Below are 127,051 nucleotides of genomic sequence, written 5' to 3'. Positions count from 1 at the left end.
TCATATTCTTTCTATTTTTTAATAATGTATTTAATGGTGCTCCGGGGGATGTTCAAAGTTTGGGATATTTTTTTATAACCCAACCCTGATTGGTGCTTCTCCAGAACTTTATCCCGGACTTGTTTTGATAGCTCCTTGGTCTTCATGATGCTGTTTGTTTAGATATGCTCTCTAACAAATTCTGGGGCCTTCCAGAAACAGGTGGAAGAGATCATGTGACACTTTAATTGCACACAGGTGGACTCCATTCAACTAATTATGTGACTTCTGAAGGCAATTGGTTGCACCAGAGCTTATTTAGGGGTGTCACAGCAAAGGGGGTGAATACTTAAGCAATCGAGAATTTCAGTTTTTTATTTGTAAATAATTTTGAAAAATATGTAGATTTTTTTCCCCACTTCAACTTTATGGACTATTTTGTGTAGATCAGTGACAAAAAATCTTAATTAAATCCATTTTAATTCCAGCTTGTAACACTACAAAATGTGGAAAAGTCCAAGGGTGAATACTTATGCAAGGCACTGTATATCTATCATTGATTCGTTCTGAATACATTAAACCCACCCCAACTACATTCCTACCTGTCTATTGCTACATTTCTATTGCGAGGCTTGCTCATGGGATTTAAAGCTTTATTACAGTTAAGATACAGAGGATTTAAAACAGAATTGCAAATTGTGGTAAAATAAAAAAAAAAATGCCTACACACAAAAATCCCAGAAGAATGTGCCTGTGACAATAAGGATTTCATTGTGGAAGACAGCAAAGGAAAGAAGGTACAACTTAAGTGTGCAAGTACTGTCGAGTTACTACTATACATATTTTGACAGAAAAACGACCAAGCATTTTGGAAAGTAACCGAAAACAATGAATTCATCCAGTATATAAAAAGGGAAAACCCAGAGAAGAAAAACTCGAAAATAGCTATAAATAAGCACCGAAAAAAAAGAATAAAAACAAAAAACAGAAGCCCTAATTATAATGTTGCACAACTATATGTATGTATGTATATATGTATATATATATATATATATATATATATATATATTTTTTTTTTTTCACTTTGAAATTTTGCGGAGACACTGTCTCCTTACATCCTCCACTGATATATATATATATATATATATATATATATATATTTGGTAACAACCCTGGGTCTGCTGTAACAATGTTCAGGAAGGTTCTGTGATCCAGGGTCAAAGGTTCAATGGCAGCAGGTGTTCAGGGACGTCAGAGACTGGAGAATCGCCACCAATCAGAGGCTTGGCTTGCTGCACGAGCTGGACCTGGTTACTGCATTGTTGTCACAAATCAGGGGATAAGATGTTGCAACAATCAATGGATTGAGAGCGGGAAAACGTGCATGCTTGCGATTGGTGGCTGGTGCTGTGGGGGACATGGCCTGGACGCAGGGATAAGTAGCGGGCTGCTAAGACGAACAGGGGGTTACTGGAGTAAGAAGAACAGAGAGAAAGATTGGAGCCAGAGAGAAGTGGCATTGAAAAACAACCAAGGAAAACCAGAGACTGCATTTAGTTGGCTGTAGCACAAAGCCAAAACAGAGTGCTTTGGACTTTATTTTATTTTATTATTTTGTCACAATCTGGAGTAGCACTATAGCTGCTCAGCTGTGGTTGTAAGACTGGCTGGTAAAGTGCAGAGCCCTGGCTTAAAAAAAAACTGCTGCATTCTAGAACCTGCAAAACCTGTGTGAGCATACTTCATTTCCAAACAACGCTACATTGGTGTACAGAAATGGGATTATGGATACTGCGGGAAATGTCGTATGCAGACAGGCTAAACAAATTGAATCTATTCAGTCGAACAAAGAAGACTACGCGTTGATCTGATTCAAGCATTCAAAATCCTAAAAGGTATAGACAATGTCGACCCAGGGGACTTCTTTTACCTGAAAAAAGAAACAAGAGCCAGGGGTCACAAATGGAGATTAGATAAAGGGGCATTCAGAACAGAAAATAGGAGGCGCTTTTTTACACAGAGAATTGTGAGGGTATGGAACCAACTCCCCAGTAATGTTGTTGAAGCTGACACCCTGGGGTCCTTCAAAAAGCTGCTTGATGAGATTCTGGGATCAATAAGCTACTAACAACCAAACGAACAACATGGGCCGAATGGCCTCCTCTCGTTTGTAAACCTCCTTATGTTCTTATGTTCTTATTCCCCAAACACTCTTTCCTGTGTGCTTAAACCTTCAAGCACCTGTTTTCAGCCATGAAATGGGAAAGTGAAACATTGCTTTTTTTATTTATTTTTTACATATCAGTCGTAGAAGACACGATTGTGGGGCTCAATTTGCTGTGGCAAAATATTTCATTGTGTATAAAAAAAAAACATTGTTTTTGACTTGCATGTTAGAATACTGATAAAAAAAAGAAGGTGGGGTGAAAATATCCCTATGGGGTTCAATTTTAAAGTGAAAAAAACTCCATAGTAACACAAATATTATTATATAGATATACCACAGCCCCTTTGTATAAATAAAACCCCTAGTACACTTTCTTTAGTATGTTAAAGCTAGATTACCTGTTCTTTTTAATCGCAGTTGATATTTTTAGCCCTTTATATCATAATCTATTTAGTCACTCATATTAATTGCATTTGTATGAAACATTTTCAGAACAATACATTAAGAAAGGTTTTGTAGTCATGCTATCTTGGAAGCATTAAAGAGTTCTTCAGTTTCATACACTGCATCAGTCATACAAAGCAGACCCCAAATAAATTCATCATTGAGAACAAGGTTGCTGTTTGTTACTCAGTTGTTTTTAGTGTTGTCATTGTATGTAATGTTTCTAGTTTAAAGAATAGACATGCATGCTGTAAAGTAGAATAACAACTTAAATTGTAACGTCCTAATAGGGCATGGTAAACAACAATCCTTATTCACACCACATGGTGGCGCTCTAATCTTAATTGGTTAAATCACAATTTAAATGCAGGTTGGTGCTGGGAACTAAAATGTACGATGCCTCCACATTAATGCATTCCAAGAGCTAGTGACAACATTGTATACTTCATAATAAACATCAACAATGTTTTTGACTGTTTAAAAAAAAAAAAAGAAAAAGAATCAGTGTGAAGTGATGAAGACACAATTCTGGCTGTTGTTTTATTGGATTTATATATCTTAAAAGCCATACCGTAGATAGACTCTAAGCTAGTTATTAACAACAGAGTATATATATATGTATATATAATCATTTATTTTTTTGTACTCAAGTTGAAATGTCGCCTCACCACTGCAATCCATTAGCACTAAAGAATCCCCAATGGCATCTTCATACACAAAGAGAATTCTAAAGGTTGGACTACAAATATGAATACAGTAGTATTACTAAAGATAAGATGTTAGTTTTGGTTAATCTAGATGTACTTCAAAGGGTGTCAGTAGCCCTCAAAAAAAGTGATTGGACTATCCCTCTGTGTGCCTTTTATCTTGCTCCACTCTCACCAAAATCCACTGTTTAGTAACAGTACAAACAGGGCCATATTTAATCACATTTTACACCCAGATACAAAAAAAAAGACCAGACAGTACCGTGTCATATAATGACAATTCAGTTATGGATCATGAGAAATGAAGTATCCCTGATGGCGTATTCACCATAGACCTTTCTGCTTAAAATGCCATCAGTGAGATTTGTGGGGAGAAATATGGAGGGCCATCTTAAAAACAAAACTGGTCTTATTATATGATGTCAGTTGTCAGGATGAACAACATATTAGTGGAAATACAGTGCTGGTCTTGAGAAAAATTGACACATGTACAGTAGTTCACTTTTTTTTACAAATTATAAAACTACAGCACTGACAGTATATTTTTGTTCATTCATTGTATTTTGACTAACAAAACCACTATAAATGGTAGAGGTTGTAGTTTTTTCATAATGTATTTGCTGTAAGGTACAAAGTTACACAAACTTACTAATCTTACTATTTAGAGACTTGTATTCTTGGAGACATCTATGGGAATGCTTAAAGCTGAAGTTGCCATCTTATTTCAGATAAGAAACAGCTGCATCAAACATACACCTAGTATGTTTGATAGTGTACAGCTGTTGATAAATTCAAGAACTAAAGCCCATGAAAAATGAGCCAACTTTCAGACATCTGTTTCTGTCAACTGCTAATGCAACAGTACCCAAGCTAATAAAATCGACAATAACCATTGTAACAATGTTGCTTTAACTCTATAGCGAAGAAATGTCTTCTACAACTCTTTGAGAAAAGCTGCCTTGTGGTTTCATTGACTTTATATATGTTTGATGTTATTTATTATACTATTGTGTAGAACATTGGCATGTGTCACTGGAATACTTCATATTGCAGAGCTATGAAACCTGGTGTCAGAACATTAAGATTCCTGGACTACTGACACTGCTGCCAACATCTGTTATTGTTTAACTGCTTGACATAGCAACTGCAGAATCACATTGCTAATGGCAGTAAACAGAATATTTTATAGGGACACTCAACATCTTGTCACTTGTGTTGTAAGACCACAGCAGAAAACACAGAGTGGACAGGTGACTTTGTAAACCACTTGCTATGTTACGTGTGATCTATGGTGTACGATGTTCCTGTAAATGCTGAATTGTAACCTAAATATTCCTGTTTGGGACCCTAGATCAACAGACGTAGCACAAATAGGAATGGACTGCCGTGCCTCTCACACTTTTCCAGGTCTGTACAAACCCCAGCACACCACATCACAGCTTAGTAATATGTCTGGAATTATATTGTTAGTTGAAATCTACCTTTACCAAGACAAATAATGGGCTACACACCCTGAAAACTGTGGGATGCAATTTTGTTGAAATCTTTATTTGAAAACTCATATTAACATATTTATAATCCTTTATTTTTTCAAATGTTGTACTAAAAATTACAAGAAACAAAAAGGAGGGTGAAAAACCAAGAATGAGAACAACTTAAAAGCAGGAAAAAGTTTCAAACAGAAATCAGGTTTCACAAGCTTTTATATGGAATAACAAAAGAAAACCTATCCAAGACCCCTGTGAAAAGACAATTCATTCTGTCATTGACATTAACCACATTGCTGCATTCCAATTTCTTTGGGACAATATCACTTAGAATACAAATTTGCAACATTCATTAAGGAGGTAATTGGTCATAAGTAAAGCAGAAGTGCATTGTAATGTTATTTTGGTTAACCCTAATAGCATCGATGATTCCCATGGGCAGATTATGAAATCATTTTATAGCTTATTGTGTATGGCATATACCGGGGCTCTGAACCTTAAGTCATCTTGAGGGAGATCAGTTTTTAAATTGAAGTTCATTGGCAAAATATTTAAAAATGACATGGATGCAGGTGAATGATTTCAGTATGATTTACTGTCTTACTGAATGTACAACTTACCACATTCCTAAAACATTTTTCATTTATATTTGTTACAAAAAAAAAAAAAAAAAAATCTCATTAGGTTACTGAGAGAGAATAAACAATATATACATATAAATAGTTCCATTCACCCATTTGTATTTATTTATTTATTTATTTTTTAGTACAGTGTTAATAAACATTTCTCATTCCCTTTTTTCTCGTTAAAACATTTTTAGGCATTACAAATGTACACAGTAATACTGAACAATGGTAAACATGCTTTTGTGCTTCGAAACACAAAAAGTATATCAAGGGTTAATGGTAGTCTGTGCTGAGTGCGTACTCTGCAGGCTATTGTGCAACATAGTCTTATGATTCAAAGAAAGGCAGCCAAAAGTCTAAAAACAGATCTATCAGGCAGCCTCGTATTGCAAATGTCCTTGTTGCAAAGTGGGATGGCTAGCTGTCTTAATATTATGTTTCAACCTTTAAAAAATACAACCACTGATCTTGCCTTAATTAAAAGCTTTTGTGAAGGCTGCGTGTTAAAAGACTGCAATATTGTACTGTTGAAGTGTCATTACTTCCTGCTTAAAAACTTAATTTAGCATACATTTAAAAAAGAAGGTTTTTTTTTACTAAGACATACATTCAGATTTGTAACTTAATCCCTACAGCCACCCAAACAGCACCTACGCTAAAATGTGTTCCTCCTGCATATAAGACTTCCCACAGTCTTCTTCCTGTATGATTTTGCAGACACTTCACAACATTGAAATGATATCATAAAAAAAGCCCCCATGGTAATTGTCCTAAAGGATTCTGGAACAGATTTCAAGTACCAAAAGAAACCTCAGTTTTAGTACATTTTTAGAATACGTCTTAGAGTTTTATGAAACAGATGGTACTGTATGCCATAATAGAAGCTGGAATATGCAAGTTCAAAAATAACATTCTGAGCTTGGGACTTTGTTAATTTTGCAGCTATTGAGCACTGGCATACAAAACGAGAATTCTAAAGATTGAGCTACAAATATGAATACAGTAGTATTACTAAAGATAGGATGTTAGTTCTCTCCATGGTTAATCTAGATGTGCTTCGAAGGGTGTCAGTAGGCCTCAGAAAAAGTGACTGGAATATCCCTCTGTGTGCCTTTTATCTTGCTCCACTCTCACCAAAATCCACTGTTTATTTCAAAAGTAACAGTACGAACAGGGCCATATTTAATCACATTTTACACCCAGATACATAAAGAGACTAGACAGAACCTTGTTCAGTTAACATCATATAAAAGTATATAGTACACAGGTAAATGAACAGCAAAATAGTGAATTTATGGTTTGTCCCCACCCCCCCATTTCAAAACATTATCAGTAAGTGCAGATTGTGTTTCATACATACTGTACATAAGGATGTAGAGACAACTTAACAAACTGCATTAAGGAGCAATTGTGGGTGATGCAACTATTTTGAAATTAAGGTCATATGCTTTTTTGATTCTCAATTCAAATATTCACAGTACTTGAACCTGAAATTGCTTTCTGTTTGTGACTGTGTACTAAGTACAGTACCTTGAAGAAATTTTCATATTACATTTCTGTTTCTCGTGCCTTGCCATGTTTTTGTTAAATTTTGCTTCATTGTTTACAATACAGAATATTGTACTATGGTACGAACAGAACAGCAAGAGTCAGTGTTCTAATAGGAGTAATTCATTCACACCAGAGTAATTGCCCTAGACAAGTTTATTTGATGCAAAGTGTTATAAAATATGGGCCCTTGCTATTTGATAGAAAAATACACTAAGAACTTACACTTAAACAATAAAAACAAAGGGAAAAAAAGATCTGTGAATAGGACTTTAACACAGTAACCACAAATATGAAAAAGATGCACTAATTTGTATTATTTTATTATTATCATCATCAACTGTATTTTTGTTTTAGGCAAAAGGTTAGCACAACCCTGGTGGCTTAAAGAAGCCCATAACTACCAACAGTAATACACACTAGCGATGAACCACAATCCACAACTCCAGCACAACGAATACACCCTCAAGAAAAGTTATCGGCAGATACAGTACAGTGCTCGAAAAACTCAAGCACGACAGGAGAGAGGGAGAGAGAGAGAGAAAGAGAGAGCCAGAGAGAGCCAGAGAGCCAGAGAGAGTAAGAGAGAGCCAGAGAGAGAGAGAGAGAGAGCCAGAGAGAGAAAGAGAGAGAGACTGGGGGGAGGGGAGATTCTGAACATGATCCACTCATTCAGATACCTAGTGCATCTCCGAATTGACTTTATCTTGAAATATATACAGATTGTTTGTCGCTGCGATGGCAATTATGTTCTCTGCCGGGTGCCAGGCTGTATGCAAGATCTTCTTGGTAAAGTCTAAGCTGTCCACGCTAATATCGTCCTTCCTGCGCTTTCCTCCAGTGCAGACGCGCCGGGGCTTCAGCACAGCTCTGGGCTTGCTGCTCTCCCGGGAAGCCTCCAGGGTCACATCTCGCTTCGTGTTGCGGTCAAACATCCTGAAGAAGTTGTTGTAGGCGCCCGTCATAATTACACTGCAGGGAGGGGAATAAAAACAAGTGAACAGGTTTTTTAAAAATGCAGAATGAGTTCAAATCTCCAAAGATTCATTCAGACATAGAGACCAAACATAAGACTGATGGATTTGTACCGGGTGTCCTGGTGGTGTGTGTTGGAACACTGAAGCATAGTTCAAATGAATGTCCTGTCAGGCCAAGGTAATTCCTGTCTCAGAGTGTCATTCCATTCCATTAGGCATAAATAGTTAATTAGCTTTAAGTTACATTTTCATCTAGTGAACCCCTAGGCTGTATTGCCAGCAATGTAAAACAAAACCCGATTCACAGTAGTTCAATAGATGCTGCGAGCACTTGCTCACATAAAAAGACACTTTCATTGATCTAGCACATCTATAACTGAAGAGCGGCTTCTTAACTTCTTAAATTGGGATTGCTACTCGAACAACAGAATCAAAAATATATTTGACAGAATGCTGAGAGAGAGAGAGAGAGAGAGAGAGAGAGAGAGAAAGAGAGGCAGAGGATTTAAAAATACATAAGAACGCTCAGGGAATCTACAGTACAGAGATTACTTACAAATAGCTTCACACAGTATACAGTAGCTAGAAATCACTACTCAATCTTTCAAGGTCTGAATGCATTTGCGTCTAATAATATTCATACAACATTACCAGCTAATAATCTAGAAAACTGAATTCTGACTCTACACAGCCTGCAAATATGATTCAAAAGGTCTTGTTTGCTATTAACTAAAAAAAACACAAAAGAAGAGAAGCTATTTTAAGTTATGGAATTCGTTATCTCAGCCTCCCCTGCCCAACTCCCCCAATGTGCCAGCATCTTTAGCCCAAGCTTTTATTGCCATAGATACTGCATTAATTTCCTCTGTGGAGCACTGCTTTGGGATCTTGCTTGCTTAATCCTGGCAAATATTAATAGATTAAAGAAGTCTAGTGCAGCCCTTTGGGGGACTAATTTAGGCTGATGAGAGTGATCTTAATGATTTATGCTCACTATGAATATTTTGGACGATTGAGAAGTGAATAAAGATTTAAACTAGAGCCTGCTCAGACAGGTTATGAGAAGTAATTATTTTTAATAACACTGTGTCATTTCACATATTCACTATTTATCAATGCATTTGGCTCTAGGGCACAGTATGCAAGCTAATTTATGGTAGTACATTCCAACTAACTGCAGGTCGAACAAAAACACTAATTAGTGGCAGCATTTCTCTTTCACCAGTGGAATGAACTAGGCCTCAGTTATTACAGAAGGCTTGTTTGTGATTTTTAACCATGGCCAGGCTTTACACATTAAGGAAAGAAGACGACTCCAGAAGGTCAGAAAATCCCTTTTTAATCAAACAACTCTACAGTTCATTATTATTCAATAACACAAGCTCCATTCAGATAGCAGGTGATTTTAGAAATTATGAAAAGGAACTGAATCATTTTGATGGCACTATTTTTTTTAGAATTTTTAAAAGGACTAGGGTCTATAAGAGTCCAATATGAACATACTTTATTTTACTGCTGTCCAAACCTATTGTACAGGGCTGGATTGTAGTGGGTTTTTTTCTAGAATTAACTGAAGGGTGTTTTCACTGTTGTCCGCTGGGTTATAAGGGGAGCAATAGTTTTGAAGCGTCCCTCTGTCACAGGCCTACTAATGAATGTGTATTCCAAGGAGTACCTTGCAGCCATGACAACTGTGCTTTGTAATTACTTAAATGCTGCACTGGAGCTAAAGGTTTCATTACCAGGTTCCATACTGTGTCTAGTTCTGATGCACTTGACAAGGCACTGACAAGTCACAGACAAGGGCAGCCAGGCTAATCCTAGGACTTAATGGTATGAGCTATGTGGACAGGCTTAAAGACTTGTATCTCTTCAGCCTAAAGACGAGGAAGAGGGGATTTCATAGAAGTTTGTAAAATCCTAAATGTTATAAACGCATAGAATAGCTTACCAAGTGTAGTACAGTAGTAACATATAAAATGCTAGCATCATTAAAACACAATTCTGCTCTATTGAATGGAAATGCTCAGAAAGCTATTAAATGACTAGGGGCTAAGATACATATATACAACTATACTGCTCTGTGGGGGGCATATGTTAGCAGTAGACTTGAAACAGGATTGGTTACAGGTACAGATACAGATTACCCAGACCTAAATCCCAGCTATGCGATTCAGATGCTCTCAATAACTTGCTTGTCCTTATATTAATATCAATATCTATACATGTACAAGTGTGGTATACACTATATGAGTACATATGGGCCCTCAAGGCAGTGCAGGTTGCATTCAGAATAAAATCTGAATAATGGCATCACAAGTAGTTTAGATGATATTGGTCACACATTAACTTTCTAACTCAATGTTTAATTTCGACTTGGACAAGCGTTGACTGAATCATACCAGTCTAGCTGGTGGTAACCATGACTGAGAAATACAAAGGCACCAACGGTAACCAAAAAGACTCAGTCTATTCCAGTTTACCACCTACGGCACTACCATCTGCTAAAAACACATCCCTATCTGTGTGCAGATTATAAATCTACCCAAAGTACACTGTGACATGAGGTGTTCCTTCTCAGATTGGGTTTATCCTAGCTTGATTAGTGTGTCTTGGCATCAAATCACACTCCAGTCTGAGAGTGCATATACTTATTTAATAAGGAGCCTCTCTTACTGCTGTCTGTACTAAGAGCACAGCAGGGTCATGCTGGAAACTAGTTTCTGCATATCTTTTCCAAAGATAATCTCAGCCCCATGCCTTCCTAGCTTTTTCATTCATTTTAAAATACTTTTTATATATATTAAATTGCTATTCATTTCAAATGCAACCGTGGCTGGGTTATGCTGCATCTTTTACTCTGTAATGCTCAAGTTTACAATAGATACATGTAACAATATTGGATAGGGCAATATGTTCCATGTAATTACGAGTGCGAGAAAAAAAATAATGAAAACTAAGAGTGAATTAAAGAGCAGTGTTTAATACTGTACATTTAGTCATTCTTTACATTTAAACACATGCATATAGTTCACTACAGGACAAATACGTTTTTGTGTCATTATCTAAAAAAGGCATCAATTGTCAACTGATGAGAGCTATCAATTAGGCGTTGCACTTGGGTTTTTTTTGTGTGCATTTGTATAAGGCTATGTTAAAGAAAAAAATGCTTGTGACGGTGTTGTGATTTAACTGTATCCCGTTAAGACTGCCCACACAGCACTTGACAGGCTGCACAAAACATGACAATAACCGGGTTTGTGAGATGATATTGAGAGAGGTAATTTCTCAAAGAACCTATGGTGCAAGATTTTTGAAAAATCGTTATAATAAACAGGATATGATATTAAGCGAGGTGATATAAAACGGGTTCATCTGTATATCACCCTTTAATGTTTTAAAGTTAATAATATATTTAATGCTCTTCTGTTTTTTTAGGTTTTCTAAAAAATAAAAAAATAAATAGTAATGCTTCAATGTATAGTAGCTTATACTTATTTCATTTTCTGTAAGAATTACATTCTATTTATGGTAGGGTGTCTTGCAGATGTAAAATCATTAAATAAGTAATCATTGTTTCTTGTCAAAGCCAACTACTGCTTTGCTTTCGCATGGGTAATAAAATATGAATGCATCTATATCGTAAAAAGATTACAAATTGAAAAAATGTATATCCTCCTGAACGACACACACTACCAGATCTCAATAGCCTTGTCACATACACTGCAACATGGAGATATTTCATGATTCATGATTAGATTTGTTCTCTAGATGGTGACCGAAAACATTGTGCTATTGCAGATCTGTAATAGAAACCCCCCCTGGCCTTCACATCATTCTCAAAGCACACTCCACACATCTGCTGTCCCTTTATGGCAAGAATGACTCTGTGTTACAAAGTGGAATCACAGTAATTGGATACTGGAATCTGTGGGTTTAAAGGGACATTGGGATGTTCATGTTAGGGTAGCAGTGTGGAGTAGTGGTTAGGGCTCTGGACTCTTGACCGGAGGGTTGTGGGTTCAATCCCCAGTGGGGGACACTGCTGTTGTACCCTTGAGCAAGGTACTTTACCTAGATTGCTCCAGTAAAAAATCCAACTGTATAAATGGGTAATTGTATGTAAAAATAATGTGATAACTTGTAACAATTGTAAGTCGCCCTGGATAAGGGCGTCTGCTAAGAAATAAATAATAATAATAATAATAATGTTGTTTAGTATCGTTTATCAGTGAAGCTTGATGAACAATGTTTCCTGCACTCTTCTCATTTAGCCAGGATGTGAAAAGGGCTGCTTCACAGCTGCTAAAATGCTTAAAAAAAAAAAAAAGGGGGTGGTAGTTTATTCATACCATTCTTATATTTACAGTTTGCACAAATTGGCACAGAATTTGGTCCCACTTGAGAGACCATTACGAGACAGAGAAAGAGGGAAATGTTCAGTATAAAAGTAGGGTTCATTCTATTGAGGAAGGGGGTGTATTAATATGCTGTAATCTCAGTATCTTCAAACTCCAGTAAAACTACAGATGTTCAAGATATTGGACTGTACATGAACATTATTTGAAGCTAATTGTACACAAAATGTCCTACTTATATATACAAAATTTGAATTTGTTTGTGTTTTCCCTCCCCAAACAGAAGCAATATTATGAATTTCCCAGTATTACGTTTTTAGAGCTTAATGTATCTTTTCTTGTCGTTACTGCATCTTGTAGCACTTTGTGATGGTGGTCCACTATGTAAGGCGCTATATAAAATAAAGATTGATTGATTGATTGACTATAAGAATCAAAATGTACTATTCTCTGCAGCAGGCATTAACTTGGTCTGTTTAACTTTGTCAGTCACCCAGAAGAAGTTTTTGCTAATGTCACAGTGTTAACTGATGTGTCAATAAGTATACAATGCCATGCAACTGATTTGCTTATCATCAACTACTATTCTTTTTAATGACCATTTTACTTACCTATCTGTACCATTCCAAGCACATTCAAACTTGTCAAAGATGCAGTCATTCTCATACAGGGAACAAAGCTTGCTCCGGAGGTAATCATGAACCTAGAAAAGATTCATGTCTTCATGTTAATATACTTTACAGGTTGTTACACAGTTTTGAGCACTGGAATATAACAAAAACGGACATATCTATCAACGGTTAGACAGTTGTGGTACTGTATATGATTTATCTCTTGGATCTGTCACAATTTAGATTTGTGGGACATGTTTGCAGCCACCTTAGGTCAAGGGTCAAAGTGAAGGGGGTCATTAGATTTGGCCCAAGGTGTTTCCGTAACACAGAAAATACGAAGTTGGCATCTGAAACAGTGGCAAAGACTGATTTCCAAAATCATAACAGTGTTGCTTAATAAAAAAGCTGCACTCCTTTTTATTTAGTATATTTGTCATTGGGACTTCCTTGCAAATAGGATGTATATTGGTATAACACAATTGAAATAAATTAAATTACAAAAGACTATTCTATAGCACCAGTACTAGATTTCTTATTCCATCCATTAGTCCAGCATACTTATTATCTGTTCCGTAATACAGATATCTCAACTTATAGACTGTTTTTATATTGTACATCCATTTTATTACGATGCAAGGAGCATCATATACACTATGTTTTATATTAGTTGAGCACAGCTTTTTCAAGGCTGTTTGCATAATTTCCCTAATGACAGACTGACAGACATACACGTAGTGGTAGGGGAGACCTTTGTATCTCTTTAAAGCATTGAGAACACGATCCAGCCGTGCCCTGTAACCTTCAAGCACCAAGAGCCTTTTTTACTTGTGCAGAACAGAAGGCTGTCACAATCCCCATTGCTGAAAACAGCTGACTTGCAGCTGCCTGTGCACCAACGTGCACTCAGCAATGAAAAAAAATATATATATAAATTTTGATTAATACCGTGTGTATAATGATTATCACAGCATTTTATTAATATTAGCTGTAACACTGGTAAGCTTTTGTTTTAGAAATCTTTATTTGCTCTATTAATGTCCCAATGGTACGGGTAGTACATAAATGTTAAAATATCTGGTATGCCTGGATGGTGTAAAGATGTTTATTTGCAATTGCTGGACAAAAGTCTCATATCAAATCCAGAGCTGCCTTTAGTGCATTTTTTGTTAAGAGTTAGATTAGTATGTATAGCAGGAGCCGTAAATATGTACGGCATTATTTAACAGTGAAAGCCATTGGTAAATTGTAAACTAGCACAGTAGAAATGATGCTAAATCACATCCAAATATAGTATAACTCATAATGACATGGGAAAAATGGCTAAAGCAAAGTGCAGTGTACTGTAAGTGGTATAACTCTCGGATGAATATGCCAAAATCCAGGTGCAGTAAATTATACAACAGCACTGTTCTAGAATGGTGAACGGACTGAGGCTGAAAGCCGATATTTTTGTTTTCTGTTCAATGACCTTCACAATCTTTTTTTGGGTCCATTTTCATTTTCATTGAAAAGAGGAAAGGATTGATGAGTGGATGCCAGTAAGTGCCGATAGTGATGTCCACGTTTAGAACTGATTTTTCAGTTTAATGGAATTCCGAGAGGCACTCAGGTATGTTTTTATAAAGCAAGTAACATGAACCATAACAATATTGAGAATAAAGCTAGGTAAAAACTAAATCTGGTATGGCGGACGTCATGAACTGGGTTTCCCTGTGGTATGTCTTGGAACACAGTATGCAAAACATGTTCTTTGACAGGCTTGGGTCCTCAGCAGTTTACAATGTGTGATAAAGCATGGTAGATTCTACTAGTTTACCATTTGACCACCTCCATTAAAAACTGCAGTGTCCAACATTCATGTTCAATTTGTACCAAAATAATTTAGTGTCCATTTAATCTTTCCGAAACCTTCCAAAACCTGCTGGGCACAATTTTACTCAGGCAAATGGAAACATCTGCCACTACTTCCAGCAGGAGGTGGGTATACGTTATAGCTGCTGTATAACTGAAATTACATATATATCTCCACTACTGGAAATCAGTTTGGATTGCAATGAACTGATTACAGAATGAATATGGAATGTGATTGGATTTACAGTTGCCCATAACGGATAGTTGTATCTACAGGATTAGTGGCTTCTTGTACAGCAGGGCTCTGCTATACTAATTGTATCCATAGCATTCATAAAGTGGTCCACTATGAGGGATTCCCCATGAATGTTTCATTTGCAGGCACGTTTCTAAAGTGCAGAATGTATAATTATGCAAGTACTGTATAGACATGCAGCTTACATGAGCAATATTATATACCCCATAGTCAGTAGACTTCTTTTTTTATTGATCGTACAGAATAGTAATTGGGTTTTAATTAATTGAGAAAGCGTATGCATGTAACAACAAGGAATCGATTTTAAATGTTGTCAGACTCAAGGAGTTCTAAACAGCAACAGCATGCGTCCGCACTTTCAACATGTTCACAAACCTATTAAAAATAGAACAGGTTGCTACAACATTGTTCCACTTGAGTTAACTGTGGAGGTGCTGAAAACACACACAGGAGGCTCGAATCACATAAGCTTTAACTCATGAGTTATTTACGTTTATTTTTTAAAGTCTGTTTTTATTAATAAAGTTTGATGTTTATGAAACTGTTCTATACTGTTGTTGTTGAAACCATCAGTAGCCCAGACTAGTTTCTTCATAAAAAAACAGACTTAAAAAAATCTTTCAAAACTAATGAGTTAAAACCTTTTTTAATAGAAACCAGTAGTACACTGCAAAGCAATGGTTATAATTAAGATTTCTCTATATTAAAAACACATTAACCCTAATGTCTGCATTGATATCCTGCAACTCATTATCCATTACCTAAACAAAATATAATCTCAGTTACTTTGTTATTAATTATTTATTTTTTGGAAAGAAACAATTTAGTAGCTCAGCCAAATCAACTGTGTGTTTCTGATTTTACAGTTTGGTAATAACCATGTTACCATGTGCCCAAAGAAGTCCACAGGAAACCTTGTCAAACCTGGAACTGGCTTTTAGTTCTCAGTTATTACCACCAGAAGCTGTATAACCTCCAGCTTTTACCATCAGGCCTTAATGTGGTTAAAGGCAAAGACATCATAAAACTATCACAATGTAATGTCATTGTCCAAACATGTGGTGTTTCATAAAAGATGAGGAACAATGACATTGGGTAGTGGGCACCACAATCGTGTCCTCCTGTCTACTAGTTTACCTCTCTCAATGTGGTATTTTAATGTGGAGGAATATCCATTGGGGGACTAAGTTGAGACCACCAGTTTAATTTGACCTGTGAACCAAGACAGAATGCAATGGAAAAACTGGACGAAAGGGATTATCGAAGATTGAGAGACAGTAGTAATGACAGAACCCACACTTTTGTCACAATAACTTTTGCAGCCTCAGTCTCAACAGCAAACATCAAGCTGCTGTCTATCTGGCAGCATGCAAGAATATTTTACATCAATACAAAATGAACAGTAGAAAAATCAGTCTATCTTGTGCTCCTCTGCTGCAATGCAGTTCTGCTCAGTCTGCATGCAAAGGTGTTTTTCAACATTGAAACTAAAAATAGCACATAGTGATTAACCACATTCTGGTTGATGCTCACTGTGTTGACTGCAGCAAGTGTGCCCTCAGCATAATGCATTGTATACTGATATACACATACACATAGCAAGTTCAGTTTGTACATTGCGTTCTGTCTTACACAAAAAAAAAACCCCACTAAAAACAGTGAATTAGGACCCTAATACAATTTACTGTACAAATGGCCTAAACTTGAATTCATCAAATTGGTGAATTCTCTATAGTTAAACCCTACTATTTAGTATTATTATTATTACTATTTGTTTATTTAGCAGACGCCTTTATCCAAGGCGACTTACAGAGACTAGGGTGTGTGAACTATGCATCAGCTGCAGAGTCACTTACAACTACGTCTCACCCGAAAGACGGAGCACAAGGAGGTTAAGTGACTTGCTCAGGGTCAACAAGCCCTTTTCTTTAACCACTGGACCACACAGCCTCCTAGTAAATATGTTGGTATCCCTGAATAGAAAATCCTCCCCCTTCCAACATATGGACATGATTTTAGCAAACCGTGAAATGGTAACCTAAAATGTATTGACTCTACATGACAAGTCTACAGGGTGTTTAAATTGCAGGACATAGGAAGCTTAGTGCAATCATTAAGAGACCTTTTCTTAGGAAACACAAGCAATTTGTGGATATGTACGCACCTGCCAATCGACTGCCTACTTTGACACCTACCAAAGACTTATCGGAGATATATATATATTTTTATTTTGCCAGTCTTGCCTTGACTTCCCCTCTCCTCACAAACAGAAAGGTTACCTGATACGTTTCAATGGGCTTGTTCTCCATATTCAGGTCCCAGACGTTGGCTGTGAGGTAATCTCTTGTTAACAGGTAGCGTCCACTGTGGCTAAACTTGACATCGGAGATCGAGGAGATGATTTCAGAGAAGAAGGAGCGATTACTAGGATCTTCAGGCTCTTCAAACACTGCAAAAGAAGGGAAAAAATACATGTACATTATTATTATTAATATTTTAAACATTGGATATTCACTACACAGTTCCCTTTGTTGGACACCTCTGTTTCTGAAAGTATTATGTTTTATGAAAACTGTTCCAAAGAAAGAGACACAAACATTCCCCCTCTTACGGTTACAGCACAAATTCAGCTGGTGTTTGCATCTGGGTGTGATCTCAATACAGATGAACTAATTCATCCAGTATGGTTTGAAAATGCAGGGCTAAATTATCTTCTTGTGTAATATGTATTTACATAACAAGAGCTGCCGAAACTATGATGTGTGTCAACTGGGTATCAAAAAAAGAAAATGCATCAGCACGGACAGCTCCTCACCACAGTAATTATTCCAGCGTGTACCATGGATTTCATTTGATTTGGGAAAATCTTCATACCACAAAACGACAGACAATTATGTTTAATCAAAGCCAAATTAGGGTGCACAAAGCTATTTGCTACTGGCAGTCCCCAGAGCCGTTTCTTTTTGATGACCTGAATGAATGAAAGGCGAGTGACCCATTTGACATGCAGTTTCATCACACAAGCACAATTCCATTTAGCCAACCTTCCATTATTGACCATTTTATTTTTGCTTCCATAAACATTTAGTTTGTATTCTCCTTCCTGTGATGCCTACTTGCTGTTTGTTAAGCCAGATGAATGATTCACAGGGAATTATTCTGTTACCTCTCAGTACACTGTGATGGCTAATTTAACTACTGCAATTTGAGCTTTCCATTCTGCAGGTAGAAAAAAAAACAAGACTCAGATGGAGACATTAGAGACTTGTCATGTCATGAAACATAGTACATACATTTCTCAGTATACTTATCCACTTACTAAGCTACACATACACGCATTATAATAGTGGAGTGTTTCTACAACATGTACTACAAACAAACAAGGGCCCTTTGATACTATAACACCTCTCTTTGGAGATTTACAATCCCTACAGTGATGGCTAAACAAAATCCTCATTGAAAAGTTACATTATAGTAAGCTTAAATAAAAAATGAACTATCTCTGCACTAGGAAGACTGACGTCAAATATTATGCTACAAATGTAAATTTGAAATAACAAGGTACAGTATTTGCCAATACACACCAATATTTACATGTGCCACTTTAAAAGCAGAATACATGAAGACAGATACTGTGCTAGAAAATTATTTCAGTTTCCTTCAAATATTTCATGAGGACTTTGAGAGACCTCCCCGAGCACACCCTTCATCACTGTTTTTCACCCTGCTCCCAGATTAACTGTGCGTCACAACTAATTCCATGGCAAGGCCAGACACTGACATCTGTTACAGCACAAACGCAGATGCTGTTCTGCCCTTTAGGGTTTGACCTGCACTTGACCGAGATTGCTATTAAAAAACAATGTGGATAATTTAAGCCTGAATATGGATGATCTGATAACCTTGTCTTCGTGGCTAATGCCAGCCTTTTGTGCTGTACAAATATGGGTTGAAAGCAATACCAACAGGTCTCGATGTGTTTTAGAAATAGAATGCTTTAACTTTTGTTTTTTTTATTTTATTTAAAGTATATAATACAACATGCTACATAAATGTTTATGGCAGTTTATTAAACAATGCTTAATTACAAAAAATAAATAAATAAATAAAAAACCTAACTGCATGTCAAGCTGATGTTCAATTGTCCTTCACATTTAACTACTCTGGACTTTAAACCAGTTAAAAAACATTGACCATCAAATCAGTCTTTGTGACAAAATAATTGACAGCATATATGAACACAACAGTGTATAATGTATGTGTTACCAGAGTGTGTCAGAATCAGATTTACAATCAAAACACAATGCTTAGACTGGGAAATGTTGGTTATGATTTATTTATTTATTTATTTGTGGACACTCCATTCCAAGTCAATGCTTCAAATTATTTCACTGATTCAAGGGCTTATAGGCGCTTTGGTTCATGGAGTGTCTTCTATGTATTTTCATTACATTTTTCTGAAAAGGGGTTGTCGTCTTAAATCAAACCAGGTAGCCACCGCCAGGTTTGTTAGTTCGCAATTGCAGCTGCACAAGATGTATGAATCTAAACTATCGATTTTAAATTACTTTTGATAAAAAACTTAAATCAGACATGAGTTACTTAATAGTGGAATAAAAGCTGCATGGTACTTCATCAAATAAATGCTGTAACCTCAATATCACTGGGGAAGTCAATCACTATCTACCTGTGTTGTTTCTTTACTCCCCGAGATCTACTGGGTAGAACTATAAGTTTTATTATTATTTTTTTTAACATTGTTGAACAGCCTTGCGCTGAGATGACACGAGTTGTTTATTTCAACAGATTTAACATTGAAAGTGCCCTTGATGAAAATGCTACACTTGCACTCTTTCTACCCAGATGCAGGCTGAAATGCCTTCGCCTTTTTCAGCAATCCTATCCTCGGAAGTCTTTCATTCGAACTCACAGCGGAACTGTGTGGTGTACTGTAACTGTATAGCAGAAACAATGCTAGTCATGAGGGGTCTCATTTTCATTTTAGTCTTCTTTTAATTTCAGGATTGATTTATTTTAATATACAGGAAATCAAAGGTATTTATACAGGTCTTTCAGGATCATGGGTTCCACTTGACATACAGCAGTTGACAAATACATGAGCGTTGGAACCATTTCCGTAATCAATTTGATAAAGAAAATCCAATATGTAAAATCAGACATGTACAGTAATTCATCATTCCCATGTGCAAACAGTGGTATTACAAAGGGACAGATTAAGGTAGGCATGTGATGTGACACTGCAATGCATCCCATGTTTATATAACAGAAAATACTACTAGCAGAAAGCCTTGGAAACAGATAGTGCTCTTTCAAATAACTGCCAGAATGTGCACTTGGGATATGCAAGGATTGATTTACTTCTTAACCGTACTGTCATTTTTTTCAGTTAAGTATCTTTTCTAGGTCATATGGTTAACATTTTTTTTGGATACTACATGTACTCAGAACTAGTCCATATGAGAAAGGGAAGGGAACATCATTCATACTTTGAATGTAACTTTAACATATACAATCAGAAAAAAAATATGTAGGTATTATTATTATTATTATTATTATTATCAATAATGGCGTCAAATATACCCCAGTGTTATTCTTCCAGTACCCAATGTTTACAGCTGGCAATGACATCTCCTGTACAGTCTGCTGCACTCTATAATGCCACTGGCTAACTTATTGTACTCGTCTCCAGCCCGTGTGCAACAAATTAAAAATCAATTTCCTCAGGTTCCGAGACATTTAAAAGGAAGGATTAGGCAGGTCTTGAAAGACAGAATGGATTTTGTCTTAAAGGGCAGTGAATGGTCAAAGCTGACAACGAAACATAAACCTTTCCAATGGAAAGATGACAATACCCCCAACATGAGAAAAAGTCAATTGTAAATTAGCAAGTCCTATAGGGATCTCCTGTCATTGGTTTTTGAAGTGTTTTACGGTTTAGTGGTGGATTATAGAAAAAGGAAATCTACAGAGAATGAAAGGTCAAGGCCCAACCATGCATGTCACCAGAAAAGGACTTCCATTGCTCAGATGTAAAACAGTTTAAATGATAAGGAAAATGGGTTAATTGGGAAAGACTGGATTTCCCTACTGGGACTTGATAAGATCTGGACAAGAATTGATTGGGGGACAAACCTAATTAACCCCAGCATCTTCACAGACTGATCTGCTTTGGAAATGGCTTATCAGTCTAGACCCATGATCAGGCATGACAGACTCTAATTTGCCCTGGTCTAATTGAGTTACAGAGGTCCCAAGGGTGCACACTGAGAAGGCAAACCAGTTGTCCCTCATCTCGTCTTAGAACTAGCCTTATTTCTGGCTCAGGCTGATTTCAGACCCAAGCAAAACTAGACAAGCATCAATCTTACTAAATCAAAGAAAAGTTCACATGTCAATACTAAATAATGAATCCCCTACTCTGCTGCCAATTCTATTTGCAGATTTGGCAGTCAGTTGTAAAACCAAGATATATGGAATGGACTACTATTCACTCATTTTCATAATATGGTCAAAAGATACAATACATGGCAGTAATTTGACAGTAAGCTTTTTGTTTGGTTTGCACATTTGGCAGTTTTTGTTTTGTTTTGTGTTTTACGTTTTCTCTTCTTCCCAATTCAGTTTCACAGCAGAGCCAGCAATCCATGGCCACTTCTAGACATAATTACAGAGTGGGCTGGGCTTCACAGATTGAGCTGCATACAGCCCCTGCACTTTGAAATCTTAAGAAGGGGAAAATATGTGTTAAGCAATAAATACTGTGAAAATATTGGCATTATATTGCAAAATGAAAGGTAAAAAGGGGCTTCAGATAAGCCAAGTTACCCCGTCTCCTGTATGAGTGTACCCAGTCTTACAGCTCGGTGTGTGTAGGACACACAGGGGGTACAGTGACAGAGGTCACGCTGTCTGATGGGACTGAAAACAAGGCTCCCTTGCACTGGGGATTACAGCTGCAATGGCTTAGAATATTATACGAGCTACTGTATATACCCGGGTATCAAGGAATTACCAATAGCAGACCAAATATAGTAAAGACAGGGTCATCCTGGTAGTACTGTACATCAAAACCTAACAAGATATTAATCAAATGAAGATCTTTAACCAGGAGCACAATTACCACTCAACACTCCACACTAATCCATCATCATCCTCTGAAATGTAACCAGAAGGCTAGAGACCCCAGTGTGTAAAGAGCCCCAGATCAAACAGTGAAGCAGAAACCACAGAACAGGTGGATTTAATACAGTGTTCAGTTTAAATTATTCTACTTTCAAAAGGTGGTTCACTACAGGGGAAACACTGTTTTGCTATTTTTCGCAATTGAAACATATAAAATAGCATCAAAGATGTGCCGATTTTCTATAGGTATAAATTACACATGATATAATGCAACTAACAGACACAGCAATTTTGCTGCACTGCTTGAGTTTGCATGTTATCAAGCTTCTTGTAATTCATTGGTTCCCGAAGTCTCAATGGCCAATTGTGAATATACTGGATGCAGTAGCTTGAGAATGGATATTAGAAATGCCAGGCCAGCTAATTGTAGCCTGACTTGGGATTATGAGAAAGACGTGACCAATAAAGTCCAGGTTTTCAATAAAAAAGTAAATATATAAGTACATAAACAGACAGTTGAATCCACTCACTTGCAATGCATGTTTATGACTGTTGAATAAGCGATTGGATTCTTGATCTCTGCACCGTTTTAGCCCCCTCAACCTAACCTACCTATTTACCTATCAGCCAAACTTTATATATATATATATATATATATATATATATATATATATATATATATATATATATATATATATATATATATATAGATATATATGTGAAGACTGTAACAGCCTAGTGCTAGAGGGAGGAGACTCGTGTATGCAGTAGATAACTGCATCGAGAGTAGCAGCTTCCCAGACTATAATATTATTAAAGGCAGGACTAAATGGCTGCAAAAAAGACACTGTTGGATTAGTTTTCAGGTGGAAAATAAGGAAAGGGAAGTTTTTATTGGAAGCCCAAGTATTTGTACAGTAGTTCAAAGTAACATTACAAGACTGTAGTTAATAAGTTAGCATTAAAGTATGTACAGTACTTTAAATTTATGAATGACTCTATGTAGACTCTATGTAGTTACTTACATAGTGTCTAAATTGCAGAGTAAATTACTCAATGACCCAAAATCTTTTCTGTAAAACTTTTACAACTTTTTCATTGGATTTTTTTGTATGTATGAATCTTGGCATTATCCTATAACAATATTTGAAAGCATGGGGACTCCCAGTTATGTATTTATTTTTTTGCTTTTAACACAGAATGCTAATGACAGGACCATGGTGATTGCAAAGCCCAACGTTTAAAAGAATTTGGTTTTGGAGTTAGATCGAAAGTGTGCTATTTACATTGTTTGCTATACAGGTGAGACCATTAGCTATAAAAGTCATCAATGGTAAATGGATAAGAAGGATAATTAATATTTTAAAATTATGTTGCAGATCATTTTGAATTCTCACTTATTCTTTTAATGCATCCCCTTAGAGGCCTTAAATTAATCTAATTGTCAGTGCCTTCTCTTGAGTACATTTGGGTCAGGTATAGTTGATCTCCCATTTCCATCTTTGTGGTCTGCCTTAACTAAGTCGCTATGTCCCTATGCAATCTTCACATAGAAACCCTACAGAAACATATGATTGCCTTAAAATTATATATATATATATATATATATATATATATATATATATATATATATATACACACAGTACTGTGCAAAAGCTTTAGGCAGGTGTGAAAAAAATGCTGTAAAGTAAGAATGCTTTCAAAAAGACATCTTAATAGATTATATTTATCAATTAACTAAATGCAAAGTGAGTGAACACAAGAAAAATCTCAATCAAATCCATATTTGGTGTGACCACCCTTTGCCTTCAAAACAGCATCAATTCTTCTAGGTACACTTGCACAAAGTCAGGGATTTTGTAGGCATATAGTCAGGTGTATGATTAAACAATTATACCAAACAGGTGCTAATGATCATCAATTCAATATGTAGGTTGAAACACAATCATTAACTGAAACAGAAATAGCTGTGTAGGAGGAATAAAACTGGGTGAGGAACAGCCAAACTCAGCTAACAAGGTGAGGTTGCTGAAGACAGTTTACTGTCAAAAGTCATACACCATGGCAAGACTGAGCACAGCAACAAGACACAAGGTAGTTATACTGCATCAGCAAGGTCTCTCTCAGGCAGAAATTTCAAGGCAGACAGGGGTTTCCAGATGTGCTGTCCAAGCTCTTTTGAAGCAGCACAAAGAAACGGGCAACGTTGAGGACCGCAGACGCAGTGGTCGGCCAAGGAAACTTACTGCAGCAGATGAAAGACACATCATGCTTACTTCCCTTCGCAATCGGAAGATGTCCAGCAGTGCCATCAGCTCAGAATTGGCAGAAAACAGTGGGACCCTGGTACACCCATCTACTGTCCGGAGAAGTCTGGTCAGAAGTGGCCTTCATGGAAGACTTGCGGCCAAAAAGCCATACCTCCGACGTGGAAACAAGGCCAAGCGACTCAACTATGCACGAAAACACAGGAACTGGGGTGCAGAAAAATGGCAGCAGGTGCTCTGGACTGATGAGTCAAAATTTGAAATATTTGGCTTTAGCAGAAGGCAGTTTGTTCGCCGAAGGGCTGGAGAGCGGTACACGAATGAGTGTCTGCAGGCAACAGTGAAGCATGGTGGAGGTTCCTTGCAAGTTTGGGGCTGCATTTCTGCAAATGGATTTGGGGATTTGGTCAGAATTAATGGTCTCCTCAATGCTGAGAAGTACAGGCAGATACTTATCCATCATGCAATATCATCAGGGAGGCATCTGATTGGCCCCAAATTTATTCTGCAGCATGACAACGACCCCAAACATACAGCGAAAGTCATTAAGAACTATCTTCAGCGTAAAGAAGAACAAGGAGTCCTGGAAGTGATGGTATGGCCCCCACAGAGCCCTGATCTCAACATCATCGAGTCTGTCTGGGATTACTGAAGAGAGAGAAGCAACTGAGGCTGCCTAAATCCACAGAAGAACTGGGCCATCCTACCTGCCGAGTTCCTTCAAAAACTGTGTGCAAGTGTACCTAGAAGAATTGATGCTGTTTTGGAGGCAAAGGGTGGTCACACCAAATATTGATTTGATGTAGATTTTTCTTCTGTTCACTGACTTTGCATTTTGTTAATTGATAAATATAAACTATTAACATGTCTATTTTTGAAAGCATTCTTACTTTACAGCATTTTTTCACACCTGCCTAAAACTTTTGCACAGTACTGTGTATATATATATATATATATATATATATATATATATATATATATATATATATATATATATATATATAGTTTAGTACAGCAATGAAGTTTAATGTGTTGCCTCAAACACACTCTGGTTGTTGTTAGTGAGACATTCAGTGCTACAATGCACATTTGTCCCTTTACAACACAGAGTCATACTGTGTGTTGAGAGTGTGCATCTTCTTGCAGCAGCTCTGCATGACCTTCTTTATCCAGTGCACTGCAGTAATGCAACATTAAATGGCTATTTTCCAACTCACAGTTCTGAAAAATGGAGTTTAATCAATGACTACAAGGACCTATTACACCTTCAGGCAACACATGTCATTTGCCTATCTGGGGATCTTCCATTTATTGTTGTCTGAAGCGGCCAGTTTATCAGATACACCTTATGGGGTTCCAGCGTGTTGTGCAATTTATTATAATACTGAAAAACGTAATGGTAAATCATTAAAACCAGATATGTTTTCAAACAGCCAGAACCCTGTGCTGTCACTTACGTTTGGAGTGCTGGTCACACAGCGCTGAGGCCCTCATGTCACATAGCCGGAGTGTCCCTTTACTGCTGCTGTAAACAAAGAGGTTACAGTGGTCGGGGTGGAACTCAGCAGCTGTGATCACCTCCGTCAGCTCCTCCATGTTGGCAGGCTTGATGTCCACAATATCTGAAAGAGACGGTTAAGGAAATGCATGGACAAGCATCAGCAGCAGATGCAGCAGCAACGTGATTCTTGTAATACAGCTGTAGAGGGTTTTGTGTAACCTCTCTGAGCTTAGATCATTTTTATAACTTGCTAGGGTAATAAGGAAACCCTATTTTTGCAAGTCAGGTCATTGTAAAAATCATATTGACAAAACAAAAAAGTTGACCTCAAGCAGAAAGCAAACCAGAAAAATGCACCTATGAAAAATACAATAAAAAGCATACCACATTGAAACACCTTTTGCTTAAAAATACATTTTTTGCAGTTCAGTATCTACCCAGTTTAATTCACCGTTCCTGAATTATCAAAAAGAAAATTATACTTAAGATTCTTTAATATTGACTTAATTTACGTTATTACTATTTATTAAATTCACTTGCATAAAATATTGTTTTTATTTATGCGCGTCAATGATATAAGGAACCTTCCTATCAGTATAATGCACAATGCTGTTTACAAGATTAAGTGCTCTTCAGGCAATGACCGCTAACAAAGTTAAGTCCATTACTACAGTGTTCAATTCCAAAAAGTACTGTACTTGTTCAAGGAAACAAATGAGAAGCAAATGGAAATGGAGTGCTTTTGAGACATTTACGGGTTAATATTAGGATTTAACGAAGTGTATTGGTAAATGCAGGTATACCGTTGAAGAATATATTTATTTCTGCTTATAAACTGTCAAATTAACAAAATCATCATTATTTTGTCGAAGAATATACAGCTCTGGAAAAAATTAAGAGACCACTGCAAAATTATCAGTTTCTCTGGTTTTACTATTTATAGGTATGTGTTTGGGTAAAATGAACATTTTTGTTTTATTCTATAAACTACTGACAACATTTCTCCCAAATTCCGAATAAAAATGTTGTCATTTAGAGCATTTATTTGCAGAAAATGACAACTGGTCAAAATAACAAAAAAAGATGCAGTGTTGTCAGACCTTGAATAATGCAAAGAAAATAAGTTCATATTCATTTTTAAACAACACAATACTAATGTTTTAACTTAGGAAGAGTTCAGAAATCAATATCTGGTGGAATAACCCTGATTTTCAAGCACAGCTTTCATGCGTCTTGGCATGCTCTCCACCAGTCTTTCACATTGATGTTGGGTGACTTTATGCCACTCCTGGCGCAAAAATTCAAGCAGCTCGGCTTTGTTTGATGGCTTGTGACCATCCATCTTCCTCTTGATCACATTCCAGAGGTTTTCAGTGGGGTTCAGGTCTGGAGATTGGGCTGGCCATGACAGGGTCTTGATCTGGTGGTCCTCCATCCACACCTTGATTGACCTGGCTGTGTGGCATGGAGCATTGTCCTGCTGGAAAAACCAATCCTCAGAGTTGGGGAACATTGTCAGAGCAGAAGGAAGCAAGTTTTCTTCCAGGACAACCTTGTACTTGGCTTGATTCATGCCAAAGCTGCCCGATTCCAGCCTTGCTGAAGCACCCCCAGATCATCACCGATCCTCCACCACATTTCACAGTGGGTGCGAGACATTGTGGCTTGTAGGCCTCTCCAGGTCTCCGTCTAACCATTAGACGACCAGGTGTTGGGCAAAGCTGAAAATTGGACTCATCTGGGGGTGCTTCAGCAAGGCTGGAATCGGGCAGATTTGTCTTTGTGAAGGACGCATGAATCAAGCCATGTACACGGTTGTCCTGGAAGAAAACCTTCTGCTCTGACAATGTTACCCAACTCTGAGGACTGGTTTTTCCAGCAGGACAATGCTCCATGCCACACAGCCAGGTCAATCAAGGTGTGGATGGAGGACCACCAGATCAAGACCCTGTCATGGCCAGCCCAATCTCCAGACCTGAACCCCACTGAAAACCTCTGGAATGTGATCAAGAGGAAGATGGATGGTCACAAGCCATCAAACAAAGCCGAGCTGCTTGAATTTTTGCGCCAGGAGTGGCATAAAGTCACCCAACATCAATGTGAAAGACTGGTGGAGAGCATGCCAAGACGCATGAAAGCTGTGCTTGAAAATCAGGGTTATTCCACCAAATATTGATTTCTGAACTCTTCCTAAGTTAAAACATTAGTATTGTGTTGTTTAAAAATGAATATGAACTTATTTTCTTTGCATTATTCAAGGTCTGACAACACTGCATCTTTTTTTGTTATTTTGACCAGTTGTCATTTTCTGCAAATAAATGCTCTAAATGACAATATTTTTATTTGGAATTTGGGAGAAATGTTGTCAGTAGTTTATAGAATAAAACAAAAATGTTCATTTTACCCAAACACATACCTATAAATAGTAAAACCAGAGAAACTGATAATTTTGCAGTGGTCTCTTATTTTTTCCAGAGCAGTATGTATTTCTGCATACAAATGTTCCCTTAACAAAAAACATCAACGTCGAAGAATATATTTATTTATGCATACACATTCTCCATTAACAAAATAATCATTAATGAGCTTACAGTAATGCACAATTGACCAATTCAACATGCCACTGAACAATATTGTGATCCACTTATCTAGAACAACCAACATTCTGGTAAATTTGCATATTAAATCATTTAGAACCTTCATTTTTCCAACAGAAAATCACACTTTGATTATGACACAAAATGTGACAAATATAGGCATTAAATAGATATACTTACTTACTGGTATCGGGTCGTGTCGGGTAATTTAAAACCAGATGGGTACCCAGTTTTCGGGTACAAGTGCTGACCTCTATCTAATGTTACAGTCATACAGTCTCACTGCATGACCTACTGGGAAACCCACTGCACGCCACTGATACGCACACACACACACACACACTATATATATATATATATATATATATATATATATATATATATATATATATATATATATATAAAGGTGTTTTTGATACATAATACCATGTATACAATGAAATAATTAGTATTGTTCCTACCTTCTAATAGAATCTGGCAAAAAAATATGTAAAGACAATACAAAAGTCTCTTTTTCAGGTAATAAAAAAAGTGAAACTGAAGGCACAAAACAGTGCTTCTGACATGGCTATTATCTAATCATTTTGTGACAGCTACTAAAACAAACCCCTTGCAATTGTGAGATAAATACTGTATATTTGAAAAAAAAAAATCTCAGGCTTCACTGTGGGGTGCTTAACTACCCTGCTGAGGGCATTACTTGATCATAATTCCTGGTTCTATGGATGCTACTCATATTGAAACAGAGGGGAGTGAGATTGAGGAGACAGCATTTCCTGAAACCACACAATTAATGAATGCAATTAAAAAGATCATGCCGAATTGGTGGAATTACATGAGGCTTGATTTAAGTTATGCAGAGGGAGCTTAATGTACTTGCTGGTCAATAACTTTCTGTTGAGGACATTACGAGTATATAGACTTGCTGTCATAAACCATAAAGTTTTGGCATTGGGATTTGATATGAAAAAGGGGGAACTCCTGAAGCAACAGACATTGATTTCTGCTATATTTGGTAATAATTTATATACAACAAACAATAAGGTTCTTTTTCCACTAACCATGGTCTTAACTCAAACCTACTGTGGTAATATTTCAGATAGTTTTTAAAACTGTGTAGTAAAATGTTGAAAGTGTCATCAAATTTGGGTAGAAAATCTAAATAAAAAGAAAGGTTCAATTTGGTGACCATCAGCAGCCGATACAATGAGGAATATATTCAAATCTTATGTCTTTTACAGATGACTAGACATGCCTTCTTCGAGCACTGCTTTCTACCCATGCACACTGTATTTTCCCCAAAAGGACCACAGCAATGTAGCACTCTGGATCATTTCCTGCAAGGATAAGCTTCCTTGAACGAAAATGCTATTAAATAGGCCCACAGTCCTGACATCCACCACAGTGGATTACAATGTGACCTGATTTCCCACCATGCATGACACAAAGATAGGAAAGGACCTCTCTTTATAACCACGCCTACAAAATACACAATTTCTCTGAGGAATACAAATGACCAAATTAGGTGGAAATCAATTACAAATGATGACAACAACGTTCTCCGCAGTTACTTCCCCAAGTTCTATTGGAGATACCTGGCGATTCCTGTAGATCAGGGGTATGCAATTCCGGTCCAACCTTGCCCTAAATTACTTAATTGGACCAATTATTACCAATTATTGGTCTAATTAAGTAATTTAGAACACAGTTGGAACTAAAGCCAGGAGGGACACCGGCCCTCCAGGACCGGAATTGTGCACCCCTGCTGTAGATCCTTCCTAACAGTGCGATGTTAAACAGGATCAAATATTATAATAAACAAAGAGAGCAGGGAAAAAACTTGACCAATTTTCAAAGGTATAAATCAGCTTTTCTTTTGTATTTCAAATTAATTTAATGTTAATTATACCCTGTAAGGTCATATTTAAGAAATCTTTCCAACACAATTAAAAAATTATATTTTTGCTTTAAAACATGCTTCTTTCAAACTGCACATGTGAGAACAACATAGTTAACAATAATAATACACACCAGGTAAGGTCTCTGTAATGACTGCATTACCATTTTAAACCAGTTGTCCAGGGAATTTCTAGGAAAGGATAATCACCCAGGATTACACACAGTAACCAGTGGCTGAGAAAGGCCTGACCCCATGAAAATACACTGCATCCTAACAGCTCTCATACAAATATACGAAAAAGAGCTGTATTTAGGCTTTTGCCAGTAACATGTGGAGATGGTTCTTCACTGAAAGGAAGCTTCCGCAGCCTGTCTGGAGAAGTGACACCACTGCAATTATCACCCAGGGGCTTGTTCTTCTGTAGTTTGCGTCCCTGATTTCCATTGGGATTTGGGCTGCTTGGTAATAACCCAGGACACTTCCAATCTCTTTATGCTGCATTAAGATATTCAAATGCCCCCAAAACCCCAAATCAGAAGAAAAGACGCACTGCGTTTCATTCTCTATTCATCATTTTGTTCCAATCCCCTCTAACAAGACAGATAATGATTTGGAGATGGTGGTATCTAGGGTGTTATGTTATATGCATATATCATAAGCTGGTGATTTAATTCTAATGAAATCATTGGTATGGGTACAGATGAACATGCAGAACTGGTACTTCTATACCAGAGTCCTTCTATATAATTTATAGCCTTCAGAGATGATTTACCTAAGCAGAGCTACAGTACCAGTACTTGGGACATCACTGTCCTGATGGTTTCAACTGTTAGTAGTAGGACTATAGCTATATCCACAACACTGCATTAAAAATGTATTTGTTTAAAAAAAAAAAAAAAAATCTATAATTATAATAATAATAATAATAATAATAATAATAATAATAATAATAATAAATATATATATACACACACACACACACACACACACACACACAGTATATTAGTTTATATAAGAGTATTAACAGTAACCATTTTTTATTTGATAAAAGCCACAAAGCCTTGTTTTCTACAGCATCATTTCATTAGCAGGACTGTTAATCCTAGTACCCTGGCTACATTTCAATGCTGATCACTATTGTGTCTGAACAACCCCCACCCCACCACCCCCACCACCACACATTTTTTTGTGGTTCATTGAGGAAAGAAAAAAGAAAAAATAGCAACACAATTTGTAATGCTGATATCACAAGATAATTAAAATAACAAAAAGGAGAATCTTAGTCTCGATAGAGGGTTTAAAATGTGACCTTGGTGGCGCCTCAACTGAAGACTCAGTGGCATCACTGTTACCCTGACAACACCTCAAGTGTTTTCTGTGCACATAGCTATAATCAGTCAGCAATAAAAAATAAAAAGGAGAATCTCAGTCTCGATAGAGGGTTTAAAATGTGAATGTATAGAAACATAAGGAACAACCTGTATATTAATATACACCATACTGACCAGCCATGGCTACATTCCTTATATAAAAGACAGCCTTCTATAATGTGTAAGCCTTTTGTATACTACCTTATCACAAACACTTGTATACTTTATAGAATGATGGTTCATCAAGTGATTCTTACTGGGATACTGAAGCACAGTGTTTCTCTTTAAACATGAAATACAGTAACAAGTTAAAATTGTGCAATATCTGTGCAGATGCTTCAAGTAATTAAATCAACTACTTTCATAACATTGTAAGGTGGTGTTTGAATTAGGCGAGGTAGTGTGTGATTATTACCAGGTGAGTGTGGTTAAATTGAATAGAAGTTGATTTGCTATTTGATTTGATTCCACACAGTTTAGTTTTCTTTCCACCCCGTTGTTATATTAATCAGGCAGGCTATTTCCGCGCCAGCACGAAGTGCCAGCAAACAGAAGAGCCTCAACAAAAGAGCCGGGAGTCTAGCTGTGGGAGTCCAGCGCGGGGAGGTCTGCGCCGAGACGCCGCTCGAATAGATCTGAACCTAACAGCGCTCTGGAAGATGCCATCTACTAGTCAGGTCGGTACCCTCCACCCCACCGCTCCCACTGCACCTATTTGTCTCGCCTGTCCTGCTATGACTGTCTCTCACATCCCTGTTCTGTCCTCTTGCCCTCGTCCTCTGCCCTCTCTCCGCCACTGCTCCTCCAACCCATCTAACCTCATCCCTCTGCCTCTCCCCCCTCCCACACACTCTCTGGTGCACTCTGGAACTGTCACTCTTCTGCTAACAAAGCTGATTTCATCTCTGCCTTTGCCTCTCACCTCTCTCTCGATTTCCTTGCTCTCACTGAAACCTGGCTGTCCCCTGATAACACTGTAACTCCTGCCGCCCTGTCCTCTCTCTACGTCTTGTCCCATACCCCGCGTCTCACTGGACGGGGAGGTGGGACTGGTCTTCTCCTCTCTCCCTCCTTACTCTTTTCTGTCTCCTCCGACCTCTCCTCACTCTCTGTTAATACCTTTGAATTTCATGCCGTCCAACTAACCTCTCCCTGTCAACTCCTGCTAATTGTACTGTACCCTCCCCCTGGACCTCTCGCTCACTTTCTCGATGAACTCGACTATCTACTCTCCTCCCTCCCCTCTCTGTCTACCCCAACTGTCCTGTTAGGTGACTTCAATATCCATCTCTCCAACCACAGCCACTCTGCCGTATTCCTCCCTCTCCTTCACTCCTTCGACTTCTGTCTCTCTCCATCCCCTCCTACCCACAAAGCTGGCCGTCAACTGGACCTCACCTTCTCCAGGGCCTGCTGCCCCTCCACCCTCTCTGTCACCCCCCTGGACCTCTGTGATCACTATTTCATCTCTTTTTCTCTGTCTCTCCCCTCTCTCCCTGCTCCTCCTACCCCCACTGTCAACTCTCACCGTAACCTCCGCTCTCTCTCCCCCTCTGTCCTTGCCTCCACTGCTCTCTCACCTCCCTCCTATCGACTCCTTCTCACAACTCTCTTTAGACTCTGCTACCTCCACCCTCTTCTCCTCCCTCACCTCCTGCCTCGACTCCCTCACCTCCCGACCTGCTCGCCCTTCCCCTCCCCAACCCTGGCTCTCCTCTGCGCTTCGCTCAGCAAGAATCACACTGCGATCTGCTGAAAAGAAATGGAAGAGAACCAAACTCCCTGCTGCCCTAGACCTCTACCACACTCTCCTCTCCTCCTTCTCCTCTACTCTCTCCTCTGATAAATGTACTTATTTCCAATCTGTAATCTAAGCCTCCACTAACAACCCACATAAACTATTCTCTACCTTTTCCTCCCTCCTAAACCCCCCCCCCCCTCCTCTATCTCCTCTGATGACTTTGCCTCTTTCTTCTCTTCTAAAATCTCAGATATCCGCAAACTCTTTAACACCTCTCCCTCCCCCGCACCCCCTCCTGCTCCAACCCCTTCACCCACTGCATCCCCTACTAACTCACCCTCCTTCTCCACCTTCTCTCCCCTCTCAGACTCTGACCTCGCCTCCCTGCTCCAGGGAGGCAAACCCACCACGTGGGCCCTGGACCCCCTCCCCACTCACCTCTTTCAAGCTGCTGCTCCTGCTCTACTTCCCTTCATCTCCTCCCTTCTCAACACCTCTCTCCTTTCTGGTCTCTTTCCCTCTGCCTTCAAACAAGCCTCTATCACTCCCCTCCTCAAAAAACCTACCCTCGACCCTACCTCCCTCCTGTCACCCTCCTACCCTTCCTCTCCAAAACCCTTGAGCGGGCTGTACACCGGCAGCTCTCTGCTTTCCTGTCCAACCAATCTCTGCTCGACCCTCTCCAATCTGGCTTCCGCTCTGCTCACTCCACTGAAACCGCCCTCCTGTCTGTCACCAACTCACTAAAGTCTGCCCGAGCTGCCTCTCTCTCCTCTGTCCTAATTCTCCTCGACCTCTCTGCTGCCTTTGACACTGTTGATCACTCTATTCTACTATCATCTCTCGCTGACCTGGGGATCTCTGGCACTGCTCTGGCCTGGTTCTCCTCCTACCTCTCCAACCGCACTTACCAGGTAACCTGGCGTGGAGCAACCTCCACACCTAGCCCTCTCTCAACTGGAGTCCCCCAAGGGTCAGTCTTGGGCCCTCTCCTGTTCTCTCTCTACACCCGCTCCCTGGGCCCCCTCATCGCATCCTATGGTTTCTCATACCATTTCTATGCTGATGATGCTCAGATTTTCCTCTCCTTCCCCACCTCTGACCCCTCCATCCCCTGCTGTATCTCTACCTGTATCACCTCAAACTCAACCTCTCTAAATCTGACCTCCTTTTCTTTCCCTCCTCCTCCTGCCCCTCCTCTGGTCTCTCTATCTCTGTTCCTCTGGAATCTACCACACTCTCTCCCTCCTCCTCAGCTAAGAACCTCGGAGTCACCCTGGACCCCTGCCTCTCTTATTCCCAGCACATCTCCACTCTGGCACGCACCTGCCGATTCTTCCTGAGCAACATACGAAGAATCCGACCCTTCCTCACCAACTACGCCAACCAGCTCCTGTTCCAGGCCTTGGTACTCTCCCGCCTAGACTACTGCAACTCCCTCCTGGCTGGCCTCCCTGCGTCCACCACCCATCCGCTCCAGCTCATCCGGAACTCCGCTGCTCGCCTGGTGTTCTCTCTGCCTCGCTTTTCCCACGGAACTCCACTACTCCGCTCGCTCCACTGGCTCCCGATCACCGCTCGCATCCAGTTCAAGACTCTGTACTAGCCTACAGATGCCTTGACCAGACTGCACCCAGCTACCTCCAGACCCTCATCTCTCCCTACACCCCCACTCGACCTCTCCGCTCCAGAAGACTCACCTCTTCAGACAGCACCTGTAGAACTCCTCTTTTTTTCCCCCCTGGACACTTATCACTCTTCCTTAAATGCGCTTTACTTGCTCTTATCTACCCCCTATTTTACTGCATTTAATCCTGTACTTTAGAGTACTGTAATCTGTCAAGTGTTATTTAATCTGTAGTATTTTGTATTTAATTATATCCTGATGTAACTAATGACTGACACTGTTATCTGCTCCGTTATTGAATCGTATATTGTCATACTTGTACTTGCTAGAACCAAAGTCATTGTATTTATCTTGCTCTTAACTGTATTATTACTTGTACTGTGATCCTTGAAATGTATTTTTGTTTACGACTGTAAGTCACCCTGGATAAGGGCGTCTGCTAAGAAATAAATAATAATAATAATAATAATAATAATAATAATAATAATAATAATAATAATAATAATAATAATAATAATAATAAATGTGCCAACAAGCAACAGAGACATTAAAAGAGTAAGTAGCTGGATTCTGAAATAGCGTTATACATCCCCATGCGTTGCTACAACTGTTTAAATAACGTACCTGTCATTTTTCTTTTCATTGTTAACATCCTGACAACTTTTTACCGATTCACGATGTGGTACGGAACAGAAAAGCCAGAGCACTTATGTTTTTTTTTTGCAATGATTTTAGAGGACAGATCTCAAACCCCAGTGCACTACAGCAGGCATTTTGAAAAATGCTTTAAAACAGATTTTAAAATTATACACGTAAAAAGTTGTCAGTACAACCAATTTTGTATCATTTTGCTAGTTTCATCACCACAGCCCTTACGGCAGTGTTGAAGATATTTTGGGTTGGTTTGCCAAGTTTTTGTTAAATTTTTTCCAATGAATCGGTGCACATTTAGAACGCTCCCAGTTACCATATCAATTCCTGATTTGGAAATCAGAAAGCATTTTGAAACACTCTTTTAAATCTGTGGACACATCACGTCACAGCAAGTCTCGCTCATGTAACAGTGCAGGTCCTAAAAAATGTAGATTTGAATAGTAGTGCTGCAAAGTGTCTCTAATGTTGAAAGTCTACTGTATTGGCTCTGTGAAGCCGAATTACAGGAATAAGCTTTGGGTCATTAACCACAAATAAAAAGGTAAAATGCAATAACAATGAACATTGTAGAATCATATCTTCTTTCTATGATAGCAGGAGTTACTGGAACACAATTAACATCAACTAGAGATTCTTCAACCCTACAGGTTTATTCCATCAACTTTACCATCAAAGACCTGTTAAACTGTACTGGATATTACCAGCAGGCTTACACTGGTTAATTATTACCAGAGGCTACAACTAGTCAGGATCACAGCAGCCTTGTGATGTGTGCATCACTTCATCCAAAGCTCATCACGAGGAGGCATGACAGCACATCTAAGTAACATCCCTCCAGTGATGCTAAACAAGTTTCTCACTTATGTATAAAGTGCCACAAAGGACATCTCATGTTGGATGGTAAGCATTCAGTTGCAGTGCCCTCATGGCATGGAACAATTTCTGAGATATAACAGCTCAACAGATAACCCACAGGCCTCAGCTAAATAGACAAAATATCAAGAATAAATTAGGACTGTCTTCAAAGCAAGATTTCTTTCTGCCTGTTCACCAATAGGCTTGTATAAAAAGATACGCTCCCGATTAGTCAATTCTTGGTTAATGAGTCAAAACATTTGTAAACCACATAACAGTTCTACTTTTTAATCCTTTAACTTTTAAAATCTGAATCTTCCGGATTAAATCACCCTTGGTAATGGCTCCGGCTGGTCATTTTAGATAAGTGTAAAGGATACTGAAGCTCCTGTCTGTGATCCCCAGGTGCCAGAGGTTAATCCTGAGGTCATCAGCAGACATGTAGGTCTCACAATCGCTGTTGACGGAGATGGAGTTGACATGGTAGGTGTGAGCGTTAGCAAAGATTCTTCGAGGGCTCACCTCCACCATCAGGTCCACTGGCATCAGGACTGGCACCTACAAAAAGGAACCGATGTGACTCATTTCTGAATTATGAACTCCAACTACATGCAATGAGACTCGGTATGGTTTCCATTACAGCTGACCCGATTGAGAATATTGTGTCAGCCACTTTCCTTGGAATTCAAACTACTCATGGAAACTGCCAGTTTATGAAACACAGCATACAGGTCGAGACTATGTAAATAGACCACCCATCTACAATAATCACTGTGGAAAACAAACAAACAAACACAGACAAACAGGGTAAAGGGAAAAGAAACAGAATTCCTGGATTTGGAGTGCCATGTGACCTGCAATTAAATACATTACATTAAATACACATAGTTGTAGTCAAAACTTTACATACTCCAATGGAAATTTATAATTTCTAGAAATTTCTCGAAAAGAAATAATTCTAGCAAAAATCTTTTTAGCAGAAGTTTTGCTTTTGTGGATGAGGAAAAAAGTTACAAGAAATATATGTCTACAATGATTTATTTCAGCAATTATTTTGCAAAACTCCAAAAATGCTAATTCAAAAGTATTCATACAACGACAAGGAAAATTAATATCTAATATCTCTGCTTTTGGCATGATTCTTTAGTGATTTTTGACCATTCTTCAATGCAAAATTGTTCCACTTCATTCAAATTCAGAGGACTTCTCTTGTGCACAGCCTTCTTCAACTCATACCAAAGATTCTCAATCAGATTTAGATCGGGACCTTGACTAGGCCATTCCAGAACCTTGATTTTTTCCTTTTTTAACCGTTCTGAAGTAGATTTTGGTGTGTGCTTTGGATCGTTGTCATGTTGGAACGTCCAGTTGCGCTTTAAACCAAGTTTTGTAGCGGAGGGTTTCAGATGATTGGCCAATATCTTTTGGTATGTTATGGAATCTATTTTACCATGTATTGGAACTAAATTTCCTGTGCCATTAAAAGAAAAACAGCGCTAAAGAAGGATATTAATGCTTGACAGTAGGTATGGTGTTCTTTTCTTTGTATGCCTCACTAGACTTTTGCCAAACATAACAACTATCAGCATGACCAAATAGCTTGATTTTTATTTCATCACTCCACAAAACCTTTGACCGGAACTCACATCCATCATTCAAATGCTGTTTTGCAAACTTTAAGTGACTGTCCTTGTGACGTTTTCCTAAGAGTGGCTTTTACCTTGGCCTGCGACCATTGAGACCTTCACCATGCAATACTCGACCTGTGGTTGAAATGGAAACCCCAGTCCCACTTGCAGCCAATTCACTTTGAATATCTTTGGCAGTCAATCTCGGATTGTTATTAACCTTCCTCCACAATTCTTCTACTTGTTCTTGGTGAAAGAACCTTCTTTCTTCCAGACCAAGAGAGTGTTGTGACAGTACCATGATTCTTGTAGTTGTTGATAATGCTTCGTAATCTTCTTGTATACTTCTCCAGATTTATGAATAAATCACTTTCTGCCTAAAGTCTTCAGATAGCTATTTACTTTTTCACATATTTACTTGTTGGTAATGACAGCAATCATTCTATGCCTAACCCTTTTAAACTCTCTAAGAATGTTCACCTACAATCCAGCATTTTCTAGAATTAGGTTCTGCATTATCATAATGAAATTTCTAGCAATACTATCATAGCATCAAATGGTACTAATACTTCTGAATTAGCATTTTTAGAGTTTTGCAACAAACTTGCTGAAATAAATAAATTGTAGACTAACATTTTTTCCTCATCCACAAAAGCAAAACTTTTGCTACAAAAGATTTTTCCTAAAATTCTTTGTTTTCTAGAAATTTCTAGAAAATCTAAATTTCCATTGGGGTACATAAACTTTTGACTACAACTGTACAACTAGAAATGCTTTTGAGAACAAACACAAAGCAAACCTGAGGTCATAATTTAAGGGGAATGTCATGTAATGTATTGTAAAGCTTATTGCCAAGCACAAATTTAATATGAAGTGAGAAAAGAAAAACACAGCAAGTTTCATGTTAAGCAGATGTAGAAACACCACGTATGTGATCATCATAGCACTAATGGATGAAGGCAGCACATTATGTATATACAATGATAAATGTGTATTTCATTCACAACGATTGGACACAGATTAGGTTTTTAATAGTTTTAACTTTGAAATCCCATCATCCCAAGTCTCATAAACCGACAATAAAGCATAATTTAAATCCCCATCTGGAACCGTGCAGCTTATATTTAATATCATTTTATTGATACTAATGAATAAATGGAACATGTGAGAACACAGTAAAACACTTTTTTGTATGATATAGACAAAGTGGTAATAGATTGCAGAATAATATATTCATTTTATTTGCATTGTAAACCAGGGGAGATGATATAAATGGGGAGGGTGACAGAGTTGGTGAATGCTTAGTGCACTTAATTTGCATAATACTGGCAACATATTAGTACAGTTTATAGATAAGTCATTCATTTACTAAAATTGACATATTCTGTTAGAAATGTATGCTGAATTTACAAGTCAGCTCTTGAAACACGGCATAAATTAACATGGAAACAGCGAAACACCATTAAAAGCAGGATTTCTGCAGCACTTCTGCTTGATCAACACGGCACCTCTTGGGAAGCTCTTCAGAACTGACTACACTAGCATTGCAGTGCTCTGTAATACACTAGACAGCTGATGAGAGCCCCTGGGTAGCCTGGAGAGTTCAGCATGCCACATCCAGGACCAGAGCATAATCACTGCATCTCCACTGCACTTGCTTTCCATCAACACGTAACGCATCTAAACTATACTATAGCAAAGGATTAGAGCATTTTGAATTTAGTTACTTACAAACTGTTTCATAGAAATAAAATCATCTTCTGGATTAGGATAGATTAGATCCATGGGCTTTAACCTTTACATTCTTTGAGAAACCAGGGTCAACTTTTGTTTAACACTGTACTTGTGTAACAAAATTAAATAGAAAGACATTTTTAGATCTCAAAACGTACAAACGTATATTAAAAGGTTTATCAAAACATTTTTTTAGCAAAAAAAAAAAAAAAGGAGATGGCAAAAACCAAAACACTTTCTGAAAAACAGTGACCGGCAGTAAAATTACATGTAATGAGATAGAAGATATTTGTGCTGTCTCACGCTTAGCGAACATACACATTTCCCTTCACTACATAATTTAGTTATTACAAGCAAAACAAATCAGTACATGGAAAACAAGACAGATACACACAGTATCTGAAATGTGAGCCTGATCACTTTCTTTCTTCTATAGAAACAAGCACAGGTCCAAGTTCTCCAGAGAAGCAGTCAGCTTACCTGCAGGGATGTCACTGTTGAAAGACCTTTAAGCCGCCCTTCTTCATCTTTCAGGTTGTATCCCTCCGGCCTCTTATCTCTTTCACTAACTTTCCATAATTTAATAGTTTTATCTAAAGGAAATAGAAGAAATGTATACTTGCATCAATAATAAAAGTGATACAGCCTTTATAACAAGATTGTGCTAAGTTTACAAAAGTTCCCTGCTGTTTGCCAGTCAAATTAAAAAGGGCGTAAACAATAAAGCCAGTCTCTAAACTTACAGTAGTTATGGGTCAGGAATTGTATTTCCATAATGTAAACAAATACCCCAACTTTTATAAGTTATTCAATAAAAGTAAATTATACTCAGGTAACATCAATGGAAGCATCAAACATCAAACAGCTGACAACGGGGTCATCCATTGTTTTCTTTTTCATTTGATCATGGTCACTAGCCACAGGATAGGTAAACTGTATGATGTCACTGCTGGTGTTTCTCCACTAAAATCTAACATGTCTCTTGAGGCAATGGACAGAACACAGGCACTGTTGAAGGTGGTGGCTCCTTTGACCTGGACATGCTGTTAAAGGTCAGTCATATTTTAAGACATCCCCAGTTTTACACCAGCCAAAACCAATTCAAGCACGCAATTCTTTTTAACAGCGAGCATCAATCATTATAAAACGACAGCTCGATCAATCAAACGCCGACTTGTTAACCCTTTATTATATGATGCATCACTGCAGGATATTGCATTGATACTTTTCCTTGTGATATTAGACCCTTATTGACAAGCTCAGCCAAGTAGTACATGTCCCCTCTATGTGTGATGTATACATTTGTTTCATGCATGACCCCTGGCAGACTACACTAAGCTTGCCATTTCCAGTTTTTTCTCTTCAGGTAGAGTGGTAAAAGATCACATCAATTTCCTGTGCCCATCAGTGTGTATACTATATCCTTTAAGCATCTATCTGTCAGTGGGACTTTTCCATATGTTTTACTTTCAAAATAAACTACAGTATAGTAGCATCTTTACTGGATATGTTTAGAAGTGCTTGTATTCTTGCACCCATGATTTTCTACTGAAATCCCTGTTGATTTCCATGCTAACTGGAGGTACCTTGGCTGAATATACCCCAATTCTGGTACATGCCCTGCAGATATTTTTGGGAATCTTGTGGGCACTCCATTGAAAAAAAATATATTATAATGCTGTCTAAAAACAATAGCCTCCAAAGGAGGCTCACATACAACAGGTGAACTGTTGATACAAAATAAAACACCAGTGGGTGCATATTTAGCAGAGATTGGGACATATTTAAATTTACTTATGCAAAACATTTTGAAAATTGTACTTTGGTATAAAAGACCTTGACAAATGTGGTCCATTGTGTTGGCCAAAGCCATAAGTCTGGCTCTAAGGAGGGCTACTTCATGTCAATGGTCTATATTTGATAGATATCTACCACTACTGCGCCTACAGAAGGATAACATTCATGCTACATTTAATAAACTTGAAAATAAATTACATTCTCAAAAATTGTTGGCGTGAACATACATGGTTCGTCTTCTGACTGCTTCAAGTGTTGACACATTGGCAAGGCTAGTCTCTAGGGTCCAGCATGGCAGCTTAACACCTTGAGGAATGACCACACCAAGAGACTAACTCATCATGATTGCCACCAGGTTCCACATCCCAATTGCAACATAACTTGAGATACTGCAGCTGAGTGACCAATAGCTCTGGACAAACTCAGAGCTATTTCAGCCACAAATTTGTTTGTAGAGTCCTGTGATGAGCACATAATCCCAAGTTTATACGTAAATGCAAAGTCTCACCATTGGTTGATAAAAGGAAGTGAGCAGCATTGTGTTGTGGCAGCCACCTGATTTTGTTAATCTTCTCCTCGATTTCCAGACTCTTCAGGTAATCGAACTCAGGCTCATGGCTCTGAAAGGTGCTATAAACATTGTACTCCCCCTGGCAGTGAGGCTCATTTTTACTCTGAGAATGAGAATGGGTAAAAGAACACTATTATAACCCCTATAAAAAGATGTGTTATTAATATTATTAGTTTTATTATATCAACAACTAAATATGTATCCTATAAATTTAACAAAATGTTTCAATAAAATTATAAAGAAACACATTAACACACATTTTTAAAAAAAAAACTTTATACAGTAATTGTGCAAGCAACACATTCACACACTACTACAAGCATCCCCCCTAACCACAGGCTGGTAAACTCTGTCTTATATCAATAGACTGTCAGTCTGTTGTTTTCTCACAATACGTAACTTATTCTAAAATAGGGTACAGTATTCATTGTTATCTACATACATTGTCAGGGAATGTCAAATGACAGCATTTCAAGAAGCAGTTAATTCTGGTGCTTAATTGCTATTGCTAATTGCTTTCTAATGACAGTCTTGCTCTGAGGTAGGCTATACACTGTCTGAACAAGTAGCATCATATAACTATTTAAGGTCTTGTGTTAAAATGGTACCAGCAATGGAACTACCTGGCCTATTCCTGGCTGGCTGAATGCCTTATTTGTCTTCTTTGAGATGGATACATCTCTTGCTGCAAGGTGATCACTCATTAAAAAGGGGGTGTTGGTCTGTATTTTGCTTTTAGACATCATAGTAATGGATATACCATTAAGAAACTAATATTACCAAGTGGCAGCAATTTCAGTTACTTTACTATTCTTCAAAGGTAGTTGGTCAAGCAAATGGACAAAAAAATGCAATAATCAACCATGACTTCAATAAGTCGTCTCAGACCAAAAAAAAAAAAAAAAATGAGTTCAGAAATTGAAAATGGAGAGTTATATTATAGGAGTAAATGGGTGTTTTATATAAGAGATTGCATTTTTAATAGAATTCAAGTGCCTACCTCAGGTTCCCTCTGGAATATGACAACACGCCCCCCTTTGTCCCCAGTTGCCAGCAGCTCCCCCGTTTGGTTGAACTCAACTGTGGAAATTATATCAGCTAAAAAACAAACAGGAGAAAAAAAATCCATATATCAGATGCATGTTTCAGTTCATGATTTACTGTTTGTGTCACATTGATATAATTATATATATATATATATATATATATATATATATATATATATATATATATATATATATATATATATATATATATACACACACACACACACACAGTATATATATATTTGTTTTATTTAAAAATAATTAGAGCGCAACAGACCACATACATATACAAAAACCAGCACGCATACATATACCAAAAAACAGCACGCATACATACATATAAAAACAGCACACAGTATAAAGTATCAGTGTCAAAACATTTGGCAATACATTCTCCTGATTGAATAAGTATAATTTCTACAGGCACAGCATTCCAAATCTGTGAACCAAGGACTGAAAAAGCACGAGTTCCAAAACGATTTTGTTTAAAACATGGCTGACACAGAAACATGGCTGACACAGAAACATGGTGTGCGAGGACCTCAGACTCCTAATAGGATTATAAACCTGCAGTTTCTCAGTCAGATAGTGGGGAAGTTGCTGATAAAGTGCTTTGTAAAATAAGCACGGTAATTTTAAATTGTGCCCGAAGCTCAATTGGGAGCCAGTGTAAATCCAGTAGAATTTGGGAAGTTGGATCCCGATGGGATCGACCAATCAAGAGTCGAGCTGAAGCATTCTGAATGCCCTGGAGCAGTCTGGTTCCACAATGAGCTGAGGCATTCTGAATGCCCTGGAGCAGTCTGGTTCAACACCGAGGCAGACCCACATGCTGGGCGTTGCCATAGTCGAGACGAGATGTTACTAGGACATTCAGAACAGCAGCACAGTCTCTGTCAGAGAGAAATGGTTTAATCTTTTTGATTGTCCGTAGATGGAACATGCACATATTTACTACTTGTTTTATCTGAGGCAGAAATAACAGAGAATTGTCCAACACTAGACTCAGACTCTTAGTCCTATTCACCAATAGGGAAAAAGTTCCACTGACAGTTAACGATGATGCCATATGCCTCAGATTGCCAAAGTTTAGCCTCCAACCCAACCAGCAAGTATTCTGTTTTGTCAGGGTTAAGTTTCAACCAATTGCCAGACACCCAGCTATTAATATCAGACAGACAAGCAGACAGAGTATTAAAGTCCTGCTCATCCCGAATTTCAAGATAGAGTGGAGTATCATCAGCATACTGGTGGAAAGAAAGGCCATGTGCCCTGATCAGTTCCCCCAGTGGCTTACCATAGATATTAAACAGTAGGGGAGATAATGCGGACCCCTGTGGGACTCCACATGTGACTGGCAGTGCACAACCACACTGAATAAATTAGAATTTAAATGCAAGTACGGAGGAGTAATCTTGTGTTTGTGATTGTGTCTGATATATGGGTGATAAACAGCATTGTGTGATGGGTCAGTATTATGTGGAAGGGTGCAACCAAGAAGGGTTTGCCAAATTACAAACCATCCGGCTATTACTAAAACAAATAGGTATCTAAATCGCTGCCCCCCCCCCCCCCAGTCTCCAGCCTTAGGTCAGGGTGAAAATACATATCATTGAATATCTTACTTAAAATGATACAAGGGTAACAGGGATGAGCAATGGTGCACATTAACACATTACAAAACACATATCCATTGTACTGTACGGAATAAAAAGTACAGTGTGTAACCTATTAACATTGGATTGCGAACATCCAATTGTCAAAACGCTGAAAATGAATATCAACAGTGCCTCTGATGGGAAGAAGTCTGACTTATTTGGGCACCGTTATCAAATCAAGCATGGCTTCAGTGTATTTCTCCATGATTACCTTCTGGAACATTCTACATCTGATCCATCACTGCTCCCGGCACAGGTACATTCTGCCTCTTCCTGTTACTCTGGAGAACTGTTATTGCAGTGCAGCAGCATGCAGTGTGCCAGATGCTCCCCCCTCCAGGAATAGTAAATGCACTGTGCTGGAAAACAGTTCTCACTTTCCAAGCAACTCTGCGCAGTCAACTGGCAAGGTCAATTGACCCCAGTATCCTTGCGCAGAAAATACATTGTGCATAGCCTGCAGCATCACCAAGCTCAAGACCTGACCTAGATTTCATCTGTCCAATTTGTATTTGTATTTTGCTGTGAGGAACAGGAAATAACTGTGTTGAAAGCAAGCAGATTTTTGTCTACAATGTCTGTGCTGCTTTATGAATCACACGCACACTTACACACCCAAACTCCAACCTGAAACCAAATAATGTTTTGTACTCAGCCTAAAGCAAACAAAATAAACGTTTTAAAATGCTGAAATTGTTCTAAAAACAAAAAGTGGCCTCCCGAGTGACACATCCAGTAAACCACCTTGCAGAATGCGCCCTATAGTCTGGACATTGTCGGTTCGAGTCCAGGCTATTCCTTTGACGACCTAGGAAGGGAGCTCCCAGGAGGCGGCGCACAATTGGCCGAGCGCCACCCAGGGGAGGGAGGGTTAGGTTGGCCAGGGTGTCCTCGGCTCACCGCGCACCAGCGACCCCTGTAGGCTGGCCCGGCGCCTGCGGGCTTGCCTGTAAGCTGCCCAGAGCTGTGTTGCCCTCCGACGCTGTAGCTCTGGGTGGCTACATAGTGAGTCTGCAGTGTGAAAAAAAAAGCGGTCAGCTGACGGCACATGCTTCGGAGGACAGCGTGTGCTCGTCTTCGCCTCTTCCGGGGGTGGTAGCGGTGAGCTGAGCGAAACAAAAATAATTGGACACTATTAAATTGGGGAGAAAACAACAAAAAACTAATTGGCGACTACTACATTTAAAAAGAAAAAAAAAGAAAAAAATCTACAGAACATAACACTTAAAAGAAGGTAGATTATTCTTTGCCAGATTTCATGGCAGTGTAAATAACTGCCAATTGCAGCCTTGAGATTTTGTACTACAGTATATCACGTGACAGACAACCTTCAAGAAGGAAAGGTAATGGACAACGAAATATCTGACATCCATTCAGAAAAAGCCCTCCTTAAAAAAATTATAATAAATTGATACTGTAGTTGCCTTCCACAGGTTCAACGAGTAGCTTGTTTTTGAAAAGGCTTCCTAGAGTACAAGCAAAGCAATTAAAATGCACCAGTAAGCGACAGCCGACCTAGCAGGTCAGGGACACCCCTGGTTCTATTACTCATAGCAGCTCTCGTTCCAGGACAGCAGAGTGAACATCTGCCATGGAAAACCACTCACACACTGGAGTAGCTGCAGGGCTGAGAAACGACATCAAAACACAAGATTTTCATCTGTAATGAAAAATGACTTAACATCAGTGTGAAGAGAGGGGGAATTCAGAGACCGACAGTCACAAAGCCCTGTTACAGCACACGAAAGCATTCTGCACTTCGAGAAAGGCATGTTCTACTGCAGGATTAGCCGTTACTGCTGGTGTATAGTCTTGGTAGCTCTGCCCGTTTCAAACACTGCTTAGTTGGACCCCAGTATCTAACAGTAGCCTACATACCACATCTTCAGCTGACATGTGGTTTGCAGGCTAATCCGTTTTTCCAGTTACAACCATATATGAACAAGTATTAGGGCCACCTTTATGACCCAGGTATTGGCCTTAATCATTGCAGCTACACAGTGGCCAATTAGGCATTTAAAACACAGGCCATGCACAAAGTACCTCCTGTGCCTCCCACCTGTGCTACAGCATGTGCATCAGCTTTGTTTCAGTGGTGTGTGAGCTAGTGTACGTTTAAAGTATTACAAAAAATAAGAGAATGGATTTGTATTCTGTGACCCAAAAGTCACACTTATCCACTCACAATCCATTACTCATCTCATTGTGCCACTGGCAATTAATACATGTGAGGATTTATTTAGAGATGACCAGATGCATTTAGTCCATTATCGTTTAATCACTGTTAACTCCTTGAGCACAAAAAAAACCAGCCAAAACCAAATAAGCCTTCACCGGCTACCTTCATCATGGAAGTGTTTAATGCTACCAAAAGCAGTTGTAGTGGCTAACAAAGTATTATAGTATTAATATGCGGGAAAATTACAACTTACATAATAGGGAAAAAAAAAGTAGTATGAGCTGTTGCCAAAACTCAAGACATTACTGTATCTAGTGTTGTTTGCATAAATGTAGTCCCCCAAAGCAGATAAACTACGAGTAATCATGGACCCTTGTAATGGGTTTCCATGGAGACAAACAGAACTTCATTTAGCATGCACCTAATGGTCATAATGGTCTGGTTGCACACATACATCTTTCATTAAACACTTAGGGTCACTAATAAAAGGCGGTGGAATACCAATATTACTCTAAAGTACATATTTAAAAAAGAAAAAACCTATCACCCTAGCACCCCCTCCTCCTCAAATACAATATTATGCTGTTAAACTAATTACAAGGTTTGTATTAATATGAATTAAACATCTCCAGTCTGTTTATTTACCATCTTTAAAATTGAGTGATAACCAATAAGAAAATGGTTTATAAAATGCTTGGTTATAACTATGTACTGTAGTTCCCATATTTTAAATTACTAAACACCCTAAAGCATCTGAAAAACTGGAGCTAGACCTCTAAGACCTCTCCGATTTCTGTTGTTAGGACCCTCAAGTTGTTTTTTTCCTATAAAAGCCCTATGGCATGAACTTAACAATCAACCTGAAAAAACTGTACACTCTGTTTGAGACTTTAAGGGTACAGGCCCCTCAAACCTCCAGAAGATCTTTTAACACCTAGGATACATTGTGTCCCAAATAGTATAGTTCCATGAAATAGCTCAACCTGGTTTCAGATACGACCACAGTGGTTTTGGCTGGACAGTGCATTAAAATACCCTGTTCACTTGTATATGCATTCCCTCCCTCTCTCTCTCTCAAAGAAAATGGGTTTGCAATGGAATTACAACACTCACTCCCACTTTCTTTCAAAATATCTAACAAACGGAGCCAGCTGGCTACAGTAATGAGGGGAGCTGGGCGATGTCTGGGATTCATTGGGGAAGAGATGAAGCCAAGCTGTAATAATTAGAAAGAATGTGCAGTTGTTCAACAGCAACCCCTAAATTTCACCCTCTGCAGGAAGGTGCCTTCAACATCTGTAGGATGCATGTATTCTACTGGGAGCCATTCATAAGGTGACATTTGAAAAGGTGCTGGGGGGCCAGGCTGATGACCATTAAAAAGCCATAAAAAGACAATTACAATAGGTTGAGAGAAGAACATTATCACCCTCACATCCGCAACCCGTTACTGTAATCATATTTGCAATTTGGTAACACACACACACGCACACACACATGTTCAAGCTTTCCAATACTGATAGAATAGAGTGCCTTGCAGTTTTTAATGTTGGTAATTATTATAACAATAACTCATATAAAATTAATTCAGGTGTACTGACAGCTCTGCAATAGCAGTTAACGACCATTCCATTTTAAAAACATCAGTCATTTTATATTAACCCCCCTCCCCCCCCACTGCTATACAAAACATTCACTTGAAAACAACACAGACGACTGGTATAAAAGGCTGGTGAGCATCCATCCATCCATTAATTTTTTTTAAATAGCCAGGATAGATATATATTGAGAATTTGTTTTCAAAAATTCATAAGCAAGTCGGTATTTGTCTTCATGTGTTTTATCATTAAAATATATAAATACAAAATCTTGAAAACACCACAGCAGTTTTGAAGCACAGCATCGTGCAATCAGACATATATCAGATATGGAAAGCACAATGTATAACTGTAGGTACTGCAATACCCATGACTGTACTTTACTGCAGTAGTTTCTACATGTTAAAAATCAAATACATTGGAAAGTGCATTAACCCATTTAGAATATAACAAATAACCACAACAGGCAACAGAAATTAAAGCCTTTTTTTACGTTGTGACTGTGAGAAAAATGCATGTCCATTTCAAGAAGACAAACTGCTCATCATGAGTAATTATTTTTTTTCAATCTCGCTTTTTCTTTTTTATACTGCCTTGATGGCTGTACGTGTGTTGTGCTTTAAATGGAGTAAGACTAAGTTCCTAGCTGCTCTATATTGAACTTTAAGACAAATAACCTTCAGTTCCTGCTGCTTTCTCCCTTAAGAAGCAGACCATGAGAATATGATCCAAGCAGCGGAGCAGAGATGGGAACTCCTGACTTGGCTGCACTTGCACTAATTTGATGTGACAATGCATTTGAATGTTCATAATGCTTTAAAAATGAATCCCCCAAAACCCTATAAGCTTCCCATGATCTCTCCAAAACCAAATGCCACAGAGCTTAGCAAAAATTTGCCTCAATAAAGCTCTGAGATATTCTGCATACTCTATACTAAGCAGTGCACTCGTTACAACTCCACTTAGTGTTTTTTTTTTTTTTTGCACCAATGCCCATTAGCGCAGTTCCCTGGGGCTTCCCTATGAATAATTAGATTAAGGGGTAAAAATCTCTTATCATCCACAGAGGGGGGTAATGGGAGTTTATGAAAAGACACATATTGAATCCAGATGCTTACACGGCAAGACCATGTAAAGCTAATTTACACAGCAAAATGAATGCCATCATTTTGATAATGTACACAAAATCTATCCAGACTCTCACCATAAAATAAGAAGTGACAGCTGTAATGAAAATGGTTTTGAGTTTACAATAATGTCACAGATGTTGCATTCATAATGTGTGAACAAATGTACATTTGAGATTCAGCTGCTGTCAACTTGTAGATAAATTCTGATTTGACCTTGCATCATTTAAGTGAATAATATGTTATTAACTTCTACATAAACCCTTCAGATAGCTCCCAGGTCTGTATATCCCCCAGAACCTATATGGGAAAATTAGGAGAATTGGACCTGTATCTGGGAATTGCTAAAAATCACATGTAGATATTTTCTATGTTATTACTGGTATTAATTTCATCCGACTCTTCAGAGGAAAAGTCGTTATTGCTATGAAAAGTAATGAACAGTGAGCATGTCTTTTGTATGAATCACACAAATGTTTCCCCTCACCAATGAAAAGTCTCCAATCACTCTCTAACATCCTATCCACGTTGGCATAAGCAATATTACCGTACAGCTAAAGACTGTTCTAACGTAAAGTAGGTAAGAAAAAGATTGCAATTTGGTGGCGCTGCAGTGTCCAGTGACTTTCAAAATCAACAACGGCTGTAAATCCATCAGGATTAAGAGCAAAGCCTTCCTTTTAATGATGGTCAGCAGGGTATTATCTCTTCTACTCTCCTGATGGGAACCTGTCGATACAGAACCAGTACTCCCTTCCTTCCTCGCAGCACTCTTGTCAGCAGTGAAAAATGCAGACAAGGGAGCACAGGGAGCTTTTGAATAAAATGAGGTGTACTGATGATGTCGGAGAACAGAGCAGGTAAACACCCTGTAATTTATCTGGATAATCACCTGACCCTAACAAAAAAAATAATTATATATATATATATATATATACAGTGCCGTGAAAAGTATTTGCCCCGTCTGATTTTCTGCATTTCTGCATATTTTTGACACTGAATGTTATCAGATCTTCAACCAAAACCTAATATTAGATAAAATGGACCCTGGGTGAACAAATAACACAAAAATTTGATACATATTTCATTTATTTATTAAAGAAAGTTATGCAACACCCAATGCCCCCGTGTGAAAAGGTAATCGCCCCCTTAGACTCAATAACTGGTTACGCCACCTTTAGCAGCAATAACTGCAACCAAACACTTCCTGTAGTTATTGATTAGTCTCTCACAGCGCCATGGAGGAATTTTGGCCCACTCCTCCATGCAGAACTGCTTCAACTCAGTGACATTTGTGGGTTTTCGAGCATGAACTGCTCGTTTCAGGTCTTGCCTCAACATCTCAATGGGGTTTAGGTCTGGACTTTGACTAGGCAATTCCAAAGCTTTAAATTTCTTGTTCTTCAACCATTCTGATGTAGACTTGCTTGTGTGTTTCGGATCATTGTCTTGCTGCTTGACCCAGTTGCGCTTCAGCTTCAGCTCACGGACGGATGGCCTGACATTCTCCTGTAGAATTCTCTGATACAGAGCAGAATTCATGGTTCCTTCAATGATGGCAAGGCGTCCAGGTCCTGATGCAGCAAAGCATCCCCAAACCATGACACTACCACCACCATGCTTGACCGTTGGTATGAGGTTCTTGCTGTGGAATGCAGTGTTTGGTTTTTGCCAGACATAACGGGGCCCATGTCAGCCAAAAAGTTCCACTTTTGACTCATCTGTCCATAGAACATTGTTCCAGAACTCTTGAGGATCATCCAGGTGCTTTTTGGCAAACTTGAGACGAACATTCATGTTCTTCTTAGTGAGCAATGGTTTCCGCCTTGCTACTCTGCCATGAATCCCATTTTTGCCCAGTGTCTTTCTGATGGTGGAGTCATGAACACTGACCTTAGCCGAGGCGAGAGAGGCCTGCAGATCCCTGGATGTTGTTCTAGGGTTCTTTGCGACTTCCTGGACGATTTTACACCTTGCTCTAGGAGAGATTTTGGCAGGACGGTCACTCCTGGGAAAATTCACTACTGTCCCAAATTTTCTCCATTTGGACAATATGGCTCTGACTGTGATTCGGTGGAGCCCCAGAGCCTTAGAAATGGCTTTGTAACCCTTTCCAGGCTGATAGGCATCAACAACTTTTTTCCGGAGGTCTTCAGGAATTTCTTTTGTTTGTGGCATGATGTGCCTCTAGAACCTGTGTGCTGACAACTTCACTCTGATGGTAAGGGCCAAACTTAGTAAGATTTATATTGGGCAGGGCTGGCACTAATCAGGCCTGGTTGTTAACCAAAGTACTCAAACAGCTGACCCTAATTATCCCTTTAATTGGGCTGAGTTAACAAGGGGGGGGGGGGGGGGGGGGGGCAATAACTTTTTCACACCTGAAGATTGCATGTTTGATTACCTTGCACACCAAACAAATTAAAGAAGCACCAAAAATCACAAAAAAATCTGACCAAATACAATGTGAAAAATGTAGAAAATCAGATGGGGGCAAATACTTATATATATGTATATATATATATGTATATATATATATATATATATATATATATATATATATATATATATATATATATATATATATATATATATATATATATATATATATATATATATATATATATATGTATATAATCCATTGTTAAAGAAAATGCTCAAACATTTAGTGCTTTGTACAATAAACTGAATCTAATTACATAAATAAAATACCTAATTTCAAAAATGCTTGGGCATTAAAGAAAAAAAACAAAAAAACAAAAAAAAAACACAGTTCATCCACCAATGAAATTTGTTGAAGATATCAAAGGGTTCATAATACAGTGATTTGCATTGAGTTTTCAATGCCTTTCTTTTACCCTGCCGTGAGTGACACAGACCTGGCTAAGTTTTAATGAATACACATACTTCACCATTATTTAGCAGGTGATTTTAAATGCAATATATACCAAACATACTAGGACATTGAGTGGCAGATGGCGGACCACATGGGTGGTTCTCTGACCAAATCAAGTTAGCAGAAGTGGCAGTTTAAAACGGGGTGTCTTAATGAGGGGCTACAGTAGTACTTTGACAGAATCAAAGTTTAGCTTACTGTGTATATTCTATACTACGCTTCAAACATATAATAAAGCAGTATGATCCAAACCCAAACTTCATGGTTCACAGGCATGCAAGGCAATGCAGACAGAGACTGGGGTGTGAGGATGTTACAATATCCTTTCAAGCTGTCAAGATCAAAAACTTCTCTGGGTTTTCCGTGGAGACCACCCAAAATGCTCACCACGGCACAAAGAAAGCCCCAAGTAATGAAAGTGCATGTGAGCTGTAATTACACTGTACTATTAAACCCAGGTTCTTTAGGATCCTCATATGGTGCACATATTAAATCACACTTCTGGAAAACACTACTGCGTTTTAATAAACACTTTGGTTTTCATTTAAATGTTTTTAGATTTTGTGCATTAACATATTCAATAGTTGTGACAGCGTGAAAGCGTAACATTATTTACTTATGGCTTTAAAAACATCTGGGAATTATTCTCGCTGATCAGCTAACATCTGTCTTCATGTATGCATACTACAAAACACAGCATGAGGATTGTGATTTGAATTGTGAAACATGCTTGAACTCATTAAAGCGGCTGGTTTATTTTTCATTACAATGGATTCCAAAGTAGGGCATTTAATATACTGTAAAAATATGTTTGTTACAAAAAGTATTTAAAATCAGAGGATACATAGAGGGCAAAAGCACAATTAAAAAAAAAGTCTGGCTCACCCCAAACCAGATGTACTGTAGTTAAATGGATTTTGGTGTAATTCGACTTGCCTATTAAACTGACATCAGGTTTTTGACACACAGTATTTGTTAAGTGGTATGTATAAAAACCATATTAGAATCTCAACCAGGGTTAATGTGTTAAGAATACAACTCATAGTCAAACAGATATGATGCAATCATTTTCTAATGTGTTGTGTTTTATTGCTTAATGTGAACATAATTGGGATTTATTTATCCATGCTTTTTAACAAGTTGTTTTATTTATCTTTTAATAATTACACTAATTGTATTTCTCTAAGAAATATTGCAGTGCCAGCGAATTTACTAAAAAAAGTATTTTAATTCTTATTTTAGTTTTTTCTACCATAACCTCTAATTATGCACACTTAAATGAACAAGCTCAAATTTGAGTTTATTGTACCATCCATTGGGTTTTGATTCCTGTTTTAATGTAACCCTAAAGACACTTTACACTTATTTACACTAGGCTTGGTTAACATTTATCAAAAGTGTACAAGAATGAAGGCAGGGTGTTGTTAAATGCTTGCACATAATTTCCTGCTCATTAATCATCTTAACCAAGACTGGAATTGCGGGATGAGGTTCACACTTTCCTTCAAGCCTCAGCATGATCAGTTTGTCAAACCAAAGCACAGACCATTTAGCAAACTTAATGTCAGTTTGTTTCAAGAATTAGATTTATTATTCTATATCCACAATTCTACTATATCCACACAGACGCTGACCACCACAGCAGAACAGCCGATGCCTGCCACCTTTCTTTCACATGAAGACAATTAAGGCTGCTTTTCTTCATTTTAACACACAACCGGCTGTTTACACTGGATTCCCAGAAAAAAAAATGACACTAAGTACAATTCTGAGGTTAAATGTTCTATTTGTTATTTTTTATTTGTATAAATTAACTTTTTTTAAAATCTAAAATGAACCCTTTCTTTCAGTTTACCAACATAAGTCATTTGAAATTAGTACCAACTATGTTATGACTAAACAGTTCAATGTTGCCTAACACAGTTTAATTACAATTCATGACAGCAACAACATAACATTTGGCCTGGATTTTCCTACTACAGGAAGAGGGCTTATACATGTTAAGGGTTACATTAATTAAACAGGCCTGCACGGGTTCCCCCTGAAGACACCAGTGATGTACTTTTACACATGCTTGCTCTTCTTTGTAACAGACTCGAGGCTTGTTAAAGTGACACACATTATTAATATGGGATTTCATATTAAAGGCATATTAAGGCATATTAAACTCTCCTTTAAAAAAAAAAAAAAAAGTAAAAAATTGGTCTTGGGGGTGGGGGTAATTTCTAATGGATCATGAGCCTTATTTGTGCACACAGTAATTATTATTTATTTTTTTGTTAATAGATATGCTGCTACTAAAAGGGCTGCGACGGGTAATACCATTCTGTGTTATCAATCAACTGTGTATTAATGGGAGGCTAACTGATGAGCTCAGAGCTCTGTTACTAAGCTACGGTCCAACAGAAATGATTATGCGGCTGAATAGCCAGCTTGATCCATCACTGGCTGTCTCTGCACGCCAGGAAAGCAAGCCGTTCAGGGGCAATAACTTAGCATTCGATACATTTTACTGAACACCACAGCAGCAAAAAGTCCCCTAATAGTCCCCTAATAGTACTGATGTTTTTTTTTTTTTTTTTATTGTAAAAACCTATAATACAAGGAGTTGGTTAATCGAAAACTAAAAAAAAAAAAAACACCAACAAAAAACCTTTAATATCATGCTGACACAGCAGCCCTTCTTCACAGTGAAACATAATTAACTGCAAGTAGATATGCCGTGCTGGTACTATACAATCAATAGCTCACAGCATGCGCATCATAAAGGCTGTCTAACTGCAAAGCCCATTTTAAAAGGATGAGACTGTCCAGTCTAGTCTCACTATATAGAAAAGCCAACTGTGACTCCTCAAGTCTTAAACCTGCTCACATTGTTATTCTTTACAGCTTTCTTGAGGATGAACCTCACGAGATGCCCTTTTATACACAATAAAACTTTTAAAATAAAAAAACACTGATCAGAGAACATCACACTGCTAGAGTACATTCATTTAACATATTACAGTTCTGAACAACTGTATTCCGGAATAAAGAAAAAAAACAGGAAAGCTGCATTGAATACAGAGCGTGCTTTACTGCCTGTGAAAATCTATTATATATTCATCTACAGGGATTGAACACGTTATTTTATCAGCGTTACAAACTGTTTAGTAATGCAAACAAACATCAGTAAGTCACGTCTTGCATATGGTGTGTCTTTGTTGGGGGCAAGAGGGCGGCAGACTATAAAGACTGTATAATTTGTATAATGACTTCACTTGTAAAGAATGTTAATCCGAAATAGTAGGCTGCTCCTACGTGCTATAGATTTCAAATTGATTAAAATCAAACCAAGGTCCCACAGTTCAGTGGTCTGCATGAGAACTGTAGAAGTACATATATACAACCTATACATATCTACCTTATGCACACAGCTCAAGAACAGTTTCCATTATGTTAAAAAACAAATAGGTCTCTACAAGAATGTACTGTGTAAGCCATGTTAAGTATAATACAAAATGAAGACACATTAGGATAAGGTTTAGAAATACACTAAGGGCCTGATTTTCCAAAGTTGGTAAATTACTCAGAGTAAGGGTTAATAACCTATGTTGCAATTTTCCATTGATAGTAGTGGCACTTTACTGTTGAGTAAGTGTCTTCTAATTCTAAGTAAGATCTCCTGTTCCGCCCCGTAATGAATAATAATAATATACAGGCGTGCAAACAGTTACGTTATATTGATGTTTCCCCGGTTGGAAATGCTATATGCGAACTTAAATTCCCAGGAAGCGCAGAATGTATAGAGCTTGGAGACAACTTCCCAGAGTTCACTGAAATTGATGAAGCAGGAAAATACAGAACAAGAGGAACAAGAGGAAAAACCGGAGTGAAAACTACACAACTTCACAAGTCCATATGCTTTTAGATAACATTACAAGATACTACCATGTATTATTTGTTGAAGGAAAAGAAAAAGTTGGGCATTTCAATTTAATTACTTTGAGAAAAAAATTATTATTATTTTTTTTTTTTAAGGCACCAATACTGGTTAATGGGCAAAAATGGAAGTACAGCAGTCTCCGGCTAAGAGAACACCCCTCGGGAAGCAAGCGAAGTGTTCTTACAGCCAAAGTGTTCTCAAAGACGGAGTTGCCACCAGACACAATATGAATCAATCAAATAAATAAATAAATAAATAAAGAAGTATGTAATACTTGTCATGACGCACGTGCAGCAACATGTGAAATGAACTGAATAAGTAAGAGAAAAACACAGGCAAGTGCATGGTAATAAACTATAATAATAAACTGTCAAACTAAAGGCTACCACGCACCAGAAGCGATGCGATTGGTACATATTTGTCAGCGTGATGTGGAAATTATGAGTGTCTTCTCTGACAGTATTTCAACATATATGGCAATAAATCATCCATTATTATTATTATTATTATTATTATTATTATTATTATTATTATTATTTTCTTAGCAGACGCCCCTATCTAGGGCGACTTACAGTCGTAAACAAAAATACATTTCAAGAATCACAGTACAAGTAAGAATACAATTAAGAGCAAGATAAAAATACAATGTCTTTGGTTCTAGCAAGTACAAGTATGACAAAATACGATTTATTAACGGAGCAGATAACAGTGTCAGTGGTAGTTACAGCAGGATACTGTATAATTAAATACAAAATACTACAGATTAAATAACACTTGTGACAGATTAAAGTACTCTAAAGTACAGGATTAAATGCAGTAAAATAGGGGGCAGATAAGAGCAAGTAAAGCGCAATTAAGGAAGAGTGATAAGTGTCCAGAGGGAAAAAAGAGGAGTTCTACAGGTGCTGTCTGAAGAGGTGAGTCTTGAGAAGGCGCCGGAAGGTGGTCAGGGACTGGGCAGTCCTGACATCTGTAGGAAGGTCATTCCACCACTGGCGGGCAAGGGTGGAGAAGAAGCGGTCTCTGGAGGCAGGGGAGCGTAGCGGAGGTAGAGCCAGTCTTCTAGGGCAGGAGGAGCGGAGAGGTCGAGTGGGGGTGTAGGGAGAGATGAGGGTCTGGAGGTAGCTGGGTGCAGTCTGGTCAAGGCATCTGTAGGCTAGTACAAGAGTCTTGAACTGGATGCGAGCAGTGATCGGGAGCCAGTGGAGTGAGCGGAGCAGTGGAGTTGCGTGGGAGAAGCGAGGCAGAAGCGAGGCAGAGAGAACACCAGGCGAGCAGCGGAGTTCTGGATGAGCTGGAGCTGGAGCGGACGGGTGACAGACGCAGGGAGGCTTATCAAACCAGGCTACATACCAGGCGTATCCAGTTCCTTCGAAATTGACTCCCATATAGTGTATTTCAAATATGTAGCTTTATAATTGCGATGGCCTTTGGTCATAAAGCTCTGGGGTTTTTTTTCAACGGCACGTATTTATTTTTTCCTCTGTCATTCTGGACACTACTTCACCCTGCTGGACCACCTGCATTGAAGCTGTTCTCCAATTGGTTAATTCCTTAGTTGTCACACGACAAAATCTCAAAAAATAGGATTCACTGCCTGTCGCGTCACCTGCGGTGTGAAAGACAGATATCAAAAGTATAGGTTCTATTCATTTTCATTCTATTCACTTGTCGCATCGTGTCTGGTGGGTAGCAGCCTTTAATTAACACAACACGCCTACACACATTAAAAAATGCAGCAGCAATATACAAGACATGAACATTATTTAACAGAATGGTGAAGAACTCACCAGAACGGGAAATACCAAAATTACTCAGCGACTTGTATCTAATTCAGGGTTTTTTTTCCCCCAAGAGTTCGAACAACTTCCAACTTTTTGTAGCAAGAGAAACAGCGCCGCATTTCGCCATTTACATGCCATTTTGTAGCGATGAGGTGCACTCATGGAAATCAGAATACAAGACGAGGCAATTATATGATGGCAGTTCTGGTAAGACACTCTTGCGATGAAAAGTCGCTTTTGAAAAGACTGAATAAACCATTTTAATTTAAGTTTGATGATGATGAGTTATCGGGTTACAAAACAGTACTGTATCCTTTGTGAACTAATCTCTGGCGATGCCAAGAAGGTGTTCTTTTAAACGATGTTCCTGTTCCTTTATCCGGAGCAGTTACAATGGGGACAAATCATTTTCACATAGGCGAAGTGTTCTCTTAGGAGGTGTTCCTATACACGGAGACTACCGTATTGTAATTAAAAGAAAAATGACAGTTTTGTTTGTGTGTTTTATTTGTGCACATGTGCAAGTGTTTTTTTTTTATTTTATGAAAATACATTTTCTATTATTCTCTGTCTGATTTGTGTGGCTTGCATCGGTGACTAATCTTTGTTAGGCTGAACAGCTGTGTCCTCCAAAGCTGGTATTTGTCTTCTGTTCCTCAGCAAAATTTGTGGGACATTTCTAATTATTGCTATATTGTGTAACATAGCACACAACAGAATTACTGTTCTGGCGTGTATTGCAGGCTTCTGTTCTCTTTCCAGGCCACCAAAACAGCTCTTAAGCATATTAAAGGTACATTGTAATTTGCTTTGCTTTTTACTATGTGCCTCCTTCTATCTTTCCTGAGCTCTTGTTGGCAGGGCCAGTTACTGGAGTCAGAAGCCAATTTAAAAGCTAGCCACTGTTACCTGCAACAGATAACATACAACATGTTGGAGAATTGTTAAGTTGCAGATATATAATTCTAAGTAATTAAATATAACAGGCTAATAATGAAACTTACCAAGTAGAAAGTAATCCATTCTAGTCCAATTATCTGAGGCAATCCTGCATCTTGATAAAAAAAGTCAAATGCAATTTGCTGTTGTTCAGATAGTGGGAATCTAATAAAATAGCTATTTTTATCAAGGCTTCAGTTACATCATTACTGATCTTGCATTGTGAAGACTGGGAGCATTAGACATCTGTGCTAGTCCACAGCCATAATAATGTTTGGTCAAAACTGGAATTGGGTGTGTTCTGTTTGTGGAAGCTTCCAAATCAGCCTTAAGTAAATTTACAAAGATCAATAATGGTTTGCTTATCAAACCGAAAACGCCTCAAAAAACGTGTTCATCAGTGGCATCCATAAAAGGTGACCCTAATTTGAACAATTCGTTCAGCAGGGTCTGGTCTGGTCTGGTCCCCTGTTTAAAGGTGACCCTGATTTGAACAGTTTGTTCAGCAGGGTCTGGTCTGGTCCGTTTAAAGGTGACCCTGATTTGAACAATTCATTCAGCGGAGTCTGGTCTGGTCTGGTCTGTCCCCTGTTTAAAGGTGACCCTGATTTGAACAATTCGTTCAGCAGGGTCTGGTCTGGTCTGGTCCCCTGTTTAAAGGTGACCCTGATTTGAACAATTCGTTCAGCTGGGTATGGTCTGGTCTGGTCTGGTCCCCTGTTTAAAGGTGACCCTGATTTGAACAATTCGTTCAGCTGGGTATGGTCTGGTCTGGTCTGGTCCCCTGTTTAAAGGTGACCCTGATTTGAACAATTCGTTCAGCGGGGTCTGGTCTGGTCTGGTCCCCTGTTTAAAGGTGACCCTGATTTGAACAATTCGTTCAGCTGGGTCTTGTCTGGTCTGGTCCTGTTTTTTCCCCCCTCTTCCGCAACAAAAACAACAAAGCCATCTTGCCTTTCTCTGATCAAAACCCCCAGTTTCAGCAGGGGTTTATATAATACACATAAACGTACACCATTAACTTCAATGGTATAAGTCGTTAAGTTTAGTAAAATGTAAGTTTACTTGGTGTGAGCAGGCAGTTAGTAAAGTACATTTACTCAAAAACAGCCCTTACTTACTAACTTTGGAAAAGCAGGCCCATAGTGTTACAAAATGAAGGCGACCATATGATAAGATTAATAATTGTCTAATAATTATCTATTGAGTCTATTTCATTAAAATAGGTTTTGAAAAGAGCAAAATAGAGCTAATACAACATCAGACAGCCAACAAAAACAATGGACACCCATTTCTGGGCTTGCAGTATGCTACAGCAAATGGAAGGCTCTTTGCTTCCAAACTCTACACACACTTGCTGGACATGGCTAGAGAACTCCGCTACCAACCATAATATAACATGTGAGTGCAAGTTTACTTACAGTGCAAACTTGTATTATCCCCCCAAAAACAAATAACAAAATCATACTCAAAGGAAAAAACGGTTCTAGATTCCCTGTGGACTGCATCCTGCTATCATTACCAACATATTGTGATAAATTGCAGGTCAAATTTTTTAAATACAGTAAGCTCATAACAGCAATAACGTATGCACGGTCAATTCTTTAGTAAGGCAGTTACTGATTAGCTGAAGAGTTCCTTTTAGCTATTCAATACCTGTCCAGTATTGGACTAACCCATTCAATATAATTGGCGAATGTAAAATCACCTTCAGTGTAACTTGCAAAATGCCTGGCTTCCAAAGATAGCGCTGTGATGTCAGAACACAGGACCTGTATGGGATTCAACATCCTGGTGTGTGGAGTCCGGGAGAGGGTTGTTAATTCACTTTTAAACACTGCCCTGGCTTGGCTCAGAGCTCAGCTTGGCTTGCAGGCTTTCAGATGTGCCAAAGTTTAGCATGAACAGCCCTAGAAGAGTGGGCATGGTCTGAGTTACAGTGCACATTTTTTCAAAATAAAAGGTTAAAGGTCATGCAGCTTTCACCATTCATTTTATTTTTATATTTTTAATCAAATCAAGAATCCCAAACCAGAGAATACAGATACAGTATATTATCAATTATAAAAACTGATATATGAGACTATAGGAGTGAAAGGGTGTGTGACTTTGTTCTATACATCAAAATGTTGTGTCGACATCTGTGCCCGATACAGAAAAAATAAATAAATAAAAAAACGTTTTCAACACACTGTGCGTGTAGCATTCTTTTAATATACATTTGCTGCAGCCTTTCATTGTACAGTATACAACTCACAATATGGGTGAGTTACTACAGTACTACAAAAAGTAGATCCTCCTTCACACAAAATCGACCTTTCTCCACGTATGCAAGTTCTTCAGCAATGGAAAAGGGTACGTATGTAGGCATCCAATGCAATTACCTTTCTCTTTTCAACGTTCATTCATTTTCACTGAAGCATCCGCTGTCAGAAAGGGGTCGGGGGGGGGGGGGGGGGGGGGGGTCAAGTGTGACAAAATTTCTTTCTTGCTTTTTTTTCTGGTTCCTCAAGTTGACATCTCTTGTTTATGCAAGGAAACTAAATTTCTTTCTGTACATAGGCTAGGCTGGCTGAAACCATACCCAGTGCAATAATGCAGCAATTTAAAAATGAGATGCCCGACATTCACGTCAAGCTATTTGCTGCTGCCTGCTTGCATATCATTAAACAGTTATTATAGGCATGGTCTCAGGTGGCTGCTGTTGAACTGATTGTGCTAACCGCATCAAATGAAATACCAGCAATAATAATTGCAGGTCTAATTTATCATAATGCTATCCATTCTAGGTGCTTTCACACTCAGACTACAAGACTCCTCCAACTATTAGTACATTTTTTTATTGCAAAATAGTACAGTAGTACATTTTTGTAGACAGATATCACATACATACAAACACTGACCAGCAGTATTACTAAAACTTCATAGAAGAACAACCTGTCAATAGTAGTCACTGTAATTCCACTGCCCTAGTAACATGTTATTCGGTGATATAATACAATACAGGCTGCATTTTGCAACCTGTAAATTTGAAAAACTTGTTTTTAAAAACTCTGTTTAGCAGGCAACTACACACATGCTCCATGCATGTTGGGGGGGAAAGTGTGAAATTGTGAAGAAAAAAAACACCTATCATTTACAGCACGATAAATTAAATACTGTACAAAATTGTCATGAAAACAACATGTTTGTGGGAAATAAATAGACACATTTATAGCAATCATCCCAAGTTCAGTATACATGATCTATAGCAATACAGTAAAAAAGTGTCCGTGCTGAAAGGCATGACGATCAGCATTCCTGTAGGAATTGCTTGTAATTTAGGAAGCTGGCACATGACTGATTTATGATAGCACGAAATCAGACACTTGTTTTTAGTTAGCAAATTAAGTAGAATTAATGGCCTAAAAGTAAATTAAAAATTCCCTGCATCTATTATAATTTGCTCTACCTTAGACACCTTTGAATACGTTTTTTTTCTGTTAACGTTTCCCTAGAGAGCCGGTGTGTTTACTTTGAAGAGAAAGTCAGAGACAGGGGAGCACATTTACATGTTCACTTGTCACAGCAGGAAAATCACCAAAAGGACAAGGATATAATAAAGACATTACTGTGTGAGTGCATCAGTAGCTATTTGGGGACATCAGCAATTTCCCTTTATTAAATAATTCCTGTTTAAAATCTCAGAAATGTCATGGAGAAGCAGGTTAAGGTAAGAAAGGAGATGAGGGACAGCAGCTTAATTGACAGGCCATCAATATGCCCTGCAGTAACAACAGATAATGTTTGTTTTCTGTTTAAACTTCTCTCCTGTACTGTAAAATAATACTTAAGTTAATTTGACTCAGCAATGTACATTTTATTAAGTATAGAAAAAAGTTAATAATGAAAAGAGCCAAACTGAATGTAATGCACATGCTCTTAGTATTCTATTGAATATGGCTTGTATTACATTCTGCATTTGAAACCAATTTAATTAGCGAACAGTGATTTGTTGCCACTGTGATAAGCTCATTTGAAAAGAATCCTTTTAATTGCAATTTTGATCAATGACGTGTTGGAATTAAAAAGGGAATTAGAATCGATTTAAAATTGGAATTGAAAAACAGGAATTGACCCCCAACCCTGTCACAAACGAAGCTCTTTTCAGATTGTTTCGGGGTCTACTCAAGCATGGACTCTAAGTCAACCGCTTTGAAATCTGTCATGTGGGCCCCTTTCTTCCAGTGAAACATTAATTGCCAAGCATTACCACTGTTTGTTCATGGAAGGACTTCGACCCTGCAGCTCAAGGCTTCTTAAAACGCAATGTTTCCTGCCCTCTGCCCAACCATCGGAGATTCATTCATATTAATACCTGTCATCAATGACAGGACGGCGAAACAAAAAATTCACATGTGCCCTTTCACCCCAATTGTATCAGTCAAGTGGAAATTGCCCTGTGTGATGTAACCCAGCCCAATCTGCAAATTCTGTGACACAACTATAAATATAAAAGTTATTTGCCTTCATAATTGTTTTGTTACAATCAATTAAAATCTAATGCATAGGAGGCTGTGTGGTCCAGTGGTTAAAGAAAAGGGCTTGTAACCAGGAGGTCCCCGGTGACCCTGACCCTGAGCAAGTCAGTTAACCTCCTTGTGCTCCGTCTTTCGGGTGAGGCGTAGTTATAAGTGACTCTGCAGCTAATGCATAGTTCACACACCCTAGTTTCTGTAAGTCGCATTGGATAAAGGCGTCTGCTGAATAATAATCAAAACTTCAGCAGTGTCAGCACACTGCTACCTTTGCACCATCAGCTTACAGGATTACTATGCAGACTCATACTGTAGTTCAATATACTGAACAGTGAATACTGCAATATATGTATTTCCCTAAAAGCTAAATAGCCCTTTTTGCATAAAGAGGATGAACTCTATATGCTCTTTACACAAACATTCTTTCCAGCCTTGCATTGTATGCTAGCTACAGTATAAGCCACAAGAACTGATCTAGAGAATTTCAAGGATTTACATACAAGCAATTATAAAATGAGCCTTCGACTTTGACAAATATGCTTCATACACCACTTATTCAGTCAGTGCTCATTAAAGAGCAGGGAGGCAACATCACTGGGGTGCCTGCAATGGAGCGCTCGCAAGGTGTTATGACGATGCAAATAAGCTCTTCAACTATAACCTCTGCAAGTCTTGATAAAATAGGTTGTATCAAAGTTTAAACATTTTTGTCAACTGTAAAGATTTTTTCTTTGTGTATTACTTTTCTATGAAAAGAAAAAGACATTTTAAAACAATATTTTTTTCAGGATTCTGCCTTGATCCATCTTGGTTACATGTACTGTAATATGCAAGTTAAATCTGCAGTGGGATGCTGTAATAATACAGTGTAAAAGTTGGGTGGGCAAGAGAAACGAAAACATTTATAGAAAAAAAAACATAACCATCACAGACAAAGTTATATACAATTCAAAAGTATAGTACATACAGTAGGTATAACAAGGAAGGGGTTAGTGCCTTCAATGCTCTGTGGTGCTAACCCTTTTACCCAAATGCGTTGTGTGTTTTCTTGTACAGTGGTGACTTCAGAACCGTGCACAGGGGCACTTACATCACTGGGGTGTTCAGGCTCCATAGGGAATTCAATCACCCCTCAAATCAATACTGTGCTGTGTGGCGTACATGTCCAGCATTATAAACCACTAAAAGCTTTAGCTAAACTGCTGACCAGCAATCTTTGTAGGATATATATATATATATATATATATATATATATATATATATATATATATATATATATATATATAGTTACGGTAATGTATTACAAATATGCCAGGAGATGTGCTGTAATTTAAGTCAAAGGGCTTTCCATCCATCCATGTAATAGCCATTGCTTTCTGTAGGTAAGTGCGTGGTAAGAACCTTGTCTGGTATGTAGCCCAAATAAGCGTTTCAAAACTGGGCTGATATAGGGCTATGGTTAAATACTTGAGCTGCCTCAGTTTAAAAAGTGCTGTACTTTTACACAGAATCAACAGCAAGACGAGCAAACAAGTAATAGCAGTAGTCAAGCTATATTTATTTTTTTGTAAGTGCCTTCAGAAAATCAAATGTGTGTTATCACTGATTTACAGTAGAAAAAGAAATCCACAAAACAAGTTGTATCTGTATTCCCCTAAACCAATCATATCAAAGCTTTGCAGCATCCTGCCATCAAGAGAATGTCCATTATACTGTGCTTGCCAATATCAATAGACTTCTAAAAGAAGTCTATTGATAAACTAGAAACGTGCTCTCCCAGAAACTGATACCAGATAACCAGGCAGTATTTCTTCCAGGATTTCTCAGATTTAATTTTTAAATGACTTTTTATACATTTAATGGAGTACATCACGGGATCCAACTATGGGGGGGGCGGCACGGGGTCCCCAGCCTCTGCCGGACTTTAAAAAAGGGGGCTCAGCCCGCCCTGGGATTTTGATGATATTTGATGAACTGTACACTTTATTGGAGGGAAATCATGCTGCAGTAATTAAATACTGGCTTAGTTTCAAACAAAAACTGTGTTTAAAATGCTTATTTCACACCGATCGTTAGCCTACTAAATATGAAAGAAAAACTGAAAAAGCACGTGCCAGTTCCCAGAATGTCTTGCTATCTCTACTGAAGAAGTTTCAGTGTGTTCATAGCTATTTATTACCAACGTGGAGTTCGTTGTAAATCCGGTGTGTTGGTCTGACTAAATTGCTGCGGATTCCTGCTTCATTCAATCAGATTGATAACCACATCATGTGACAAAGCCCGTTGTTAGGGATACTTACTGTAGTGACTTTGAACAGCTACATTAACAAAGGAGATTCTCCTGAGGAACTCTACCAACATAGTTGCCAGTGTTATACACTGTGTTACAGCTGCACTGTGCAACACGTTCAAGTGTGAGAACACATGACAAGCATCAAAGTTTGTTAATGGGGGATGCGACAGCAATCACATTGCCAAGTTCTGGAAGGCTGACTGACACTGATCGACTGCAGCTACATCGGGATATGCATATTGACTTTGCAAAAGAACGTGATGTTCACCTGTCAACATTTGAGGCTGCAGTAAAACTCCTGAGCTGTGAGAAAGGTGAACATATGCAACCACTGGTCAAACTGATAAAGATTGCACTTACAATCCCAGTGTCCTCTTGTACATTGCAAAGGTCATTCTCAACCCTTCATATGATTAAAACCTACCTTCGATCAACCATGGGGCAAGCCAGACTGAACCATGTAACCTTGCTACATGGTCACAAACACCTTTCTTGGGAGACTGATCTCAATGCAGTGGCAAATGAATTCCAGGCGAGCCACTTTCAGCATTGAAAATTAATATCCTACATTATAAGACCATAAGAAAGTTTACAAAAAGGAGAGGAGGCCATTCGGCCCATCTTGCTCGTTTGGTTGTTAGTAGCTTATTGATCCCAGAATCTCATCAAGCAGCTTCTTGAAGGATACCAGGGTGTCAGCTTCAACAACATTACTGGGGAGTTGGTTCCAGACCATCACAATTCTCTGGGTAAATAAAGTGCCTCCTATTTTCTGTTCATGTTAGGCAAGCACTGTATAGGTTACATATTATGCAAATATGTGGGATTGTTCTATACTTTGTAGTAAAATATATGGTTTGATCTCAAGTTTAAAATCAATGTAGATAGACCTAAATGTTTTATTTTATTGCAAATGCAATGATAAGTAGATAACAGGGAAAACACAACCAAAAGGAGCCTTTGCAAAGTAATTTACTTTGTTATCAAATGGGTGGAAGTACAGTATGTAAACAATTAAGAAATTAACAGGTCAAAACGGGGTAGACTGTATTTGAGCTCTCGGTCTTTGAAGACAATTCAAATTGAGTGTGCACTGTAAAGTATAAGGACTGTGTAAGATTGTAACACTACATTGATTGGAAGGAGTGGAATTGCTTGTGTGCCGTTATATTTTGTGTACAAAAAAAGAATGCAGCGGAACCTCTGTCTCACAGATTTACTTTATTACAAACAAATTAAAAGTGATGTTTCTAAAAGACTGGCCTTGGAGGGGTCAACTGGAGTCATATCAGTCAACTGGGGTTGTATCACCAATTCGAGCATACATGGATGACATGACAACCATGACTACAACAGTAGCCTGCACTAATCGGTTATTGACCTGTATGTAAATTAACCAATAACACTGAATTGCCACGAATGCAATTCAAGCCCACTAAATCAAGGTGCATCTCTAAAATTAAAGGTAAAGTAAAAGATAAAATGTTCTACATTAATGGTGAGGCAATACCAAGAGTGTCTGAGAAGCCAGTGCAAAGTCTTGGGAGATGGTACGACGGGGATCTAAAGGACACAGTTTGTGTAGGAGAAGTTAGACAACAAGCAGTGGAAGGATTGAAGAGCACAGACAGCAGCACTTTACCAGGCAAACTAAAACTCTGGGGAGGCAAAATAAGCTGATCCCTGGAGCCAGCATTACATGTCAGCCAACAACACCAGGCAGAAGGATATCTACATCATCATACGGAAGGAAACGCAAATGGATGGAGAAACGGATGGATCACATTAGTTTACTGTAAAGCTATGTCTTGGTGCTTATCTTGGTGAGAGCCGAGTTCAAATCAGCATGAAGTTTTAACATCTACTGTCATGTAATGGAAAGCATTATACAGACGTGCTCAAATTTGTTGGTACCCCTCCACAAAAAACTTTTGATTTTTTATTCAACATAATATTGTAAATAAGAAAACAAATGAAAATGGCATGGACAAAAATGATGGGACCGCTAACCTAATATTTTGTTGAACAACCTTTAGAGGCAATCGCTGCAATCAAACGTTTTCTGTAGCTCTCAATGAGACTTCTGCACCTGTTAACAGGTAGTTTGGCCTACTCTTCCTGAGCAAACTGCTCCAGCTGTCTCAGGTTTGATGGGTGCCTTCTCCAGACTGCAAGTTTCAGCTCTTTCCATAGATGTTCGATAGGATTCAGAGCAGGACTCATAGAAGGCCACTTCAGAATTGTCCAATGTTTTGTTCTTATCCATTCTTGGGTGCTTTTAGCTGTGTGTTTTGGGTCATTATCCTGTTGGAGAACCCATGACCTGCGACTGAGACAGAGTTTTCTGACACTGGGCAGTACGTTTCGCTCCAGAATGCCTTGATAGTCTTGAGATTTCATTGTGCCCTGCACAGATTCAAGGCACCCTGTGCCAGGCACAGCAAAGCAGCCCCAAAACATAACTGAGCCTCCTCCATGTTTCACTGTAGGTATGGTGTTCTTTTCTTTGAAAGCTCAATTTTTTCGTCTGTGAACATACAGCTGATGTGACTTGCCAAAAAGCTCCAGTTTTGACTCATCTGTCCAAAGGGCATTCTCCCAGAAGGATTGTGGCTTGTCAATATGCATTTTAGCAAATTCCAGTCTGGCTTTTTTATGTTTTTTTTTCAAAAGTGGAGTCCTCCTGGGTCTTCTTCCATGGAGCCCACTTTCGCTCAAAAAGCGACGGATGGTGCGATCAGAAACTGAATTACCTTCACCTTGGAGTTCAGCTTGTATATCTTTGGCAGTTATCCTTGGTTCTTTTTCTACCATTCGCACTATCCTTCTGTTCAATCTGGGGTCGATTTTCCTCTTGCGGCCGCACCCAGGGAGGTTGGCTACAGTTCCATGGACCTTAAACTTCTTAATAATATTTGCAACTGTTGTCACAGGAACATCAAGCTGCTTGGAGATGGTCTTGTAGCCTTTACCTTTACCATGCTTGTCTATTATTTTCTTTCTGATCTTCTCAGACAACTCTCTCCTTTGCTTTCTCTGGTCCATGTTCAGTGTGGTGCACACAATGATAACAAACAGCACAGTGACTACTTTTCTCCATTTAAATAGGCTGAATGACTGATTACAAGATTGGAGACGTGTGATACTAATTAAAGAAACTACTTAGTTTGAAATACCACTATAATCCAATTATTTATTATCTTTTCTAAGGGGTACCAACAAATGTGTCCAGGCCATTTTAGAATATCTTCGTAGAATAAGCAATAATTCATCTCTTTTCACAGCTTCTTTGCTTTATTCTATGACATACCAAAGGCATGCAAGTATACATGATAAAATAGCTTTTAATTTCATCACTTTTCAGGAGGAATGAAGCATTATTTCAATGAGCTGTAAGGGTACCAACAAATTTGAGCACATCTGTAGGTCTAAATAAAAGGGTACAAGACCAGACATGGTTTAATTGAATACAATGGGTTAACTTTTAATAGAAGTACGTGTGGTTTATTTTATTATTTTTACTGTTTGTGTTACACTCTTAAATAAACCTTTTCTTTTTAGAAACTGTTTTATTAGAACTTTATCATTGTTAAATAATAAAAAAGTCGATCCGTGTGTTGACATCTCTGTACCTCCTAGCCTCAACTTAAAGCGACACCACATGGCGAGACAGATGATCAGATGTTCTTAAAATGTTCCAAAAATAATGATATAACATTCCATAGTTGAACTTTACATAAGGTCTCCACATGATCTGCATACAAACAGAATGTCCAAATCTCAGTATCTCCTTAAAATAATCAACTGCAGAATTAAAATAATAATAATAATAATAATAATAATAATGATATTAAAACAGCAGCAACACAATTTTAGTATTTTACAGTAAAACTACTTGGTACACTTTTTTTTTACATTTAGAATATAATAAAATAGCTGCGGCGGTATTTCTGTTTAATCTGACAGTAGTGGCTTCGGGAGAGTTTGAAGTGACGGACTAACTCGCGCAAAAATGCACAAATAATAAAAAATAAAAATACAAAAATTAGCAGTGTGGAGTAGTGGTTCGGGCTCTGGACTCTGGACTCTTGACCGGAGGGTCGTGGGTTCAATCCCCGGTGGGGGACACTGCTGCTGTACTCTTGAGCAAGGTACTTTACCTAAATTGCTCCAGTAAAAACCCAACTGTATAAATGGGTAATTGTATGTAAAAATAATGTGATATCTTGTAACAATTGTAAGTCTCCCTGGATAAGGGCGTCTGCCAAGAAATAGATAATAATAAAAATTCGATTTATTTTTTCTAGCTAGATTATTCTATTTGCATGTCTTTTTCAACTTGTTTGTCACTATCTTATTTTGTTTTGACTGTTTGAATGTACCTGAAGTTTATAGATAAGCTTCAAGTTCAAGTTTGTGGACATTGTTTTTCACTTTGATAGAAGCCGTGATTTGGACTACAGAGCCGGTGTAGTGTTAGAAAGTGGTACATCGTCAGAATGTGGTATGAGTACCAAAACTTGACCTGTGTAATGTCAGAAAGTGGTGAGCTGTCAGATTTTGGTACAGGTGCAATCAATTGCGATCTAATGGGTGTTTTCCTACTGTGAAAAAGAGGTACATTATTTTTTTGCAAACTTAAACTGGAAACAGACAATCAATTTCTCTACAAAGAAAAAACAATTCACGAGAAGTCCACCGTAAAGTTGCACAAGTGAAAAAAATGTACAAGACCCAATGTATTGCATATGATAAACATGTGCATACTATTTTAATAATGGTGGGAAAATATGATAAATTACATTAAAGATTATGTAAAAGACTGGAATATATGATAAATTAAATTTAAAAAGATGTAAAGGACCGAAAACAGCACAACGTACCAGATTTGAATGGACGCTTCCCTGCTTTCTTAGCTGAGGTTGTTTAGGCATGTTTAGTTAAAGTGACTTTCACTTCTGACTATAGCATCTACTTTGACTTATGTTTAATCTGACAGTAGTATCAATTCAGGTAAAATCTGCCAATCTGATTTAGACATTGCCGGAACTGAATATATACTGTGTTCTTAAATAGTACATTTAGTATTATTTGTTTTGCAAAACAGAAACATTATGTTTCACTTTCATTGCATTTGCACTTTTATTCTGGAATACAAAGATGCATTTAAGAGATTGTGCTTCAGTTCATTTGATTTCAGACAATGTATTTATCTTTTTCTTTTACACAAAAACATATTTATGTATTTCCCCTTTGTGTAGGTTCATAATGGAATTAAAAAATGAAGTTCACACAGACAGATTTCTAGGTTGATGCTGCATAGTGTATTGTTAATGCGTTTTTCACACATCTATAATAAATCTACACTACAACCTAACTCGCTTCCAATTTCTTATTCTTACTATGATTGGCTGCAAAGACAACAGTGCTAACCAGTGACTGGATAATGTTTTGTTGGGTGGGATTTTACTGCACAGTTTCCTAGCAACTGTAATATTACTTGTGTAATAGAAAACAAAAATGGACTCTAGTTAATATCTTCGAGTCATGAAGCCTGAATGTTTTAGTCCAAGTCCTACAAGTCTGATATATATATATATATATATATATATATATATATATATATATATATATATATATATATATATATATATATACAGACGTGCTCAAATTTGTTGGTACCCTTACAGCTCATTGAAATAATGCTTCATTCCTCCTGAAAAGTGATGAAATTAAAAGCTATTTTATCATGTATACTTGCATGCCTTTGGTATGTCATAGAATAAAGCAAAGAAGCTGTGAAAAGAGATGAATTATTGCTTATTCTACAAAGATATTCTAAAATGGCCTGGACACATTTGTTGGTACCTCTTGGAAAAGATAATAAATAATTGGATTATAGTGATATTTCAAACTAATTAGTTTCTTTAATTAGTATCACACATGTCTCCAATCTTGTAATCAGTCATTCAGCCTATTTAAATGGAGAAAAGTAGTCACTGTGCTGTTTGGTATCATTGTGTGCACCACACTGAACATGGACCAGAGAAAGCAAAGGAGAGAGTTGTCTGAGGAGATCAGAAAGAAAATAATAGACAAGCATGGTAAAGGTAAAGGCTACAAGACCATCTCCAAGCAGCTTGATGTTCCTGTGACAACAGTTGCAAATATTATTAAGAAGTTTAAGGTCCATGGAACTGTAGCCAACCTCCCTGGGCGCCGCTGCAAGAGGATTATCGACCCCAGATTGAACAGAAGGATAGTGCAAATGGTAGAAAAAGAACCAAGGATAACTGCCAAAGAGATACAAGCTGAACTCCAAGGTACATCAGTTTCTGATCGCACCATCTGTCGCTTTTTGAACGAAAGTGGGCTCCATGGAAGAAGACCCAGGAGGACTCCACTTTTGAAAGAAAAACATAAAAAAGCCAGACTGGAATTTGCTAAAATGCATATTGACAAGCCACAATCCTTCTGGGAGAATGTCCTTTGGACAGATGAGTCAAAACTGGAGCTTTTTGGCAAGTCACATCAGCTCTATGTTCACAGATGAAAAAATGAAGCTTTCAAAGAAAAGAACACCATACCTACAGTGAAACATGGAGGAGGCTCGGTTATGTTTTGGGGCTGCTTTGCTGCGCCTGGCACAGGGTGCCTTGAATCTGTGCAGGGCACAATGAAATCTCAAGACTATCAAGGCATTCTGGAAAGAAACGTACTGCCCAGTGTCAGAAAGCTCTGTCTCAGTCGCAGGTCATAGGTCCTCCAACAGGATAATGACCCAAAACACACAGCTAAAAGCACCCAAGAATGGATAAGAACAAAACATTGGACTATTCTGAAGTGGCCTTCTATGAGTCCTGATCTGAATCCTATCGAACATCTATGGAAAGAGCTGAAACTTGCAGTCTGGAGAAGGCACCCATCAAACCTGAAACAGCTGGAGCAGTTTGCTCAGGAAGAGTGGGCCAAACTACCTGTTAACAGGTGCAGAAGTCTCATTGAGAGCTACAGAAAACGTTTGATTGCAGTGATTGCCTCTAAAGGTTGTTCAACAAAATATTAGGTTAGCGGTCCCATCATTTTTGTCCATGCCATTTTCATTTGTTTTCTTATTTACAATATTATGTTGAATAAAAAATCAAAAGCAAAGTCAAATTTCTATTAAATATGGAATAAACAATGGTGGGTGCCAATTACTTTTGTCAGTTTCAAGTAATTATCTTTTCTAAGGGGTACCAACAAATGTGTCCAGGCCATTTTAGAATATCTTTGTAGAATAAGCAATAATTCATCTCTTTTCACAGCTTCTTTGCTTTATTCTATGACATACCAAAGGCATGCAAGTATACATGATAAAATAGCTTTTAATTTCATCACTTTTCAGGAGGAATGAAGCATTATTTCAATGAGCTGTAAGGGTACCAACAAATTTGAGCATGTCTGTATATATATATATATATATATATATATATATATATATATATATATAGACACACACACACACACACACACACAGTGCCTTGCAAAAGTATTCAGACCCCAGACCAATTCTCTCATATTACTGAATCACAAACGGTACATTGAAGTTTCGTTCTGTTTGATATTTTATTTTAAAACACTGAAACTCAAAATCAATTATTGTAAGGGGACATTGGTTTTATGTTGGGAAATATTTTTAAGAAAAATAAAAAACTGAAATATCTTGCTTGCATAAGTATTCAACCCCCACACATTAATATTTGGTAGAGCCACCTTTAGCTGCAATAACAGCTTTAAAGTCTTTTGGGGTAAGTATGTACCAGCTTTGCACACATTGTCAGTTTGATTTTGGCCCATTCTTCTTGGCAGATTTGCTCCAGGTTGTTCAGGTTGGTTGGACGAAGCTTGTGGACCGCAATTTTCAAATAGTGCCACAGATTCTCAGTGGGATTGAGATCAGGACTTTGACTGGGCCACTGTAGGACATTCACCTTTTTGTTCTTGAGCCACTCCAATGTTGCTTTGGCCTTGTGCTTGGGATCATTGTCCTGCTGAAAGGTGAATTTCCTCCCAAGCGTCAGTTTTTTAGTGGACTGAAGCAAGTTCTCTTGCAGTATTTCCCTGTATTTTGCTCCAATCCATTCTTCCTTCAATTTTAACAAGATGCCCAGTCCCTGCTGATGAGAAGCATCCCCACAGCATGATGCTGCCACCACCATACTTCACTGTAGGGATGGTGTGTCTTGAGGCATGGGCAGTGTTAGGTTTGCGCCACACATAGTGCTTTGAGTTTTGGCCAAAAAGCTCTATCTTGGTCTCATCTGACCACAAAACCTTTTCCCACATCGCAGCTGGGTCACTCTCATGCTTTCTGGCAAACTCCAGATGTGCTTTCAGATGGTACTTTGAGTAACGGCTTCTTTCTTGCCACCCTCCCATACAGGCCAGTGTTATGCAGAGCTCTTGATATGGTTGACTGGTGCACCATTACTCCACTCCCAGCCACTGAACTCTGTAGCTCCTTCAAAGTGATTGTTGGCCTCTCTGTGGCTTCTCTCACAGGTCTCCTCCTTGTTTGAGCGCGGAGTTTTGAGGGAAGGCCTTTTCTTGGCAGTGCCTGGGTGGTGTGATGCAGCTTCCACTTCCTGATTATTGATCCAACTGTGCTCACTGGGATATCCAAACACTTGGATATTATTGTGTACCCTTTCCCTAATCTATGCATTTGTAGTACTTTATCTCTAACTTCTGTAGAATGCTGTTTGGTCTTTATTTTCCTTCAGATTCACAGCCTGACCAATGATCCTTCAACAGTGGGGTTTTTAACCAGGAAATGTAACAGCAACTTTAATGGTTCACAGGTGGAGGCCAATGGTAAGGTAATTGTGTCCTTGTTAGGGCAATTTCTTTCATCGGTGTAAACTAGGAGCTTCCACAGCACAGGGGTTGAATACTTATATATTGTGACCATAGACGTGGGCTGGTCACGAATGCTAAATATGTGGGTCCTAGCATATTATGGTATACAGGACCGGGGCACTGGAAAGTGCCGGATTGAGCAGGGAAAGACTACATCTCCCAAGAGACAATGCGGGAGTTGTAGTTAATAGGGCCTACAAAAATGGCAGCCACCAAAGAAACTACAAGGGCCAGCGGTACAAGGGTTTAATTGAAATGTAAACCAGCACAGCTGCAGGTGTTTAAGAGGTGTTAGTTTTTTAAGTGGCTGGACTGGTTTACAATAAAAGGAAATGATCTCCTTTGTTCAGGGTCGAGCTGGGGGAGGCTTATGGTGGTTGCGGTTAGACTTTGTGGAGAAAGGAAAAATTAAGGTAAGTAGCTTAGCTACCCAGTGGATAAGATAGATAAAGGGGGGGGGGGGAGAGTGAAGTCAGATCTCCAAACGGAGATAGATATTGTTTAGTTTTGTTTTGTTTGGTACAAATAAATATACAGGCACCGTACTGTTTTATTTCATTTGGTCCTGTGATTCTATCTTACACCAAAGAAGACAGTGAAGACGGTCCTGCAAGTGACAGACTTACCCCGGTGTGTCACAATATATATATATATATATATATAATCTCACATTGACTGCCACTTTTCAGACATGATCTATCCCATTATGGTGTTTTCATACATGTTTCAGTTTTCATTACATAAACCCAAATGTATAAAGGACAGAACAAAAGGGGGCACTACTTTTTTTTAAATAGCTCAAAATGTATTCTTGTGCACGATCCCATCCCCAAATCTTCTGTTACCATGACACAGCAGCGCATAACTGTGGGACACATGGGACTAAAGTAGTGCGAATGTTTCAGTTTTATTCGTGTCAGCACACTGTACAAACAAGGACCCCAGGGAGGGTAGCTGGAACTACCATGGGAACAGCCCAACAGTAACAATGGACTATCTGAGTGAGAGGGAGGAAATTGGCATAAAATATTTCAGGGATATTTTAGGACTTGCCCAGATGGTAAAGCAGATCATACTGCTATTGTATTACTATTTGGTAAGTTTGTCTAGCAACATTTGAGCTGTTACTAATCTGTGTCAGAATTATTTTTAGATAAGTTTAGCCTGTGATAATACAGCAAAAGGACATTGAGACGTCCACTATGCTACCCAGTATACTGTTTCCTATGAGCTGGTGAATTACATTGTTGATTGGTTGGCCATTATCCTTCTTCTCAAAAATGAGAATCACTACAGCTAACAACAACCTGAATCTGTCTATACACACACACACACACACACACACACACTCTACAACACTGTAACCCTGTAACCTTTGGCTGAAGCAGAATGTTCATGTTATCAATGGATTGGGAAGTCATTACAGTAAAGGGCTTTTTATTGTATTTCGAACACATAGACACACACTCGTGACCTTTAATGACCCTCACTGGCTCTCAGTGCCCCTTAGTGTTGTAGGAGCTGTACAGTGTAGCAGTCTTCTTTTTTCAACACCATCTATGGAGACTGAACAAGCCTCCTTTTGAACAAGCTTCACAACGGTTAGGAAGCATGTCTATGATCAAGGCAAAGGCTCCTGTGTAATGCAGTTGAATTCAATGGTAAACTATTTTAGGACCTTGATGAAGACTGAATTGGCTCAATTAAACAACAACTGAATACACGGCTGCCTGGAGGGCCCCTGTTGCTGATCTAATGGCAACTACTTAAGCCCCTCAACTGCTTGCTATTAACTCTTTGCTACTGAGTTATACCTATATACACTGAAAATGACCTTACAGTTCTTTCAGGGTCAGACAGACCTATGTGCTTCATGCCCCCACCCCATCCACCTATATGCACTTATTAATAGTGGCTTACTATAAATTGCATATAAAATGTTAGATCTTAATGAAGTTACCGGTCTCGCTGTAAGCAGGAAAAGCTGGCAGACCTTTTTTATTTGTTTTATTTTTTTTTGCTGACTCACTGCATCATTAGTAATATGCTCGGACACATAAAGGCTGACAGGTATTACAGTGTAAAATTCTCTAGATAATGTTTTCATCTCCTGCCTTGATACATTTTTATATAATATTTCTGCTTATTAAAACTGTACCCGTATTAACTGCAATAGAAATCCAACTATACGGTTTCATGTTCAATAATATGTAAAACTGCAGAGGACAAAACATCTGGCCTTACATCTGCAGTTTTTACAGGAAGAGACGCTAGATTTCAACTTTATTACTTGAAATATATAATGTTCTGGCTTTTTAATTAACCCTTTGACAGCGTTTAACCCCTTTTCACAAATCTACCGAGAAATAAATAAATACAGAAAGAGTTGCCTCCAGGCCATCTAAAATCATAAATGTCATCACAGAGAACTGATAAGAAGGTACCTAAAGCTGTCTATTACAATACAGTATGCTTAAGCTCACTCTGGTTTCCAAAGGTTAAGCCTACTGCTTCATCGGATTTCATGCAGAGATGCACATGCACAGGGGGTAGTCTCATGTAATATTTAAGAGCAATTTCTTAATGTTCAGCTGTGTTACAAATGGAAGAGCCAGTATTGGAATCAGCTCTTCCATGTGAAAAAAAGCCCAGTATACTAATCTATTTTACTACCAAATAAACAATACAGATCCCAGGATCATATTTACAAACATATAAAGTACAGTAAATACAGATTATGTTTCGGTTACTGCACTGAATACCCTCTGGAGGATAGTGCATGGACACTAATGTATAGATAACAAGTGATGACAATTTGTTATGCCATTGCTTGCATGTACTGTATGGTTATAAAACCAAACATTATACAATAGCTCACACAGTTCTGTATGCATAATAGAGGAATACACACAAAGGCACAACATTTCTTTCAATTCTTCAAGTCCTAAATGAAAAAGTATTATTTCAGTCTCATTGTGGGTTAAAATTATGCTTAGCATATTCATCTACTTTGCTATTTGCAGGTATTGGGTCAGGTGGGGAAGCTGTCTATTTTCTTCAGACAACTCTTGCAACCTATTTAACTACTGTATTTATAATTGCTACAACAAAACCTAAAAGTACGACACAACCATATGTAAAACACAAACAAAATCACAGTAAAACCTGAAATGCACCCTTCCTTCCTTCCTTCTGTTTGTACACTTATAAAATCTAATGTTCGTCTGTAAAGTTATCAAAGTAACTAAGTAAGAGTGGACAGCACTTTCCAGAAGGAATATTCAATTAGGCAAATACACTCTTCATAGAGGTGTATGGAATAAGATCACACACCAGTGCCAGCTGTTACATGCCCAAAACCACTAACACCACTTAGAAAATAAACACATAAATAAATAATTAGACAGACAGACAGACAGACAGCGATGAAACAGTTAACCATGCCACAAAAACAACTTTGCAACACTACCTTCAGTCACATAGTTGTGGTCTCGGAGAAAGCTGTGGTTGATTTTCCGGGTGTCAATGTCCTCGCCCATTTACAGCAGGATTACTCAGCATGCCCATCCGCAGTGGACTGATCGAATCTGTAAGCTTCCTCACAGGAGCACCATCCATGCTGCCACTGCCTAGCAGAGGCGGAGAACAGGCAGGGGTTCGGAGCGCAGCATAATGAGAGCGATGCGGCACAGATTTGGAAATGAAGAGCAAATTAAAAAAAAAAAAAAAAAAAAGGTCTGGTGGGGGGGAAATGGGGATGGCAGGGAAGAGGGCAACACCACACCAAACGCTCAGCTTGAAAAGCAAAAGGGGTAGGGGAAGGGGAGGGGCGGGGGGGAGCTTAAAATAAATAAAACCCCAACAGGAGGTGGTCCCTTGTGTTTTTCTGTGGAGCTGCCGCAGCACTCCCCCTGCAGTTCGAAGAACAAGTCAGTCCTTTAGGTCAGGTACTCCTCACACAAGCTCCTATGCAGTGTCGGCGCGGAGCTTCTCTGCTGCAGAATCTCAATAGATTCCTGCTGGATGCAGATGATAATGATCGTGCCTGCTTGCTTGCTGCAGTACGAGGCTGTGTGTGTGAGTGTGTGTGCCAGAGAGAGAGAGAGAGAGTGTGTGCAAGTCCAGCTACTGCTGTCATATGTCTGTGCTGCATTAGAGTTAGCTCCTCCCAGCTAAAATCAGCCACTAGCCATGATCTGCATTTCGAGAGACTGCAGGTGATTGAAGCTAGTCTCTGGGATATATAAGCAGCTGAGTTGGAATCTACACAGCTCTGGTTTGAGAGATACACAAGTACCTATTTCCCCATGAACAGCAGAGCAGCTTATGACAGCATCATTATCTGGCCTGAATAGAAAACATTTCAAATCTTGAAGCCATTATTTATTTATTTATTTTTAATTAAATTGGCTTTGCTCCATCAAATCGGCATATGGTGGAACAAACCAAGGAGTGAATGGTTTATAATCTGAAGATATGGGATTATCTTTGCCTTTTAGCACAGGCACTCTAAAACAAAAATGCCCCCATGTAAGGTAATTGGACATAAAAGCAACGAAGCCCCCATGTGTCACAAAAAAGGTGTTGGATAATGGAGACAGACAGACATGGAACATATGATTTCCTGGCCTACAGTACTTACTCCCTCACACTACTGGATTTTAAAGCTAAAATCATGTTAAATTTTAAACTAAGATATACAGTGTCATTCTGAAATATGAAACTATCAAATAAAATACAGGTTTTCCTCTGCAGTCATTGCATACTGACACAATTGATTTTTCTCAGTTTCTTTGCAGGCTCAGGTAATCTGAGGCAAGGATTACTGATGAGGAGGTTGATTTGTTTTTCTGTTGCTGACAGAAGGCTGTCCTGTGAGCTGACAGACAGGGCTGGAGGTAGGGACATCTTTCTGACCGTGAAGTGAGCTGGGAGACTACCTGAAAAGGAGGAGCAGTTCTCCATGGGCTGACAGCTCTGGGGATCCGGGCGATACTTCCACCCCCGGTCAGCCAGTTACGTTCCATGCGGTTCCCTGGAGATGGTTCTAATTAAGCAACTATACGTACTGATATTTAATATCGCAGCATTTTCGGGGTAAAAAAGGATGGAGGCTGAAGCAGGTGTCATTTTCAAAAGACTCAAGTTGAATTTTACAATTAAGAAATAAAACTAAAAAATGAAAAGGGACTGGAAACGAAGTAAAAGTTTTCACACCTAAAACAATTACCATGGTGTAAAGTAAATTACACCAGTGCATATGGAAGAAGGCTTTCTATATTTATTTCTAATATGTCGCTGCCACAGCTGTAAATACAACACTGGAACTCTTAGTATCATGAAAAAAAGTAATATTTTACTTCATGCACATGTAAAAGTAAGTGTGATTTACAGACTGCAGGACAAACTCTTGCAAGCGCCAGTTATACATGCAGATATACCATCTAAAACTTTTTCTAGGCAATTCAAAATCCACAATTCTATTCCAGTCTATATTTGTTCAGAAGAAAAATGACATTAGAACCCTTCTAGGGCCAAGTGTAAAGTGTTCTTCCCTGAAAACGCCTTATTACACAAGTCATCTACCATGTGTCCAGAAACCCTAGCAAATATATAATTGCTTTGCACATACTCACCAGCTTCACTACAACTGGACATTTCACTGCACATGAGCAATGGCATCTGAGGACTAAAGTAGCTCCCATGGGAAAGACAACAACATGATCACTGCCTCAGAATTCCCTCATTTCACCCTTGGTCCCACATTAACAGTCGAGTTGGCAGAGGGCTTGGCCACTAGTCAGTGCACCAGATGGGACAAACCAGGAGTTCTACAGTGCAGACCAAGCAGTAAGTATGCAAATTAATTTGTATGCTGCCATACTGTGTGTACAAATGTGCATCATATTTGAAAGAATGCAAATTTTTGAAATATCTTGTGATTGTGTAACCAAATCCCCACCACCCCCTAAAAAAAAAAACTGCAACATTTCACGTATCAGTCAGTCCCCCTGCATCACAGCCACAGTTGCAGATGAGCGCATGAAATATGGATTACCTGGGATACAAAAATAGCTAAACTGTAAATCTGAGCCATGCACTGTAATGGTTGTGATAAAAGCATTGGTGTATTGGGGGGTGGGGGGGTGGAGAGATGTCAAGAGCAATTCCAATTTTAACAGTATTGTTGTGAGAATTCTCATGATACTTTTTTGGTTCTATACTGTGCATGTGGATGTTCTAAAGCGTATTTATTTTCCATATTTTATTTTAATGGCCAGGCAGGAAGCCTGTTATAGCAGTGATGTCAGAATAACAGCTTTGCCAAGCTTTAAATTCAGAGCTCCCATCAATGTTTTTTGGGGGGAGGTCTGGATTAGCACTGCCCTGAGGATAGTATTTGGCCCTCGGGCCTTGTGTTTGACATGCCTCTTAATAGTTGAATTAATACAGGGCAGTTTGTCTGTAACTAGTCTTTACCTGGGGAATAGATTCCCTGGCTAGCTGGCCATACATCAGTAAGCTTGGAGGCAATTTTCATGTTATGCAAGTCCCTAGCATGGGTGCCTTTGCTAAATAAAGCCCTTGATTTTGCACTAGTTAGATGGTTGTTGTCTAGTTAGTATGTACACTGTACTGTATTTTTTTAGAGCACAATTAAAGATAACTCTTAACTTCTGTAGGCAAGAAAGGAGTTCATTCCTAGTTTCCACAGAATATTTGTTTTTATGTAATGATGAATGCCATTTGTATACTGATAAGTACTACAGTTAAAATAAATAAAATAAACAAACAAAAGTGATCCAGTAGATTTATCCTTGGTGTCTGAGATTAACCTTAATGTTAATCAAATGGCTTAATGTGGCTTGGCTTCATTTTTAAACAAGCCTCACACTCAAATGTCACACATGCAGTAAACGTGGATATCAGAAAGAAAAACAATGCCACCAATACAGGACTTAAAAGTGCTGAATACTGTATAAGAACATATGGAAATGTATGAACGAGCGGAGGCCATTCAGCCCATCTAAGCTTGTCTGGTTCCTGGTAGCTGATTAAGACCCAACTTGACAAAGTTCTGAGCTCAAAGGATCCAAAGGATACTCTGCTTCAACAACATGACTGGTCTATAGTGTGCCTATAGTATTGGTTAGGGTTAATTATGTCAACTCCTTTTAAGATTTGAAAGACTTCAAATCATGCCCCTGCTAATTCTTCTTTGTTCTAGGCTAAATATACTCGGTTCTTTCAGCCTGTCTTCATAGACCATTCCTTTAAGCCCTAGGATTAGTCTGGTTGCTCTTCTTTGGACTCTCCAGGGCCACAATGTCCCATCTAGTGTGTTGGATCCCTTTCGTTCAGATGCAGCCGGTCCCATTTGTACCGGTGTAGTTTTTCATGGAAGGTTTCCCAGTGTTGGATGTATCAGAATCCCTCTTGCTTGGAGCCATTCATTCAGTTTTCTGATCTTCCTCTGTCTATTTAGTGCTGCACTTGGTACTTGCCACCCAGCTTCATAGGTTTAGCTTGCATTGGTTCCAACATGGATGATGACTACCAGGTTCTCCCTGGCACAGGCCAGTAGCTTGTCAACCTGTGATGTGATGTCTCTGACCCAGGCACCTGGGATGCAGCAGACCGTGTAAGCCTGTGGATCACTGTTGCACACCAGGCTGTAGATATTTCTGACAATTGAGTCTCCTACTGCTACCACTCCTCTCTTCTGGTTCTCTTGAGTGATAGTTCGTTAGGTTATTATCATATCTCTGGTTCCCTGAAACAGAAACATAACCATTACCGAATGGGTATTTACCCGAATCCTGAAAACTGTATACCAAAGCTGCTCCTTTGAGCCTGTGATGCAGTCGTGGCCCTTCCCCTGATGGAACAAAATGAGTGAGCTCACAGATCTCAGCATCATTTTTCCTTCAAGCCTGCTCCAACCAAGGACGCAGAGACCTTCAAGGTTAATGGTTACATTTGAGGGAACCAGGGTTATGATAATAACCTAATGTTCCCTTTCAAGTACAAAATGTAACCATTACTGAATCTGTGAGTGTACCAAAGCCGTCGCAAGAGCAAGATTGCGGAATGACCGGAATGCTCTTGATTAGGGGGCAAGTTGGCCAGCTCATAGGCAGTCTTGACCATGTCTACCCACTTGGACAGCCACTGCTTAGACAGGACTTGACCATGGGACTATGTCCCATAGCTGACAAAAACTGTTCAGACTGCCTCCAACTGTCCTGTTAACATAATATGCCAGGGCCCAAACTGGGCAAAGCGTGTGGAGCTGTCGCACCCTGTCAGACTGGAAAGGAGGTGGAGCAAAATGTCTTCATCTACACAATGTGGGGAAGCTTTAAAAAAAAGGCCAACAAAATACTCGGATATATAATGAAAAGTGTTGAATTTAAATCAAGGGAAGTAATGTTAAAACTTTACAATGCATTAGTAAGACCTCATCTAGAATATTGTGTTCAGTTCTGGTCACCTCGCTACAAAAGGATATTGCTGCTCTAGAAAGAGTGCAAAGATCGACCAGAATTATTCCTGGTTTAAAATAATGCATGTCCTCTGCAGACAGGCTAAAAGAATTGAATCTATTCAGTCTTGAACAAAGAAGACTATGCGGCGATCTGATTCAAGCATTCCAAATTCTAAAAGGTATTGACAATGTCGACCCAAGGGACTTTTTCGACCTGAAAAAAGAAACAAGGACCAGGGGTCACAAATGGAGATTAGATAAAGGGGCATTCAGAACATACGAGGCACTTTAGACAGAGAATTGTGGGAGTTACTTGATGAGATTCTGGGATCAATAAGCTACTAACAACCAAACGCGCAAGATGGGCCGCATGGCCTCCTCTCGTTTGTAACCTAGCACATCTCCACTCTGGCACGCACTTGCCGGTTCTTCCTGAGCAACATCCGAAGAATCCGACCCTTCCTCACCAACTACGCTACCCAGCTCCTGGTCCAGGCCTTGGTACTCTCCCACCTAGACTACTGCAACTACCTCCTGGCTGGCCTCCCTGCGTCCGCCACCAGTCCGCTCCAGCTCATCCAGAACTCTGCTGCCTGCCTGGTGTTCTCTCTGCCTCGCTTCTCCCACGCAACTCCACTACACCGCTCACTCCACTGGCTCCCGATCACCGCTCGCATCCAGTTCAAGACTCTTGTACTAGCCTACAGATGCCTTGACCAGACTGCACCCAGCTACCTCCAGACCCTCATCTCTCCCTACACCCCCACTCGACCTCTCCGCTCCGCCTGCACTAGAAGACTGGCTCTACCTCCGCTACGCTCCCCTGCCTCCAGAGCCCGCTCCTTCTCCACCCTTGCTCCGCAGTGGTGGAATGACCTTCCTACAGATGTCAGGACTTCCCAGTCCCTGACCACATTCCGGTGCCTCCTTAAGACTTACCTCTTCAAACAGCACCTGTAGAACTCCTCTGTTTGTATCCTGGGACACTATCACCCTTCATTTAAATGTGCTTTATTTTGCTCTTATCTGCCCCCTATTTTACTGCATTTAATCCGTACTTCAGAATACTGAAATCTGCCAACCTGTAGTATTTTGTATTTAATCATATCCTGATGTAACTATCACTATTATCTGCTGTATTATTGAATTGTGGTTTGTCACACTTGTACTTTGCTTGAACAAAAGTTATTGTATTTCTTGCTCTTATTGTATTACTTGTACTGTAACACTTAATGTATTTGCTTACGCTTGTAAGTCACCCTGGATAAGGGCTTCTGCTAAGAAATAAATAATAATAATAAAATAATAATTTATTTCAAACAGGAAACAGCGTAAGCATATACCAACATAAACATAAAAAACAATTACAGTAGGCTACTGATTTACAAACGAGGACTGTACCACATATTCATATTCCACTTCTAAAAAGCACACCACAATTACCAGGCATTTAATCAATTTAAAATTAAAAAGGGGTGGGGGAGAATAATGATTAAGTTGCCCCCTGGTGCATTCACAGAATAATGTACTTTGCATATGATGTTTTTTCCATGTGATTTTATATATGTATGTGTATATATATATATATATATATATATATATATATATATATATATATACACACACACACACACAATTGCAAATGTGCGTGTGTAATAGTAAAACAATGTTTTGTTTGTTTGCTTACTAAAAATAACCAAATTTTGCAGTTTCCGTTGTGCTTTTTTTCATAAGCATACATTTTAGCGGATATATTTTTTTTTTGTTGGATGGAAACAGAGCTGCTGACAGTTTCCATAACAAATTCAGACCTCTCAAGTTTCTCTTCTCTACGAGCTGCAATGGCATCGAAGCAGCCCGTCGTCATTCAGTTTGCCTTCAGCAATTCTGAAATTGATGATGTACTATTACATGTACTATTACAAAAGGAGCTACCCTCACACTTTATATATGGAGCCCTGGAGATTTGTCCAACTTTTTTTTTTTTTCTACATCAGCAGAAGTTGAAAGAGTCTTCAGCCAGGGGGGCCTGATCATGACCCCACATTGAGCGAAACTGTTGCCACAGCTTCTCTCATCTCTGGTGTTTCTGAGATGCAACAAACACTGTATCACAAGTGTCAAGCTCGGTTTGGAAGGAACCTAGCATCTCTCGGCTTCCACATGTTCCAGCAATATAATTAATCTCTTCCGAGTCAATAAAGGGGTTGCAGCAGTGAGCTAGGTCGAATAATTGGCAATTTCCAAATTAGGGTATAAAAGGGGGTAAAATAATTGCAGATTCTGAATAACAAATAAATATATTTAATGTAAATGTTTTTATACCTTTTCAGGGTGTGTATTCCTAAGTGAATTGATTGTAACTGGAAAAAGTCAATAGAACACATTTTTCAGTTGTCACATTTTTTGTGTTTATCAAAAGAAAAACAGCTCTCAAAAAATAAACAGTTGTTATTATCATTGTTGCAAAAATTAATTTAGTTTATGAGGTTGGTCACAACAAAAATATATTGGTCTCAGTCTTGGTCTCGGTCTCAATCTCGATACATTTGATCTTGATCTTGGTACGTTTGGTCTCGGTCTCAATCTCGATACATTTGGTCTCGGTACGTTTGGTCTCGGTCTCAACCTCGATACATTTGGTCTCGGTCTCGGTACGTTTGGTCTCGGTCTCAATCTCGATACATTTGATCTCGGTACGTTTGGTCTCGGTCTCAATCTCGATACATTTGGTCTTGATCTCGGTACGTTTGGTCTCGGTCTCAATCTTGATACATTTGATCTTGGTACGTTTGGTCTCGGTCTCGGTACGTTTGGTCTCGGTCTCAATCTCAATACATATGGTCTCGGTCTCGGTACGTTTGGTCTCGGTCTCAATCTCAATACATTTGATCTCGGTACGTTTGGTCTCGGTCTCAATCTCGATACATTTGATCTCAGTACGTTTGGTCTCGGTCTCAATCTCGATACATTTGGTCTTGATCTCGGTACGTTTGGTCTCGGTCTCAATCTCAATACATTTGATCTCAGTACGTTTGGTCTCGGTCTCAATCTCGATACATTTGGTCTTGATCTCGGTACGTTTGGTCTCGATCTCGGTACGTTTGGTCTCGGTCTCAATCTCGATACATTTGATCTCGGTACGTTTGGTCTCGGTCTCAATCTCGATACATTTGATCTCGGTACGTTTGGTCTCGGTCTCAATCTTGATACATTTGATCTCAGTACGTTTGGTCTCGGTCTCAATCTCGATACATTTGGTCTTGATCTCGGTACGTTTGGTCTCGGTCTCAATCTCAATACATTTGATCTCAGTACGTTTGGTCTCGGTCTCAATCTCGATACATTTGGTCTTGATCTCGGTACGTTTGGTCTCGGTCTCAATCTCAATACATATGGTCTCGGTCTCAATCTCAATACATTTGATCTCGGTACGTTTGGGCTCGGTCTCAATCTCGATACATTTGATCTCGGTACGTTTGGTCTCGGTCTCAATCTCGATACATTTGATCTCGGTACGTTTGGTCTCGGTCTCAATCTCGATACATTTGGTCTTGATCTCGGTACGTTTGGTCTCGGTCTGAATCTTGATACATTTGATCTTGGTACGTTTGGTCTCGGTCTCAATCTCGATACATTTGGTCTTGATCTCGGTACGTTTGGTCTCGGTCTCAATCTCGATACATTTGGTCTTGATCTCGGTACGTTTGGTCTCGGTCTGAATCTTGATACATTTGATCTTGGTACGTTTGGTCTCGGTCTCAATCTCGATACATTTGGTCTTGATCTCGGTACGTTTGGTCTCGGTCTCAATCTCGATACATTTGGTCTTGATCTCGGTACGTTTGGTCTCGGTCTCAATCTTGATACATTTGATCTCAGTACGTTTGGTCTCGGTCTCAATCTCGATACATTTGGTCTTGATCTCGGTACGTTTGGTCTCGGTCTCAATCTCAATACATATGGTCTCGGTCTCGGTACGTTTGGTCTCGGTCTCAATCTTGATACATTTGATCTTGGTACGTTTGGTCTCGGTCTCAATCTCGATACATTTGGTCTTGATCTCGGTACGTTTGGTCTCGGTCTCAATCTTGATACATATGGTCTCGGTCTCGGTACGTTTGGTCTCGGTCTCAATCTCAATACATTTGATCTCGGTACGTTTGGTCTCGGTCTCAATCTCGATACATTTGGTCTTGATCTCGGTACGTTTGGTCTCGGTCTCAATCTCAATACATATGGTCTCGGTCTCGATACATTTGGTCTTGATCTCGGTACGTTTGGTCTCGGTCTCAATCTCAATACATATGGTCTCAATCTCGATACATTTGGTCTTGATCTCGGTACGTTTGGTCTCGGTCTCAATCTCGATACATTTGGTCTTGATCTCGGTACGTTTGGTCTCGGTCTCAATCTCAATACATTTGATCTCAGTACGTTTGGTCTCGGTCTCAATCTCGATACATTTGGTCTTGATTTCGGTACGTTTGGTCTCGATCTCGGTACGTTTGGTCTCGGTCTCAATCTCGATACATTTGATCTCGGTACGTTTGGTCTCGGTCTCAATCTCGATACATTTGATCTCGGTACGTTTGGTCTCGGTCTCAATCTCGATACATTTGATCTCGGTACGTTTGGTCTCGGTCTCAATCTCGATACATTTGGTCTTGATCTCGGTACGTTTGGTCTCGGTCTCAATCTTGATACATTTGATCTCAGTACGTTTGGTCTCGGTCTCAATCTCGATACATATGGTCTCGGTCTCAATCTCAATACATTTGATCTCGGTACGTTTGGTCTCGGTCTCAATCTCGATACATTTGATCTCGGTACGTTTGGTCTCGGTCTCAATCTCGATACATTTGATCTCGGTACGTTTGGTCTCGGTCTCAATCTTGATACATTTGGTCTTGATCTCGGTACGTTTGGTCTCGGTCTCAATCTTGATACATTTGATCTTGGTACGTTTGGTCTCGGTCTCGGTACGTTTGGTCTCGGTCTCAATCTCAATACATATGGTCTCGGTCTCGGTACGTTTGGTCTCGGTCTCAATCTCAATACATTTGATCTCGGTACGTTTGGTCTCGGTCTCAATCTCGATACATTTGATCTCGGTACGTTTGGTCTCGGTCTCAATCTTGATACATTTGATCTCAGTACGTTTGGTCTCGGTCTCAATCTCGATACATTTGGTCTTGATCTCGGTACGTTTGGTCTCGGTCTCAATCTCAATACATATGGTCTCGGTCTCGGTACGTTTGGTCTCGGTCTCAATCTCAATACATTTGATCTCGGTACGTTTGGTCTCGGTCTCAATCTCGATACATTTGATCTCGGTACGTTTGGTCTCGGTCTCAATCTCGATACATTTGGTCTTGGTACGTTTGGTCTCGGTCTCGGTACGTTTGGTCTCGGTCTCAATCTCGATACATTTGATCTCGGTACGTTTGGTCTCGGTCTCAATCTTGATACATTTGATCTTGGTACGTTTGGTCTCGGTCTCGGTACGTTTGGTCTCGGTCTCGGTCTCGGTACGTTTGGTCTCGATCTCGGTACGTTTGGTCTCGGTCTCGGTACGTTTGGTCTCGGTCTCAATCTCGATACATTTGATCTCAGTACGTTTGGTCTCGGTCTCAATCTCGATACATTTGGTCTCGGTTTCGGTACGTTTGGTCTCTGTTTCAATCTCAATACATTTGATCTCGGTACGTTTGGTCTCGGTCTCAATCTCGATACATTTGGTCTCGGTCTCGGTACGTTTGGTCTCGGTCTCAATCTCGATACATTTGGTCTCGGTTTCGGTACGTTTGGTCTCTGTTTCAATCTCAATACATTTGATCTCGGTACGTTTGGTCTCGGTCTCAATCTCGATACATTTGATCTCAGTACGTTTGATCTCGATCTCGGTACGTTTGGTCTCGGTCTCGGTACGTTTGGTCTCGGTCTCGGTACGTTTGATCTCAGTACGTTTGGTCTCGGTCTCAATCTCGATACATTTGGTCTCGGTTTCGGTACGTTTGGTCTCGGTCTCAATCTCGATACATTTGATCTCAGTACGTTTGGTCTCGGTCTCAATCTCGATACATTTGGTCTTGATCTCGGTACGTTTGGTCTCTGTCTCAATCTCGATACATTTGGTCTCGGTCTCGGTACGTTTGGTCTCGGTCTCAATCTTGATACATTTGATCTTGGTACGTTTGGTCTCGGTCTCAATCTCGATACATTTGGTCTTGATCTCGGTACGTTTGGTCTCTGTCTCAATCTCGATACATTTGGTCTCGGTCTCGGTACGTTTGGTCTCGGTCTCAATCTCGATACATTTGATCTCGGTACGTTTGGTCTCGGTCTCAATCTCGATACATTTGATCTCGGTACGTTTGGTCTCGGTCTCAATCTCGATACATTTGGTCTCGGTCTCGGTACGTTTGGTCTCGGTCTCGGTCTCGGTACGTTTGGTCTCGATCTCGGTACGTTTGGTCTCGGTCTTGGTACGTTTGGTCTCGGTCTCAATCTCGATACATTTGATCTCAGTACGTTTGGTCTCTGTCTCGGTACGTTTGGTCTCGGTCTCAATCTCGATACATTTGGTCTCGGTACGTTTGGTCTCGGTCTCAATCTCGATACATTTGATCTCAGTACGTTTGGTCTCGGTCTCAATCTCGATACATTTGGTCTCGGTACGTTTGGTCTCGGTCTCGGTACGTTTGGTCTCGGTCTCGGTACGTTTGGTCTCGGTCTCAATCTCAATACATTTGGTCTCGGTCTCGGTACGTTTGGTCTCTGTTTCAATCTCAATACATTTGATCTCAGTACGTTTGGTCTCGGTCTCAATCTCGATACATTTGGTCTCAGTACGTTTGGTCTCGGTCTCAATCTCGATACATTTGGTCTCGGTCTTGGTACTTTTGGTCTCTGTTTCAATCTCAATACATTTGATCTCAGTACGTTTGGTCTCGGTCTCAATCTCGATACATTTGGTCTCAGTACGTTTGGTCTCGGTCTCAATCTCGATACATTTGGTCTCGGTCTTGGTACTTTTGGTCTCGGTCTCAATCTCGATACATTTGATCTCGGTACGTTTGGTCTCTGTCTCAATCTCGATACATTTGATCTTGGTACGTTTGGTCTCGGTCTCGGTACGTTTGGTCTCTGTCTCGGTATGTTTGGTCTCAGTACGTTTGGTCTCGGTCTCGGTACGTTTGGTCTCGGTCTCGATCTCGGTACGTTTGGTCTCAATCTCGGTACGTTTGGTCTCGGTCTTGGTACGTTTGGTCTCGGTCTCAATCTCGATACATTTGGTCTCGGTACGTTTGGTCTCGGTCTCAATCTCGATACATTTGATCTCGGTACGTTTGGTCTCGGTACGTTTGGTCTCGGTCTCGGTACGCTTGGTCTCGGTCTCGGTACGCTTGGTCTCGGTCTCAATCTCGATACATTTGATCTCAGTACGTTTGGTCTCGGTCTCAATCTCGATACATTTGATCTTGGTTCGTTTGGTCTCGGTCTCGGTACGTTTGGTCTCGGTCTCGGTACGTTTGGTCTCGGTCTCGGTACGTTTGGTCTCGGTCTCGATCTCGGTACGTTTGGTCTCGGTCTTGGTACGTTTGGTCTCGGTACATTTGTTCTCTGTCTCAATCTCGATACATTTGATCTTGGTACGTTTGGTCTCGGTCTCGGTACGTTTGGTCTCGGTCTCGGTACGTTTGGTCTCGGTCTCGGTACGTTTGGTCTCGGTCTCGATCTCGGTACGTTTGGTCTCGGTCTCGGTACGTTTGGTCTCGGTCTCAATCTCGATACATTTGATCTAGGTACGTTTGGTCTCGGTCTCGGTACGTTTGGTCTCGGTCTCGGTACGTTTGGTCTCGGTCTCGGTATGTTTGGTCTCGGTCTCGGTACGTTTGGTCTCGGTCTCGGTACGTTTGGTCTCGGTCTCAATCTCGATACATTTGATCTTGGTACGTTTGGTCTCGGTCTCAATCTCGGTACGTTTGGTCTCGGTCTCAATCTCGATACATCTGATCTTGGTACGTTTGGTCTCGATCTCGGTACGTTTGGTCTCGGTCTCGGTACGTTTGGTCTCGATCTCGGTACGTTTGGTCTCGGTCTCAATCTCGATACATTTGATCTCGGTACGTTTGGTCTCGGTCTCAATCTCGGTACGTTTGGTCTCGGTATGTTTGGTCTCGATCTTGGTACATTTGGTCTCGGTCTTGGTACGTTTGGTCTCGGTCTCGGTACGTTTGGTCTCGGTCTCAATCTCGATACATTTGATCTTGGTACGTTTGGTCTCAATCTCGGTACGTTTGGTCTCGGTCTCGGTACGTTTGGTCTCGGTCTCGGTACGTTTGGTCTCGGTCTCGGTACGTTTGGTCTCGGTCTCGGTACGTTTGGTCTCGGTCTCAATCTCGATACATTTGGTCTCGGTCTCAATCTCGATACATTTGATCTTGGTATGTTTGGTCCCGGTCTCAATCTCGATACATTTGATCTCGGTACGTTTGGTCTCGATCTCGGTACGTTTGGTCTCGGTCTCGGTACGTTTGGTCTCGGTCTCGGTACGTTTGGTCTCGGTCTCAATCTCGATACATTTGGTCTCGGTACGTTTGGTCTCGGTCTCAATCTCGATACATTTGATCTCGGTACGTTTGGTCTCGGTCTCGGTACGTTTGGTCTTGGTCTCGGTACGTTTGGTCTCGGTCTCGGTACGTTTGGTCTCGGTCTCGGTACGTTTGGTCTCGGTCTCAATCTCGATACATTTGGTCTTGATCTCGGTACGTTTGGTCTCGGTCTCAATCTCAATACATTTGATCTCAGTACGTTTGGTCTCGGTCTCAATCTCGATACATTTGGTCTTGATCTCGGTACGTTTGGTCTCGGTCTCAATCTCAATACATATGGTCTCGGTCTCAATCTCAATACATTTGATCTCGGTACGTTTGGTCTCGGTCTCAATCTCGATACATTTGATCTCGGTACGTTTGGTCTCGGTCTCAATCTCGATACATTTGATCTCGGTACGTTTGGTCTCGGTCTCAATCTCGATACATTTGGTCTTGATCTCGGTACGTTTGGTCTCGGTCTGAATCTTGATACATTTGATCTTGGTACGTTTGGTCTCGGTCTCAATCTCGATACATTTGGTCTTGATCTCGGTACGTTTGGTCTCGGTCTCAATCTCGATACATTTGGTCTTGATCTCGGTACGTTTGGTCTCGGTCTCAATCTTGATACATTTGATCTCAGTACGTTTGGTCTCGGTCTCAATCTCGATACATTTGGTCTTGATCTCGGTACGTTTGGTCTCGGTCTCAATCTCAATACATATGGTCTCGGTCTCGGTACGTTTGGTCTCGGTCTCAATCTTGATACATTTGATCTTGGTACGTTTGGTCTCGGTCTCAATCTCGATACATTTGGTCTTGATCTCGGTACGTTTGGTCTCGGTCTCAATCTTGATACATATGGTCTCGGTCTCGGTACGTTTGGTCTCGGTCTCAATCTCAATACATTTGATCTCGGTACGTTTGGTCTCGGTCTCAATCTCGATACATTTGGTCTTGATCTCGGTACGTTTGGTCTCGGTCTCAATCTCAATACATATGGTCTCGGTCTCGATACATTTGGTCTTGATCTCGGTACGTTTGGTCTCGGTCTCAATCTCAATACATATGGTCTCAATCTCGATACATTTGGTCTTGATCTCGGTACGTTTGGTCTCGGTCTCAATCTCGATACATTTGGTCTTGATCTCGGTACGTTTGGTCTCGGTCTCAATCTCAATACATTTGATCTCAGTACGTTTGGTCTCGGTCTCAATCTCGATACATTTGGTCTTGATTTCGGTACGTTTGGTCTCGATCTCGGTACGTTTGGTCTCGGTCTCAATCTCGATACATTTGATCTCGGTACGTTTGGTCTCGGTCTCAATCTCGATACATTTGATCTCGGTACGTTTGGTCTCGGTCTCAATCTCGATACATTTGATCTCGGTACGTTTGGTCTCGGTCTCAATCTCGATACATTTGGTCTTGATCTCGGTACGTTTGGTCTCGGTCTCAATCTTGATACATTTGATCTCAGTACGTTTGGTCTCGGTCTCAATCTCGATACATATGGTCTCGGTCTCAATCTCAATACATTTGATCTCGGTACGTTTGGTCTCGGTCTCAATCTCGATACATTTGATCTCGGTACGTTTGGTCTCGGTCTCAATCTCGATACATTTGATCTCGGTACGTTTGGTCTCGGTCTCAATCTTGATACATTTGGTCTTGATCTCGGTACGTTTGGTCTCGGTCTCAATCTTGATACATTTGATCTTGGTACGTTTGGTCTCGGTCTCGGTACGTTTGGTCTCGGTCTCAATCTCAATACATATGGTCTCGGTCTCGGTACGTTTGGTCTCGGTCTCAATCTCAATACATTTGATCTCGGTACGTTTGGTCTCGGTCTCAATCTCGATACATTTGATCTCGGTACGTTTGGTCTCGGTCTCAATCTTGATACATTTGATCTCAGTACGTTTGGTCTCGGTCTCAATCTCGATACATTTGGTCTTGATCTCGGTACGTTTGGTCTCGGTCTCAATCTCAATACATATGGTCTCGGTCTCGGTACGTTTGGTCTCGGTCTCAATCTCAATACATTTGATCTCGGTACGTTTGGTCTCGGTCTCAATCTCGATACATTTGATCTCGGTACGTTTGGTCTCGGTCTCAATCTCGATACATTTGGTCTTGGTACGTTTGGTCTCGGTCTCGGTACGTTTGGTCTCGGTCTCAATCTCGATACATTTGATCTCGGTACGTTTGGTCTCGGTCTCAATCTTGATACATTTGATCTTGGTACGTTTGGTCTCGGTCTCGGTACGTTTGGTCTCGGTCTCGGTCTCGGTACGTTTGGTCTCGATCTCGGTACGTTTGGTCTCGGTCTCGGTACGTTTGGTCTCGGTCTCAATCTCGATACATTTGATCTCAGTACGTTTGGTCTCGGTCTCAATCTCGATACATTTGGTCTCGGTTTCGGTACGTTTGGTCTCTGTTTCAATCTCAATACATTTGATCTCGGTACGTTTGGTCTCGGTCTCAATCTCGATACATTTGGTCTCGGTCTCGGTACGTTTGGTCTCGGTCTCAATCTCGATACATTTGGTCTCGGTTTCGGTACGTTTGGTCTCTGTTTCAATCTCAATACATTTGATCTCGGTACGTTTGGTCTCGGTCTCAATCTCGATACATTTGATCTCAGTACGTTTGATCTCGATCTCGGTACGTTTGGTCTCGGTCTCGGTACGTTTGGTCTCGGTCTCGGTACGTTTGATCTCAGTACGTTTGGTCTCGGTCTCAATCTCGATACATTTGGTCTCGGTTTCGGTACGTTTGGTCTCGGTCTCAATCTCGATACATTTGATCTCAGTACGTTTGGTCTCGGTCTCAATCTCGATACATTTGGTCTTGATCTCGGTACGTTTGGTCTCTGTCTCAATCTCGATACATTTGGTCTCGGTCTCGGTACGTTTGGTCTCGGTCTCAATCTTGATACATTTGATCTTGGTACGTTTGGTCTCGGTCTCAATCTTGATACATTTGGTCTTGATCTCGGTACGTTTGGTCTCTGTCTCAATCTCGATACATTTGGTCTCGGTCTCGGTACGTTTGGTCTCGGTCTCAATCTCGATACATTTGAACTCGGTACGTTTGGTCTCGGTCTCAATCTCGATACATTTGATCTCGGTACGTTTGGTCTCGGTCTCAATCTCGATACATTTGGTCTCGGTCTCGGTACGTTTGGTCTCGGTCTCGGTCTCGGTACGTTTGGTCTCGATCTCGGTACGTTTGGTCTCGGTCTTGGTACGTTTGATCTCGGTCTCAATCTCGATACATTTGATCTCAGTACGTTTGGTCTCTGTCTCGGTACGTTTGGTCTCGGTCTCAATCTCGATACATTTGGTCTCAGTACGTTTGGTCTCGGTCTCAATCTCGATACATTTGATCTCAGTACGTTTGGTCTCGGTCTCAATCTCGATACATTTGGTCTCGGTACGTTTGGTCTCGGTCTCAATCTCGATACATTTGATCTCAGTACGTTTGGTCTCGGTCTCGGTACGTTTGGTCTCGGTCTCGGTACGTTTGGTCTCGGTCTCAATCTCAATACATTTGGTCTCGGTCTCGGTACGTTTGGTCTCTGTTTCAATCTCAATACATTTGATCTCAGTACGTTTGGTCTCGGTCTCAATCTCGATACATTTGGTCTCAGTACGTTTGGTCTCGGTCTCAATCTCGATACATTTGGTCTCGGTCTTGGTACTTTTGGTCTCGGTCTCAATCTCGATACATTTGATCTCGGTACGTTTGGTCTCTGTCTCAATCTCGATACATTTGATCTTGGTACGTTTGGTCTCGGTCTCGGTACGTTTGGTCTCTGTCTCGGTATGTTTGGTCTCAGTACGTTTGGTCTCGGTCTCGGTACGTTTGGTCTCGGTCTCGATCTCGGTACGTTTGGTCTCGATCTCGGTACGTTTGGTCTCGGTCTTGGTACGTTTGGTCTCGGTCTCAATCTCGATACATTTGGTCTCGGTACGTTTGGTCTCGGTCTCAATCTCGATACATTTGATCTCGGTACGTTTGGTCTCGGTACGTTTGGTCTCGGTCTCGGTACGCTTGGTCTCGGTCTCGGTACGCTTGGTCTCGGTCTCAATCTCGATACATTTGATCTCAGTACGTTTGGTCTCGGTCTCAATCTCGATACATTTGATCTTGGTTCGTTTGGTCTCGGTCTCGGTACGTTTGGTCTCGGTCTCGGTACGTTTGGTCTCGGTCTCGGTACGTTTGGTCTCGGTCTCGATCTCGGTACGTTTGGTCTCGGTCTTGGTACGTTTGGTCTCGGTACATTTGTTCTCTGTCTCAATCTCGATACATTTGATCTTGGTACGTTTGGTCTCGGTCTCGGTACGTTTGGTCTCGGTCTCGGTACGTTTGGTCTCGGTCTCGGTACGTTTGGTCTCGGTCTCGATCTCGGTACGTTTGGTCTCGGTCTCGGTACGTTTGGTCTCGGTCTCAATCTCGATACATTTGATCTAGGTACGTTTGGTCTCGGTCTCGGTACGTTTGGTCTCGGTCTCGGTACGTTTGGTCTCGGTCTCGGTACGTTTGGTCTCGGTCTCGGTACGTTTGGTCTCGGTCTCGGTACGTTTGGTCTCGGTCTCAATCTCGATACATTTGATCTTGGTACGTTTGGTCTCGGTCTCAATCTCGGTACGTTTGGTCTCGGTCTCAATCTCGATACATTTGATCTTGGTACGTTTGGTCTCGATCTCGGTACGTTTGGTCTCGGTCTCGGTACGTTTGGTCTCGATCTCGGTACGTTTGGTCTCGGTCTCAATCTCGATACATTTGATCTCGGTACGTTTGGTCTCGGTCTCAATCTCGGTACGTTTGGTCTCGGTATGTTTGGTCTCGATCTTGGTACATTTGGTCTCGGTCTTGGTACGTTTGGTCTCGGTCTTGGTACGTTTGGTCTCGGTCTCAATCTCGATACATTTGATCTTGGTACGTTTGGTCTCAATCTCGGTACGTTTGGTCTCGGTCTCGGTACGTTTGGTCTCGGTCTCGGTACGTTTGGTCTCGGTCTCGGTACGTTTGGTCTCGGTCTCGGTACGTTTGGTCTCGGTCTCAATCTCGATACATTTGGTCTCGGTCTCAATCTCGATACATTTGATCTTGGTATGTTTGGTCCCGGTCTCAATCTCGATACATTTGATCTCGGTACGTTTGGTCTCGATCTCGGTACGTTTGGTCTCGGTCTCGGTACGTTTGGTCTCGGTCTCGGTACGTTTGGTCTCGGTCTCAATCTCGATACATTTGGTCTCGGTACGTTTGGTCTCGGTCTCAATCTCGATACATTTGATCTCGGTACGTTTGGTCTCGGTCTCGGTACGTTTGGTCTTGGTCTCGGTACGTTTGGTCTCGGTCTCGGTACGTTTGGTCTCGGTCTCGGTACGTTTGGTCTCGGTCTCAATCTCGATACATTTGGTCTTGATCTCGGTACGTTTGGTCTCGGTCTCAATCTCAATACATTTGATCTCAGTACGTTTGGTCTCGGTCTCAATCTCGATACATTTGGTCTTGATCTCGGTACGTTTGGTCTCGATCTCGGTACGTTTGGTCTCGGTCTCAATCTCGATACATTTGATCTCGGTACGTTTGGTCTCGGTCTCAATCTCGATACATTTGATCTAGGTACGTTTGGTCTCGGTCTCAATCTTGATACATTTGATCTCAGTACGTTTGGTCTCGGTCTCAATCTCGATACATTTGGTCTTGATCTCGGTACGTTTGGTCTCGGTCTCAATCTCGATACATTTGATCTTGGTACGTTTGGTCTCGATCTCGGTACGTTTGGTCTCGGTCTCGGTACGTTTGGTCTCGATCTCGGTACGTTTGGTCTCGGTCTCAATCTCGATACATTTGATCTCGGTACGTTTGGTCTCGGTCTCAATCTCGGTACGTTTGGTCTCGGTATGTTTGGTCTCGATCTTGGTACATTTGGTCTCGGTCTTGGTACGTTTGGTCTCGGTCTCGGTACGTTTGGTCTCGGTCTCAATCTCGATACATTTGATCTTGGTACGTTTGGTCTCAATCTCGGTACGTTTGGTCTCGGTCTCGGTACGTTTGGTCTCGGTCTCGGTACGTTTGGTCTCGGTCTCGGTACGTTTGGTCTCGGTCTCGGTACATTTGGTCTCGGTCTCAATCTCGATACATTTGGTCTCGGTCTCAATCTCGATACATTTGATCTTGGTATGTTTGGTCCCGGTCTCAATCTCGATACATTTGATCTCGGTACGTTTGGTCTCGATCTCGGTACGTTTGGTCTCGGTCTCGGTACGTTTGGTCTCGGTCTCAATCTCGATACATTTGGTCTCGGTACGTTTGGTCTCGGTCTCAATCTCGATACATTTGATCTCGGTACGTTTGGTCTCGGTCTCGGTACGTTTGGTCTTGGTCTCGGTACGTTTGGTCTCGGTCTCGGTACGTTTGGTCTCGGTCTCGGTACGTTTGGTCTCGGTCTCGGTACGTTTGGTCTCGGTCTCGGTACGTTTGGTCTCGGTCTCAATCTCGATACATTTGATCTTGGTACGTTTGGTCTCAATCTCGGTACGTTTGGTCTCGGTCTCAATCTCGATACATTTGATCTCGGTACGTTTGGTCTCGGTCTCGGTATGTTTGGTCTCGATCTCGGTACGTTTGGTCTCGGTCTCAATCTCGATACATTTGATCTCGGTACGTTTGGTCTCGGTCTCAATCTCGGTACGTTTGGTCTCGGTATGTTTGGTCTCGATCTCGGTACGTTTGGTCTCGGTCTTGGTACGTTTGGTCTCGGTCTCGGTACGTTTGGTCTCGGTCTCAATCTCGATACATTTGATCTTGGTACGTTTGGTCTCGATCTCGGTACGTTTGGTCTCGGTCTTGGTACGTTTGGTCTCGGTCTCGGTACGTTTGGTCTCGGTCTCGGTACGTTTGGTCTCGGTCTCGGTACGTTTGGTCTCGGTACGTTTGGTCTCGGTCTCAATCTCGATACATTTGATCTCGGTCTCAATCTCGATACATTTGATCTCGGTACGTTTGGTCTCGGTCTCGGTACGTTTGGTCTTGGTCTCGGTACGTTTGGTCTCGGTCTCGGTACGTTTGGTCTCGGTCTCGGTACGTTTGGTCTCGGTCTCAATCTCGATACATTTGATCTTGGTACGTTTGGTCTCGATCTCGGTACGTTTGGTCTCGGTCTCGGTACGTTTGGTCTCGGTCTCGGTACGTTTGGTCTCGGTCTCAATCTCGATACATTTGATCTTGGTACGTTTGGTCTCGGTCTCAATCTCGATACATTTGATCTCGGTACGTTTGGTCTCGGTCTCGGTACGTTTGGTCTCGATCTCGGTACGTTTGGTCTCGGTCTCAATCTCGATACATTTGATCTCGGTACGTTTGGTCTCGGTCTCAATCTCTGTACGTTTGGTCTCGGTATGTTTGGTCTCGATCTCGGTACGTTTGGTCTCGGTCTTGGTACGTTTGGTCTCGGTCTCGGTACGTTTGGTCTCGGTCTCAATCTCGATACATTTGATCTTGGTACGTTTGGTCTCGATCTCGGTACGTTTGGTCTCGGTCTTGGTACGTTTGGTCTCGGTCTCGGTACGTTTGGTCTCGGTCTCGGTACGTTTGGTCTCGGTCTCGGTACGTTTGGTCTCGGTCTCAATCTCGATACATTTGATCTCGGTACGTTTGGTCTCGGTCTCAATCTCGATACATTTGATCTCGGTACGTTTGGTCTCGGTCTCAACCTCGATACATTTGGTCTCGGTCTCGGTACGTTTGGTCTTGACTACATCACTGGCGATAATGCATCTAACAGTGGAATTTGAATAGAAATCATACATTTGAGTCCACATTTTACACATTTTTAACTTTCAAAAACATGATTGAAATCTTTAACCTTCTTTACAAACGAGCTCTATACTGAATACAATGGATAAATGGTCACTAAAATTACTGAGCAGCTAACCAGACAAATCGGGGGGGGGGGGGTGAGGACGGCTGTTAAAGTTGAAAGGTCATGTTGTCAGATGATTTGAATTGAAAAGGATGTTTGTTCAGTGTCGGTATTGGAGCCTGTGGCAATGTGTCCCGCCCCTGTGTGCATTTCTGTGTTATATGTTGCGTGTGGTGTGTTAATGTTGGTGTATTGTAGTTGGCTGCACGGGATATAAATGGGTGTGTGCAGCACGAGTTATTTAAAATGTATAATTGTATTTAAGCACGAGGATTGCACATAACTTCACATGCATTTAAAGTAATTAATATGCGAGCACGAGGTTGCACATAATTAATTCACGTGCTGGGATTCAAGTGAATAATTAATTAGTAATTGAATCCCGGCACAACAGTATATATAGATGCATGTTTCACTCACTCGGGGTTGTGTGTTCGGTGAGTGGAGAACGGGTGTGGAGAGGAGAAAGGAAAATAAACAAAGATAATAATAAGAAGAAGTAGTATTTCACTCACCGTGTTTGTTTGTCTGTTTGTGCACTCGTGTCTGTTTACTGCTTTATCGGTTTGTTCGTCTATTTATTTTGGCTTAAAGTGCCGTGTTCTGTTTTGTTCAACCTTTTTATTTACAATAAACCGGCGCAATCAAGCGCCTTCATCATTTCACTGTCCGTGTGTGTTTCCTTTCCTGGGTCTGACGTCATCACTCAGCCAGCCTTGTCACAGAGCCACAGAACCCAAACCATTCAGAACGATTGTAAATATTATGTACAAGTAAGGACATTTAAAAAAAAAAAACGCAATTCAAACTATATTGTAAGCTGCTTACTCTTTACTAAAATGCAAAGCATCACCTTAATAACATTTGCCACATGCTCCCAAGTACAACATAAGACAGAAATGGGGTGCTGTACCCCCAATTCCACAGCGATTCAGGAGATGCGTGACTAAAATGTGGGTCACAAGAGCAATGTCAGTGCTGTATGTCAGAGAGGTTTTGGAAGTAACAGGACAAGCACACAAAGGATTCTAAATGGGTGGTTGCGTTCTTTGGTGTATAAATCAATCAATCCATTACAAAAGGTCACTGTGGTAGTGAACCAGGCTCTTTTGGGATTAAAGTCTGCTGCAATCCAGCCAGGAGGTATGCTGGGAAATTAGAAACAGTGCTACAAAACAAATGTCTACATGCCTTAACTGTGGCTAAGTGAAAAGACTGAACAAGGAAATATTAGTCTGATTGTATTCTTTGGCTTCTGTATCACTGTATGGTGTTACAATTCTCTTATTTAGGTTCTTTAACATAAATATTATTCTTTAATTTGTACCTGACACTTGTGTGAATGGAGGGAATGGTATATGAATTATTTTGGTCAATAAGCCATCTGCCACGATTCACACACATTTTCAGGATGCATTCTTTTGCTAGATATTAAGCAGCCATTCCAATACATGATTTTATAAATAGAATATAGAATGCCACACATTTCCACTCTGGCTAAAGCTTAACAAATTGTAATCCTTAAGATGTGCACTGGTACTCAGTCGTACAATAATAAATGCAGTGTTAGCGGCAGCACACCTTTCAGTTCTCTCACAGGTGCTCTTTAACCTCTCAGGACTGGATTAGCTTTCAAATGGACTGCAGGAAAATGATTCCTGGGTCCCTAGGGGATGAGGGAATGGAGCGCTTCCAGAGCTGTGTTTAACCTTTGCAACCTTAACACAGCTGCATGCACTGGAGAGATCAGATTGTAGGTTATATTTCGAGGCTTCAACCCTATACAAATATTAACCAGTGACACTGACAGAATCACAGTCAAGGACAAACTGGTTCATCTACTGGTTCATCTTTTGCTCTGTTTAAGACCTTACCTTTACAAAATAGTTGTTGCAAGAGTATTACCTTTGTAGCCATATTTTGACATAAAACTGCATGAGGATAATAATATGTTGAGGTTCTGCAGCAATATCCAGCAGAGATAGACATTCAACTAGTATATTCTTGTAGTTTATCTGAATTGTAGATTAAAAAGAAACAACAATTCAATCTTCAACCCATTTCACTCATAACATTAAAAACCATTACATTTAACATAGCTAAACACCAGCAAATTATAAATAAATACATTTGTTATATATATATATATATATATATATATATTATAAAAAAAAAATTAGAGGTCAGCACGGGCACAGGTCTCTTTTTACCACCCGGGTATCAATTATTAGTTTGAGAATTTAAAGAAAACGTAGCAAATATGACAATGCAGTTGTAAGTGCAGGTCTTTGGCCGGCGGAATAAAGACAACTATTCTTGACTATGAGGCGACTATTCTTTTCAGGAACTAAACCGGAAAGAAAACATAACATCCTTTATGTCAGTGATAACTCTTAATTATCCATTAATAACAACTGTGTGGCTTCCAATACCGAATGCTTTATCTACAGTTACTGCACAGATAGTTTCTTACCAAAAAATAAATAAATAAAGTAGCCTTTATTTAAAAATAAACAAATAATTAAAGTACTGTGAGTGGTGTACCCCAAAAAACAGAAAACCATAAATATTTATTTTTATTTTAATGAAGTAGATTTACTAAGAAAAAGCATACACAGTGACACTCCAAAATGCGTAAGGTGCAAAGTACAAAATTAAATTAGTATGAGAAAAACATTACTCGCAATGCTTTGCTTGGATGGCATGTTAATGCAAGACTGAAATATTTACCTTTATGTATCAGTTCGGATTTGGAGGACTGCACTTTTAAGTTTCATCTTGGACTACTGTGTTTGCCATAGAGAGACTTGTGAACAACAAAGTTAGAAAAACAGGATGTGACAAAAGGGGATAAACAGGAAAAGTGAGAGACAGAGCAGTAAGATATACTCCTTGCATATACTTTTGTTTTGTATACTACGCTGTGTTCCGATTGAGAAAAATCAATAAAACCTCCATTATTGGAAGCCTTGCATTGCACTGAATCAAAGTACATTACATTAACAACAACAGTGGAATATGGCCAATAGATGTTGCAAAGAATCCTGCAGCATGAAGCGCATTTAACGTAGATGCCTTTCCATAGAGATCACCATGCATGTGCGCATAATCTGGTTTGGTTCGCTTTTTGCTGTCTAAAACTTTTAAATAGAGGCTCAAGCTGCTGTGTTGATCCTGTGGTTTCTTTTTTAATATATAAATTCAATCTCACATATCATACACAGCTCTTTCCATTTGCCATTTGTTAAATTGTCGCGCAACTTCTGGTGAGGCGGTAAATAAGTGTAAAGTATTTTTGTCATTTCTAGCGAATACGAACATCTGACTTTTATATCTGAATTCATGTCAGAAATTACATGTCTTACATGTCACTGTTTTTGGTTGTAATATAGTGTGTTTCCTTCTGGGAGCCTGGCTAACCATAGAGGTCAAAATGCAGGACTAGGCTTTGTAACAACCCCCAGCCTGATGCCATGTGCCAGTTACCCATGAAACTCTGGAATGCTGCCTATGTCACTCTATGACACAATAACTACTGTATGTATTACACTTACAGAACTATCCTAACATCCAACATCCATTTCATAAACTGTCATTTGTAAGAACAGACCGTCAAATAAATGCCTGACCTGAGGCAAACCATAAGACACAGTCAAACATGCAGCTAAAAGCTATTCATTTTGCTTTACTGTTGCCAGTCACCACAGGTTCAAAAAGAAATACATGCAAGGCTCCTTGGGGTGTTTTAAAAAGCCAAGCTTAGCAAACACTACAGTACGTCCACAAATATAACTGTAACCGCTTCCAGATTTCCTCTTAAATTCAATCCACCAAAATGACAAACGTCACAGGCACAAAGGCCAACATTTGTACAGTCCAGCCTCTGGTTTATGACTACTGTGGCATACTATAATAGCAGTACAAAGAAAACTGAACACAAAAAAATCAAATCTTTCCAAACTAAACATTAAAGTCATATTTCCATTTGTTTTGTCAGGGTTTTTTAAGCTTCTTTGGCATTGCTTTTATGGTTATGTTGTGTTGGATTTACAACTCATCAAAAACACAACTGGTCCAATTCTATTATCCACCAAAACCAGCCAATGAATGCTTTGCACCGACGAATGCAACCAGTCCTGTACCCACTACTGCCCACGCAGCATCTTTCAACAATAAACTGAGACACAGACAACTTAGTAATATTGCTCCATTCAGATAGCTGGCACTGTCCAGATAAACTATAAGCAACTCTGACAGTTACTTGCTTAATAAAGTGATTTATTTTATTTTCTCTAATTATGTATGTGCTCCTTTATGAACATTTTAGGGACTATTTTCCTAAAACCTCTCTCAGCGGAAGGGTACCTGACAAATCATTACAAGTTCAAGGTAAGCCAAGGTTTTTTAAAGGAAATAATGAGAACATTGGTTTTCTAACAGCGATAATGTCCTCTACCTTGTGGTTGTTGACCTTCACTTTTGTTGGGTCAACTACCACACAGTAGAGCCTTCGACGGGCACTGTCGCTGAAGTCGAACCTGACATTGATGTGATACAGCCATCTGAAATGTACTTGTATCAGAAGTCTTGTATCAGGTGGAAAGGATGTCACACAGAAATTGGCCATGTCATTGAATTATTCTGTAAGCCTATTTTATAAATAATAGATAGTATTGGGTGCTGCAGAAGATACAAGCGGATTTTCATTCACTCATAGTCATTATGGACCTCTTGTGGAGTGGGTATTGGCTTGCATCATACAATGTAATACATGTGGACAGCAGGAAATGTGTTTCACACTCTTTAGATTACAAAATCTAAGCTGTTTTGTTAATTGATTATCCTTGATCCATGCTTCGATCTGGCAGAAGTCAGCCTGCATGGTACTTTTGACCAGGTCTCCAATAGAATCCACCAATGTTGTGTCAGGCGCTCACCCCTGGTATGCAGACCACTGACTTAAGATAACGTTGTCTTGTTTTGTGTCATTTTGTAAACAATGTCCCTATCTATCAACACTAGGGGTATCTGTTTATAGTGTGATATAAGTACAAGGATGCTGATATAAGTACAAGGATGACAATGCCATTGTTTTTTTTTTGCATAACATAATCTTTTACATTTGGTTGGGAGAGAAGGGGAAAAAAATAAAAAAAACATTAATTTCTCATTTCCAAGAAACTTTCCGTGGAGATTATGTGTATTAGTTTAAAATAAAGATTTAGGTACCATTAACCAATTTTATCAGTGCTGTGCTCTCAAAGCCTGGGGAAAGAAAAATAAGTGAACACATTGGTTGCTTAGCAAGCATACACAATCTCCTCCCTGGTCAACTACACTACCTACAATTGCATTTTGTTGCAGTTGTGGACTTGGTGTATTACACCCTGCACATACAACTGATCTTTGAATTTTCTGTGATTTTCTCCGGCCAAATTCTGCCACTAGACTTAGTCCCCACTCGACTGCAAAATGCAAATTAAACTTTTCAGATTTTCAGCTGATTCACACCAGAACTCTGGTTGTTAATGTTCTACTGTGTGTTAATGCTCTCTCTGTGTGATCAACCCCTAAATCACAGGCATATACTAGGAGGTCTTGAACTGACTGAAACGTTTGCATTTTTCACTCCTGCACGGTTTGTTTAGCATTGTTAGTCTGTGCGTCTCTTTAAAATAAATTACTCTATGTGTAATAGTGTTCAGTGTGTGGATCTAGTACATGTCTATGATTTATGACCCAGTGGTGATCTATACACTGGCACTACACAACTACACCTGCTGGACACCATTGTCTAAAGCGCAGTAAATTGCTCGTAAATCAACAATTAAATTCAATCCTGAAGGATTTGTTTGAAGCATATTTTCTTTCAGTATTTCATTCTGTTGCCTTGAATGCAAATGCTTTGGGCTTTGTTTAATACCTGACAAAAGTCAGCCTGAATATTGATTTTATGTGATTTACCTTTTGGTGGTGTAAATTAAGAAATTTCTTTTTTGCTTCTTGCTCTCTAGCAAATTGCATTAATTTTATTAAGCTACCAAAATCACATTTCATTTCAAAAGTTTAAAAACACATTTTGAATTAGCTTTGTTCTTCATCTGTTACAAGGGCCATGTTTTTTGTAACTTTGCAGTATCTGTTTAGAGACAATCCCTGGGGTTAACACTAACTGATACACATTGAATCCCTTTTAATTCTTTGGCAGCTGCTTGCATTGATGTTACCTTCTGTCAGCCAGTACAGTATAGATTTTGACCACCAGGGGGCTCTTTTGGCTTGTAAACCACTGGTAGGGAAGGCAAATTTTGTGACCATGGCAGGTTGACCATGGGGTATAACAAAACAGAAACTGTATATTAATACTGTAGATTCCAGCACATTTTCCTTGATTCCGTGCATATACCTTGGCATTATTCAAATACAAAAAACACCCTAATATTTTAAAAAAATATTTGAGTGTGTTAACCCTTCTCACAAATCTAATGGGAACACTGAATTCATTTAGACACAAACAGGGACTATTTCATTGGAGGTTTTGTATATCAGGCCTCTATGTTGGATAATGCTGCCTGTATGTTGGCTCTTACTGCTTAAGCTAAAACTATTATGATATCACGCTTGCTCAATGTTCCCTACAAGTATATGTTTAACCCGAGCAACTGGCAATATGCTCTCCATTTGCCAAAAAAGAAACATTTTTTAAGAAAACAAGCAGTAATATTTAAGTTTAGTATTTTTGCACTTTAAAAAAAAAAAAGGAAAGGATTTCTGCTTTAAGTGCCGCATTATTCTGTAAACGCAAACTGATCTGCTTCCATAGTCAGTGGCTTGTTTCGATTTGCCCGGTGAAAATGCCACTCGACTGACCAATGTTTGTGACACAGTTTTCTTCTCATTAGCACTCCATCGCTTTATGGAAAATAATATGCTTTTCACCCCATGTGTAAGGTAACATTTTGTAATACTATTTCAAATTCACCAGACGTCAATTATACACTAATGCGTTAGCTAGGACATCAAGTCAAGGAGCAACCCACCAGCATTCATTATATCCTTGTGATAAACAACATCTAAACTTATGCAATGCAGCTTTTAATGGGTTGTTATTTTCTGTATATAGACAGTAAATAAATCTTACAGCAATTTTGATTAAAAAAGCAGTACAGCTTTATTATCACCTTTGGTTTTTTCTGATTTATTTATTTATTTATTTTAAATAAGAAAAGCAAAAAACTAAAAAGTCACAATACTGGATGTTTAAATTCTGCTCAATTAATTTCCGCAATTGACTCCAAAATATGCTACACTATTTTCATTCTTCCACAGAGAGGCTGTCATTTGAATGAGAGGAAACTAAGGGTGTTTCATGGGGAAGGTTGAAACCAGTATAACAGCTGATGAGATGCACACCCAGTAGGTAAAATCATGCACGATACAACACAAGTCAAGTACTGTTCTATGAATCCTGTTCTATGAATACTGTTCTCAGAAAGTAATGGGAACTTAGCCACAGCTATTGTCGTTCTTCTGTACATTAGCAGCTAAGAAATAAATAATAAATAATAATAATAATAATAATAATAATAATAATAATAATAGCAGACAGTTCGCAATAGGGTTAACAACCCGAGCCAGCGTGTTCAGTAACACTAACGTTACACTAACAATCTTACATTTTGTTTCATAATGGTGCCTGTGACCGTACCCAAAAAAAATTTGAAATTTCAGTAAAAAACAAAAAGGTGAGGAAGCCCATCCAAACGTTTATTCTCGTGCCTTGGGGCCTGCAAGTCAAAGAGTTTGCAAGCAATTGACATGGCTGTCCACTCCTCGTGCTGAGATGGCTGGCCACTAAGCGTGCTGACCCTCATTACTCTTTTAAAAGTCAGAGAAATAGTCCTATAAAAGATCAGTGATGAGTCAAGAACACACAGTTTCAGTATTCTGTTTATTGTTGGAGGAAAAAAACAAGCCCATTGTGACAGAGATCGAATGATTCTTGGTGTTAGATCTCCCTCTCGACCTGTGAGGGCACGGTGCACGAGGAACAGAGTACCCTTAATTAAATGGCACGACAATTTATTCCATAGGGTAGATGGAAGTCGGTCATTTAGGACGGGGGTGGAGCCACGGCACCCAAGCTCATTGACCCGGACGGTAAGCGGCGTGGCATCCGAGGACTGGAGGAGCGGATGCGCTCGTTAACCTCGGGGTCATGGGCGAGGGTATAAATAGGGGGCATGGCTTGAGTGATCTGTTCCTTTGCAAATGGTTAAAATTGCATAACCGAGAAGGAGCCCATAATAAAGAAATAAACCGTGAGTGTTTAGTGTCTGTGTATTAACACTGTGTGTCTTGTGTGTTGTTTTCACTAAAGATTACTAAGCACGATCCGGAGCTGCAGCCGCAGGCCAGCAAAAACCCGGACTTCACCACGCACCTTTTCCACTACAGGAACTGTCTTTGTTTTCACCACTAGAATCATGCACTGTCTAAATGTGTCTGTGTTTTGTGTGGGTGACGGAACGGGACTTTTGGTTACGGGTCAAACCCGTGGGATTACAAACTGAAGTGATACACGCCGCTGTACCACTTCCAACATTGTCATTATTTACAGGTTTGCCTTAAGGCTCTGGACATTTATCAAATTAAATAAACACCCTTGCACCTGTACAAACGTTGTCCGTGTAATTACACCGCTCTGCACTGCACACACCTGCACGTCTTTACCACTTTGCCACACCCATTTAAAAACTGCTTCACGCAAGAGCTACTGTACGGGGAGAACTACACTCAAACACATATCAAACAGTAAAATAATGAGAAAATGACAGTGTACAAAATCAAAAGTGGAGGCGGTCATAAGTATGATGTCACACTTCACACATATATATGGGCAACAGCATATCCAATTGTCATAGAGGGGTGTCTACCCGTTCATCCTGCCGTCCAAGTGTCACATTTACATTTGTGCATATGTCTGGAGACTAGGTCATCAAATTCTGATTAAACGTGTTCTTGCTAATTTGTGTTCTATACCATTCTATACATACTTAGTCATTATGTTTTTCAACACTAATAGCTCTTACTTGGAATTTACAGCCATACCAGAGGATGTATGTTTATGACATAAATGTGTATGTTGATATCATAATGTTTATATTACAGGACGTCAATTGTAATGCTTATATGAAGACATGCCTGTGCAAAATGTCATCTTGATTATCTATTGAGGGCACATGTGATCTCGAAACGAAGTAAAGGCACGACTGCGTGGTGGTGAGCAGGGAGAGTCATACAATCGAGACAGCATTAGTGTGCAGGTTTGAACCTTAACCGTTGTTAATGTGTTTTACATCGCAGTCTGTAAGTGGGTCACACAGACCACTTTGACCACTGCAGTATTAAATAGAAAATAAACAGATGTTCAGGAATTTTAAATATATAAAAACAGGATGCGTCGAAGATCTTGTTTGTAGTCCTGGTTAGATTAAACATGTCTGATCTAATCCAGTTCTGATTGACTTGATAACATTTGCTACTTGGCATAAAGTACACTGTACAGTACTTCTTTACAAAGAAACATAGAAAATACTATCATGGGATTGCTTTACATTGAAGACTGTATACTTTTATACAAATTGTGTACAATGTGCCTGAAATATGCCATCAAATGACAGTATCTCAGGTTGCACATTTATTATACACCAGAACTGTTCTACTGTGCTAGGTTTTGCTAACTTGTACTTGGTATAGTTTCACTAATGAAAACGTGAGTAGCAAGACTGCACAGGGCAACACCAGGTGAAAGTGGATTTGAGAAGAAACAGCGCGAAGCATAATACAATTAGCACTGCCCTCTGCTGGCAATTTAAAACCCACAGCCTGAAAAAGAATGGCTACAAAGATAAAATGACAATGTTCATACAAGAACCCCCACAGAGGGCTGGAATAAATACATTTACCAACGTGCTTATTTTTCAGGAAACCAAACGTATTTTAAACAAAGTGGGGGTTTTTGTTTGGCCGATAACATTTTACAGGAAACGCCTGCTGATCCGATATGGTCACCACAGGCTCAAATGTTAAAACATTCTGAAATGCACTGACGAGATAGTTTCAACAACACGATTTAAACGTAACAAAAATAACACTGATGATTTTAAAAATACAAAAGAGATATTACATTATCTGAAAGAAACACACCTGACACTTTTGTCCCCGTCACCATTTTAATATATTCAATCTTTTAATAGTAGTTTAATTGGCAATTGAGATTCACACTGTGATAAATAGCGTGCATTCCTTTCAAGATATGCAACGAAAGGACCATGAAAGCAAAAGATGAAAAGCATGAATTTGCACAACAAAAAAAACTAATGCAATTTTTTTTAATGCATTTTTTTCCTTTTGTTCTTGAAACAAACAACAAAAGGAGTTGGACTACTGAATGCATTTAGCCTCATTAAAAACAAAAATAGATCCATGGAAAAGCCTTACAACTGGCAAAAAAACACGACAAGGATTCTCAAATCAATAATTCTACAATAAACAAGCAGCTCATAATAGTTTGAGATGGGTAGAGTTTGTTTATGTCCAGCCGCAGTTTGCTTCCTTTCAATAGACAAGCTTAGAATGCCACTCCACATTTGAATTCACCAGACTCAACAGTAGTACACTACTGCAAACTGCGCCACAGTCCAAAACATTGTGACATTTTATTCATATTTAAACCAACTCGATGGGCATTATTTGATATGCTGTACAGAGATTGAATAATATTCCATTTTTTAAATCACAATAAACATTAAAAGTTACTTGTAAAGGTATTTTAAATGATAACGTCTCCCACAGAAAATCGTGTTGTTAAATTAACGCAAAGTGGGAAAAAATGCATGTGCAGTATTGTGAGTAAAAGCACCCCGCACCAAAGCATTGACCTTTTGCTCCCATAATACCGACTCCCGGTAACTAAGTGTGGTGTAACACACCAATGCTAACAATGTATACAACGCAAATGCAGTAAGTGTAATGTTTAGAACACACACCGTGACACCAGACCAGAGGTATCGTTTTCTGTTTAGTTAGTTCTGGTATTTACCAGTATTTGAAAAATGTTTACAGGACAGACCTTATTTGAGATATTGCTCATTGTCAATTGAATGTACAACAAACCAAACCGGTGTGGTTTGTATACCTGTGTTAAAAGACCGACTGTAGATTAAAGTCGTTTATTAAAACTGCATTAAAGAGAAGCGGTTTGTTTTTTTTTTGTTATTTTTTTTTTTTTTTAATAATCGTAAATAGTGTCTAATGACATTAATCAATTAATGTTAGAAATAAATTAATTATTTGGCTGCAACAGGGGCGAAGTTTTTTTGTTACATACATACATACATACATACATATACACACACACACACACACACACACGAAGACGATACACTCAAAAGGGTTAATTAAAAACAATCTAGAATCATTAATTATCTAAATTGACTCACACCAGCCTAAATTGTTGCAGCAGGTGTTCCTGATAAGTTAACTTTAAATTGCACTTTGATTTTTTTTTCTACAATTATAAATATTACAATTATAATTATAAATATGAAGAGGTATTAAAAACCACACTAAACAAGTTGAAGTTACTGACTGCTGAAAAAAAAAAAAACATTCAGGCCCAAAAAAAAGAAAATCTATTTGCGTATAAAAGTGTGGATGATAATATAACGTGATACGACAAATAATGATGCACTTTAGCTGAAACACTTAACCCACTGTTGTCCTACCTTCAGAGACTTCCAGTTCTGTAGTTCCGTTTATTTGAGCCAAACACCACTGCGCTTCTTCCTTGTAAGCCCCAAATCCTACGTTAATAAAGCATTATATTAATAATAATAAAAACTGATAAACACTAAAATAAACAGTCCGAGTTATATTTGGATCATTCATAAAGAACCATGTGCAATACTTACCGGACATATTATTATTAACTGGACGTTTCCTTAGTCATTACGTTTCAGAATTAGATACATTACGAACATAGCAACTGCAAATATATAACTCGGCCAAGGATCAGTATAGAGATCTTTTTTTAAACTTGAAGCTGTTGCCTGTTTCACCGTGACACTGTTACATTGGGGTGGGCGGAGATCCTGTCGGCCATTGACGCTCCAAATCCAATTGAGTTGCAGCTCCACAAACAAACCTGGGGAAGTGTCAATTACAAGACGTGTTGCATTTCATCTAGTAATCTGTTTCTTAAATGCTTTTTATATTTATAAAGTGTATATATATATATATACATGTACATATACATGTATATATATATATCTACATGTACAAAATACTCCAGCGTGTAAACACACACACACACACACACACACACACACACATGTGTGTGTTTGTGTGTGTGTGTGTGTGTGTTTGTGTGTGTGTGTGTGTGTTTACACGCTGGAGTATTTTGTACATGTAGATTTTGGTCAGGTTGGCTAGATACAACAACAACAATAATAATAATAATAATAATAATAATAATAATAATAATAATAATAATAATAATAAACTCAATTGACATATTTTTTTGTTTGTTTGTTTTTTTTAGCAGACCTTCATGTTAAAACAATTAGCATTCCTAACTTTTGCTATCACTTGATTTATGAATGGCTTTTCTGTACAATGCAGGGGATTTGTAGAGTATCCTCTCCCTATCTTTAGTTTGTGTCGCTGTTGCGTGTGACCAGGCAAGTTAACTGAGAACAAGGAATACAACTAGAATTAGTTATCTCCAGATCACAAGATAAATTGTCCCAGAATCTGTATAACTGGTGGCTGGGAGACCTTGCTCGTGGTGGCCTATGCGCGCGCAGCTTCAAAATAAGTCATTGCTGAAAACGTCACACACCTATCACGTGACAAGTTAAAAATAAGGTTGTATGCTTTGCTCACACCGTGTGTTGTGAAACAGAGGTGTAACAGTTTCAAGAATTTGAAGTACATTTTAAAATACGGACTATTATATGTATGGTTATACTTTACAATGAAACGATCACTGTAAATGTCGTGTTTAAATGTTTATCGCAACCAATCCCAAACGAGGCCCTATATCTTTTTTTATACTTGCCAAATTTCGAATAATAACATTATTATTTAGCCGATGCCTACAAGTGTAAAGGGTAATACAAGTTTGTATTCAATAAGTAATTTATACAAAAAGTACAAGTTATAAAGAAATACAACATGAAGAAGGGCAAAGACAGACTACTGCTTCTACATGTTTAATTAACATAAGCTGAGATAGATTTACAAGCACATAACCTTTATTAAAATGTGAAATCCTCAATGAAGACAGTGAGAGAAAAAAAAAAAGACTCCCTGGCCAATGAAGATTGAAGTCGTGCACCGCAGGTCATTGACAAAAATACTTCGAAAACTACACAAAATCAGAAAAAAATCAGAAAAAAATAATAATAATGAAAATAGAGAGATGTTATTATATAGAAAATAAATAGAAAATAAAATACATTATAACAAGGCAGAGGTTGCAATTGCACACTATTGAAGTAGGAAAGAAAAGGGTCCCAGACTTCATGAAATTAAATATATATATTTTTGAACCCGAGAGATGTGAACCTTGGGGCACAGACTACACTTATGGCTTATAACTTGGGGTTCTGGTTTTCAGGGTCAAATAAAAAATAAAAAAAACGGGTAGAATTATTTAATGAAATGCTTAAGCACAAAGTGCAGCAAGAAAAAAAAACATTTCCAGCTTTAAACTATGGTAACTTTTTAACTTTAAAAAAAAACGGATTCCCAAACACACCAAAGTATTTTAAACAAGCTTCATTTAGAAGGTACAGTTAAAAAGCTGTTTCCCGGGGGGGGGGGGGGGGGGGGGGTCAAATACAGGTAAAGACCAAATACACAAATGTCTTATATAGCCTAAGTCCTAATAGAGTGCAGTTTTGAAAGGGCTGGTCATGTTGGGAGACAGGAAACTGCTGGACTATCGCCCTCCAGGACCAGGATTGGAGTCTTATCTTTCTGCACACTCCGTGCAGGGGCCACTGTGTTCTACATTACTGCAGAGCCCCTGCAAAATGCCACGTTTCCCGTTACTGACGTATCCGCGGGCAAAATCCTTGTACCGCTACCCACAGTGTCCACACGTTGAAATTCTGAATACTACGATATTCTGCCTTGTACTCCGCTGAAAACACTGTCCGATTTACGACGGCCAAATATATATATATATATATATGTATATATATATATATACGATATATATATATAATGAGATCTGTAATGTAGCGCCATGATACACACAGTATTAAACAATATTGCATAAAACAGTAATGTTAGCTTTCACAAAACTTCTTTGTCACAAGTAGCCTAGCTGTTTACATTTAACACAGAACTGTTTCGTATCGTGCGACGCTGCAGTAGCTTTATACGCATTTTAATATAACGTAAAAAAAAGACAGCTGTGGTATGTATGTACGCCCGGTAGTTCTAGTGTTAAACTATAAGGCAGTAAAGAAAAAAAACACATACACACACAGACAACAGTAAAGTAACGCGTGTAACGCGCCGACTAGCCGGCTGAAACAGTCACGCTTGCATTATTTTGTATTTATTTATTTATTTCTAAACTGCAAGGCAGTAAAGAAACGAATACACACACACACACCACAGCAAGCTGTGAGGGTAAAAATAACAGTCACCACGGCAACGCGGGTAACTTGTTTTGTTTTTACCAGCCCACCGAGTATGCGGGCTGAAACAAGCCGACGTATGCAACTCAACAGTGGGGCGCAGCAGAGCTGGGTCCCGGTGGAGGAATCGCGCTTGTATTTTTTGTGTTTTTCAGCTGCAAGGCAGTGAAATAAAACCACACATACACGCACACAACAGCAAAGCTGTGAGGGTAAATAGAACGCGGGTGAACTGAAATTTTTAAGTGCACGAGAGCGGGCCGAGACAATCCAGTGGAGTCAACTCCACAGCGGGGCGCGACAGAGCCGGTGTCGGTGGAGGATTACGGTATTGGCAACACAATTATTTTTATTGTCATGCCAATAAAGCCAATTTGAATTGAATTGAATTGAGAGAGAGAGAGAGAGAGAGAGAGAGACCCTGCATACAGAGTTCTGCAAAAACATCATGAAATTACAACGAAAAAAACCAAACAATGCATGCAGTGCTGAATTAGGCCTTTATCCATTGATTATTAATATCCAAAAATAATATCCAAAAAAGAGCATTAAAATACTGGATTCATCTAAAACCTAGTGACCCAAACTCACTCCATCATAAAGCCCTGCAATACCAAGAGCTCAGCCCAGAAAAGAGTCCCCTCGGCCAGCTGGTCCTGAAGCTCACTGAGCTGAGCAACACTGACATCAGTCAGCTTCAAGACAACACTGCAAAAACAATTCCAATTAGTGTAAACCAAATTATAAAACACCTGAAACACTCCTATCTGGACCATTGGGATACAAATACTAAAACACAAAACAAACTAGAGTGCTATCGGACCCTAAATAGAAATTACACCCTGGCAGATTACCTGGTAACTGTCAGAAACACAAAGCAGAGGCAGATCCTGACCAAATACCGGCTCAGTGACCACAACCTGGCCATTGAAAAAGGCCGACAGAGGCAAACCTAGCTGGCCAGGGAGAACAGGCACTGTGGTCACTGTGAGACAGGAGAGGTCGAGACAGAGATTCACTTCCTGACACACTGTGAAAAATATAAAAACATAAGGGACATTTTCTTCCCCAAATTCTGTGATTTAGTCCCAGAATTCCCAAAAATGTGTGATACCCAGAAGCTGTCAATCCTGCTGGGGGAAGACAAACACACAGCCAGACTGGCTGGTCAATACGTGGAGACCTGTCATAGCCTGAGGGACAGACCGTGAACACGTCACACTAGAGAGGGAAAAGAGAGAGGGAGGGAGGGAGGGATTCTGTTTAATATAGAAAGAGGGAGGGAGGGAGGGAGGATTCTGTTTAATAGAGGGAGGGAGGGGGGATTCTGTTTAATATAGAGGGGGGAAGGGGGTACTATTTGATATAGAGGGGAAGGGAGGGATTCTGTTTACTGTATTAATATAGAGGGAGGAGGGATACTGTTAGTATTAAGAAAAATTCTTTGTCTTTATATTTGAGTTGGTTATGCCATGTATGTGCTTTGGCAACACAATTATTTTTATTGTCATGCCAATAAAGCCAATTTGAATTTGAATTTGAATTTGAGAGAGAGAGAGCTAGCTATTTCACACAGTCTCGATCACAGCACCTTGACAGGCGTGTCTATTCTGGACTACGTGCAGTCACATGACCGGGGCAGCACATAGCCTACAGCGGAGTGGAGAACCGTCTACAGGCAGAGGGCATCGAGGCACCTTGTGCACCGAGCACCCGAGGGCGCTATGCGCACCCAGGTACTAGACACCTGCCTACCGAGCACCTTGTGCACCGAGTACCGTGTGTACCGAGTGCAGTATGTGCACCGTGTGGCGCTGTGTCCGTGCACTGATGCTGTAGCACTGGGCACCGTGTGCCATGTGCAATGAGCACCGTGCACATCGAGATACCGAAGTACCAAGGGCTATGCGTGCACGAGGTACCGAAGCACCGGGGTGCAGCTATGCAACGGTGCCTACCCTAACTGTGTGGTCACACACCTGATCAGCGCGTAGCATGCACCAGGGAGACACAAGGGCCAAAGCCACGGTGGGCGAGTTGAAGGCAGACAGCAAAAACATGGCTCGGTGGGCGGCCTACACAACCGGCGAGGTCTACTCTACAGAGGGATGAAGCAGCAGAGCCCCAAGAAAGAAATAGACACTCAATCATGGGGTGACTGCACAGGCAGTCGCTTACACATGACAGACAGTAAAAAGCAGAGCAGTCTACAATGCAAGCGAGGAGGCTGCTGAAAGACAGAAAGAAGAGACTCGAAATAGAGAGCCGGTGATAGCAGGAAAGCGGCAAACCGGCTTTCAGCACGAATGCAAGGGAAATACAACGCGACTCAAAGCTCTTTTCTAGCAACACGCTCAGGTAGACATAGAGGTCTTGCCTTACCATCGTGAGAAGGAAAAAAGAGAAATGGCCTCCTCAGGATGAGAAGGAGATGGAGCGAGAGTGAGAGAGACAAGGGATACCGAGATAGAGAGGTCAGAGGAGGGATAGGAAGCAGATGGAAAGTAGAGGAGGTCAGATTTAGAGAGATTGAGTTTGAGGTGCTGAGAATACGTCCATTCTGAGATGCGAAAGGAGATGTGGGAGTCAAAGGAGGGGAAGGAGAGTAAGATCTGGGCATCATCAGCATAAAGGTGGTAGGAGAAGCCAAAAGAGGAGATGAGAGTACCCAGCGAGCAAGTGTAGAGTGAGAAGAGGATGGGTCCCAGGACAGATCCTGAGGGACACCTGTAGAGAGGGGGCGAGGAGAAGAGAGAGAGCCATGCCAGGAAACCTGGAAGGAGCAGTTAAAAAGATAGGAGGAAAACCAGGTAAGAGCAATGTCTGAGATCCCCAGGTCAGAGAGAGAGGAGAGGAGAAGAGCATGATCGACAGTGTCAAAGGCAGGTGAGTGGTCAAGGAGAATAAGAATGGAGGAGAGACAGCACAAGCAGAGAGGAGGGAGTCAGTTACAGAGAGGAGAGTGGTTTCTGTGGAGTGTGCAGGACGGAAAGAGTTTTAGAGAGGAACGGGAGGAGAGAGACTGGGCAATTGTTCAGGTGAAGGTTTCTTAAGAACGGGGGTGATGTGAGCAGTTTTCAAGGCTAAGGGAAAGGAGCTAGAGAGCAATGTTAATGAGGGAGGAAATAAAAGGAAGAAGAGCAGGGGCAATGGATTGGAAGAAGTGAGTACGAAGGGGATCAAGTAGTTGGCCTGGAATCCAGAAGTAAGGAGCAAAGGTCCGAGAGGTAGAGGTGTGAAGGTTGAGAATGAGGGGGCTAGAGGGCAGGAGGGTGGGATATGCTCAGATGGGGAGGGAGAAAGAGAAGATGGACTGGAGAATAGCTTCTGAATGTCCTCTACTTTGGAGCAGAAGGAGGCAAAGTCATCAGGTGTAAAGGAGGATTGGGGAGGGGGTGGGGGTTTGAGGAAGGATGGGAAAGGTAAAGAAAAGTTGGCGGGGTTGTTGGTGGAGGACAGATAGAGTGATTGTAAGTGTTTGTCAGAGGTGAGGATTTTTGAGAAGGAGGAGAGGAGGGAGCGGTAGTGGTCTAAGTCAGAGGGTAGCTTGGATCTCTTCCATCTCCGATCAGCAGTGTGCAGCTCATTTGGATAGCCAGGGCTGGGGAGGGCAGGAGCGAGCAGGATGGGAGACGATAGGACAGAAGGAGTCAAGAGTTGCGGTGAGAGAAGAAGAAAGAGTTGTAGTGGCAGAGGCTGCTGAAAGCTGGGAGAATGAGTCAATAGGGGGAAGGAGGGAGAGAGCAGAGGAAGTAAAGGTAGTTGGCGAAAGTGAGCGGAGATTGCGTCAAAAGGAGAGAAGGGGGTAGAAGTGGATGGGAGAAAGAGTAGAAGAAGTGAAAAGGAGATGAAAAAGTGGTCAGAGAAGGAGCGAGCATGATAGTAGGGGAAGGAGGAGAGCAGTTTCTGGAGAAAATCAGGTCCAGTTGGCGGCCAGCTTTGTGAGTAGGAGGCGAGGGAGAGAGTTAAGTGAGAAAGAATCAAGAAGAAGGAGGAAGCCAGCAGAATGAGTCGAGTGAGAGGGATGAATGTTAAAACCACTTAACAAAATGGTAGGAATAGAGATGGTAATACTACTCACAAGTCCCTAAATTACGTCTGAGTTTTTCCTGGTTTGGTAACTTTATTGGGTGCTTTTTCTGAACCTGGTCTTGCTTTTAGTTTAAACTGTTATGTTGAAGAGTAAATTTTTTTGTAATTTATTGCTATTTAAAATACTGTACAATTACAGAAAAACAGAAACAAGCTGACCCAGATTTTGATTTTGAGACTCATGCATTTATATGAGGTCGGAGAAGATCCTGTTCTGTCCCTGCCTGCAACTATCAATATGAAGGTATGGAGAAAAGTACATGTCTATATATATATATATATATATATATATATATATATATATATATATATATATATATATATATATGCACTGTGTATTCAAAGTTTTGTGGCCCTCATTTTTGGAGGTAATGTTCATATTTGACAGCTAGATTGACAGATTGGTTAAATGTGTACAGGGGGCGCTGTGGTCTTGCTTATTTAAACATTATCTTTACAGGGATGGAAATAACATTTTCAATAGCAGTTTCACCCATTCCAGCTTTTACTAGGAACTTGATTAGCCACAGTGAATTTTGCATTTGCTACACACTGCAGCACAAAAAGGGTGCTGTCTGCCGCACTTCATTGCATTTTTATCTCAGGGCTAAAGGTGCACCATGTACTTCTACTCAGACTGCAGCACAGTGCGTACAGGACTAAATCTAAGTGTTAATGCACATGTATACTGTATTTACTGTCTGAATGAATTATCCACTAGAGGGTGCTGTATTATGCATGTACATTTATAGTGTGTTCATTGGATGAAGTAAATATATCAATAACTTTATGAAGGCAGATACCCGGTACTGGTAGTTGATTGTGTATTCTTTTTTGTCTCCTTACTCTTAATGTTTTGATATATGGTGTAATGGGTATTTTGAAGAAGTGGGGAAGCTATTATATTAGCTGTTTCATGGGTATGAATTTTTGTAAAGGGGGGAAAAACTCTTCACGGGCAAAATACTGAAATATTGTAATTACATGCTGACTTACCCAGCATTTCCTGAATCTGTCACTCAACTCTCCTTCTCTTATTAGATGAAAAATATTTTTTGGGAGGGGAGGGGGGTGTCATTATTTACATTCAATAGGGTATTCATAATTGGCTTTTTCAACAAGAGTTAAGATTTGTTACATAGGTAACAAGCTCAAGTGAGTTATTAAACTCATAATAAAACCAGGAGTTGATCAAACCTCTATGCAACAGGAGTCTTATTTCCATCCCTGCTTTACTAGTTAAGCATTAGGATTTCCGAACTCCCATGTGGAACAAACCCTTGTAGGCCCCTTACCTTTCTGTCAAATAGAAACTTAACTTGGTTTTGTGGAGAGGGTTTTTGACTTCGTGGGTGCAATATGTATACAGCAGTCTGATTGAATGTATGATGGAAATGTTCGGACTCTCCAAATTGCTAACCCTTCGCCTTGCTTTTGACAGATTCATTGTTTTGTATTATGACTCACCTGCTTTAAATCTCTGACTAGGGTCTGCTGAGGGGTTTGGACCTCTGTGGAAGAGCGTTCCCTCACAGGAACCTGGGATCACAATGAGCTGAACAGATGGAAATGGAAAACCGCACAAAAGAAGGAAGGTGGGTGTGGCAGGGTAAAGTATTCTCTCTTGTTCAGGGGTGAAGTGTGGCCTCTCAACCAGGGGTGGTGCGGTGTGCGCTAACTCACACCCTCTCCAAGATGGCGCGGACCTTAAGTCTACTGTAATAAGACCTGGAGCACCTGTAGAACTCCTCTGTTTGTATCCTGGGACACTATCACCCTTCATGTAAATGTGCTTTATTTTGCTCTTATCTGCCCCCTATTTTACTGCATTTAATCCTGTACTTCAGAATACTGTAATCTGCCAAGTGTTTAACCTGTAGTACTTTGTATTTAATCACATCCTGATGTAACTATCACTATTTAATCATATCCTGATGTAACTATCACTATTATCTGCTGTATTATTGAATTGTGGTTTGTCACACTTGTACTTTGCTTGAACAAAAGTTATTGTATTTCTTGCTCTTATTGTATTACTTGTATTGTAACACTTGAAATGTATTTGCTTACGATTGTAAGTCGCCCTGGATAAGGGCGTCTGCTAAGAAATAAATAATAATAATAATAATACTGTCCGGTTGGGGCGGCCATCTTCGGAGAGGTAAAACCACATGTGTGCTTCGTTGATGAGTCATTGTCATATTGGCTACACCTGTTCCCTAAGGATAGGTGCAGGACTGATTCAATGGATGGGGCTTGTTGTATATAAGGGGAATGTGTGGTTGAGGGAGGTGGTTGTGCTGGGGAGGTCAGGAGAAAGGAGCCCGGAGTCTATACAAATAGTAAAATATTGTGAAACTAACCTTTTCTGGTGCCTGACTGGTTGCTATAGAAATGGGAGCTATGTCGGGACTATTCCGGAACCTGCCAAGTGAGGACGGCTCGGTGTGGAGTAGTGGTTAGGGCTCTGGACTCTTGACCGGAGGGTCGTGGGTTCAATCCCAGGTGGGGACACTGCTGCCGTACCCTTGAGCAAGGTACTTTATCTAGATTGCTCCAGTAAAAACCCAACTATATAAATGGGTAATTGTATGGGTTAAAATAATGTGATATCTTGTAACAATTGTAAGTCGCCCTGGATAAGGAAGAAATAATAATAATAATAATAATAATAATACTAGAAGGATATCTATAGCAGCTGAACAGAAGATACAGAGACAAGTCAATTTTTTGTTGCTTGTATTTTAGTTTGGCCCTTCCTTGTAAATACCCCTTGTTTAAATGGTCACAGACTGGGAATACAGAAAATCCGCTTAAACATATATATATATATATATATATATATATATATATATATATATATATATATATATATATTGTACTTCCAGTTTGTGTACGTTGTTTCCATCACCCACAGGCGCTATTTCCCACAGTGGGGTGGTTCGATGTGATTTAATCCTGAAATAACTAAAGTTCTGTGATATGTACTGTATTCGATGTAAAATGTCCAAACAGCCAGGAATTCTTGGTTCTACAGAAAACTTTAAAATAACTGAATATAGCAGGCTCTTTTAATGTTACAAATGTTTTTGAAGCTACAAGAAACAGAAAACCAAAACTGGGGGAATTTCTAATACAGAGGTTCTTTCAGCTGTTATTTGTCAATGAGGGGATGGGATATGAATGTATTAATTTAAGTTTTTTAGACCACAGACATCATTTGGATTATTTATTACCATTAGTTTTTTTTTATTACAGACAAGCAATTTCAGCCTAGTGACTGAAGACTTTTCAGTAACTATTTATCCGAAGAACGTGTTTTGTTTATTTTAATCAACAATAAATTGTATTTAAGTAATTGCAGCTAACTAAATAATTTCATCAATAATATATGATTTGCACTGCCATTAGCTGCATAGGTCTCAAATGTGCAGTTGTGAAAGAAACACACATTACAGCACGCGTGTATTCTCATTTTAAAACATAATATCTAGTGCTACTTTAGGTTAAAAGTACTGCAGTTCAAGACTCTTGTACTAGCCTACAGATGCCTTGACCAGACTGCACCCAGCTACCTCCAGACCCTCATCTCTCCCTACACCCCCACTCGACCTCTCCGCTCCTTCTCCACCCTCGCCCCACAGTGATAGAATGACCTTCCTACAGATGTCAGGACCGGAGGCAGGGGAGCTCTGGAGGCAGGGGAGCGTAAAGGAGGTAGAAACAGTCTTCTAGTGTCGGAGGAGCGGAGAGGTCAAGTGGGGGTGTAGGGAGAGATGAGGGTCTGGAGGTAGCTGGGTGCAGTCTGGTCAAGGCATCTGTAGGCTAGTACAAGAGTCTTGAACTGGAAGTACTTTTAACAGGACTGCCCAGTCCCTGACCACCTTCCGGCGCCTCCTCAAGACTCACCTCTTCAGACAGCACCTGTAGAACTCCTCTGTTTTTCCTCCTGGACACTTATCACTTTTCCTTAAATGCGCTTTACTTGCTCTTATCTGCTCCCTATTTTACTGCATTTAATCCTGTACTTTAGATTACTGTAATCTGTCAAGTGCTATTTAATCTGTAGTATTTTGTATTGAATTATATCCTGATGCAACTATCAGTGACACTGTTATCTGCTCCGTTATTGAATCGTATATTGTCATACTTGTACTTGCTAGAACCAAAGTCATTGTATTTATCTTGCTCTTAATTGTATTATTACTTGTACTGTGATTCTTGAAATGTATTTGTTTACGACTGTAAATCACCCTGGATAAGGGTGTCTGCTAAGAAATAAATAATAATAATAAAATAAGCTCTCTGTTTCTGTGCTTTGTTGTCAGGTTATCTGTTAGCATTTGCACTTCCTGGGTTATTTCACCTCAGCAGTGTCTTGGGGGCAAAGCAATCTATTGGCTGCAGAGCACGTCGGTCAAAAGGTGAAGCATCTGGCTGGATAATGACAGGAATGAATAGCATTGAAAAGGCGTGGACAAATTCACTCACCAGATGAAATGATTAAGGAAGTGCAAGACAGATTTCTTTAATCAAGTTTGGTACCAGATATCATGTTTTTAAATGAAAATATGTGTTTGCTATAACTTTTAAATTGCGAATTTTGAAACCTATATTATGAATTGATGTGCATGGGGAGAGAAGTTTATGGACCTATTTTGTTAGTTACAATTTCAGATAATGCATATGAAGATGTTATGCTTTTTGGAGACTGAAAATAACTCAATATGTATTTTTTTTTCTTTGCATTCCAATCCTTTCCCATTGAATCATCATGTTTGTTCTTGTAATGGAGGATGAGTCTCATTTCCTGTAAATAGTTTGCATGTGATTTAGAAAATGGAAGCTGGGCTACCTTTTGGAACTAATTAAGTATGAAGGTTATTTTGTGACCAATTATTATGACAGAATACCAGGATTTAGACAGCAGTGCTGAGAATAGGCTGGGTCTTCACTTGGTAATTCAGGATATGTAAATGTTTGAAATACACAGCTAATTATAAACTGATGCATCCTGGTACTTCTGTGGGTCATATGCTCTAACTGCAGCTAGACTTTGTTTGAACAACGGCACAACTGATTAGGTATCGGCAACAATTTTTAGTTTATCTCTCGACCACATTCTGCATAGGATTTCTCATATGCGTGGTCGACAGACAGTCTGTCAATAAATCATTAGCTGCTGACCACACATTCTCACGAGATGTAGTCTGGCAGAGATGAGAAGCAAACATCGCCTCTGCTAAACCATATCAAACTACAACAATAAAACAAACACAAAACAGTACATTTAAATAATAACACAAAACAACACAAATAAACACAGGCGCAGGGGTACCCTGTCACAGGTGTGTGTCTCCTTTGTGAAAAAATATGCTAATGCTAATAAAGTGGAGTAAATAGATTTAGAATTAAGAATTAAGCCCTTTTAAGATTTAGAAATAGAATTTAGCCCTTTTTGTCTGAAAGGAAAATAACACAATTACAATTTAAAAAAAAAAAACACACACACACACAATGTAAGACTTCTTACAAGTTCCTAGGTTAAAAGTCTTAGTTGTTTATATCTGGTTTGTTTATCTTTTCTGAAAAAAAATGTGGTAATGACAATTTTGAGTAAATAGCTTGGAGAATTCAGCCCATGATAAACTTTGAAAAAAAGACTATTAAATGTAACTTTATTCTTTTGACTCTACAGGACTGTCTCCTGCTATTGTTTCCGTGTTGCGTTTTTTGATTTTGCTGGTGGTTTTCCTACGTCCGTGATAACAGTGCGATGAAGACACCTCACACAGTGTGAATGCATCACAAGATGTTTACCATGAGCTTCTTCAGGATGTTTCTGAGCGTTTTTGCATATAATCTGTTTTGGCTGGGTAAGCATTAAAATCTCCATATAAATATTATGTGTAGTAGAATAATTATAGTAGAGATAGTTTTATTTTTTCTTGAGGGAATAAAATAATGTTCATATTATAAAACTAGCATTAAACTATTCAATAATTGTACTATTCTAATTTTATTCCGTTAGAATAATGTTTTGTTACACTGAGGAAACATGCCTTCCAAATTGGGCCCATAAAGGTTATGAAATCCAAAAGGTTTGTATTTGGTTGATGTTCAGTGGATTCCATCTGAAGTCATAAGACAGCTTTGTGGAACCTAAACCATTGGGCTAGGTACTGTAACTGGACAGACCTAAAACACCCTGATGGTCCTTGAAGATGGTTCTAGTGTTTTTACCAAAGATTCCATCCTAGAATTAATTTAGTCTGTCGGGTTACCACTCATATTACATACTATCCTATTGAAAATAATCTTGATTATTATTATTATTATTATTATTTATTTCTTAGCAGACGCCCTTATCCAGGGCGACTTACAATCGCAAGCAAATACAAATACATTCAAGTGTTACAATATAAGTCATACAATAAGAACAAGAAATACAATAATTCTCAAGTGTGACAAACCACAATTCAATAATACAGCAGATAATAGTGAAAGTTACATCAGGATATGATTAAGTAGTGATAGTTACATCAGGATATGATTAAGTACAAAATACTACAGATTAAACACTTGGCAGATTACAATATTCTGAGGTACAGGATTAAATGCAGTAAAATAGGGGGCAGATAAGAGCAAAATAAAGCATATTTAAATGAAGGGTGATAGTGTCCCAGGGTACAACAGAGGAGTTCTACAGGTGCTGTTTGAAGAGGTGAGTCTTAAGGAGGCGCCGGAATGTGGTCAGGGACTGGGCAGTCCTGACATCTGTAGGAAGGTCGTTCCACCACTGCGGAGCAAGGGTGGAGAAGGAGCGGGCTCGGGAGGCAGGGGAGCGTAGCGGAGGTAGAGCCAGTCTTCTAGTGCAGGCGGAGCGGAGAGGTCGAGTGGGGGTGTAGGGAGAGATGAGGGTCTGGAGGTAGCTGGGTGCAGTCTGATCAAGGCATCTGTAGGCTAGTACAAGAGTCTTGAACTGGATGCGAGCGGTGATCGGGAGCCAGTGGAGCGAGCGGAGTAGTGGAGTAGCGTGGGCGAAGCGAGGTAGAGAGAACACCAGGCGAGCAGCAGAGTTCTGGATGAGCTGGAGCGGACGGGTGGCGGACGCAGGGAGGCCAGCCAGGAGGGAGTTGCAGTAGTCTAGGCGGGAGAGTACCAGGGCCTGGACCAGGAGCTGGGTAGCATAGTTGGTGAGGAAGGGTCGGATTCTTCGGATGTTGCTCAGGAAGAATCTGCAAGTGCGTGCCAGAGTGGAGATGTGCTGGGAATAAGAGAGGCAGGGGTCCAGGGTGACTCCAAGGTTCATCACATGATTATTAAGTAATATTTTACTCTTTCATACATGATTTTGCTTGTGTCTAACAACTGACGATTCATTTCACCAGGACATCACGTAACATCAATAACACCTTCGTAAAAGCTGTGTGACACTGTATAACTGTGCAAAACCTTTAATAATCACTTCGAAAACCAGCCAAAAGTATTCAATCCTTGATAACAAAACAAGCAAAAAAAGCGTGAAAACACATTGATGTATTTCGTAATTTTAGATTTGTTGGGTAACAGTTACTATTATTATCGTTATAAAAGTTTGTATTTGGCAAATTTTTAAAACCAATGTGGTGATAGCAGTGACATAATTACTCCCATGAAAGCCGTGCGATTAAACATTATAATTCTGTCTGTTGCACCAACCAACAGTTCGTTTAGACTTAATTCTGTGTGTTGTGGATATGCAAGTGCATGTGAATAAAGCCATTTCTGTGGATTCAAGTACAATATTTATTTAACAATACATATACAGCTGCGACTGAAGAAAATAGACGAAAGGTCAGCTTAGTTAACATTGCTAGGTAAAACTGGGACAATTTGGCCTCTATGTTTAGATGGTGGAGGTTGAGCCTTAATATTTCAGAAACCTCAATAAAAAGTTTCCTATCAAATACA

General features: G+C 39.6%; 1 protein-coding gene across 2 annotated transcripts; it reads right to left on the bottom strand.

Moving 5' to 3' along the window:
• Positions 1-5,441: 5,441 nt before the first annotated feature.
• On the bottom strand, positions 5,442-112,521 carry LOC117409476 (serine/threonine-protein phosphatase 2A 55 kDa regulatory subunit B gamma isoform-like). 2 transcript variants are annotated; one of them, XM_034015588.3, is made up of 10 exons: positions 112,265-112,521; positions 112,079-112,156; positions 43,400-43,497; positions 42,337-42,502; positions 40,512-40,624; positions 37,050-37,227; positions 25,882-26,046; positions 17,294-17,463; positions 12,905-12,996; positions 5,442-7,930 (listed from the first exon to the last, which is right to left on the bottom strand). In XM_034015588.3, the coding sequence occupies exons 1-10, from the start codon at positions 112,269-112,271 to the stop codon at positions 7,639-7,641; spliced, it is 1,359 nt and encodes a 452-aa protein (XP_033871479.1). In that variant the 5' UTR covers positions 112,272-112,521; the 3' UTR covers positions 5,442-7,638. The 2 variants fall into 2 exon arrangements, with proteins under 2 accessions (XP_033871479.1, XP_033871480.1); XM_034015589.3 differs by lacking the exons at positions 112,079-112,156; positions 112,265-112,521 and adding an exon at positions 78,732-79,359.
• Between the last annotated feature and the right edge of the window lie 14,530 nt (positions 112,522-127,051).

Source organism: Acipenser ruthenus, chromosome 2, assembly GCF_902713425.1.
Source record: "Acipenser ruthenus chromosome 2, fAciRut3.2 maternal haplotype, whole genome shotgun sequence".
In the NCBI taxonomy this organism is placed as follows: Eukaryota; Metazoa; Chordata; class Actinopteri; order Acipenseriformes; family Acipenseridae; genus Acipenser; species Acipenser ruthenus.
This window is presented reverse-complemented; position numbering and strand designations above follow the sequence as displayed.

Coding starts and splice junctions, on each gene's coding strand:
- LOC117409476 (XM_034015588.3), bottom strand. Junction 42,503..43,399: donor TATTCCAGAGGGAACCTGAG/GTAGGCACTTGA, acceptor TCTCATTCTCAG/AGTAAAAATGAGCCTCACTG. Junction 7,931..12,904: donor GCTTGGAATGGTACAGATAG/GTAAGTAAAATG, acceptor CCCTCCCTGCAG/TGTAATTATGACGGGCGCCT.